We start from the raw sequence: 144,179 nt of genomic DNA, 5'->3' as shown, positions 1-144,179 counted from the left end.
CTAATCCTCTAAAAGGGAAAAGGACCAAGTAACATATAAACTGGCAACCTGATACTCAGCCTAGACCTGGGGGGAGCTAAGGATCCATGACTTAACAGGGAGCGCTATGACTATTACAAGCACCACCACCTCCAATCCTGTTCCCAATCAAAACTCTTCCAGAAACTAGGAGAAAGGCTTTTCCACTTCACTTCAGCCAAGGAGCAAATCACAGGACAAATGGGTGCCCAAATTATAAGGAAAAGCTACTTCTTGCAACTTTGTAGGATTCCTCCTTTTTTAGGAATTCTTTTAGTTCCAAAACACAGAGGTATTGGTTTTCCACCTTCAGACAGAGGCCCTTATACAGCAGCATTCCATTCATCTTGTCCCCCTGAGAGAGTCATGCACAGGATTCTATTATTTTATTTTATTTATTTTACATTTATTTTACATTTGTTGACCGGGCTGGTCTAGCTGGATACATGTCCATTTTCAGTAGAGGCCCAGGGAGAAAAGCTCCAAGCATGAACAGTGACAAAGTTAACAATATAAAAAAGACATAATAAAGCAAATACAGAGGCAATGTTGTTCAAAGAAAAATTAAAAATTATAAACTATAAAAATTTTAGTAAAAAATTATACTAATTAATATACTACACATATGTGAAGGTATGAGCAGGAGTCAGTTAAGAGAAAAATAATTTATATTTTATCTTCATATTATGAAGAAAAGGGTAATAGCTAGATTTGAAGGCATAGATTAGAGGGGTAGAAAGGAAGGGGAAAAAGATATCAGTCTGGGTTAGCACATGGACAGAGCCAATGAGTTTTGAGATGTTCTTTAAGATGTTTTTTAAATAGAGAAGTTGAGGCAAGGGTTGATAATTCAGAAGGAAGCATGTTCCAGTTTTTACATGCAGTGTTTGAGAAAAGTGAATCACCGGCTTTGTTGTTGGATTTAATAGAGGAAACTAGAATCTTATTAGCAGACCGTAGTGTAGCTAGATTTTTATATGGTGTAATTAGATTAGTGAGGATAGGAGTGTTGTTATGGTGGTAAAGGATCTTTTGAGTAATAAGTGGTTGTTGACAGAGTATGTGGTTTTGCAATTCAAGTTGTTTGAGGTTGAGGCAGTGGTGAGTTTTAAAGGGGGAGCACGTAATGAATCTAGCTATGCTATTATAACAGGTGGAGAGTTTAGAGAAGTTGTTTTTGGATAGGTTAGTATATATAACTGAGGCATAGAAGAGGGTGGAAATTAGGTGGGTCTGGGCAATAGTTTTCCTTGCAGAAGGGGTAAGGAAGGGTTTAATTCTATAAAGGGTACCAAGTTTTTTGTTGACGGACTTTATGGTGCAGTTGATATGGTCATCAAAGCTGAGACGATTATCAATTGTTACACATAGTAGGTGGGTTGTACTGTCTGGGTTTATGTTGGTACCATTGTTAGAGGTTACAGAGAAGAATGGAGTAGGTGATTTATGGGTTAGAGTAAAAACCAGTAGTTTTGTTTTTTTGGGATTCAGGAGTAGACAGAGTTCCAAAAACCAGTTTTCAACATTATTAAAAACAGTTTGGGTGAGAGAGTGGAGAGAGGGTATATTCTTGGCTGAACAGATTAAGGTGGAGTCGTCAGCATATTGAATGCAGGTCGCTTGAGGTATGTTCATGTGTAGATTGTTAATAAATAAGGAAAAGAGTAGGGGACCTAAGATAGAGCCTTGAGGAACTCCAATATTTACTGGGAGTAGTGAAGACAGACTGTTTTGCCAAAGTACTGCTTGATGTCTATTTTCCAAATAAGACCTAAACCATTGTATAGATTGAGGATCGAGAGAATGGGCCTTAAGTGTGTCTAGAAGTAAGTTATGGTTAACCATATCAAAGGCTTTTGACAGGTCAATAAATAGTGCAGAGGAAAAAGAGTTATTGTTACGATTTTTGTTTATAGAGTCGGTAAAGGATAAGAGGGCAGTTGATGTGCTATGTAATGGCCTAAAGCCATGTTGGCAGTTTGCTAGTAGGTTATTTTGTAGTAAGTGGTTAAGTAGTTGTTTGTGAATACATTTTTCCATTATCTTAATTATTGGGGAGAGTAAAGCAATAGGACGAAAGTTAGAAAGCTCAGTAGAAGGTCCACCTTTATGTAGGGGGATGATGTGGGATACTTTCCATAAAGTGGGAATTTTGCCTTCTGAGATGGTTCTGTTAATAAGGATAGAGATGGGAATGTCTATGGCTTTTGCGGCAATTTGCAGGTATTCAGATGGGAGACGGTCAGCCGAAGGAGTGCAAGGTTTCAATTTTTGAAGTAATTTACAGATGAGAGATGTAGATACCGGTTGTATATGAAAGGTGGGAGATGAAGTCTTGGGTCTATCTAGTGGGAAAGCAGTGAAGGGTGGTAAGGAATTAGCTAGAGTTTGAATAGCTTCTGTAAAATAGTTATTAAAGGCATCCGGTATCTGTTTGGAGTTGTTATGGTTGAAACCGGCTGGGTCTGGAGTAGTAGGGTGACCTGGTTGAAGAAGTTTCTTTATACCTGACCAAAATTTTTGTGGAGTTTGTTGACTGGTTTGTTGGAGGTGAAGGTAGAAGTCTTTTTTGTCTCTAAGAATATCTTTCTTGGTGGCATTTCTTAGCTGTTTAAAGAGGAGGTGATCTGTTGGACATTTGGTGGCTGTCCATTTATTCCAGGCTCTTCCTGGTTTCGGAAAAGGAAGAATCATGGTGACTGTGATGGCCGTGCCCAGGCCCAGCAATCAAGGAGCCTCAGTCCTTACCACTAACACCAGGGAGGGCGTCTCATATAAGAGGAAAAGATAACAAATACACACAGTAAAGTACAATTTCCCTTAGGTGCACACAGAGATCACAGTCAGTCTAGGGCTGGTTGCTCCCTTGCTCCCCAGGTCCACAATAAGACTCTCCACTGGCACAGCTATAGAGTCCAGATCTCAGCCTAGCTAGCAAGCTAACCTCCAGTACCCTCTTTGTCCCACCAGTGCTTCATGTCCCTGCCCAGGTCACTGACACACCACACACACTTTGAGATAAGTATTTATACAACTTCACAGACACTCCTGGGAAAGGCTTACACAGATTCTCCATTTGTGCCCCTTTACCCAGAATATATGGTAGTAATTACTGCCACCACCAGCTAATATTTATCAGCTACCCAAAGGCCCTTAAAAGGGTGTCCAATTATTACTGTGCAATATTATTATCCAATTGGTAAGTGTGACTAATCAGTCTAAGACTTATTAGAGTGGCTTTGTTCAATAAACACTATAAATATGCAATGTACTCTAGGGCTTAACTTAACTCTACACAAACCAACCACTGGTAAAAGGTTTTTAAAATATTTAATAATAAATAATTAAAAACACAAGACAGTACTACTACACTACAATGCTACTCAAGAGTTCAGAGATCACACAGAAACTTAAAATAATTCCATAGCACAGTTCTGACATAACAGAAAAACATTTAAGTTTAATCTTTATAGTCCTAGCTATTTCTACAAGAAAACATACGTCTAAAGTAACTTACTTTCATAGAGCAAGGCAGTGCTGAGGTTGGATATCAAAACAGAATGCTTACAGTCTCTCTCTCAGCAATAGTTTAAAATCACTAACATTTCTGCTGGGCCCTACCAGATTACATCATTTTGACACTTAGTCTGGAGTTCCCAGGCCAACAGGCTACATTATTTAACAATCTAACACCTGTTCAGGAAACTACAACAATAAAAGACATTTCACATGTGCACTCAACTAATTATTCCTTAAGTTAAAACAATAGAAAGAATGTGTTCAGCTAGCCTCTCCGGCACCACTATTTAGTTCAAAGGGTATAGAAGACATAATTTTAACTTCAAAAGAACAGATGTGAAATGCTTGGCTTAGTTTTCCTTACAGCAGATGGCAGTGTTGCTACAATCTTGAAGTTCACATTTTACAATGTTTTCTTTCATTTAAGAAACAAGCCTGTATTTTACATTTATATTTACAAATGATATAATTATGTATCAAATTCTATTTGGCTAGGCTGGCAGCCTTCACCCTTCTTCCCCAATCTTCACAGAGGCCTATTCTAGACCTTTCTAAACTTAACATATTTCCTAGAGGTCATGTTCTAAATGCTTACTCTTCACACTGCAAGCTCTCATTATGCCACAGACACAGATGATAACCTTGGACCTGGAGGTTGAAAGTTCCCATACTTCAGAGCAGGGAGATCCCACTTCCAATTCTGTGCCTTATCATTTGGCTTATCTACTGTACTGTACTGTACCCCAAGCTTTTACTAAATGGCTTGCACCAGTCATTGCCTTTTACAAGACCCAAGGGGTTTACATCTTCACTTATATAGACATCTGCCTGAAATGGGTTGTATCACTGCAAAAGCTCCACAGAGCCATGCAAACCACTATTGACTGCTTTCAGAAAGTAGCTCTTACCCTGAAATTCCGAAAGCCCTAGCTGTGACCAGCTACCTAGTTTACCTTTCTAGATTTGATCCAAGAGAAAGCTTTTCTGCCTCAAGACAAAATTTTATTTCTCTCTCTCTCTCTCTCTCTCTCTCAAGCTACTTCAAATGTATTCCCAACTAGAATGCCATTTCAACTAGAGATTTCCTCGGAGTCCTAGGACACATGCCATCTTGTATCCTGATGGTACCCCTAGATAAACTCCATATAAGGAAATTGCAATGGTTCCTAAAAAATACTGGACTCCACACCAACACCCTCTGGAGACCAGCATTCCACTACTTCTTTGTTTAAAAGAGGGGGGGGTCTTACAGAGGGAAGAGAGCATCAGGAAAAAGTAGGTTTCTCATTCAAAACTTTGGAATCCTACCACAGACAACTCAGACTAGGCCTGAGGGGGGTCCACTTGGGATATTTGAAAGTACAAATGAGATGGGATAGGAGTATGTCAAACCAACACATAAACATAAAAGATGTGATGATGGTGGTCATTCTAGCTGTGAAGGCATCCAAAGAAAATTTCATCCTGGGATCCATCAAAATCATGACAGACTACACCACAGTCATGTGGTATATCAGCAAGCAGGGACGTACCCATTCTTACTGTCTGTACAGACTGGTAATAGAATTCTGGCAGCTAGAGCAACAACTGCAGCTGTCACCTGTAGCTTCTTGTATCCCAGGACAAGAGAACTTTTTTGCAGATGGCCTAAGCAGGTCTTTCTTGGACCCCAAAAATGGGCATTAGAAAGTGAGATTTTCCTTGACCTAGTCCACATGTGGGGTGTGCCTGAATTAGACCTCTTCATATCTACTCAGAAGAGACTACTGAGAAAGTTCTGCTCCAGAACTCCTCAGACAGGAGCTTGAAGAACAGATGCCTTCTTCTCTTGGACAGACCATTTTCTTTATGCCTTCCCTCCATTAACCCTCATTCCCAGGAAACTGATTGCATTACACTGACTCAGACAGCACTGGTTCTGCCTCCTGCTGTCACATAGTGCAAGTAGAGGAAACAGTACTTTGCCACTGTGTGTGGACCTACTTACCCAGAACAAAGGGTCTGCCATTCATCATAGTCTCAAAACAATGAAACTGACAGGTTGGATGATTTTATCCTAATACCTTCTAAACATATATTTACTTAGTTTCATAGGTTCATAGGATTATACTAGGCTATTAGCCCGAAGGCCCTTATAAGCCTAGCCAAGAATTTTGTCCATGTTCTCTCAAAGTCAGCACCTGTTTCCCCTGTCCAGCAGAGACACAGGTGGGATCCCAGGGATATATTTTCTGTTTCCCATCCAGTCATCCAGGTTCCACTTAGAGGGCTAGGGAGGTACTCTGCTTGACATGGAGAAGGAGTCTATTCCACAGATGAGGGAGTCTTTAGGACACAATTCTATCCCACCAACAAGTTCTAATAATGTCACAGACCAGGTTAAGGCCTTGCGTGCAGGTTCCGTGAGTGGAGTTTGTCTTACAGATATGCAGCAACTCCATCAAGGTTGGGTCTGAAATGGCCTTGTATGCCAGACACAGGTCACCTCTGAGTAGTCTGTATGACACTGAGTAGAGGGACAGGGCTTTTAGCCTATCTGTATAGGATAGGTATTTGAGACCCTGGATTTTCCTGGTCAGGAACCTCTGTGGTCTCTCCAACTGAGGCATGTGCTTGGCAAGGTACATGCCGAAGGGGGCACTGTACTCAGTAATGGGTCTGATAAGGGAGGAGTACAAGGATGTTATGACCTCCTTGTTCCTGGATGAAATACCTTTATTTATGAGGTGGGCCATGTAGAAAGCTTTCCGTACAATGGAGGCAATGTGGTTGTCAAAAGTAGGGTTGCTATCAACCTAGGTGCTGAAGACCCTCACGACTGATTGCATGCTTAGTATGTTGTTATTAGAGAGAGAGAGACCAGTTAGCACAATGGTTAAGGTATTCACCTCCCATGCACAAGGTATAAGGTTCGATTCTGGCCTCCGGCCAATGCATGTTTGGCCTTTTCATATTCTCCCTGTGCTTCTGTGGGGATCTTCCCTCAAAACATGCTGAGTGCAGTTCCATTAATGGAAGACATGGAAATTGACTGTAGAGAAAGTACAACAGCTCTAGTACCCCAAGACAAGAAGAGGAGGAGGAAATAGAACTAGTTGATGAAGAATGGTCGCACCTCAAAAAGCCAGCCATACAAATAAGGTACATGAGGACATCATATCTCTCTAAGTGGAAAAAGTTTTCAGTTTGGTGCTAAACTACAGGGTTATTGCCCACAACAGTTTCATTAGCTCAGGTCCTGGAATACCTGTTTTGCCTGTACAAAAAAAGTTTTGTCCTACACTTCCATTAAGCTCCATGCTTCTGCTGTTTCTGCATGACTGCATATGTCCTGCCCTGCTTACTTTCATCCCCACTTGAAACAATTGCTCAGGGGATCTTGCACATAAATTCTTACCATTCACCCCTTCTAATTTAGATTTGGGAGTCTTACCAAGACTCAGTACTACAAGAGTGACTGCAGTGAACATAGTACAATTGTGTACGGAACTTGAGTACATCATTGTTGCAGTACCCTGTCCTTCCAATCTACCCTTTTCTATCTTTTAACCTCCTGGGGTTGGGGTATGTCATATGCCCCGTCACTTCACAGTCACCCATTCTTCCTTGCTACTCCTAGTCAGGATTCTCAGTTATGTTGGTCATGCTTTTCCCAGGGGACAGATGGACACTTAGTCCCTTTGTTAACTGAGGTAGAACACTGATCCTAATGGACCTTTTTCAGTTTCAGCCTGGGTTTATGGCCTGAGCCCAAACATAAATAATTTAAGGGTAAGTGTATAATGTATCAACAATAAGCAAGTTATAGCCATACATTTCAGTTTAATACTGATAAAGCTGGATAATAAGGGCTGTGGCTGACTAAGTTTGTGGACGACTGCAAACTGGGTGCTATAATAGAGTCTCCGGCCGACATGGAGATCCTCCAGAAGGGCCTAAATGAGACTGATGCATGGTGTCAAAGCCATGGTCTCAAGCTAAATGCAAATAAAATGCATAGTAATCCCCTTTGGAAAAAACACAGTATCCGCAAACTACAACATAGGAGGTAATCCCCTGAAATCTGAAGAAGAAATAAGGGATCTAGGGACCCAAGTAGATAGTCAGCTTTCCTTTGATAACCATGTTGCCAAAGTGGTTAGAAAATCCTTCTATGTGACCCATCTGATCACGAAAGGGTTCGCATCAAGATCTAAGGATGTAATGGTGCCCCTCTACACTTCCCTCATCAGACCCATTATTGAGTACAATGCACCAATTGGAATGTACCTGGCTAGACATCTCCAGCAGCTGGAGAGACCACAGAGGTGCCTAACCAAGAGGATTACTGGCCTCAAACAGTTGCCCTATACAGCATGATTGAAAAAGCTAAGACTGTTCTCTGTTGCATACCGCTTTCTCAGAGGCGATCTCTGTCTAACGTACAGAGCCATGTCCAACCCAGAATTGTTGAACATGGTCCATCTTAGTAAAACCAAATCTACTCGAGCTACACGCTCTAGGGATATAAACCTCAACACAACAATGAATAGAACATGCTGGAGGGATAGATTCCCTTCGCAGAGACTTCCCTTACTATAGAACAGGGTCCTGATCTACATAAGACAGAGCCCCTCACTATCACTCTTCAAGAGGAACCTTGATGAGTGGATGGGTAACAGAAAGTTCACACCAGGGATCACACCAACAGCACTACTAGATAGGGGCCAAAGGTTATAGCTGCTAGTACAAGGGACTAGGGAACTACTAAAGGGGCGGTGAATACCGCACAACATGGCTGGGCTAATATATGCCTTCGGGCAGATAGCCCAGTACCAACCTATGAACCTATAATCAGCATTAGAACGTTGTTACTTCCACGATGTCTACACATTGATCAATGACTTAATTTCCGTTCTCCTAGTAAAATTAATTTACTGGCTAATAAGTACTCTGCCTGGATGCCAGCAAAGAAGAAACTTAGAGAACCTGAGAGAAAATCAACTAGAAAAGGGGAAGAGAAAACACTGACTGGGAAGAAACCTGCAGTTGTTCAGCAAAAAGCAGTTCAGGCTGCAGCTTTGGTACAAGACATTGCTTCCAGTAATTTTTTAGGTTCACGGTCATAGAAGGTTATTAGGCTAGTGGCTCTAGAGCCCTTACAAACCTAGCTATATTTATCCCAGCTTGCCCCAATTGTCAGTGGTTAGGTGAGTGAAGTTCACAGAGGTGAAGATCTATGGTAGTTAATTGTGACTTTATTTGTCCAAGAAAGACATGGGCACCACCACAGGAGTAAATTTGCGGTCACCCATCCATTGATCTAGGTTGCATTTGAAGAGGGTCAGAGAGGGACTCTGTTTCATGTGAATTGGAAGCTTGTTCCAGAGAAGTGTTAGTCTTTGGGAAATGTATGTGTCTTACCAGCATGACCTGTTCATGTCAGAGGCTAGGTTAAGATCCCTCAAGTGAGTGACCCTTTGCAATTTGATTTACAAATGTGTAACATTTCCATCGAGGCTGGGTCAGAGACTGCCCTATAAGCCAGGCACATGTCACCCCATAGAAACCTGTAGGAGACAGAATACAGTGACAGGGCTTTCAGTCTTTCCACATAAGACTTATTTTGTGTACCCTGTAATTTCTTGGTGAGAAACCTCTGTGCTCTCTCCAGTTGTTGCAGGAGTCTGATGAAGAAAATACAAAAGGAAGCACTGTACTCAATTTTTGGTTTGATGATGGCTGAGTATAATGGAGTTATACCATTCTTAGATCTAGATGTGATACCTTTACTTTGAAGAAGTGCCACACAGAAAGATTTCCTTACTACTGTGGATACATGGTGGTCAAAGTTCAGATTGCTACCAACCTGAGTACCTAGATCATGTACCACTGGACCTACACTTGGGGGGAGGGGTGCTGTCTATAATGTAATTAGCAGGGATGTCAGCTCTCCCAAGGGGAATAATAATGCATTGTTTTGCATTTAGCTTTAATCTGTGGCTTTGGCACCGATCATTTATCTGCATTGGGGGACTCCGTGATTGCTTTCAATTTGCAGCAGCCATCATCAGACTTGGTCAGCCAGAGGCCGTCTGTGTTTGCCTGGACTTCTGAGAAATAAATTCCAAACAGTAAGGGGCCTATCACAGAACCCTGTGGTATGCCACTGGTGACTGGTGTTTTGCTAGAGGTGAAGTCACCCACTTTAACAATATGTGCCCTGTCAGTGAGCCAGTTGGCTACCCATCTGGTAATGTACGCGTTCATTCTCAGTTGGGAAACTTTCTCTATAATACCTAAGTGGGGGGAGGTGTCTAATGCCTTGGCTAGGTCAAGATAGGTGGCATGTATGGTCTTTCCCTTGTCCAGGGCCTTGGCGAATTTCTCAAAGAAGTCAACCATGTTTAACAGGCATGATCAACCTTTAACAAATCCGAACTGGGCTGGGTCCAATTTTGGAGATTACTTATGTCCTTGTTAATAAGTGTCGTTCTTCTTTTGTGCATTAAGAAGATGTTGAGGCTTGTGTGTTCATTTAAGTAGTTTATCTTATACAATTACATCAGGATGAATGGCAAGAACATTGAACTTAAATGAACTATCAAAACTAAATGACTGACTACATACGTGCATGCTCACACTCTGGCTGCTCACTCAAAATGGCACTCTAGCTTGCACGTGCTCAGTACTAATATGCATGGGCTGACTCACTGGAAAGCTTCTTAAAGGTATATCAGACACACTGATCTAAATCCTCCTTCTTTACTGAGCTGTCTCATATAAACAACAACATTTCAATAGGCATGCAATTATATACAGACACTAATTAAAAAAAAAAAAAACAACAGTCATGTCCAGGTTGCTGTGTATCTAGAAGTAGGTTTTAAGATGTGACCTGATCTCGTGACATAATAGTTGGGACTGGGTTCAGTAACAGTGAGAGTCACTGGGGAATGTTCTGCTTGAGGAGTTTCAGGGATGCTCTCAGAAACAGGGATTAGTTGAACTTACTCCTGCTGACATTTCTCTGTTGAGTAAAGGCTTGTCCTTTATTCCATCACAAGGTAGTAACCTTAGTGAACTTTTACCAGATTTGAGAATGTTTGGACGTACTGTAGCACTGAAATTGATTTTTAACTAAGATATTACGACTGACGTGAAGCAGGTCATTAGATTTAAATGCAAAAGTACTTTTTCTCCTAACTTACCAGCAAATATAGATTGCTTTATTAAGATGTGTGACAGAGATTTTTACTCATATTTTTCTGGTCAGACATAAATGTCTATATTTTAATTTGAGTAGTGAAGAACAAAAATCTTTACAGTTTCTTTGTAGAAATGTTGAATTAACTATAATACCTGCTGATAAAGGAGGGGCTATAGTGTTATTTAACAATTGTGACTATAATAAAGCCATGACTGAAATGCTACAAGATGCTAATACATATATCAAGATCAACCATGAGTCTTTTAGAAAGATAGTTAGGAAGGTGTACGATGACCTATATGACCTTTTGATGTGCAGGCAGATTAATCAAGAACTATATACTTAGTTTCTTGTTGAATTCCCTTTAATTCCATATATAAAAGGCCTACCTTAGGTTCATAAAAATATTCTTCCCCCTCCAATGCGACCTGTAGTGGCAGGAGAAGGATGGATAACAGAGACCATATCAGTTTATGCAGAGACCATATTGGGACCTCTGACAAGAAGCATACCTTCTATCTTAAAAGATACATATCAGCTGATTGATGAATTGGATAATATATCTAAATAAACATTACCAACTACTTGCATATTAGTGACTCTAGATGTTAAGAGTTTATTTACTTCGATCCCTAATGAATATGGGATCAAAGCTATTAGAGAAATTATAAGTTCAACAGATAAGTTTAATAGTGATGAACAACTTTTGAGCTGTACTTTATTAATCATTATATTATCTAACAATGCCTTTATGTTTAATGATGAACTATTTTTACAGAAATGGGGTGTCACGATGGGCACCTCATGTGCTAATACTTATACGAATCTGGTAGTATACTTCTGGGAGAAGACAAATTTGTTTAACAGTGCATTCTATCCACATGTACTTTTGTACAGACGTTTTGTAGATTATATACTACTACTTTGGGATGGTAGCATAAATATGTTAAATGATTTTATAAGCTATTTAGAGTCAACCACTGATTTTTTAAGGTTCACCCTGGGATTTTCAGAGATTGACTTTCTGGACATAACTATCACTAAAGATCTACAGGGTCATTTATCTACTTCTCTCTATGGAAAGGCATGTTGGAAGAATGCACTGTTACATTTCAGTAGTATGCATCCCCGATTCGTATTTTCAAATATTATTAAAAGCCAGTTCATCAGACATACAAAAATATGCAAGGACATTGTGGATTTACAAGAACAGATAGGTATCATAGAGGGACTGTTTACTGAAAGAGGATATAATAGTTCCGTGATTAATGAAATAAAAGAATCTGTTTTAGGTAGGACTAGTGATACCAGGGTTGGATTGAGTAAAATAGTCACTCAATATAGAAAAACCTATAACAATACTAGAGTGATATTTACAACCAGATACACTAATGATAATAAGAGAGTTGTAAACATTATAAAAAAGAATTGGCATGTACTTACTGTTGATCCATCCATAACAAGTATTATAGGAGAATCACCCAGTTTTACTTATAGAAATAGTAGAAATCTTATAAGGATATTATGCATAGACCATACTTCTGTGGAACAAGAAAAGACATACAAGAAGCAGCAACACTTTGGAACTTTTCCATGTAAATGCTGCAATATGTGTAATATGATAACTGATACACAACAGTTTATTCATGCTATAATTGATTATAAATTTATTCCTAGATTCTATGCAACATGTAATGATATGAATCTTATATACCTGGCAACTTGTATGGTGTGCTCAGCCTTTTATGTAGGAATGACATCGAGAAGACTTAAGGATAGAATTTATAACCATGTAGATGATATTAGACGGTTGAATAAACAGAATTCATTAGCCAAGCATATAGTAACACAGGAAGATCATCATTTTAAATTTAGAGTGTTACAGTTAGTAACAACAAATAAGAGAGAGGGCAACAATGTGAATTATTTAGAGTCAGTGGAGATTTGCTGGATATTTAAGTTACGAGCGCATTTACACCCTGGTCTAAATCAATTTATAAGCATTAAGCCTATACTTGAAGCACGTAGACTTAAATAAATGGATGACAATGATACTTGATAGAGATGAATATACATTATTATCGCTTTATATATATACTTATATACATATTTGTTTATGTATTTATTTACTTACATATATATTTTATACTTTTATATATATATATATATATATATATATATATATATATATATATATATAATGCATTCATATTTTACATGCAATGATACAATTGATATATATAAAATAGTAGATAAATATTCATTCAATAGTTTTAATGTGTCTATATATTGATTTAAAAATAATTTTTATATATGTATTTATCTATTTATACTATGTCATTGTAATTTATACAGCTTTTTCATAGATTACATGGCTATGCCTTTCAGACATGAGAAACACCATATGTATTTATTAGAATAAGAAAGTATATTTGTGATTGTTTTAATAAAGAATTGCTTTTTACGTGGTGGCTGGCTTCCAGTTTATACTACATCTCTCGTTCCTGCTCTGGAAACACCTTCAAGGGTCAGGTTTGCTGCTTTTTGCGATATTTGTGATTGTGATATGTTTCTATGTTTGTATTATATATAATCAGTTATATTCATTTTATTTCTGTTTCTACATAAGATATGTAGTTTTTGAAGTTTTTTGGAATAGATATATTGCTTTTATATTCTTACATTATATATGTTTCAGAAGATTTTACTAGAGACAGTCATTAAATGATGAGATAGTTGAATATATTATCTTAGGTAGCTTTTTTTAAGCTTTGCTCAGCGAATTATAAGCTGAAATTTGATTGAATTAATGAGATGGATTAGTGATTGTTTAATGCTGGCTTCAGGTGTTTTCAGTTAAATGATATATATACATATATATATATATATATATATATATATATGTATATGTTTAATGATGGCTTCAGGTGTTAATTAAATGATTGATATATATATATATATATATATATATATATATATATATATATATAGTGAACAGTTTGAATTGTTTAGTGAAATCTGAAGAAGCATGCCTTGGTAGCACGTGAAAGCACTTATTTTACTTTATTGTCATGAAGTAAACTTTTGCTACATGTTTTATTTCATGATGGTCCTATCCTGATTATTCTACAAACAGGGATTGCTATCGGAATGTCCTCTGGAACAGGAACATTGGACATGTCACTCTTAGAACTAGAGTCTTTGTCACAGGCAAGATGCTGTAACACTGGTTCGGACACTGGTAACAAATGCTTCCAATTTTGTCTGAATTCCACTCCTTGTGATTTCACAAAGTACTATCTCGCTCTTGACACAAACGTTTCAAAAATCCAATGCGATCAAAACCTTTTGATATCTGCATCCTCACTATCTCCCCTTTTTGTAAAGAACGGAGCAGTTTGCTGGTTTTATCATAGTAAGACTTCTGGGACGAATGCTTTTTCAACAGTTGGGCTTTTACTGCTTTGTTGTTCTTGGCACATGGAACCAATAAATTACTGCTGACTGGTAATGTGGTTCTGGTTTGTCTCAACATAAGTCTCTGGGCAGGTGAACCAAGATGCTTATCATGAGGAATGTTTCTGAGATTTAACAAGTTGAGAAAAATATCGGTATTATCATGTCTGGACTGCTCTAACAGCTCTTTTGCACTTTGAATTGCATGTTCAGCCAAGCCATTGGACTGAGGGTATTCAGAACTACTCGTAACATGAACAAAGTCCCACTCTTCTGAAAATTTCTTGAACTGCTGACTTGTAAACTGTGCACCATTGTCAGAAATAACTGTATGGACTACCATGGACAGAAAAATGTCACTTCAACATACTAATGATAGTATTGGAAGTTAGGTTGGGAAGTAGTTCATTCTCAAACCAATTTGAATAAGAGTATACTAACACCAAATAATGTTGACCATATCTGTGGCTACTGTCGACCAATGTAGTTAAGGAATCTGGCTTAACTGAAGCGGTTCTTTCTGTTGATGTGGCTTTGTACTATTACATACTGAACAAAATGAAACTACTTTCTCAATATCTCTTGACACAGAAGGCCAAAATACTAAACCTCTCACCCTTCTTTTGGAAGAATAAGTTTGTGAGTGGCCACGATGCAAGATCTTAATATACTCTTGTTGCAAGTACTTTGGAACAGTCACCGTAGGACCTTTCATGATGATACCATTGTCTGACAAAATCTCATCTCTGTATGGAAAATAAGATTGCACTTCTACTGGTAAACAAGACCGTTTTGAAGGCAATCCTTGACTGATAGAGGTTTAGCTTCTGGAGAATTGGATCTAAAGCTGTGTGAGTTCTGAGCTCTTCAAGACGTGTGGAAGAAAAAATTCTCACTTCCATGACCTCAAAATCACATTTCTCATTGTTATGCTGTTCTCTGTTTTTTCTGGGTGATCTGGATGAGGTATCAGCAAGATAAAGAAGTTTGCCTTTTGTGTAAACAAGAGTGAAATTGTACGTATGGAATTTGAGCATCATGCAGTGCAGTCTAGTTGGAGCTGTATGCATAGGCTTTCTCAAAATAGTAACAAGAGGCTGGTGGTCAGTTTCAGTCTGGATAGGTTAATCATAAATATAATTATGAAACTGCGAGCATGGAAACACAATTGCCAAAAGCTCTTTCTCAATCTGGGCATATTGCATCTCGGTTTGGGTAAGAGTTCTCAATACACAGGCTACTGGTCTACCCGCTTGAAGAATGGCTGCACCTAGACCAAACTTAGAAGCATCACAGGAAAGAGTAACTGTTTTTTGAACTTCATAGTAGCTGAGAGTTGGTGGGTTAGTAATTTTTTGCTTCAGGACATCAAATACTCTTTGGTGCTGTTCTGACCATGACCAAATTACATCTTTGTTTGTCAGCTCCCTGAGCAGTGCTGAAAGTTGGCTTAAATATGGACTGAACTTGCATAGATAGTTGACCATGTCAAGAAAATGTTGTAGGGCTTGGAAATCGTCTGGAGCTGGCATATCGAGAATTGCTGTTTGCTTTGAAGGATCTGGTCGTAAACTTGAACTGGTAAACTAATGACCAACATAAGTAACTTCTTGTAGACTAAACTTTCACTTCTGAGGCTTCAGCTTATGAGTCCCCTCACATGCTCTTTCCAGAGCTTTCTTGAGGTTTCTGTCATGTTCGATTTTACCATTGTCTCCTACTAGAATATCATCTACTATGGTGGTGCTGCGATAGCGTTGTCACCTCATAGCAAGATGTTGTCCCGTTCGATTCTCAGCTAGAGCATCTTCTGTGTGGAGACATACATGAATGGGGCATGCCTTCGTTGAAGGTTGTGCGTCGGTGCTGGTAACCCGGTACGTAAAAATCCACTGCCAATCATTAGCGGACCTGAGTTACGCTGTGGCGACCCCTAACCAGGAAAGGCCGAAAGACACAAATAACAGCACAGGGATAGCCAGAAAAAAACTGTTCCATAGCATACTAAAAACCTTCACTGGCAGAATTTAATCCAAATGACATTCTCAGAAATCTGTATCTTCCAAATGACATACCGAATACGGTTAACAATGAAGATTTTCAGTCAAGCAAAAGTTGCCATAATTAACTCTCTGCAGCTAAGACAGAAAAAACAGTAGTGTTTGGCATGAGGGCAGCAACCTCTTCAAGTGTGTGCATTGGATGATGAGGTCTTTTTAATGCTTTGTATAGATCTCTTGGATCAATATGTATTTTGATATCATCTGAGCTTTTCTTATGAGCTACTACCATGGAGGATACCCATTCAGTAGGTTCTTCTACTGGACAAATTACTCTTATGCTACACCATTCTGTCTAGCTTGGCTTTGACTCTGTTCTGCATAGCTACTGGAACTTTCTGTGCTGGTCTGATAACTGGGCTGACCTCTGCGTCTAACTTCATAGGGTACACAACTGCTAGTTTGCTTAGTTTGTCTGCAAAAGTATCAGCATACTCAGAAAACTTAGTTTTGGTAAAATTTGAGCTGTTGTCATTCAGCCTTACATGGTGAACCTCTTTATTAAGTGAAAGCAGTCCCATTTTCAAACTGTCTTTGAGGCCTAATAATGACTGTACATGTCTCTCGACTATGAAAAATTGCAAGTCATAGCTGTTCCCAGCAGAGTAACATGAAAGCACTACTGAGCCTTCAGTTTGAATCTCTTCACCACCATAAGCAACAAACTTCACACACTTTGTCAAATCAAGTTGTTCTGTAGCTTTTACTCTAGCAAATTTTTCTGCTGACATAACATTGCATTTTGAGCCAGTATTTACTTTGAGCTCTACAGGACTCCCATTAATCTAAACATTACAAAATATTTTGTTCTTTTGCTCACAAATCTACTGCATTGACTGTTTCACCAAGCACAGACACACCATTGACATAAAAAGTAGGGTCGCAGCTTTCTAATTGATCAACTTGTCTCTTGGAATGCCCTCTTTTAATAAAAGAATGTGCCTTATTTGATTTACAAAACCTTTTGAAATGATTCCACCTCTTGCAAGAATGACACTACTGACTAAAAGCTAAGCACTTTTCTCTTTTGGGTTCATGATTACCAGCACAATTACGACACTTGACTATGAAGCTGGGTAGGGGCACATGTTTTGACTTTGCTGACTCACACTTGTGCTTCACTGAGCATACTCTGGAATTTACTGGAAAGACTGGGGGGTTCCCAGGGACTGTTACAGGACCTGCAGTAGTTGTCATTTGCTTGGGCCTCTTTCTTTTAACCATGTACTGCATACTCTCTAAATGAGCTTTATCACTCTGCCTTCCACTGCTGCTATTATTTGTAAGCATACTTGTGTGCTTTTCTGTAAGTTTGTATATCTGACAAATCTCAATGGCTTTATTCAATGTCAAATCACTGTCTTGAAGCAAAATCTTTCTCACTGTGTCATTATTAATACCACACACAAGCCTGTTTCATCTCTCAAATCACCAAATCTGCATGTCTTAGCTGTGAGAAAAAATGCTGTTATATATGCTGCAAAATTTTCACTAGGCTTTTGATCTCTTGTGTAAAATAAGCACCTTTCCATTGTAACATTCATTTGGTGATTACACATTTCTCTAAATGTACGTTTTAAGCACTCTGTGTCTTCTCTTGTTTCAGATGGTACCACTATATGGCGGTCCTCTCCCTCCCCTGCAAACACAGCAGGTGAATACACAAATGAGCGCTCTCTTTCAATAACTTCTGAACCAGCTAAATTAAGCAGAAGAAATACTTCTGTACATGTGTCTTTGTCAGAAAAAGCATCTGTATGAAAATATATTCTTGCTCAAACACTCTCCAAATTTCTGCAATATTGTTTTCAAACACAAGCAGTGTGGCTCTGCAAAACCTTTCCTCCATGCCCACAGATTATAGTAAAACACAATGCAAAATGGCCCTCGTAATTATGTATATACATTCACACACACCAGGTACTTGTAAAAATATTCAAATGCACAATAAGCTCTTCGGAATATTGTACTCTGCAAAATATGCCTTGAAATAACAGTACTTTGCAAAATATTTTTGAAACAACTTTACTTTGCGAAATAACTGCACTATAATACTGCACACACAAACACTTTGCACACTTCAGATACTTTGAATAGTTTTAGTTAATGTGAAAAAATACGGTCGGTTTACCTTTGTTGTACACTTTATGCAATTTGGATATTGTTTCTACCATTTTCATAATTATTTCAAATATTTTTATCAAAATATCGCTGTTTTGGACATTTCATTTAATAAGAAATTTGTTTTGGGTGTTCTGAGTGCTTTGTTTTATATTTGTAGCGACAGAAATCATTTAAGCAAGTTTTAGTACCTGGAATTTGTTTCTGACCTGTTCTGTGGGTTGTTTGAGCAGTAAGGATGATCCACTCCTGTATATTCCTCCAACTTTAACTGGATGCCTCATGGCTGTAACTCTGGATCCCATTCTGACACCATGTCACTCCACTTATGTGCATTAAGAAGATGTTGAGGCTTGTGTGTTTGTTTTAGTAGTTTATTGTGTACAGTTACATCAGGATGAATGGCAGGAACATTGAACTTAAATTAACTATCTGACTAATTACATACTTGCATGCTCACACTCTGGCTGCTCACTCAAAATAGTACTCTAGCTTGCACGTGCTCAGTACTTATATGTATGTGCTGACTCACTGAAAAGATTCTTAAAGGTATGTCACACACACTGAGCTACAATAAAGTTCAAAATGGTTCGTTCCATGGCCTTGCAGATGAGGTTGGTTGAGCTCATGGGCCTATAATTTCCAGGGTTGCTTGATGGTTTCCCTTTGTGCAGAGGGATTACTGTTGCTGTCCTCCATTCCACCGACATAGCCATTTCACAGGCTGTGGTTAAACAGGGATCCAAGTGGCTCTGCTAGGTCATGTTTTAAGTTGTTTAAAAGGCAACCTGGGATAATGTCTGGTTCCATTGATGCTGTGTTTTTGGCCTTGGAGAGCACTGAGATGACCTAAGGCTGAGAAATGGTGGCAAGTATACTTTGGGGGAAGACTGGTGGGGACAGGGGTGGTGTTTACTCCAAATATGTCAGCTAGCAGGTTGGCTATTACCTCTGGTTGAATATGGGTGGTGCCATCCACAACCAGTTCAGCCCATAGCTGCATATTCCCTTTTAAATTTGGACATAGTTAAAGAATGCCTTGTAATTGTCCTTAGTTAGAGAGGCTGTTTTTGTTTCATAATTACCTATGGAGGACTTGACAAGATATCTAACTGTTAATTTAAGATTGAGAGAGATTTCTTTCTCTGCTGAGCCAGTTCCCTGTTGTTCTTGGACATTAGATCTGATGTTGTCATTTTTATTCATTCCTCAACCTGTGGGTCACGGATCTGACCCTGGGATCCAACTCGGCCACTTTCCAAAGCTTAGGCTGTGAAACTTGAGCTCCTCCCTTACCCATAATGCCTCATTTCCCCAGATTACCTCAGATCTTGTGTGCTACTCTGACAGAAAGCATCGTGATCCATTTGCTCAAGCTTCACTGAGAGTTTCTAGTACAACTTTTGCAGATAAGTCAGTTTGTTTTCTTCCCTATTACTGTTACTTTCCTTTCCCCTATCTTCTGCTTATATATTTATGACTGTTCTTGTGGGACTTTCTCCTTACCTCCTTTCCCTTTTCTTTCTTTGACTGTGAGATGTGTGTTAAACCCATAGGGTTTAAAAAGTGCACTTCCTGTGGGAACAAGATTCCTTTATCTGATGTCCATGGGAGATTGTGTGTATTGTATCAAACCGTTTCATATGGAAACCTCCTGTTCCATCTGCGAGGGGGTTCTCCCTTGTGCATTGGCTGACGGCCACAACAAATGTATTTTGAAGGGCCTGATTCCTTCCTCTGCCCCAGCTGCGGGTTCTTCTACTTCAGGGGGATAAACCCCTGCCAAAAAGCATAAGGACATCTGGAAACAGAGGAAATGTTCCCTGGACAAGTCTGCTTTGACATCCAGCGAGCCTCCCGAAAGGGATCCCAGAACATCAAATCTGACATCCTCAACTTTAGGTAAGTCTACCAACTCATCTCGTTGGACCCAAGCCCCTCTTCCTTCCTCAGGACCAACTCCGACTGCCTTGAGATCTCCCTTTTGGGACAGATCTCCTAAAACATTCTGTAGATCACCTTCTATGTCTTCCTTTAGGTCTTCTTTTAGCCTTTCTGGATCTGACGTGGAGAGGCTTATTAGGCAATTCCTTCAGACACGGATCAAGATGGGGGTTTACCAGCTTCATCCCCCACCGGGTCTGTGAGTTGACTTTCTCATTTCAGGCCTGCTGCTCCTTCTTTGATCTGACCTCCTGCTTCAGAGTCCTTGGGTCCAAAGGGCCCGAGAGTCAAGGTGTCGGAGCCAGCCAGTGATTATCTCCCTGAATCCAACTACTACAACTTCTGTGACTTGCTCGGCTCTGACCACATCGGAGCAGAGTGGATCTCAGAGCTGAAGTCTTGACATCGGTTCTGGTGAGTTAACTTTGACTCTGAAATTTTCAGAGCTGTCTCATCCCATCAGAGCCTTACCTTGGAGTTCGACAGCTGAACGCTGACTCCCTGTTCAGAGTAGATGGCCAGTGAGGCTTGAGTGCTTTCTGCCCCAACATTTTCAGCTCTGGGGAGAACATCTTCATTGTCTTGAGCCCGTCTAGCTCCTTGGATACTGTGTCTGAGACCCCACATCTGCCACCTCCGGGACAGCTGGCCCAGCAAAGTCTCCAAGCCATTCCACCTTTGGAAACCCACATCTCTTCTGATACTTACTTGGAGCATCCCCCCTGAGGAGGTACCCCAGAAGAGAAAGTGCAAGAGGAGGCACCTGGATTCTCCACAAGAATCCATCATGGAAAACACTGATTTCTGGGAAGGGGAAGAGTGCCCGAGCTCTCCATTTGAGGATGTCTCCTTTGGAGGCATCTTAAAAATCCTGCACCAAAAAGTTATGTTGTCTTCCCAAAACCCTACCCTGGAGGAAATGGTGTTCTTTAAGGATTTTGAGTCCGGCCAGTCAACATCTTGGGTGTCCCTCCCTGCTGATGTACTCATCGATCTAGTATCAAACAGGGCATGGAAGAAGCCAGACACTATAGAACATATCCCCAAATGTGCAGATAGGATTCTTAGTGCCCCTGCAGACTGACTACATTGGACCAAACGGATCCCAGTAGTCGCCATGGTTGCTGTGGCAGGCACCAAAAATGAGCTAGCTCAGGAAAGTTCCACTGTCCATTCTCCTGACAGGGAGTCTATGGCCATGGACAGATTTGGCAAGATGGTTTATACTTCAACCACTTTCCCCCTATGAACGCTAAACTATCTTTCTCATTTTACTAGGCTATAGAGGGATTTAATGAAAAAGCTCTCTACCTCTGCCCCAGAGTCCATGTCTGATGAGGAATGGAAGGTCATTCCCTCCAGAATGGACATTCTACAGTCAATTTCCAATGCATCCATGAAGTTAATTTCCCACTCTGCTTATGGCACCTCAGTGGCCGCCATTTCAGTCATTGCCATTAGGTGTCATGCCTGGATGTGGCTGTGTGACTTCACAGAGCCTTTCAAGGCATCATTCATCAATGCACCCTTTGATGGATTTCATTGTTTGGGCTCACTGTCAGAAACACACACTCCCATAGAGAGAAAGATAGAAAGACATTGTCTGCCATCGGAATCTGGTTTTCTACCCCACAAAGATCCTTCTCCAGGAGTCAGCATGGTGGTGGAAAAAAATTATGGTTCAAGACGTCTCAAAGTCCTTTTCAAGAATCCCAGGGAGACTTTTTCCCCAGGGGCAGAGGGGGAAACAGTAATAATGGTATACGATGCCCACTAGGTAGAGCAGGTCTACATAATCAAAGGTCTTGAGATTCATTCTTGGACAGACCCTTTCAGTGCTCCTGAGGGATTGCCAGACTGTCCTTTTCTGGAGGTTGTCAGGGAGCGCTTATTCTTGTACCCAGAAGCCTGGATAGCCATCACAAATAATTTGTGGGTGCAAAGGATCATATCCAGAGGCTATTTCATTCCCTATTTAAATCATCCCAAATCAAACAGATCCTTCCCTGATGTTCCACCCAATCAGAGGAAATCAGCAAGTTTGGAGATTTCAAAGCTACTAGACAAAAGAGTCATCAAGAAGGTCCGCCAGATCAGATCAGGGATTTACTCAAGATTCTTTTTAGTATAAAAAAGACAGGGGATCTGAGGCCAATATTGGACCTGACATCCCTGAACAAATCAGTAAAAAACTCAAAAATCTGATGTTGTCCCTTTCATTCCTTCTCACAGTTGGGTTATGGATCCAAAACTCGGATCCGACTTTGCCATATTCTTACAGACTACGATCCAAGTCTCAAGCTCTTCACACTTCCCTTAATGCTCTGTCTAACTCCCTCAGATCTCATTTGCCATGGGAAACTGGAGTTGTATTCCAGCTTCAGATAAGTAATTTTTTGTTAAACTTCTGAGATTTCTTAACTCTACTCTGCTAAGGAAGGGGAGGTTATTAGATAGCTTCTTTTCTCTCCTTCCTTCTTCTGCTGTTTGGCTTTTGCCTGCTGTTTTTTTTCTCTCTGCTGTTTTTATACACAAAAAAAAAACATAAATATAACCTTAAATATTTAGGTCTGTATTATTTCTTTGACAGCTTAGGTTGTCGAATGCTCAATAATCGACACCTAAGCGTCGAAGTTTCAAAATCGTGAACGGCCATATAAGCGAATTCTCACATCGGGAAAGAATTTGCTTGGCCGTTATCGGGGATTAGCCCATTCCCCAATGTAGAGGAATCTTGGAGTTGGTATATTTAGTTGGGGGGGGCACAGCCCCCCCCCCACATCGGGGGTGGGAGGCAAAGCCTCCCACTGTATTTAGGTTGAAAAGTTAGTTTAATTTCTGTATGGCCTAGCGAATTCTTTCCTGAGGGAAAGAATTTGCTTATATGGCCATTCGCGATTCTGAAACTTCATTTAGGTGTCAATCATTAAGCATTCGACAACCTAAACTGTTGAAGAAATAATATAGACCCAAATATTTATAAAATTATTTAGGTGTGTAGCTCTGTACGATTTTCTTGTGTGAATGGTTTTGTGTGAGCCCCATTGTGTTTCTTTCACTATGTCTGACAAACCCACCAAATTTAAATGGTGCTTGGAATGTGGACATAAAATACCACATTCTGATACCAACAACAGATGTGTTTATTGTCTTGGCCTTGAACATTTGTGGTTGGCTTGGTCCATTTGTGAGGGGTTTAATCCCAGGGCTATCCCTGACTGCAAGAACAACTTTATTCTCAAGGGTCTTCTTCCTGCATCTTCTGATGTGTCTCCAGGGGCTCAGCCCCACTCCAAGAGCATTGTAGGGTCTGCCAACCATAAGAAATGCCCTCACAAGCCATCCAGGGCTTCATCAGAGCCACCCTCCAAGCTTCCAAGACATTCGGATCCGATAGGCTCTGATCAGAGAGCGACTTCAGTGCAGGTGGATCCCAAACATTCCTCGGATCTGACTGCCACTATTCATGTAACTGATTCTCCTGGAGCATCCACTTTGGATCCTACAGAGAGGAGTGGAACTCAGGAGTTGGGTGTGGGTTCTGGATCTCCCTCCTGGCTACTGCAAGCTCCTGTTAGGTAATCTAAACCACTGTCAGTAGCCTCCTCCAAGTCTTCTAGGAGCCTTACTGAACTCGACATGAACAGGATGTTAAGGAAGATCCTCAACACTCAGATCCAGATGTTTTTTTTTTCCTGCTCCGTCCCCTCTGGGATCTGCAACCATTTCTATTCCATTGCAGTCTCCTTCTCCGATCCATTTTTTAGTATTGTAGTCCCAGGATCGTAGCCATCCGAGAGAGCTGGGGTTGGAACATAGGAGTTGTCCTTCCACTACTCTGACCACATCCCTGATTTCCTCTGCTCCAATGCCATTGGATCACAGTAGGTCTCGGATCCAGGATGTCCCCATCAGAATATGGAGGAGGGTCTCAGAGCCGTCTCTACCTCTCAGCGCTTCAGCCTGGACAGTTCGGGTCAGGTTCTATCTGGAACTTACAGATCCAGGGTCCCTACCTTTTCTTCTTCAGTTGCCTTGGCTCCAGTGAAGCTGGGGAGGGATTCCCCAGGTCTATCAGCATTCCAAATTGTAGAATGAGCATTCTCTGGTCACAGGGATCCGTTTTTTCTGAGCTATGGAACTCCCCACTCCCCCTTGGATCAGAGACTTGAGCCTGCCATGCCTGGCTAGAGTCAACTCGTCCATAAAAGCCTTCAAACTCTTCCCCAAGAGGAGACATCCTTTTCTTCTGAGACCTCCCCTGATCATCCTGCAGAGGAGATCCCTCAGAAGAAGTCATGCAAAAGGAAGCACATTGACCCCCCCCCCCCCCCGGAGTCTCTTACCCAGGACACGGACATTGATGAAAGGGCTAGATTGTGTGATGAAATGTTTTACCTGAAAGCACTTACCCATTTTTGTTTTATTAAAAAAGTTAGCATTTTATGTATTAGCCTGGTGGTCTGTTTTTTTTGTTTGGATATTTGATGAAGGAGAGGGATCCCCATGATCACCACCTGAGGATGTCTCCTTTGGAGACATTTTAGAGATCCTGAAACAGAGAGATGGCTGGTTGGCCCAATCTCCCTCTTCGGATCAGTCAGTTTTTTGTAAGCTTTTGGAATGAGCCCATTTACATCTTGGGTGATCCCCCCCAGTGGACGACCTCATGGATTTGCCAGGCCTGGAAGGAGCCATACACAACTGAACCAATACCGAAAAGACCAGATACATTTTTGTCCACCCCTGAGGACAGACCATATTTGATCAAGGGTGTTCCAGTAGATGCCATAGTTGTGGCAGCAGCTACCAAGAAGGAGCTAGCTGAACAGAGCTCCACTGTCCAGCTGCCAAACTGTTAGTCCAGAGCAATGGACAGATTTGGTAAGCACCTTTATACTTCGGCCACTTTCTTGCTGAGAGCGTTAAACTACCTGGCACATTTTACTTGATTGCAGAGAAGTCTAGTTAAAGAACTCTCTGACTCTAGCAGAGACCATGTTGGTGGAGGATTTTAAGTAGGTTTCTCTCCAATTGATGACTCTCTCTTCCTTGTCCAATTATTTCATGAGGCTTATCTCCCATTCCATGGAGGGTGCCTCACGGGCAGCAAGCTCAGGTATTGCGATTAGAAGACATGCCTGGATGAGGCTTTGTAATTTCACAGAACCCTTCAAGGCATCCTTTGTTAATGCCCTGTTTGATGACTTCACTTTATTTGGGCCATCAGTCAAAGACAGCTTAACCTGCAGCAAGCAGGAAGGGAAGACATTGTCTGTCATAGGGGTCAGATTTTCAACCCCTCAATGCTTCTTTGCTAGAACCCAGCGTAATGGCAAGAAAACCTTGTTCCAGAAATTCCAAGGGTCGTCCCAGGATCAATGCAGGGTTTCTTCCTCCAAGAGCAAAGGAGGAGGTTTCAGTGGGAGATGCCACCCCAGAGGCAGAGGGGGACTCCATAACTAGGGCCTCATAAAATCCTTCTCTGATAAGCCTTATCAGCACTCCTGAAGTGCTGCCCGACGTCTCAGCTCTGGAAGCATTCAGGGGTCCTTTTTTCACTGCACTGAACCACCTGGACTGATCTAACTCAGAATAAGTGGGTGCTAAAGATTATATCTAGAGGCTACTAAATTCCTCTTTTCCTTCCTCCACCAGAGAGGCTAAAGAGACTTTCCCGATGTCCCACCCAGTCAGAAGGAGTACGCAGTAGCAGAAATTCAAAAGCTTCTGAAAAAAAGAGTCATTCAAGGGTCCTGACCGAAGAAAAAGGATTCAGAACTTACTTGCACTTCTTTTTAGTGCCAAAGAAAACCAGAGACCTGAGACCAATTCTAGATCTAAGCAAACTGAATTTTTTGTAAAGAAGGCAAAGTCCTGAATGGTTATGGTGCAGTGCAAATTACCTCTGCTACGAAAGGATGATTGGATATGCTAGGTGGACTTACAGGATGTGTACTATCACATCAAAATAGACAGATGCTCCAGAAGTCATCTGCAGTTTTGGCTGAGCCGGGCTCTGTCTTTTGGACTCGCCACAGCTTGGCATTCACTAAATGCATGGCAGTAGTCGCAGCTCACCTCAGACTGCAAGGATTTGGGGTGTTTCCATATCTGGATGACTTGCTCTTCACTGCCTCAAAGAGGCATTAACTAATTCAGGCCGGGGATTACTTTTTCCACTTTGCCAATCATCTGGGTATCACCATAAACCTAGCAAAATCAAATCTATCTCCAGAACAGAGTTTAGAGTTTGTTGGGGCCTTCTTTAACACATCAAGTCAGATTGCATCGCTACCCCCTCATCGAGTACAGACATTGAGGGACCATGTTCTAGCCATCTTGATCCACCCATTTCCACTGGCAAAGATGATACTTCAGGCTGTTGGATCTATGGTGGCTGCCATTCCCTTAGTTCTGTTGGCCAGCCTCTTTATGTGAGTGTTTCAATGGACTCTTGCAGCTCAGTGGGCTGTTCTCTATCAGCCCCTATCTGCTCCTATCAAACTGATATCAGTTTGCAGAAAACACCTACAGTGGTGGCTTCTGTCCAACAATATGACAATCGACAGACCATTCCTTCTACCTTCTCATTAGCCACAGTGACCATGGATGGTTCCTAGTTGGGGTGGGCAACATTTCAAGGGAAAGATGGTCCAAGGCACGTGGACACATGCAGAGACCAGATTGCATATCAGTGTTCTAGAGATGAGAGCAATTCTTCTCATGTTGCAAGCCTTTCAAAATGTTCTCCCTCTAGGAACTACTACGATTCACACAGAGAACATGTCAGTCATCTGGTACATCAACAAATAAGGAATAACCTGCTTTTATGCCTTGTGAGAGAGGCTGTGAGGGTCTAGGAATGGGCAATGTCTTCATACCACTTTCTGCTTGCAACTCACATACCGGGGAAGTCCAACGTCCTCGCAGACAAACACAGCAGGTCCATCCTGACCCCTTACGAGTGGTCCCCCAACCAATCAGTAGCAGACCTGACCTTCAGCCATTGGGATCAGCCATGCTGCAACCTATTTGCATCCCCTCAAAACACCAAGTGCAGCAACTACGGGAGTACCTGAGGGATGCTGTACTTCACAATTGGTCTCCCAGTCTCCCTGTCTCCCTACACTTATCCCCTCGACCCTTGATCCCAAAGAAAGCAAAACATTTGAAGACCTCTGTAATTCTCATTGCCCACTACTGGCCTCATCAGGTTTGCCTCCCCTTTCTTTGGTCTCACCTGAAATATCTCCCCTGGATACTGGAGCCCAAACAGGACCTCCTCCTTCACTCGATAGAAGGTTTTCACCCCAATCTAATATCCGTCAAACTGACCACTTGGTTCCTGCACTTACAGTAATTGGACGAAGGTCCAGAATTGCTTCCCCTGTCCGAGATATTGTACTAGCTTCCCAGAAACCATCTGCCAAGAAAGTCTATAGGAGCAAATGGAAGAGATTTCTCTTCTGGGCCTCCAAAGAGAACATTGACCTCTTTTCAGCTCCAATATCAGCTATCCTTTTCCTTATGTCTCTTTTCAGAGAGGGAGACAGTTTCTGTACAATCAGACTTCAGTTGGCAGTATCTCAAACTTCCATTCGGGAAATATTTATGGTTCCTCCACAACCTCCAAACTGTGCAAGCCCTTTTTGAAAGGAATCTTCCTCCTCAGACCTCCAGTTAAAGACCCTTCCCCACCATGGGAATCTTATTGTGGTCTTACAAGGCCTAACTCAAAAACCCTTTGAACCAGCTAGTGATTGTGATTTGAAGTTCCTCTCATGGAAGACAGTCTTTCTTATTGCTATTACTTCAGCAAAAAGAATCTCAAAAATCAACTCACTGTCTTCTGAGCTTCCCTACATCATCTTCCATAAAGACAGAGTGGCCTGTCATACTAATCCTTCTTTCATGCCCAAGGTAGCTACAGAATCTAACCTCAGTCAATCCATACAACTACCAGTTTTCTTTCCAAATTGCTGTAACAAGGGAGAACATATGTTACATTTGCTTGATATTCATAGACAGTTGCATTTTTATTTTCATAGGACAAAACATTTTTGAAAGTCAGACCAACTATTTGTGTCCTTTTTGCATAACCGCCTACGTCAGCCATTTTCAAAAGTTACTCTTGCTAAATGGATAACAGACTTGCATTACTTTGATTTATGCCAAGAACAGTTTACATTTGTCCACCTTATCTACCTTTTCTTCCAGGGCATCTTTTGATATCTCTACTTCAGCCACTTGGTCGAAGACTCATACCTTTGTCATGCATTACAAATTGGACATTGTAATCAGGAGCAGACCTTCCTTCGGATCTGCAGTGCTCTGGCATATCCTTCCTTGGGGCCACCCAGGAGTTGTATAGCTGGGGACTGTGACCATCCATGAGGAGGACTAAAAGGGACAACATCAAATTTATAAGTTATTTACTTACCATAACTTGGTATCTGTGTTGTCCTGTTTCATTCCTCCTCACCTTCCCTCCCAGCCATCCCCCTTCCCAGTGCTCAACAAGACCTTTGAAGATCTGTTTAGGAAGTAATGTTCCTGGTTTGAGCCTCTGGGTTCTTAGTTCTTAATTATTAATCTGGACAGGTGAAATTCTTGGTTACAGTCAGGGTGCCCCACAGGGCTCTATCCTAGGCCCTTACTTGTTTAGATTGCATCTTTTAGACCTAACTTTTTCATCTGAGGTGTTCTGTGGTCTAAATGCAGATGACCTGAAATTGGGTAAGCTGATTACATGTGTTACAGATAAGGCATGTTTGCAAAATAACTTGACCAAATTGACCATTTGGGCACAGGAGAATAATATGCTGATAAATACATCAAAAGCTAAGCATATGAGATTTGGGAGACATAAACTGAATGGTGAATATTTAATACAGTGTACAATGATTGAAACTGTAGACTCATTTAAGGAGCTAGATATATGGGTAGATTCAGCTATGAGTTTTTCTAATCATAGCAACCAATCGGTTAATGATAGTTATAGTACTATAGGTCGCATAAGTCTAGGAAATCAAAAATGACAAAGTTATTGTTTGTTAGTTACACTGGACCTAAACTTGAGTATGGAATAACAGTATGGAAGCCCTACAGGAAAACAAGCATGAGTAAACTGGAAAGAGAACAGTGGAAATATACCAAGAGCATCCATGGATGTGAAAATCTAAGTTATTTTAAAAGACTAAAATACCAGAACTTGTACAGTGCTTCTTATAGATATTTAAGAGGAGATCTTATTCAGGTATACAGGGCATTTAGAGGCATCTACCTCTGGGAATGTTTGGGGTTGTCAAAAAGTACTAGAGAATCATCAGATAACCTATGTAGAAGATTCTGTAGAAATGAGAAGTGTACTAATTGGTTCTTTGTGACAGAATAGCTGATGCGTGGAACATACTACCAAATTACATTAAAGAAAGTACTAGTTTAGATATTTTTAAGGACAGCCTGGACACTTATAACGAAAACAAGTGATCTGAAGTAGTTGACTTAATTTGGTCTTCAACCTGTGGGTATATGGATCCGAATAAGATCCGACATGGCTGCATAGCCGCATCTGTTCCAAGCTCCAAGCTCCCCCCTTACCCATAATGCCCCCTGTCTCCTTCCTCCCTTCAGATCTTGTTTGCCGCTGAATAGCTTGCATCGTGGTCTTGAGCTCCTAGCAATTTTCGTGGTGAGTGGTTAGACTTTTTTTTATCTCTCCTCACTTTCTGTGTTTCTTCTATCTTCCTCACACCTCCCCTAGCCGCGTTGGGCATCGGTATATAAAAAAAAAAAGTCGTTGTTGTTTCCCTCTGGCCTTCCCACCTTTAACTTTTCTGTGTTAGCAAGTGTGTGCTTTTGGTGTTCCCAGTTAGGAGTATACCTGATACCCCAAAGCCTGGGTTCAGGAAATGCACAGAGTGCGGCCATAAGCTCTCCCCATCCGATGGCCACACTCTGTGTGTAGTTTTTCTGGGAGCAGCCCACTTGCTTAACCCCTGCCCTATCTGTGTGGGATTCAACCCACGGGCTGTTAAGAACAGGAGGTATAAGCTGATCTGAAGGGTTTGCTCCCCTCCTTGGGGACAGTTGTCCCTGGACCTCCAACTTACTCCAGGAAGTAAATAGTGTGGGAAGAAATAGCCAGGGAATTGTTATGGCTAGGCTTATATAGGCCCTAGGGCTGATAGCCTAATACCAACCTATGAACTTCGGCCACTTCTTCTTCTGCTTCTGTCTCTTCTCCTTCTCACCAAGAGGTCTGGGGAAGGAGAGAAGCACCATAAAAAGGACAGACCCAGGAAGCGGTCTCCAGATCGCTCGTCTCAGGTGGGGCCTCCTCCTAAGTCTAAGACCCCCCCAGGCCTAGTACTTCCTGGCTCTGTTCTCCAAGTTTCTCCCCTGAGCCGGAGGTGTCCTGGTCTTCTTTGAGGGCTTCCTCTCATCGGCACACCCGGCTGGTGTTGATGGCTTCCTCCTCCCTGTCTAGCCGTAGCCTTAGCGAGGCAGAGTTGGACAGGATGATGCAGAAGTTCATCTGCACCCAAATCCAGATAGGAGTCTTGCCAGCCCCCTCTTCCTCTGGAGCAGGGAGCTCACAGACCTTTTTCACCCCAATAACTTCTTCTCTGATCCGACCATCGGTTTCGGAGTCTTTGGTTCTGAGGACTCTAGGGGTCGGGGGGTTGGTGCTGATAGTACCTTGTACCTCAATGCCGGCCATTGCCTTGAGTGTGTCAGATCCGACTGTGTCATATCCGAGCTCTCTTAGCCGTAGCCTTGGCGTTGGATCCAAGGGGGTGCTGTCGGCTCCGAGTTTGTTGGAGCACAGTCTTTCCCTCAGCATCTTGGCTCCTGCAATCTCTGCTCCAACTCCCCCGTCAGATCCGAGGGGGAGCGGCTCCTATTCTTGTTTCTCAGGAGGTCCACTCCCCATCAACCTTTGAAGTGGTGTAGAGGGATCTCTTGAGTGCATTGAGACCCCTGACCATCTCGTACCCGGACTAAGCCCCGACTCCCTTGATTTTGGATACAGCCCCAACCATCCTGCCATCTCAGAGGACAGCCTGTGCCTGGTTTGCCTCAGGAAGCCCCCATTCGGGAGCAGCAAGAGGTTAGCGAGTTTCCCCCAGAAAGTCCCACTAAGGAGGCTCCTAGCAAACAGAAGTGCAAAAGGAGGCACTTGGACGCCTCCCCAGAGTCCCTCACCGAAGGCACTGACTTGGAGGAAGGAGAAGGTTCCCCCCTGATCACCCCCCCAAGGATGTCTCCTTTGGAGACATCATGGAACTCATTCACCAGTGGGGGGAGGTGCCCAAAACCCAACTCTGGACAAGTCAGTGTTCCTAGAGGCATTCGACTCAGGCCCATCTTACTTCCTGGGTGTCCCCTCCCGCAGACCCGCTTGTGGACCTCATAACATCTCTGGCATAGAAGGAAATGGGCACCCACACCAGACAGGACTAGTTGGAGCAAGGGGTCCCCAGTTGACGCTATGATGGTGGCAGCCAACACAAAGAAAGAACTTGCGCAGTAGAGCTCTACGGTCCATCCTCCTGACCGGGAGTCAAGGACCATGGACCATCTAGGGAAGCGGGTGTATACTTAAGCAACCTTTACTATAAGGGAACTGAACTATATGGCGCACATCATTCGGCGGTAGCAAGACCTAGTTAAGGAGGTCGCCGAGTCGCCCCTGGAGCTCATGTCGGCAGAGGGCTAGAAGATTTTCTCTGCACGGATGGCCACTCTTAAAGCAGTAGCAAACACGCCCATGCATCTTCTCTCCCATGCTACAGAGGGAGCCACCAGGGTGGCAGGTTCTGGCATTGCCATGAGGCGCCACTCATGGCCTCTGCTTTGTCAGTTCTCAGAACCCTTCAAGGCATCATTTGCAAATGCCTCTTATGATGGTTCGTCCCTGTTTGGGAAGTCAGTTCGTGAGACACTGGTCCACATTGAGAAAGACGGGAAGACATTGTTTGCTGTCAGGCTCCGCTTCTCCGCCACTCAAAGAGCCTTCTCAAGGAACCAGCGAGGGACAAAGAAGATGTGTTCTGGAAATCTCAATTCTCTCTGGACACTCAGGATTCACCCTCCCCCAAGGGCAGAGGAGGTTATGACAGACACCTTCCTAGAGGCAGAGAGGATTCAAGAAATTTCAGGTCTCGAGAACCATTCTTGGACAGGCCCGTGCAGCAGCCCTGAGGGGCTGCCTGGCTGCTCATTTCTGGAGGCAGTCAGGAGTTGACTTTCACTACACCCAGTGGCATGGGAGTCCATAACAACAGATAGTTGGGTGTTGCAAATTATATCCAGAGGTTCTTCCATCCCGTTCATCAATCCACCTCTCCCACCAAATCACCTCCCAGACATTCCACCTGTGCAAAGGGAGGTAGCAGCCCTAGAAATAGACAAGCTGCTAAGAAAACAAGTCATCCAACCTGCCCCCTAGACCAATTCAGATTGGGTATTTATTCCAGGTTCTTTTTAGTGCCAAAGAACGTGGGGGACCTAAGACCCATTCTGGATCTATCCACCTTGATCCTGTCAGTAGCCAAAGAGAAATTCCAGATGGTCACTCTTCAATCCATCCTGCCCTACCTGCAGGTGAAATATTGGATGTGCTCGATCAACCTTCAGGGATGTACTATAATATCAAGATGGACAGGTGCTGCCGCAGGTTTCTTCACTTCTGGCTGGGGGCCAGTCAATATCAGTTCAGTGCCCTCCCCTTTGGTTTCACCACAACCCCCAGGGTGTTCACTAAAGTGATGGTCATCGTAGCGGCTCACCTGAGGCTTCAGGAAATTCAGGTCTTCTCTTACCTGGATGATTGGCTCTTTGCTGCCCCCACCAAGCTTCTGCTTTGCCGAGCCAGGAATTATTTCTTTTTATTAGCGAACAGTCTGGGCATCACCATTAATCTCAGCAAGTCATCACTGACCCCAGTCTAGGTTCTAGAATTCATTGGGTCTTAGCTGGATACCATCCAAATGAAAGTTTACCTCACCCCGGAAAGGGTACACACTCTTAAGAGTTCATGTCTCTTGCATTCTTCAGGCTCACCGTCCCACAACAGAGACAGTTCTGCAGGCGCTGGGGTCCATGGCAGCCACAATCAATCTACTACCCCTTCCACGGCTTCATATGCAAATTCTCCAGTGAATGCTAACAGTCCAATGGTCTCTACTAGATCTTCCATTGTCCTATTCAGTCAGTCTATCTCTGGTTTGCAGGGACTCTCTTCGGTGGTGGATTCTTTCCCCGGACCTTGTCAGGGGACTTCCCTTTCTTCCGTCCTTTCCCAAAACCACAGTGACCACAGACTCCTCCCAGCTAATGTGGGGGGGGAGACCACTTTGCATATCAACGTCCTGGAGATGAGAGCAGTTCTTCTTGCATTGCAGGCCCTTCATGCTCATCTTCCTCTAGGGACTATTGCGTTCCAGATAGACATGTCTGTAGTCTGGTATATCAACAGACAAGGAAGAACCAGGTCTTATCCCCTTTGTTGCGAAGTCATGAGAGTGTGGGAATGGGAGATTTCTGTTTTCTGGTGGAACTCACATCTCGGGATGGTCCAAAATTCTAGCAGACAAACTCAGCAGGACTATTCTGATGCCTTACGAGTGGTCTCTGAATCCTTCAGTAGCAGAAAAGATCTTCCTCAAGTGGGGTCGGCCTTGATGCAATCTCTTCGCATCTCCTTCCACTGTGAAATGTAGTGAGCTCTTCACTCTGAATCCCCCTCAGGGGGAAGTCCCCAGAGATGCAGTAGTCCATGCTTGGCCTCCCGGTCTTCTTTATGCCTACCCCCCGTTATCTCTCATTTCGAAGTTTCTTCAGAAAGCTCGCAGGCTTAGGTACACAGTGATCTTCATTGCCCCAATCTGGCCTTGCCAAGTCTGTTTTCCCTCCCTTTGGTCTCGTCTAGTAGTTTCACCATGGACCTTGGATCCTGCTCCGGATCTCATTTCCCATCCCTTGGGGATTTCTCACCCAGACCTGGACAGTCGGAAACTCACCGCTTGGCTGCTCCAGTTCCCTTGATTATTAGGACTCCCAGTTTATCCTCTCCGGTTAAAACCATTTTGATGGCAGCTCACAAATCCTCCATCAGAAAAGTATATCATAGCAAGTGTAAATGGTTCTCCATATGGGCCTGTCAGTGGGATTTGGATTCCTTTAAGGCTGCTGTCCCAGCAGTACTAGAATTTTTGGCAGGGATCTTTCAACAAGGGGCTAGTTCTTCTATTGTGAAAGTTCAACTGGCTGCTATTTCTAATTTTCATGTGGTGGAGAATATGTCTTCACTAGCCTCTTTAGACTTTGCAAGACCTTCCTTAAAGGTACCTTTCTTTTAAGGCCCTGGTGAAGGATCCTACGCCTCCATGGGACCTCATTTTTGTACTTCAGGCTTTAGTCTCCTCTACATTTGAGCCTGCAGCTTTAGTAGATTTGCAGTATCTATCTTGGAAGACTGCTTTTTTGATAGCTATTATGTCTACCAGGAGGGTATCGGAACTTCAAGCATTGTACATCAAAGCTCCTTACATGATTGTTCATAAGGACATAGTTTCCCTGCGCAGTAATCCGTCCTTCCTTCCCAAAGTGGCATCAGAAGCTAATATTTATCAAACTATCAATCTTCTTGTCTTTTTCTCCTAATTTCTAGAACAGGAGTGAATATAAATTGCATTTGCTGGATGTACACAGCAATTGAGATTTTACTTACACAGGACAAAATCCTTTCGTAAATTGGATCAGTTGTTTGTCTCCTATTCAAAGCCATTCTTAGGGAAGCCAATTTCTAAAGTGACTATTGCTCATTGAATTTCTCAATGCATTATTTGAGCATATTCTGTCAAAGGAGTTTCCCTTCTGGGTCAGGTAAAAGCCCATTCTGCCAGGTCTATGGCCACTTCAGCGGCTTTTTGGTCCAGGGTGTCATTGGATGATATTTGTTCTGCAGCCACCTTGTCCTCATCTCATACTTTCATCTTATATTACAAATTGGACACTGCATCCAGGAAGGCATCCTTTGGTTCTGTGGTGCTCTGGAATATCCTTCCATAAGGGCCTCCCAGGTGTTTGTAGCTGGAGGCTCTGTCCCACAGGTTGAAGACCAAATGAAGTCAACTACTTCAGATAAAGAAGTTATGTACTCACCATAACGTTCCATCTGAGTAGTTGTACTTCATTTGTCTTCAACCATCCCCCCTCCTTTCCCCATCTTTGTCACTATTGTCCTGGCCTTGTATTTGGGAGATAAACGTTCCAGAGGCATCCCTTGGTATGCTTGGCTCAGGAATTTTGGGGGTGCCAATAGAGGCAAGTTCTACTTGGGTTGGGCTTATGTTTTGTTGAGCACCAAACTCGATCTGAAGGGAGAAAGGAGACATGGGGCATTATGGGTAAGGGGAGGAGCTTGGATCAGATGTTGGCTATGCGGCCGTGTCAGATCTGATTCGGATCCATATACCCACAGGTTGAAGTACAACTTCTCAGATGGAACGTTATGGTGAGTACATAACTTCTTTTTTTGGTATATTGGTAAGCTAGAAGGGCATTAATGCCTATGCTTGAAATATATGTATGTATGTATGTAGGTACAGACTATCTCTAGCAAAGGATCATGGCCTGTCAACCATGTCTTTCCAAGCTGAGGTATATTGGATCCTCTTGGACCAACTCCAAAAGCTAAGCCAATTGTTAAAGTCAGTCATTTTTTTGTTTGTATTGTGACATCATCCTTGGAGAAGGTAGAATGCTGCTTAAGGCTAAGCTTGTAACTGCCTGTAACACATAATCTGAGAGCTCAGTCATGTCTTTCTTCATATAGTCCAGTAAGGTATGTTTCAAGTCATTCACTCCCACATAGACTATGGCGGAGTCATACTAGTACTTATGGTTGAGTGACCTGAGTGTTTGAGTGACTTGATGAACCATGGCACCTGACAGGCAGCAAACTTTAACCCGCTCATTGTCCAGCCTGGTGAGGGGAACACCTGTGTATCTCACATTGGAGTCACCTATGACCAATACATTAATTAGGTTTTATGGTGTTATGCCTTGTGGGGTTATTTGTTGAGACATGGATGTGTGTGTTATGTATTGTGGTTGTTTTTTGCATTGTCATGTATACAAGTGGTTTCCGTTTGGGAGGCCTCTGATCTTTTGGTAAGTTACTAATGAGTACCTCTACATATGTGGGTTTATGTGCATTGTCCTTATTTAGCGTGGGAAGTGTGTTTGTGTGCCATCAACCTGTTTGGCATTCGATTTGTTCTTATGTGAGAGTCTTGCTTCCAGTTTCATAGTGCAACTACAGCTCTCACATAAAGTATTTGTTTGTTTCAAGAGTAAGTAGTTGTCAGTATACATGAGACAATTGCTGCATTGCCTCAGGATGCTCATGTCTATCAGGTTGGCCGCAGAAATGATGGGAAACTGCCCATGTATGATATCAAGCTTTTACTGTATGTTTTATTAGGGAAGGACATGGGTTAATTTGACAGGACTGTGCTGGTAGTGCAGAGGCTACAACAGGGGCCTATACTTTGTGTAGGCTAAAGTTGATCAATAAGGTAATACTGCTCAGTGTGCAACTGAGTTGCTCCTAGAGCAGCAGAAATCTTGGAGGGGTTTTCCTGACAGGAGTTTAGAGAAAAACTGAGCATCTAGGTTTTTGCATCTATATGGGGTACTGCTAACTGACACAAGGCTTAAATAAAACCAAAAAGAAACAAGATGTAAGCTAACTACCAATCAGAAACTCATACAACAAGCCTTCCACCAGCAATCTCCAACTCAGGCAGGTTAGATAAGCACACTTCTGTCACAAGGGTGCAGAAAAACAATGTATTAATGTAGAATAGCTGGTTTGGAGCCCAAGTGTAACAAGACCACACAAACTACCTACAACAGCCCTACAAGTAACAGATATAATGTAATACAGTGCAGTTAACTACTTAATACAGCAGCAGACTATACAGTCACAGTATATAAGAGAAGCACAGAAAAATACTTACAGCCATTTTGTGTGCTTCCCTGGCAAATAAATGGGGGAAGGGGACTTTCAAGATGGCTGCACATTGAGTAACAGCTTAATTCTAGCTCTCCCAGTGGCAAGCAGAAACTTAGAGAAAACCAGTGGACTTGGATTACTGAGTAAATTTCAGTAACTGGCTAATAAGTGCATTGCCTGGATGCCAGGAAAAAAGAAACACAGAGGAATTGAAGGAAAATCAGTTACAAAAGGCAATGAAAAAACACTTACTGGGAAAAGTACTGTAGCTGTTCAGCAAAAAACAGTGCAAGCTCCAGACATGACTTGAGTTAAATATAAAGCAACTGCACACAGGCCTGACTAAAATAAATGAAACACAGATAGAGTATATCAACTCAAACAATAAAAGACTGGAAAAAATGGAAGAAGCTTTAAACAGATCCTCAGATAAGGTGATAAAACTGCAAAACTCAGTGGTTGAAACAAAGAAAAGTCTGGCTGAATATGAGACTGCACAAGAAAAGATGTTTCAAAAAAGAATAGAATTAGAGGACAGAGCACATACAGAAAATCTAAGATTTTCTGCTGTACCTGAAAAGCTGGCAGGAACAGACTGTATTAATTTAATGAAAGCACAAACAAGCAACTGAACTGGTGGTATTCCATAACAGGAATTGTTAACTGAAAGGACACATCATGTGTATGCTCCAAACCTGGCAATAAGAAAACAGCATAGACCTTTAATAGTAAAGATGCAATCTTGCCACTAGAAGGAGTTGATTCTGAAAATAAATTGTGGCAAAATGAAAAAGTACTGAAAGTGGGAGACAGCAGAGTGGTTGTAGAGAATGAGTACTCATTGTACACCAGGCAGAAGAGGAATAAATTTATTCCAGTATGCAGAGAATGTGGAGAAGCAGACATGAGATTCCAACTGCTTTACCCAACTATCTTCAAAATATTTTTCCCTGAAAGGACCAAATAATTTTTTGATGAAGTACATGCTAAAGAATACATACCAAAGTTTGCCCAACAAAAAGTGAGCTGTGAAACAGAACAAGATTCTGCTTCTTGTTCTTCTGGTAATAAAGACCACAGAGAGACTGTGCTAGTGAAACCTTTCCCAGTGTTTCAATGGAAAATGCTTGAGAGAGGGAAAAAACACATGAGTTGAATAGGAGAATCAAGTGTACTGGAGGTGAAGCAGACACAGGGCTTGGGAGATGGAGATGAACAGTAATAGAACAAGAAAATCTGAAAATATTGGACTTTCTTGGACTTTGTAGGGGACTCTATAATACATATGTCATATTTCATGTTATTAACATTTGGAGGATAAAATCAATAACTTGCACAAGTGACAAATGTGAAATTACAAAGCAATAATTACATTTATGAAACAGGACAGAACAAGAAAATCTGGAAATATTTTACTTTTTTTCATTTTGTTAAACTTTTAGGGGACCTAAAGCATATACCCTACTTCATGTCAGTAATGTTCAGAAAAATTCTCAGGAGAGGGGAAGAGGAAGGAGAAAGTTAACTGGAAGTAAAACTTTTTTTTTTCTTAATAGTACTATTTAAATGGTGGATGATTTTCTTTGCATGTTACAAAGTAAAGATGTTATGTAGTCCTATCTCGCTGTAATTCTTGCTGGATGGGTTCGGAGCCGATATTTGGCTCCAACTCGGCCGATACTAAAGCTCGAGAGCTTTTACTGGCTCGAGGCTAGCCCCTATCTCATGGTGCCTCATGGCAATTCCCCAGATCTCGTTTGCTGCGAAAGCTTCAAGGTTGTGTCTTACTGGCTCGTTGGCTAAGTAAAATGATTTTTTTACTTATTTAGTCCTTTTCTTCCACCTTTTTCTATCTTATATATATATCTTAATAGTTTATTCTGTATTGTCAACTGTTTTAGAAAGTTTTCAACCCTTATTCCCCCCTTAGGACTGTACGGCCCATTTAAATTAAAGGGCCGTAGTGTTCGTTTAAGTTAGAGAGCCTTTCCTCCCTGTGTGTGTGTGACTGTTATATAAAAAAAAAAACTTTTCTTCTTCCTTACACTTTTATTTTAGTGTTTAACAATGTCTAAAGATAAAGACAAGGATCACAAGGATCATCGCCCTTCGGGCTTCAAAAAATACGACAGGTGTGCACAGAAAATGTCTCTTACAGACAGCCACACCAGCTGCGTATATTATCTGGGCGAAACCCATTTACAGGAACCCTGCACCTTCTGTCACGCTTTTAGTACAAGAGTGTTGAACGATAGGAAGAGAAAACTTATTGACAAGGGTCTCATAACCACTTCCTTCCAGGAACAGCTGGAACTTGGTCAGGCAGCTCCAAAATCTTCAAAGAGAAAATCATCGGCCCCGACTTCGGAGCCGACCAAAATGTCTAAAGCATCGGAACCAAGGAGTTCTGGTTCTGACTCTGCTTCATCTTCTGTGCAGTCTATTCCATCGGTTCTGAGACAGTCTTCAGTACCGAAGATTTTGTCCAATATCGAGACTGTATCTCCTAATTTGAGATCTCCTATTTTGGAGAGAAGGAGGTCTGCTTCAGTCTCCACCAGATCTTCCAGGACCCTATCAGATGAGGACATTGAGAGGGTGGTGAAGAGGTTGCTTTCAGATCCAGCTCTGGCTAGAAAATTGACCCCTCCAGACCCAAAGGTCTAAGAGCCATCCCCCGTACCGATCACTGTTCCTCCTCTGACTGCTTTGCTCTTGGAGCCTATTACGTCAGGTTCCTCTGTCTTCGACTCTTTGGCTCTGGGGATTCAGCCTGTTTCCTCTGAGCCAATTACTCTATCCTCGATGGCTCAGTCTGGAGCTGTGGGTTCTGGGAGCCGATGCTCTCGTGTCGACTCCGAGGGGGACAGTCACCCTGGGTTCTCTTCGGAACCAAACCTCCCTCTCGGAGCCTCAGCTCGACTCAGCTTGGCTCCCACGTCTGCTTCGGAGCCATTCCCTCTTGCTATGAGTCGACCATCCGCCCCCTCGGAGCGGAGGTCTTCTTCGGAGCGGGGGGGGACTTTCGAAGCTATGGAGAAGGCTTTATCCTCTGCCAAAGCCATTCATTTGGAACCTGTGTCCCACCAGCAGCAGGCAGCAACCTCTTCCCCCTGCCACGCCCACAGCATAGGGAACCAGAGGCCCATGTAGCCCCCATTGTAGGCGCCCCCTCTTCCAAGACATCCCCAGATTATCCCACTGGAGATCTCCCTCGGAAGAGGTTATGTAAGAAGAAACATGTCAACTCCCCTGAGTCTGTCACATCAGGCACTGATTTAGAGGAATCAGAAGGGTCCCCTAGATCTCCCTCTGAGGATGTTTCCTTCTCTGACATCCTAAAAATCTTAGACAGAGGAGTGATTGGAAGACCTCTAACCCTTCTGAGGATGAATCAATGTATCTTGAGGCCTTTGGCACCCGACCTTCCACTTCTTGGGTGACATCGCTTTATGACCAACTTTTGGGGGTCATTTCGCGGAAAGAATGGACCTCTCCAGATTCAGTGGAAGTCGTCCTGAGGAGGCCGTACAAATTTATGACAGCACCTGAGGACAAGTCTTTCCTTAGCAAGGGGAGTTCCAGTTGATGCTATTGTGGTAGCAGTGGCCACCAAGAAGGAATTATCTGAGACGTCTTCTAATATCCATCCTCCTAACATGGAGTCCAGGACGATGGATAGGTATGGGAAGCGTACTTTTTCTTCAGTGGCATTTACACTAAGATCACTGAATTACCTGACTCATTTCACTCGTCTTCAGAGGGATCCCCTGAAAGAGTTAGGAGATACCCTCCGGACTTCAGTAGCTCAGGGTTCCGTGGACAAGGTTTCTGCGCAGCTCTCCACCCTTACTTCCGTAGCTAACTCCTCCATGAAGCTGACCTCATATGCGGCAGATTCAGTGAGCAGGGCAGCAGCAGCAGGAATATCCCTCAGGAGACATTCGTGGATGCATCTTTGTAATTTTACGGAATCTTTCAAGTCTTCCTTCACTAACGTTCCCTTTGATGGTTCATCTCTTTTTGGACCCCAAGTGAAAGAGACTTTGACTAGGTGCGAGCAGGAAGGAAAAACCTTATCTGCCATTGGAGTCTGTTGCCCTCTCCCATCTAGACCCTATCCCAAGGGTAATACAGGAGGGAAAATGTGGTTCTGCAAATCCCAAAAAGGTTTTCCTCAGGCACAAGGTCAACCCTCCCCCAGGGGCAGAGGGGGAGGATATAATGGAAGAAGCCACCCTTGCGGCAGAGGAGGTCCGCAACATCAGGGAGACAGAGAAGCTTTCTCTGATTGCCCCTTCCATCTACCCTGAAGGTTGCCTGACTGTCAGTCTCTGGAGGCAGTTGGGGGTCATATATCGCTGTACCCAAGTGCCTGGCTAACTATCACGCAAGATAGTTGGGTACACACAGTAATATCCAGAGGTTACCTGATTCCCTTTATTTCCGAACCCCCAACAAACCGGTCTCTTCCAGACGTACCACCCATCCAACTAGACCATGCAATATCAGACGTCATCTCGTTGCTGCAAAAAAGAGTCATCCAAGAAGTCCCCACAGAGCAAGTAGGATCCGAAACTTACTCTCGATTCTTTCTAGTTCCAAAATAGACAGGGGGCTGGAGATCAATTCTAGATCTCAGCAGCCTCAACAAGCATGTAAGAAAATCAAAGTTCCGAATGGACACTCTGCAGTTGATATTTCCCTTTATTGGGAAAGACAATTAGATGTGCTCAATCGATCTCCAGGATGCGTACCACCACATCAAAATGGACAGGCGCTCCAGGAGACACTTATGCTTCCGGCTGGGAGCCAGCCATTTTCAGTTCAGAACACTGCCCTTTCGCCTCACTACAGCCCCCAGAATGTTTACCAAATGCATGGCAGTGGTAACGGCTCACCTGAGACGTCAAGGATTCCAGGTGTTTCCATACCTAGATGACTGGCTCCTCACTGCTACTACCAAGCATCAACTCATAAGGACCAGGGAGGAGACTCTATCCTTGTGCGCCAGCCTAAGCATCACTGTCAACTTGCAAAAGTCAGTCTTATCTCCCTCGTAGCATATTGTATATCTAGGCTCAGAAATAGACACAACCACCATGTCAGTAAAGCTAACACAGGAAAGAGTAGAATCTCTTCTCAGTCAGATCAGATCCTTATTAAACAAACAAAGAGTCCAGGCCAGAGTAGTCCTTCAAGTCCTAGGGACTATGGCTTCCGCCATCTTATTAGTTCCTCTTGCTCGCCTACATATGAGGATTCTCCAATGGATGCTGTTTGCACAATGGTCGATGAAAGACCTTCCATTGTCTCATCAGATATTAATAACAAATGCATGCAAAAGGGATCTGACATGGTGGTTACACACAAAACAACTTGTCATAGGTCGTCCACTTGTCCCTCCCCAAGAGAAAGCAGTTTTGACCACGGACGATTCCCAGATAGGGTGGGGGGGCATTATCTGGGAAAGACAGTCCAAGATACTTGGCAAAACCACGAGAAACACTTGGACATCAATGTTCTGGAGATGAGAGCAGTGCTATATGTGTTGCAAGCACTTCACAGCTCCCTTCCCACTGGAACAATTGCGATTCAGTCAGACAACATGTCTGTCGTGTGGTACATAAACAAGGGGGAACCAGGTCTTGCCTGATTTGCAGAGAGGCTTTAAGTGTTTGGAAATGGGCGATGGATACTCAACGCTTCTTTATAGCAACACATATCCCGGGGAAATCCAACGTAATAGCGGACAAACTCAGCCGAGAAATTCTAATGCCTCACGAGTGGTCCCTGAATTCAGTGGTTGTGAAAGAGATCTTTCACAAATGGGACCAGCCTTGCTGCGATCTATTTGCCACTCACCTGAACACCAAATGCAGCAGCTACTTTGCCCTCATTCCCCATCTGGGGATGTCACCCAGGGATGCTCTAGTTCACGACTGGCCCTCGGGACTTCTCTATGCCTTTCCTCCCTTTCCACTCATACCCAAAGTAATACAGAAAGCAAGACAGTTGAGGAGTTCCTTGATCATTATTGCTCCTTACTGGCCTTGACAAGTTTGGTTTCCTTTCCTGTGGCCCTACCTTTTGGAGGAACCATGGATTCTGGGCCCATCTCCAGATCTCCTGATTCATCAATCAGGACAGTTCCACCCTCCATCCACTCCCTCAAATTGACAGTATGGCTGCTCCAGTTCTACGTATAGCCAGGTGCATTCCTTTATTCCCAGCGGTGAAATACATCCTAATTTCATCCCATAAACCTTCCACTCAGAAACTATATTCTAGCAAATGGAAAAGGGTTTCCCTTTGGGCTACACATCGGGGCTTAGATCCATATACAGCTCCTTTAGAATCCATTTTATCCTTCCTAACAACAGTTTTTCACGAAGGAGCGGCAGCAGCTACAGTTTCAGTTAGCTGCCATTTCCAATTTCCATTTTGGTTTCATGGGAAATCCAATCATGCAACACTTCCTCTGTAAAACCTTCTTAAAAGGAGTTCTTCTTCTAAGGCCCCCAATAAAACAACCATTAGAACCCTTGGACTTAAATTTAGCCCTCTCATCTTTGATGTCTGCACTCTTTGAACCATCCTCGTCATCAGACTTAAAATTATCATGAAAAAACTTGTTCTTGGTAGCTATAACATCGGCTAGGAGAGTATCGGAACTTCAAGCCCTAACAATTTGACCTCTTTACATTATCTTTCACAAGGATAGAGTCTTTCTCAGGACAAACCCTTTCTTTCTTCCTAAGATATGCTCAGAACACAACCTGAATACTACCATTGAGCTACCTGTGTTTTTTCCAAACCACTCTAATAAATCAGAGTATAGACTTCACCAGCTAGATGTTCATAGGATACTCAGATTCTATATACACAGGACCAAAGATTCAGGAAATCTGATCAACTTTTCGTTTCCTTTTCTGACAAAAGGAAAGGCTTACCTGTTTCAAAAATGACTCTTTCAAAATGGCTTTCGGATTGCATATCCTTTGCTTATCAACAAGCTCACAGACAATTACCGTTAAAAGCTAAAGGTCACTTTACTAGGGCTGTAGCTACTTCATGTGCCTTTAGATCTAGGCTCCCAATTGATACTATATGTGCAGCAGCTACTTGGGCAAGACCACATACGTTTGTCACTTATTACAAATTGGATTTGGCCTCCCGGGACAGGTCATCCTTTAGGTACACTGTGCTGAAAAGTTTCTTTGCTTGAGCCACCTGGGATAAAGCTGCTAGGGACACTGTCCCATCCAGCAAGAATTATGGTGAGATAGGACTACATAACATAAAGAAGTTATGTACTTACCATAACGTTCCATGTTTGTAGTCCATCTCGCCTATATTCTTGCATCCCTCCCTCCAACCCCCTTCCTGTTTCTGGGGGAACTACTGGACCTCTTTTTGGGGCTGCCTGACTTTGCTCTTTATTGTCCACCTGAAATGGATTGTGTTTCTAATCCTTTGCTGTATTTATACAGCTTCTTTCTTATTATTATTACCTGATAGGTATTTATTACTTTCTTGCAAACTAGATCTGGGGAATTGCTGTGAGGCACTTTGGGATAGGGGCTAGCCTCGAGCCAGTAAAAGCTTTCGAGCTTTAGTATCGGCCAAGTCAGAGACGAATATCGGCTCCAAACCCATCCAGCAAAAATATAGGCGAGATGGACTACAAACATGGAACTTTATGGTAAGTACATAACTTTTTTTTTTCAGTTATTTTTAAGTGTAATGGGGATAGTAATGTAATTATGTACTTCTGTTTTTTTTTCTTTTTTTTTTCTTTCTCCATTCTTCTGTTTCTTCTCATTCAGATTTAAGAAATACAGGCACTGCAATGTAAAAAAAAAAATAAAAGATCTCATTAAAAGAACATGACAAAAGAAAAATTACTGTGAGTTTTCTCATTCTTGCATAGGGGAATTAATGGGTTAAGGCAATTAGCTGTTTATAGTAACAAATAGTAACAAGTTTTAAGAGAAATAAAGTAAATGAAAAAGAATATTGAATATAGAATATTATAAGGCTTTCTTTTTCTAGTAAATGGTTTTGTATCTGGTTTTCATATCTCTAGCAGACATTCTGACAAAGGGAAATGGATGGCTTGGAGAAAATGTTTTCTGAAAGCTTTCAAATGTTTTTCCAGCTAAGAGAGCTATAAGGATAAGGCAAAACCAGACAGCACTTAATAGAATCACAGGCTCTGCCATTTATCTTGGCATGGATAATCTTTCTTTTAGTTTAGCTCTGGTCTCTGTGTGTGACTGTCAGTTTGGAATATTTGTTCATATTAGGAGGGTAAAACTTCAATATTTGAAGATATACATAGTTGTGTGTTATTATTAAGTTAATAGGTTTAATGGGGTTGTGTGTGTGTGTGTGTTTGAAGATTCTCAATAACGCAAAAAGTTCTGCAAGATGTGACATATGCTCAAATGGAGATGACAAGGTATAATTGTATAAAAGATTAACCTGACAAACAGTGTATGCATGTAAAATAAAAGCTGGAACTAGACATTTAACAAAAAAGTTGTTATATATAAAAAGTGGGAATACTAATCCCTCAAGAATATGACTCTTTCTGTAATTTCTTTTAACGTTAATGGTCTCATGGATAAATACAAAAAAGAGTAGTGAGCTATATTAAAAATGTAGAGTGCAAATAGCTATGCTACAGGATACACACTTGAAAAGAACTAAACTTGTGAATTTGCTAAAGAAAGGTTTCAGGATGGTTACTCAGTGGAATATCTGTGGCAAAGGAAGACAGGAGTACTTAACTGCAAGAGAAGCTTCAATAGTAATAGAAGAGGATAAAAAAACAACAGTAATGTTAGATTTATAGTAGTAAGGGGCCACTGGCAAGGGAGGAGGATTACACTGTCATATATTTATATTCCACTGAAAACTGCTATAATGGAGCTTATGAAAATCCTGGGAGAAATAATCAGCTTTCAGCAAGGAAAATTACTTAGAGGTGGGGACTAGAATTTGATTTGCAACAGTGAATATGCGTCTGGGGACCCAGAAGGGAAAACATAACAAAGGGGTGCAGATTTTTAAAGAAAGTTATGAAAATATTTGGCATAGAAGATGTGAATTCAGTACTAGGAATTTGGAGTGAATTTATATATAATTTCTCAAGATACAAAAATTGGGCTAGGCTAGACAGAATTTGCATTTCATAGAAATGTGTGCATTTAATTGAAGGTCTTGGTATGCATCCAATAGCTATTTCAGATCATGTGCTAATAATAACTAGAATAAAAACACAAGGTAATGAAATAAAAATGAGATGGTGGTGCTTTCCCACTTATCTGTTGAAAAGAGAGAAATTTAATGGAGTGGGTACTGGAAATTATTCAGGAGCTATTGGAGAAGATAGGAATTTCTTCTGAAAATATAGCTAGGGAGTGGAATAAAATTAAAGTGGAATTCCATTTCCCATAGCCTACTTTTGTCCAAACTTTCTCAACTTAATCTTTCCTCCTCTTCCATCAATTGGTTCTCCAGTTACCTCTCAAATAGGCAGCAGGCTGTCAGGTGGAATAATTGTACCTCCTCCTACCTTGACACTCTGACAGGCGTTCCCCAAGGCTCTATCCTGGGACCTTTACTATTCAACATCTTCATTAATGATTTTCATCACTGTAGCCCAAATGCTAAACTAGTCCAATAAGCAGATGACTCTACTATCATCTGCTCTGCTGACTCTCTCCCCAAACTCATGCGGGTCATTCAGGTCGCCTTTAACAGCACTGAGACATGGATGCTTGACAGCCACCTAGCTCTCAATGCATCTAAAACCAAAATTATGATCTTCACCCCATCTAAAAACACCAAAATAGACAAAAACTCCTTCTCTATAGTAAGCCAAAACATGACTCCTATTGAAATAGTTACCTACACTAAGTGTCTGGGTGTCCTTATTGATGAACAACTAAAGTTCGACATTCATCTCCAAACCAACATCAAGAAAACTCACCAGAAGCTTGGAATGCTTTATCGTCATAATCGCTTCCGTACCTCTTCATCTAAGCTCATCTTCTCTACCACCTACCTCCTTCCCTCCCTCATGTATGGAGCTCCTCTCCTTACCAATCTACAAACTACCCTTAATGCTAAACTGGCATTCTGTTACAATAAAATCTCCAATTTTGCCACCAGCTCCAAATCCTCCTCCCACCATTGCATTGTCTTACACTCCCTGAACTGGCTGGAGCTCCCCAACTATCTCCTTTACATTCAGCTCTCTACTGCTCACAAACTTATCTTTAAGCCATCTCAATGCCCCTCCCTCTCCACCATTCTTACTATGTATCTCCAAAAATAAAATGGTGGTACAACACGACAATCAAAGCCGACTGGATAAAAAACCTTTATTGTAGTAACATCCAAATAACACCCAAGTAAGTGCTTTTGCATTATTACTAACGCTTCAGACTTTACATTCCACAATCAAAAGTTCATTTAAATACCCTTGCTCAATTTAAAAGAGCCAAAGCATATTGCATCTTTAAAGAAACATTTCATTTTATCTAGATAACCTCATATTAAAATACTGTCATGATATAAAAAACATCAAATAGTATATATACATACTTATAAAAAATATAGACAAAATATATACATACATGTATAAATATGCATATATATATATATATATATATATATATATATATATATATATATATGTGTGTGTGTGTGTGTAAAACCATGATTAAAAAATATATATATATATATATATATATATATATATATATAACTATACATGAAAAATTATACATATATAAAAAAATCTTCATATAAAAAAAGTCTTGTTCATATATAAAAAGGGGTATTTATATAACTAAATTAGTGTTTCAAGGATCGGTCCTTTAAAAAAGTTTTCAAAGAAACCTTCTCATTCAGACCATGTCCCTTATCAGCTTGCAGTTTAATTATCCATTTACCTTCTTGTTTATCTGTGAAGTTCCTAACATCACCTAGCCTAATAGTAGAATATATCAGTTGCAGTACAAGAAACCTAAAAGTATGTGTGCTGTCATTGCATAATACATGTTTAGCTAGTGCGTTGGTGTCATCTTCCCTATTAATGGCATATGTATGTTCTTTGACTCTCTCTCTGAGGGTCCTATTTGTTTTCCCTATGTAGAAACACTTACACTTCTGACACATAGTGAAGTAAACTAAGTTTCTTGATTTACAATCTGTATAATGGTGAAAAGTATATCTATTCCCTGTATCTGGATGAATAAAACTTACTATGCATTTCCCTGACCGATCCCTTAGGTCCAAAAATTAGAATCTCCTTGAAGTTTACAAACCCTTACGTACTCCTTGGCAATTTCTAGTGTCATTTTCTCTAGCATGTAAATGGAACTCACTTCCTTCCTATATCCGAACTACCCAGAACCTCTCCTCTTTTAAGACTTTGCTCCACTCCTATCTCTCTTCTACTTGGGAATGCTCCTTCTCTCCCACCCATAACTCTGCCAACTCTAGCTATGTTTTCCTCCTTCACTTCTCTCTGACCATTAATTAATCCCTTTTATGCCTTCCATATTGTATGGATTAGCAATCCACCCATGAATACTCATCATCTCAGGTTGTTCAAAACCTATTATTATTGTGTACTATAAACATCCATTGTTACTACTGTCACTATAACAATTTGATTTTTGCTCATATTTATTTTATTTTTTATTTTTTATTTTTTGTACTACTAGTTACTACAATAATTTGATTTTTGCTCATATTACAGTTGTGTAATATATTAGAGTTGTGTTATTTTTGTACTAACTTCTGATTATCCTGTTTTTATAATACTTTGTATAAATTCTGTATTAATTCATGTTGATTTTTGTTTTATATGTATGTACATAAAGCTTTTCTCCCTGGGCCTCCACTGAAAAAGGGCTCATATCGGCCCAATGGACTCTCCTGTTTAACAAACTGCAAATAAAATAAATAAATAAATACATGTAAAAATAGGGTGGAAATAAAAGAAAAGGATATATGGTTAAGAAATAACAAGAATTATTTTGCGGGACTGACAAATGTTAAAGTATTGCAAAATAGGGGGAATTTCCCAGAATAAGAAGAGGAGCAACTGCAGAATGCTAAACAGAAATAAGGAATTACCTCAGCTATAAGGGTGAGTTTAGAAAGATTGCTGTTAATCAACTGTTTACAACTGTTTTTTGATAATGACTCTAGAGCACAAAAACTTTTAGCACATCGACACAGGAGCCTATAACAAGGGATATAGGGGATGCTGCAGAAGTATTAGAAATATTTTGGAAATTCTATGAAAGTGTGTATAAAGCAGAGAAATATGGAAATCAAGAAAAGATACAAATGGAAATGGTTATGGAAGAATTAAATATACCAAGGTTAGAGGTAGAGGAGGCTCAATTAATAGGATAGGAGAAGATGAGATACAAATGGTGACATATAACCAATCTACAGAAAAGTCTCCAGGGATTGATGGCATTCCTGTGGAAGTTTGGAAGCTAGGAGGGGAAAACTGATAAAGATTTGGAATGTTTTGCTTAACAGTATTTTAAGAGGAGGAGAAGTACCAACATTCTTTAAGAAAGCGGTAGCTGTAATACTTAAAGAGGGTAAAGATCCATCAGATCCAGCTTCATACAGGCCCATTTCAATACCTAAATCATGATTATAAAGTGTTTATGTCTATGATGGTTAAAGACTGTCAAGGGTGATGCTAACATTGATAGATATGGATCGATGTGGTTTTGTGGAATGGAGGCAAACATTTGACAACATTAATGTTACAGTGATGATCCAGAGGGAAGCAGAACGTAAGAAAATACTACTGTTGTTGTTGGGTCTTGATGCAGAAAAAACATTTGACAGAGTAAGCTGGGACTTTATGAGCAGAGCAATGGAAGTATTTGCATTCTCTGACAAAATTATAAAGTCGATTAGGAGGATATATGAGGGAATCACAGGAGAAAATTAAAGTGGGTGGGGGCCTCTCTGATGATATCTGCTTGAGCAGAGGAACCAGGCAGGGGTGCCCTCTCTCCCCTTTGTTATTGCATTATATTTAGAACTATTGGAAAAGAAAATAAGGCACTTAGAAATTCAAGTATATAATTGGTATGGTAGTCAGGAAAAGCTGGCTCTATTTGCAGATGACATTATTTTATACCTGACAAAACCAGAAAGGGACATTACAGTGCTGTGGAACATATTGAGACAGTTTCTTACCTTTTTGGAATACAAAATTAATGAAGCTGAAACAAAAGCAATAGCAGTAAATTATGTACCAACATACGAATTGGTTCAGCAATATCCATACTTATGGGGGCATGGTAAAATGAAGTACTTAGGAGTATAGATTAAAATGGTACTGGTGTGGCAGCTATGTGGGAAGAGACTTAACAAAAGGTAATACAAAAACTGAGAAAATGGAAGCTCTGTTATATGGATATCAGTAGTAAGATGCAAGCAGTTAAAATGTTTTTAATCTCATTAGTCTTATAATCAGATCAGGTATATTTTTATCAACCAGAAGAGAAGTTTTGGATAGCAATTAAGAAAGAGCTGAAGGATTTTATCTGTGAGGGGAACACAGCAAGAGGCAAGTGGGATAAGCTTATTCTTCCAATAGAACAAGGTGGATTGGAATTACCCAATTTGAAGGGACATTTCAGAGCAACACAGTTAAGGTGCCTGTACATACCACAAGCAGAAAACTATAATTCAAAGTGGAAGGAGATGATGAAATGGGGTGAAGCTCAAGAAACTAGGATAGACTGTGATTTTAGATGAAGACCTTTAAGGAGAACAACAGTAATCATAGAGAATATTATATTCATAAAGTAGCAGAAAGAATTCTAACAACTAATTCAGCATGGGAATGGAGAAAAGAGATTCTGCTGATAGGGATGACTGCAATTAGGGATACAGACAATAGGCAAGAGGTGGCTGGAATATATTAGAGAAAACTGGTAAAGGAACCAGAACATATTTGGCCTGCAGGTTAGAGATTACCTTCCCTATCAATGACTGATAACAGAGTATAGGAAAAGAGAAAGAAATGGGCGGGGGTCCTAAATGAAAGACCAATTGATTGTTTTTAGTAGAATCTAGAACAGAAAAGTTGTTAAGAACGGTATGATTAGTAGAGTATAAAAAATATTGCATGATAACTATAAGAGTCAATCAGAGGTGGTTAAAAGGATTGGGAAGAGAGATTGGATAAGCAATTTACAAAGAAACAATGGGGGATATTTGTATGTCTCGCAAATATGAACAAAATCTAGAAGATTTTGGATCTTTGCTTGGAAGTGTTTACATAGGTATTTTTATTCCCCAAGTAGACTCCAAAGAAGTTTTTCTCAGATAGACAGCAAATGTTGGAGGTGTGATGAGGAAGAAAGAGGTAACTGACAACAGCTTTTCTGGGAGATTAATGGGTTGGGAGACTTTAAAGATTCCCTACAGACTGCTCAGTCAGAGATGCTAGGTAAGCAAATTAGAGTAACTAGGGAAATTATTTTTTTGAGCTACGATACAAAATCGGAATTGCCTAGATATAGTAAGGCCTTGCTGAGTCTAATTATGGTGGCTGCCAAAAAAGCAATTACTAGAAAATGGAAATCAAAGTCTAAACCAACTGTACTAGAAGTAGCAAAGATAGTAGCAGAGATAAAACAATTGGAATTGGGATCTTTAGAAAAGGGTAGGAGCAAATTACATAGGAAAAATGAGAAATGTGGGATCAATACATGCAGAGGAAGAATGACGGTTAAAAGATGACAGGATTTGAATGAGCTACTTAATGGTTGAATGACAATGACTAGATATATTAAAAGTGACATATAATGTTTGCAGTTACAGTTGTGTCAGCATGATTTGTAATGCATAATGTTTGCAACTGAGATTGTGTTGCTGTGGTTTATTTTAATTTATATAAATGTAAGATTGCCTGTGTCATACATGACAATTTAATAAAGATGTTTCTAGCTTAAAAAAAATACAGAAAAGGCAAGTAAATAATTCAAGATAGCAGTTTAGAAAGGAAGGAGCTAATTAAACTCAATTTACAGTAGGGATGTGCAGCTTAATCACCAGGTTTTTAAAAAGCAGATTGACGAAGGTGAGGTTGGGTGGGAAAAATACTAGGGAATCACCATCATTGCTTTAGTTTTTGCAGGCTTGAAATCTTTTCAGAAAAAGCAAAGCCCCCCCAAAATTCACTGTGTATTTAAGTATCACTCAAGAAACAATTTAAGCAATGAAAATGTGAAAAGTGCAGCCTAGATAATATGTCTGTCTCTTGTATAGTCCAGATCCCAGACTTTGCTGGTTTCAGGACTTCATTTTCTGTGTTCAGAGCTATCCAGACCTTGCTGTGGTTGAGGGAAGTCCTACTGCTTGTGAGTGGAATGGTGAGCATTGTACTGGCTATCTAACACTAGAGGAGTGGTTTCCAGCTCTGAAATTGTAATTTTATTAGCCTTTTTGGGCTGATTTCTATCCCTTTCAACTTTCTGGCTTACAAACACGTGTTTACACATTTCTCGCATCGTGCAGTACCACGGGGCTACGGTTAAACTATTCCAGGTGCCAGAAAGTCTGCTGTTCAAAATTTCCCTTAGAATTAGCTGGTTTCCAGTAGTAGCACTAAAATCTGAACCCCTGTGACTAGCACTTGCTCTGGAACCTGCTGGAAAGCACTAGGAAGCCTTAAACTGATACAAGCACTCAACTCTCCTTGTTAATAAGGAGAAATTAATCATAGGTACTAAACAGCCTATAACTGTAAACTACCTTGCAAAGGTAAGGGAAAACAGCTCTTGTAGTTTACAAAAAAAGCACCTAAACAGGCATGTCCAAGAGTCAGCTTCCGATGACTTCTCCTGTCTACCTGGTGAATCTGGGCATACTGGGGCAATGCAGCAACTGCCTCATGTACACAGACAACCCTCTCCTCCTACCACCCAACACTACAACCTGTTAGAGATGCACTTACATAGCCAAACTGGAAGCAAAGCTCTCTCCAGCCAAGATTATGTTAGACAGTCAAGGGGAGAAGGTTAACACCTGCACTACACCTCAAGCAACACATAGCCCTTCAAAACCCACACCACCAACACCCACACATAGCAACACTAAACCCACATATGCGGAGGCCCTTAACTTTAACCTGCCCAAGCAACAAGGACCTCCAAAACTGAAACACCAGTCACAACCAAAGTGACACATGGCTCACAACACCAGTCTACCACCCAACAACAGCCCCTAAGGCAAGAAAATGTACCCAACACTTAAGTCATAGGTGACTCTATAGTCAGGCATACTGATGTCCCACTCACCAGGCTGAACAAGGAGAAAATTACAGTCAGCTGCCTGTCGGGTGCCAGGATCCGCTACATAATGCATGCACTCAAGTCACTCCATAACAAGTACAAATACTCTGTCATTGTCCATGTTGGAGTGAATGACATGAGATGTACCTCCTTGGACTACATGAAAAGAGACATGGAAGAGTTCTTGGATCATGTGGCCCAGGCAGGTATGACCCTAACCCTGAGTAGCATCCTGCCTTCGCCCACAATGATACCGCAGTATAAGGACAAAAAGATTGACTTCAACAATTGTCTAAACTTCTGGTGTCATTCAAAGGGGATACAGTATCTGTCTGCCTGGGGCGACATGATTGACAAACAATGATGCTTTGCCAGAGATGGGCTGCACCTGTCACCCCTGGGATTCAGGATACTGGCTAAAGCTCTTGCCACTTCTATAGTGCCTTTTTTAGGCAAGGTTCAAAGAACAACACCACCACCGTAACAGATACAAGCATGCAAAATCTGAAGGTAATGCTACTCAATGCTAGAAGTCTAAACCTCAACATGCACTCTCTCGAGGCACTCCTAAAAATGGAGAATATCGATATCTGTGCAGTAACTGAGACCTGGTTCAAGGCTCCAGAGAGCACCCCTGCAATACCAGGCTACAACTCTTACCACACTTTTCAGCCACCAAACCAAGACCGAAACACTAAAGGTGGAGGAGTGTCTATATTCACCAAGGATATTCACACCTCCAGGCTAGTTGCCGAACACAATGCATCTGAATTCTCCAGGTGCAACTAACACTAGGTAAGACTGCAATCCAAATTGTAGCTTGCTACAGATCCCCCACTATGCCCCAGGATTCTCACTACACCTTTCTAAACATACTAAAAAATATTAAGATACAACCAAACACCCTAATACTGGGTGATTTTAACTACACTGCTATTAACTGGGAAAACTACTTGGGTACCAGCACCTTTTCCCAACGGTTCTTGGAATTCATAAATTCCAGCGCCCTGAATCAACTAATCCATTGTCCCACCAGGGGCTCCAATATCCTAGACCTGGTTATTACCAACATGGGAGATAAATGCTCCACACCAGTGGCCACCCCCCTCATTGGTCAGGTCTGACCATAAGCAAATCACCCTTGACATCATCACCCCCCCCCCCCCCCCCCAGTAAGGAAACCTCTTTTAAAAAACTTCTCTTCTCCAAAGCCGACTTCATGGTACTCAAGTCAGAAGTGATAAACTTCATGACAGCCACGCATACAGGAGCTGAAAGATCGGCTGAATCTACACTGAATCCTACACTAAGGCACTGTATGAGCACATCCACTCATGCATGAATCGTGCCATCCCAAATAGAACCAAGATGCTCTCCTCCAAAAAAAGGAAGCCAATCTGGTGGTCCCCTGCCATAAGCAAACTATACAACAGAAGGAAGAAACTGTTGCTAAAAAGAGGAAAATCCCAGGATCCAAAAAACTCCCTTACCAGCCTCAGTCAGAAGCTGAGATCCCTCATAAAATCCTCCAAACCTAGTTACGAAAATAAAATTTCCAAAGATTCCAAAGACAACCACAAGGCATTCTATAGTTAAGTCAAGAATCTAAATGGCAATGTTCAGGTCTGCTCTGAGCTACAACAGAATGGCATTAAATATACTGATCCCAAGGATATTGCCAATATCCTGGAAGATTGATTTAGTGCCAACTTCACCTCCCTCTCACCCCTAAAGGGCCCATCTCAATACCAAAAGATTGCCAAATTCCAGTAATCATGGCCACACAGGTAGAAACCGCACTCTCCAAAGCTATGGGATCAGATGACATCTCGGGCTGTGTACTACATGAACTACAAAATGAACTGGCACCTCACCTAAGTGCCATGTTTAATCATAGCCTCACCTCAGGCTTCTTGCCCACTGAGTGGCGCACAGCTGCAGTTATCCCACTCCACAAGGGGGGATCCACCTTGGATCCCGGGAACTACCATCCCATCAGTCTGATGAGCCTGATCTGCAAGGGCATGGAACGCATTATCATGGAACTTATAAACAAAGATATTGGCAACCTTCAAACACAGGACCCCACCTAGTTTGGGTTTGTGAAGGGCCGATCTTGTCTCCTGAACCTGATTGACTTCTTTGAATCAGTCTCCAGAGTTGTGGACGAGGGTAAGTTGGTCCATACAGCCTATCTGGACCTCGCCAAGACCTTTGACACCATTCCCCACTCTGGAATCATAGATAAACTTACTAAGCTGGGCATAAATCCCTACGTCACTCGATGGGTTGCCAACTGGCTTACTGACAGAACCCAGACTGTAAAAGTAGCCGACTCCAAATCCAGCTCCAGACAAGTGACAAGTGGAGTACATCAAGGTTCAGTCCTGGGGACCGCTCTTGTTTGGCATCTACTTCTCTGAAGTACAGGCCAACACTAAGGGACTCTGGCTAACAAAGTTTGCAGATGACTGCAAACTGGGAGCCATTATTGAATCCCCAAATGATGTGGATATTCTACAAAAGCGCCTTACCAAAACAGATGCTTGTTGCCAGAGCCATGAGCTCAAGCTTAATGCCATGAAATGCCTAGTTATCCCCTTTGGGAAAAAACATGTACCTATGAATTACCACATAGGTGGCAGTACAATAAACACCGAAAGTGTGATGAGAGATTTAGGGACACAGGTGGATAGTGGTCTCACCTTCGATAACCACATCGCCACAACAGTCAGGAAATCCTTCTATGTGGCACACCTCATCACTAAGGGCTTTTCATCCAGAAAAAAGGAGGTCATTGTCCCACTGTACTCATCCCTCATTAGACCCATTATAGAGTACAATGCCCCGTTTGGTATGTACCTCACAAGACATTTGCAACAGCTGGAAAGGCCACAGAAACACTTCACTAAAAGAATCACAGACCTAAAGCAGATGCCCTATGCTGACCGTCTAAAAAAACTCCAGCTATACTCTGTGGCATATCGTCTACTCAGAGACGATCTCTGCTTGACATACAAGGCCATGTCAAACCCGGAGCTGTTGGACATGCTCCACTTAAAGAAATCCCAATCCCTCAGAGCCACATGCTCCAGGGATCTAAACCTTGTCATCACAATGAACAAAACATGCTGGAGGGATAGGTTCCTGACCCAGAGACTCCCCATACTCTAGAATAGACTGCCCATACATGTCAAGCAGAGCTCCTCGGCCCTCTTTAAAAGGAACCTTGACGATTGGATGGGAGATAGGAAATTTACCCCAGGGATCACATCAGTCGCCCTGCTAGACAGAGGTCCAGGGAAGTAAATATTGTGGGAAGAAATATCCAGGGAATTGTTATGGCTAGGCTTGTATAGGCCCTAGGGCCGATAGCCTAGTACCAGCCTGTGAACCTATAGAACAAAAATAACAGGCCAAGCAGATTTCTTAAAACAGAAAACAAAATGGAGCAGGTAAAACAGAAAGCAGCTCTATCACCCATGAACAAAAATATATAGGTTTACTCTCCTCACCCAGCAGAGAATCAGCAGTGCTTTAGTTTATGTAGGCTTGAAATCTTTGCAGAAAAAGACAAAACCCCAGAAATTCACAGTCTATTTAAGTATCACTCAAAAAACAATTTAACCAGTGGAAAAATCACATGTGAAATGTGCAGCCTAGATAATTTGAGTCTATATCTCACATATAACAAAAACATCAGGCCAAACAGATTTTGTAAAACAGAAAACAAAATGGAGCAGGTAAAACGGAAAGCAGCTGTATCACTCACAGAAAAAAAAAGATATAGGTTTGCTTTCCTCAACAAGCAGGGAATCACCAGCAGCACTTACAGAAAAAAAGGAAAACATAAGTCAAAATGTGCTCGGAGCTGATTACAGTTAAACAATGAAGTAGTATATGAACTTAAATAACAAAAGGCTTGAAGAAATGGAAGAAGATTTAAACAGCTATTCAGATGATCTGATAAAGCTGTAAAAATCAGAGGTTGAAATGAAGAAATGGCTGGCTGAGTATGAGACTGCTCAAGAGGAGCTGTCTCAGAAATGGTAGAGTTAGTGGAGTGAACATGCAGAGAAAATCTACAATTTTCTGCTGTACTTGAGAAACTGGTAAGAACAGACAGTATTAATTTTATGAAAGCACAGATAAGTAACTGGACTGGTATCCCACAGAAGGATTTGTTTATTGAAAGTGCGCATCATGTGTATGCTCCAAACCTGACCATGAGAATGCAGCCAAGACCTGTATTAGTAAAGATGCAATCATAACAGCAGAAATAGTTTATTCTGACAAAGCTGTCAGAAGAGCAAAATATTAAGCTGCTACAACAAAACTGCCAAATTTGCTACTAATTCATCCTCCCTTACCCATCACTGTAAAGCTGTCCATACCCTCAGTTGATTAGAACTCCCCCTCCACCTCTCCTACATTCAGCCTATAACAATACATAAAATCATACACAAACCATTAGCCTACCCAGCTCTTATCCCATTCATCAACATATATTTTCCTAAAAGATGTCTTAGATCAGAAGACAAAAAACTTCTCACTATAAATAAACCGAATAAATCCCCTGGACAAAGCCTATACTCATACTCAGTAGTAAACAATGGAATTCCTTACCTCTAACCACCAGAACTATTTCTTACCTAAAGAACACTTACAAAATCTTGGATCTGTTCATTTGCCAATCCTGGCTGAACTTACTCACCCCCTTCAACTTAAGTCAAACTTCACAACCCTCTCTGTCTTCATACTCCAGTCCTTTCTTTTGTTTTTGTACTAATTACCTTATCCACTTCATCTCTGCAGACCTTTCCTCTACCTCTTTCTTCCCTACTCACCTAAGCTACCTGAAGACACCCTACCCTGCACTCTTCTTATAATCTCCTTCTCTCCTTCCATAACCATAATATGAACACCATCTCTCATACTAAGACATCACTCAATTTCCCATCACTGTCTCTAATCATGTAATCCCTAATATTTCTTTAAATATCTTATTAGAATTGTCTCGGGTCTCATTTATTACTTACTAATGTATGTAACAGGACGGTGCAGTGTTGTAGAGGTTAGTGTTATCGCCTCACAGCAAGAGGTTCTCAAGTTCGATTCTTGGATTGGGTGCCTTCTGTGTGGAGTCTGCATGTCCTCCCTGTGTTTGCTGGGTTTCCTCCCACATTTCAAAGGCATGCAGTAGGTGGACTGGGCACTCTAAATTGGCCCAAGGTGTGAGTGTGAGAGTGTGTGTGGTGCATCCTCTGAGGAGTGTTGGGCCTTAACAAGTAATATGACTGCTGGGTTTTTCCTCACATATTTTCTCCAACTCATTTTGCTGTTTTTCATTTCACTCTACTATGAAACACATGTTCTATGTTTTTCTCATTGCAACATTTTTTTCACTGTTATGTTTTGTAGTGTAACATGATACTTTGAGATTTAAAATATCTGTACTTGATTTTTGTAAGATTGTGATTGTGGAGCTTTACTCCCCAGGTGTCTGCTGAAAATAGGCACTCTCTGGCCCAGTTAGACTTTCCCGATAAACACGTCAAATAAATGAATATTAAAAATTGGAGACAGTAGAGTATGGAAAATGATTATTCATTGTACACCCGGCAGAAGAGAAGTAAATTTATCCAAGCAAACATGCAATGTTGAGAGGCAGGTATGAGATTCAAGTGGCTGTTTCCAGCTGTCTCCAGAATATTTTTTCCCTAAGGATCAAAGGTGTATTGTTCTTCATATTGATCACTGCTGCAGTAGCCTTAGCTATATAGGTTAAATCCTGCTAAGGATGTAACAGCCATCCAGCTTCGAAAGCTTTAGGGCACCTTCCATGCTTCCAGAATGTCAAGCAGCTGAAGCTGAGGTGACTAAAAGACAGTTTTGGTGCATACCCTTCCAGAGCTTTACTGCCGACAAAGAGTACGCTCCTCTGAGGCATTTGAGGATCGACAGTCAGCTTGTGCTTTTCTTTGCTTGGCAGATAAATTCCCTTTGGAGGAAAAACTTCCATTTTCTTGAATTTTGTTGATGCTTTATTATTTTCCTCTTCAGGAAAGTTATTTTAAAGTTAGGAGTGATGTTATTTAATGGACTGTAATGTACTTATAAATGGAGCACTTGTTTTTTTCTGTCAGTTTAAAAGTAGTGAAAACTAACTGAAAACATATTATTTGTGGATACATTGTTTATTTTTCCATTGTGGGGATGCCATAGTGTTTTAAAGTGTTTTTACTGCATTTTTTCTTCCAAAAAAGTAACTTTTATCAACTTGTAGCTTTACTGGCATTTGCTGTTTGTCTTCACTGGGAAAGAGGCACCATTTTCGGCTTGACCGTGGAACAGATTACTCGTCCCACAGTTGGTTCTTATTCCAGCCACAAAAAGAAAAAGTTAAGCAAACAGCCTCTACCACCACAGCAGGCTAGCTTTTTGCTTCAGTCACAGGTGAGTGACTCTGCTGTGGCCATTTGTTGTACCTCAGACCACTCATCTTTTACCCCATATCCCTCTCATATAGCACCTACAATCACTCTGAACCATGGATTAGCCACTTCCTCTGCAACTGTTGTAGTCCCCTCAGTGGGCAAGGGAGAGGAAGTGGCTAATCGGTGGTTCAGAGTGGCTGTAGGTGCTACACCACAGGAATCCTTGGTAAAGATGAACCATGAGCTAGCCACTTCCTCTGTGCCTGTTGTAGTCCCCTCAGCAGGAAGGAAGAGCCACTCTTGTCAGTCCTGGCAGAAGAAACAGGGAAGGTTTTCCTGCTGTGTCAGCAGCTGCTGCTATTACTAACCAAGTTGTCCCCATTTTTTCCTGTCAAAATGAAACAGAAAACCAAGCATGTATCTACTCTTCCTCAAATTACTTTTTATAGTAGTAGTTTACTGGGACTGGATCAGTGTTTAATTCAGGCTAAACCAAACCAAAACAGAAGACAAACTCATAAAAGAACTCACGCAAGGCCACAGAGCATCCAACAAATCCAGCTCAACAACCTAAAAACATAATGTTAGCACTTTTGTTTTATTTTATAACAAAACTTCTTCAAATGAAGAGAACCAAACACACACACTGTTTTAATACAATTCTAAAAGGTCATGTGACAACTTTTTTAATCACATGCCCTTTTAGAATTGTATTTAAACAGTCTGTGTGTTTGGTTCTCTTCATCTGAAGAAGTTTTGTTATAAAATAAAATGAAAGCGCTAACATTACTTTTTTTAAGTTGTTTCGCTGGAATTGTCGGAATCTCTGGCCTTGCATGCATTCTTTAATTCAGGCTAGTGATCATTCTTATAAAGTAGTTTCTCATAAAACAAAGAGGGATTTCACTTTTCCTGAAGAGATTCAAGATTCTGAATCAAAACAGGAAAATGCAGGGATGGATTAATTTTTTTTCCTTCTGATTCAGACTCAGAGGAGAGCTGAGTTTCTGATTTTCCCAGGGAAGGGGGGGGGTCTCTTTCTCTGACAGTTTTGCTGGACTGTTCCAGTGTTTTCAGTTGGTGAGGTTACTCATTTCCTCAAAAAATTGTATAAGATGTTTTAGAAGAATTTTCCAGAGTCTACAACCATTCTTCCTGTCCTGTCTTAACAGCCACCAGTTTTCCTGATAGTCAGCCAGCTGTCTATATAAAGGCAGATTTAAATTTTTATGCACTATTCCCAAATCCTGACCCAACAGCTATAGCCTTTATTTGACTCTGCTGTTGCTATGCACTTAGTTAATTCCAATTCTACTCTTTCTAATAAGAATGGAAAAATTATAGATAGGTATCGGAAAAATGTATACTTCTACAACTTTGATTTTCAAAATTTTGAATTGTCAGGCTATGTTAGTTTGTTCTAACAAACTGTGAAAGTATGAGGAATGTTTTGTCTACAGTTTCTTCTTCTGAAGAAAAATCTGCTCTAAATAACTTCTTTTGTTGCACAGGTTACTACTCATTGTTCACAGTGTATGTATGACTGGTGATACATCTTTCAGGAAGTTTGCTTGACTGCATTCTCAGAACCTCCTCGATTATGTAAAAATGAAGATTTTAATTCTCCCTTGGATAGAGATTTATTGTTTGGCACCTCTGCTGCAGAGGGGATCAAAACGTGTGATGAAAGGGGCAAGCTGGTCCAAGGAATTTCAAAGATTTTTCAGCCTTCCTTTTCAAAATTATCCAAGGGATTTTTCTTTCTTCTCTTCCAGCTTTGCCAAAAAAACAGAATAAACAATCTCAACAGAATTCAGGTAAACAGACGTTTAACTGGAAATGGCAATGGGTTCCAAAAAAGAAGTCTCAAATCTTCCAAAACCAAGGACAGTCCAATGAATCTGGATGACTCTTCAAAAGACCTTGTGGCGTCCTCCCACCTTAGTCCCTTTTCTGTTCCAGAAAGTCTGAGTCTTCATTTTTCTCTTTGGGAAATGATTGTTTCAGAGAAATGGATTCTGAAAATTATTCAAGAGGGTTACAGATTGCAGTGGGAGGAAACTTCTCCTTTCCAAGGGTCATTCCTTATCCTGCAGATCAGACTCTTTTGTTTCCTCCCATTCTTTATCACTTGGTGACCCAAGAAGTGATAAAACCAGTTTCTCCTTCCCAGACGGGGAAAACGTTGTATTCAATGGTGTTCTAGTGTCAAAGATAGAAATTGCTTGGAGACCACTTCTGGATCTTTCATTTCTAAACCTGTTTGTGATAGTTCCCAAATTCATAATGTTGTCACTTCACCACTTGATACCTTTTCTTCATCTTTCAAGTTTCTTGGTAACACTAGACTTAAAATATGCTTTTCAAATCCATATTAATCCCAACTTCAGATGTTTCTTAAGCTTTTGTGTATCTGGATCACATTATCAGCTTTCTGCTTTACCCTTTGGACTATCCACTGCACCAAGAGTTTTCACAAAGTGTCTTGCTCTGATCATAGTCATTGCAGACTACATGTTAGCCACATTTTTCCATATCTGAATGACTTGCTTATCTTTGCAGAGTCTTTTTCAGTGTCAGGAATCTGTTTGTTAGGTGAGAGATCTCTTGCGCAAACTGGGATTCTAAGAGAATGTTCAAAAGCCCTCTTCACTCACTCACATAGGATTATGTTCCTGCGATGTCAACCGGACAAATTGGTGCAAAGTGCTTTTCTTCCACAGAAAAAAATAGATCCTTATTTACATCTGTGTTTAAGGTTTTACATTCAGACTTTGGTGACTGCGAGGGAATACCTCAGGAGTTTGGGTCTCATGGTATCTATGATTCTCATGATACCCCTGGCAAAACCCCTTATCTTTTCAGATCCTATTGCTGGGGGTTGTCATAAGAGAAATCTTTGATGGAGACAACAGATATCCTTAAATCCAGGTCTCCCTTTTCCCTCCATGCTGCAAAGCAGCCAGTCACCACATATGCTTCAGGCTTACATTGGGGAACAGTTTCAGGAAGGATAAAAGTGTATGGGGTGTGTGATAAGAATAGATGCAAGCACATAAATATCAGAGAGATGCTTGCCCTGATTGAGGCATTCAACTCTCTGAACCACCTTTGGTCCCAGGACCTCTTCAAGTGGTTACAGGCAATACCATATTCATGTGGTACATCAGCAAACTAGGAAGAAACGGGTTATATCTCCTTTCAAACTAGTCATATTAGCTTGGAATGTAGCTTCAGAGCACACACTCCCTCTACAGGCATCCTACATTCTGTCAGAGTAAAACTGTGTGGCAGACAAGCTGAGCAGGACCAGGGCAGACCCTAACAAATGGAAACTAGACTGGGGGGGGGGGGTCTTCTGTGGGAAATTTCTCAAGTAGACCTCATTGTTGTTGTCTTCTTCTTCTTCTTTCGGCTGCTCCCATTAGGGGTCATCACAGCATCTGTTTCCATTTCTTCCATCTTGCTCTGTCACACCAACCACCTGCATGTCCTCTTTCACCACATCCATAAACCCTAATCTTAGGCCATCCTCCTTTCCTGTTACCTGGCATCTTCATCCTTAGCATCTTTTTCCCAATATACTCTGCATCTCTCCGCACATGTCCAAACCAACATAATCTTGCCTCTCTGGCTTTGTCTCCAAACCTTCTAACCTGGGCTGACCCTCTACTATACTTATTCCTAATCCTGTCCACCCTCGTCACACCCAGTGCAGCTCTTAACATCTGTGTTGCCTCCCTGAGAAATCTACTGGCAAATTTCTGGTCCAGGACTCCATGCAAAAAAGCCTGGAAGACAGATGACTTTTCTTTTCTTTGGACAGGAATGTTCCTGTATATCTTTCAACTAATATCCAGATGGTTCTAAAGATTGAGAAGGAATCCCCCAAGATCATTATGATGATCTCCTTCTGGCCCAGGCAACCACGGTTCTCTTTTCTTTTGAATCTATGAAATGGCCAGGGGCAATTACCACAAGCCTTCTCACAAACTGCATCTACTCATGCAAGGCCAAGGGTGTTTGATACACCCTGATATCAATCATCTTCAATTGACTGCCTGTATAATAGGGTCTTGATTCCTTTTTGTCTTCTTTTTTCTGAAGATGTGCAACAGGTACTAATGGGGGCAAGAAAGCCTGCTACTAGAAAATCATATATTAGCAAATAGAAAATGTTTTCTAGTTGGTGCCAGCAACATCGCCAGCACCATTCAGGGCTAGTTGGTTTCTGGTTTTACAATATTTGTCTTGGTTACTATCCTATGGCCATTCATATTAGTCTGTCAGGGTGCATTTATCAGCCATTTCACCATGTGTGCCCATAGATCCTCATCTTTCAATGCAGTTTCATGTCAAAAAGTCCTTGAAAAGGGTTCAGCAAAAGAGGACTCCTAGAAAACTGGTGGACCCTCCTTGAGATCTTAATTTTGTGTTAGAGAAGTTAAAACTTGCTCAGTTTGAACCAACTAATTTGCCCAACTAGAGGATCTTAAAATGGAAAAGTTTCACTGATTGCTCTGACCTCTGCAATAAGGTTGCCTGAGTTACAAGCTCTTATAGTTAGTCAACCCTATCTCATTTCCACAGGAACAGGGATTCTTTGAGAACTAATTCTCCTTTTATGCCTAAAGTGGTATCCGAGTTTACTTTAAGCCAAATTATCCATCCCCCAGTTTTCTTTCTTGAACCTAAAAATGAGGGAGAAAGGATACTTCATACCTTGAATGTCCGCAAATAATTTGGTTACTATCTTGACAGAACTAAATCTTTTAGATCTTCGTATCAATTGTTAATTTCTTGTGAAGGTAAAATGAAAGGGCAACCTGTGTCAAATAGACTATTACCAAATTGTTGTCTAAGGATATTACCTTTTGTTGTACTCATTATAACAAATCTATTTCAGGCAGGGTCGAGACCTACTCTACCAGGGCCTTGGTTCCATCTATGGCTTTTTTGAAAGGTTTGGATTCTAGAAGTATTCTAGAAGCTGCTACTTGGTCTTTGTACATAGTTACACAAAGCAATATAAGCTTGATTCCTTCTCTAGGTCTAGATCAAGCTTTGCTAGGAGCATTCTCCAGGGGAATCTGGACGCTTCTCATTCCAGTTCCCAACTATATTTAACTATGGTAATCTACCCAACTAGCTAAGGCTACTGCAGCAGTGATCAATATGAAGATCATAGTACAGTTGCATAAGTTGAACTTAGAACAACAGTAGATCTTTGAATGATTACTACTGCAGTAGCCACTCCTCCCTTCATCCCTCTTGTTTTGTTTTTTTTTATACTAGGGTGTGGCCATTTATTTATTTATTTATTGTTCCCAGCATTGTCCTTTTCTCCCTCTGTCTGCTGGCAGGAAAGCTCTGAAGGCCTTCACACCCAGGCTTATGTTTTAGTTAGCTCAGCTCTTGATGTTTGACAGTTTGGGTACTTGTAAGGTGCCCTGAAGCTTTGGAAGCTGGTTGGGTGTTATATCATTGGCAGGATATAACCCATATTGCTAAGGCTACTGCAGCAGTGATCATTCAAACATCTACTGTTGTGGTAAATTCAACTTACAAAACTGTACTTTTTTATGTAGAACAGTCTGAGGAGGAAATGCAAAAGTTTGTCCAACAGAAAGTGAGCCATCATACAGAAAGAGACTTTGCTTCTCATTCTTCAGATAAAGATAATAAAGCCAGTAGAGAGACTATTCCAGTGAAACCTTATCCAATGTTCCAAATGAAAATGCTTGAGAGAGAGGAAAAAAAGCACAGGAGTTGACTAGAAGAATCAGGCATATCTTGGACTTCAACTAGAATCGGTGGTTAGAGATAGAGATAAAAGAAGACACTGAAATTATTGAATGTGAGACTATAAAACAGTCACATTTGTGAAACATGGCTTTACAAGAAAAAGAGGCTGAGAAAGATTGGATTAGGACTGACATACATATACCCCACTTCATGTTATTAACGTTTGAAGGATTACCATAGGTACAAGGGAAAAAGAGAAAGTAATTGTAAATAAAACAATTCTTGTTCTTAAAGGTATTTGTATAAAACATTTTATCATATAAATTTCATGTTATATAGCAAAACATTTTCAGTGATTGTTGGATGTGATAAAGATAAAAATAAAGAAGTATATTTTTCCTTTTTAGTTTAAAGAAATGTAGGCATTGCAATGTAAAAGGAGAACAAAGACTGGCTAAAGCACATTTAATAGGTTGTAGACTTGTGCTGTTGGGGTTGGGAATGGTATGTAAAAGTGCACTGATTATAATATATGTAGAGCTGAAATTATTTTTTACTTTTACATAGGTGAATGTTTCGATTAATCTAATGACAAGTTTTTGTTTAAGCAATGAGGAACCATAGTGTAATGAATAGTTTTTTTTAGCAAATATGTGTTCACTCTTAGCTGAGAAGTACGTTTTGTTCTTATGTTTCCATGTAAACAAGCTGACTAAAGCTGAAGTCAGTACATTGAGAGGTCTGAACATTGTTTACTGTGAGAAGTGTAAGATTAAAAGGTGCAAGGACAAGCAGCTCAGTAAAAAATTAAGTTTGAAATAAGAGATAGCAGCTTTTCTGGTAACTAAATACTTCAATGCATTTACTAGAATGTATAATTTAGTGTTGATAGCCAGTGCACTTTTTCTTAAGGCTAAAAGTTAACGTTTTCTGAAATAAGATAATCTGTTTTTCACATCTGGGAGGGGAATAAGGATAAGACAAGAGCAGCAATTAATGTAGGTAGGAGCACAGGCTGTAACATGCACTTTATCATGGATAACCTTATTGGGACAATCATTCCTATTATTAGGGTTAAACTTCATTTTTTGAAGGTGTACATAGTTTTGAGTTTTGTGTGTTTGTTTTAATAGGTTACAGGGATGCTCTGTTTTTTTTAGGGTTTTCATTAAAACAAAATTTCTTGTAAAATGTGACATAGTTTCAAATAGCAAAGCTCACCCAAACTGTGCCACAACTTGCTGTGAGGGAAAGGTTAGTTTGCTTTTGCTTTCTTGTAGTTTGCATTGCTTCATTGCCTTCTTCAGTTTTGTGTATTGTGATTTATTTTCTTTACAGTGATTACTTGTATTCTGCTTTTAACTGCATATTTAAAATAGGAAAGAGACAACAGCTTGTGAGTAACACAGAAATTAAGCCCCCCCCCAATCCAGGAGGTGTTGTGTTTTTAAACTCAACTGCCTTTCTAGTTGCCTGCCCCTTAAGTCACTTTGACCACATATCCCCTTCCCTCTCCTCTTTCATTGGCTATTGTAAGCACAAAATTATCATTTTGTGAAATCACCCCCTTCAAGCTATTAAAATGTATTGGCCATCCCACTGTATTCTGTAACAGAACCAGAATGCAAAGTGCCCACCCCCTTCCAATCTATCTTGCTGTTTTTAAAATTAGTGGCTCTCCACTTAAATAGCTAAAGCTTAGTTTACCCCCTCTTTGATATTGAACTGCTTAGTGTACACTGCCGCTCCTAAGATATTAACCCATTTTTCCATCTTGCCTTTATAATCTACAACATCTACTCCAAGACCACCACTTACTGTAGAGCCCATATTCTGTCTCTTAGTAGTCATCTTGGGATTATTGCTTCTGTTTTACCTCTGGTGAGAGAAGGAACATAGGGATATTTCCTGGAGACTGCTGATCACTGGAAAACTTAATAAATGCTTCATAGGTGCCAGCTTTGAATTTGTGCATCAATTCCTGACTGTTTCTGGCTGAGCAGTGAGTGTTTGCATATGACTTTCCTGAGTGGTCTGATTGCTGTTCAAGGCATCTGCCAGAAAAAGACTAGAATAAGCCTATAGACCCTCACATCATCTGGGACAAAACTGGATCACCCAACAGCCTGTGGCCTGCTTCCCATCTTGGCACTGATGGTACTGTTTTGCTTCTGGTGAGAGAAAAAGCAAAGGAGCCCTGTAACCCAGCAGCACGAAGCCTTGGTGAGACCAGCACTAACAGTAACCAGGCAGTAGCCATTCAGGCGACTCCCCTCTTTTCATCATTCTTGACAAGCTAATTCTTTCTTTTCAGTTAGTTCTGCTTGATATGCTTCTAACTTCAGAATATCTGCCTAAATACTTCATCTATAAATCATCAGGATCTACTTATTAGTTTCCCCTCAGCTGTTTGGCATGCCTTGTATAGGCACAATCACCTTTAGATGAAGATTTTCATGTAAAATCACCATTAAAATTTCACCAATACTTAGTTGCACACAGGACAACTAGTTTGCAGTGACAAGCACTGACCCCAGAGTTGCAAGCCAGATATTCCTGACATTACTTTATATTCTCACTCCAACTGTCTAATCAATAAAAAAAGGTCTGTTGCCATGGCTATGAACTTTCCCACTATCCTCATTACCAGCTTGATGGATATGGGCATAATAAGGCAGTGTAGAAATCGTCTCATGTTTACAGACAACTGGTTAATTATCATACAAACTGATATGGTATATTAGAGATGTATTTACGTAATGCCACTGAAGGCAAAGCTCTCATATAAAAGCACTCCTAATGTCAATAACTTTGTCAGTAGTACATATGCTGCACCCATCACTCACAATTCAAAGCAGACACATTAGACCCACATATGCTGAGACACTTAAATGTAACCTTCCTAAACCTCAAAGACCTTCTAGACAAAGTACACAAAACAAATACCCTCAGAAGCCCCGAATGCACACTTTCAAAACAACACACACATCAACACATGCAGACACATCTCATGATGCCTCTACTTCTAAGCCCATAAGGCAAGCTACCACACAATCCAATATTCTGGTCATTGGAGACTCCATTGTGAGACACCTTGATGTCCCTCTCACCATGCAAGAAAGGAGAAAGTCATTGTCAGTTATCAGAGGTCAGAATCCGCCACATTACTCACGCGCTCAGATCATAGAACCATAAGTACCAGTATGGCTCAGTCATAGTCCATGTGGGTGTAAATGACTTGAAATGTACCTCCCTAGACCATATGAAGACACACATCCTGGAGATCTCAGAATATGTGTCCCAGGCTGGTATGAGCCTATCATTGAGCAGCATTTTACCTTCTCCAAGGATGATACTACAATTATGAACAAAAGATGACTGACTTTGGTAATTGGCTTAGTTTCTGGTGTCATTCTAAGGGGGGTGCAATATTTGTCAGCATGGAAAGAGATGGTCAGCAGACCACACTACTTTGCCAGGGATGGTCTGCACCTCTTCCCTAGGCTTTGGAATATTAGCTGTGTGAAGATATGTAAAGGCTACCAGCTTAGCTAGATAGGATTTTGTAGATAATTCTGTCATTTGTAAATATTAATGTAAGCCACATGCTTGTTCTCTTTGTTAAATGTTGAACTTCAAAAATGTAACCACATTGTACTCTGCTGGAGGAAAGCTGATAAGTCAAGCATTGTGTAATTGTTTGATTTCAAAACTCGGAGGCATGATGTCTGGATGAAGGAATTCTTGCTATTGTTTTGAGACCAGAGTTAATTGCTAGAGTTTGCATGCATAATATCTTTTACTGCTGTGGCTTCCTGACCAGGTGCAAGATCAAAAGGGCTGCTAAACTCTGAGTTTCTGTTAGGCTGGGAACCAGAGAAAAAACATGATGTAATCTGAAATGAGTCAGTAGTACTGTGCTATCAATTTAAGGACAGAGAGACTCAGAGCATTTTGGCATTTTGTCTTCAGAACATCCAACTCACCAGTACTCTGCTTTGCTCTCTATGCAAGTTTATTTTAGAACTGTGTTTGCTCTTAGATATAGCTAGGAAATATTCTACTGCATTTTAAGCATTTTCCTGTGATCTCTGAACTCTTGATTAGTACTGTGTAGTAAGAAGTATTGTCTTGTGTTTTTATTATTTATTCTTAAATATTTTTAAACCTTTCAACTGTGGCTGTTTTGTGCAGAGATAATTTAAGCTCTAGAGTACATTGCATGTATATAGTGATACTGTACTAAGCCACTCCAATAAGTCTTGTTGTTCAGTTACACTTAGCATTTGGATAATAATATTGCACAGTAATAATTGGACACCCTTTGATAAGGGCCTTATTAGTAGTTGATATTAGTGGTTGGTGGCAAGTGGTACTACTGTATAATCTGAGCAGAAGGGGCATAGCTGGAGAACCTGTGCCTGCCTTCCCCAGGAGTGTCTGTGTGTTTGTATATAACTCATATCCCAAAGTGTGTCTGTCAGCTACTTGGACAGGGCCATGAAGCACTGGTTGGACAAAGAGGGTGCTGGAGGTTTTACCTTGACAACTAGGTTGAGATCTGGACCCTATAGCTCTGCCAGTGAGGAGTCTTATTGGGGATGTGGATGGAAGGGGAGAAACTAGCCCCAGACTGACTGTGATCTCTGTCTGCTCTTAAGGGAAATTGTACTTTACTGTGTGTGTATTTGTTATCCTCCCCTATGTAGACACCCCTCACTGGTGTTAGTGGTGGAGATTGAGGCTCCTTGATTGCTGGGCCAGTGCACGGGTGTCACATATTAATTGTTTGGCAGTGGTGGGATATCCAGACCACATATTAATTGGTTGGCACATACTAATTGGCTTGTAGAAGTGTGGATAGTGAATTCCTGTAGCCTGTGTAAAGTGATCACTGAAAGTGTTTTTGTACTCTAAATCAGCCATGCAGTGAATATTCAGAGTTCAGATCACAATGGTTTTATTTCTTTTGTGAGTTTAGTTAGTCAGGGAGAGCAGGCAAGCATGTCAGCAGAGGAGTATGGAAAGCTGACAAGGAGCCACTCGGCTGAGATGTGCCAGGCTAAAGGACTGGTGCAGGGAAACCTGACTAAGGCAGACATGATTGCAGCTTTGGTCACAGCTGCATCAGAAAACAGCAACCAGGATGACGATCAGACTGACTGTGGAGATGTACAGCACTCAGGGAATGGACAGCTCAACCTTTGTGCAGAGGACTTAAAAATCCATCTGGAGCTAAAGAGATTTGATTTGAAGGCCAGGCATTTGGAAATGGAAGTGTGGAAAAGGAGCACCAGAGGCAGCATGAAAAGGAGATGCTGACTCTTTACCAGTCATGGAGGTAATGGGGAAGTGAGTAACTGGACCCCAGAAACACAAAAGGTCAGTACATTTCTCCTGCAGTTTACAGAGAGGGATAATATTGATAGTTTCATTAATATGTTTGAGAGGGTATGTAAACAGTATGATGTTGACCAAAGGCTCTGGGTACGGTCCATGAAAAAGCTGTAACTATTTTATCCAAAATGTCTGACATTGACTGTTTTGATTATACTGCTCTTAAGAATTGCTTGTTAGAATTCTTTAAGCTAACATCTGAAACTTATAGGGAAACGTTTTGTGAGCATAGACGCAAGGCAAATGAAAGTGTGTGTGAATACGTAGCTGAACTGAGCACTTATTTTCATAGATGGGTGAATGGATGTCAGTTCACCACTTTTGAAGGGCTGGCAGACCTTTTGATGAGGGAACAAGCTTTTAGCACTTTGCCTGAGGACATGAGGATCTGGTTAGCTGATAGGCAATGTGCTATTTCAGAGGAGTTGGGGAAGAAGGGATACCTATACCTAGCAAGCAGGGCATCCCTGCACAGGAAAGGGACCCCAAGTACTGCTCATGGATCTAAAGAAACAAATGGTGGGCAGCCCAGACTGCCCCAACAGAATCTGCCAGTAGCAGGGGAAGCCACTAGTCCAGGTACACATCCAGTACCTGGGGTTAAATGTTTTGAATGCAACCAGTGGGGTCATGTGGCATAAACATGTCAATGGAAACAAGGTGGGGAACAAAAGGTGAGGGAGCCAGTAAGTGGGAAAGACAAAATGCAAATAGTAGGTTGTCTTGAGACAACAGGGGTACCAAACTACCATCCTGCAGATGTCCTGATAGGGAAGGATTTTGATGAGGCAGTACCATGTATTTATGCAGTTACACGCAGTGAAGCTTCAAGGCAATCATGTGGGTCTGGTAGCTTAGCGGAGACCCAGACAGACCGCATACTTGTAGCCAGGACTGGTGAGGTGGTTACTTCAGGGAGGGAGGTACTCTGTAGCAGTGAGACTAAAGGTGAGCCACAGCTGCTTGTGGGTACTGATGTTCCCTTGGACAGAGTGACTGCAAAGGTATAGGTGAGTAGTAGTACCCAGGCTGACAGTGAGGCACCACTGTCAGAGGATGCCAGGCTTCCTGTGGAAGGGAGCTGGGAAGGGTTACAAAGAGAGGGTTGAGACAGGCTCAGCTCTTAGACCCTACATTGCAAGGCCTGAGGAAGGTAGCTAGGGAGGCACCTGATTCACAATGGAAGGGGAAATCTGTATACTGGAACCAAGGGTTACTGTATAGAGAGTGGACCCCTGAGGGAGGGCTAGAAGGTGAGAGAGTACAGCAGTTGGTAGTGCCTAGAGCCTACCATCCGGTGTTTCTAGCCATAGCCCATGATATTCCCTTTTCAGGTCATTTGGGGATAAAACGTACAAAGAGACGTATTATGCAGAATCTCTATTGGCCTGGAATTTCCAGAGATGTAACAGGGTACTGCAGGACCTGTGAGCAGTGCCAAAAGGTAGGCATGGCAGAAGAGAAGGTGAAAGTTCCTTTGATGCCTTTGCCTGTGATTGAGAAGCCATTTCAGAAGGTAGCTCTGGATATTGTGGGGCCTCTGAGTACCCCACGTTCCACAGGGAAAACGTATATCCTAGTGGTAGTAGATTATGCTACAACATACCCTGAGGCAGTGGCTTTGTCCTCTATTGAGGCAGAAAAGGTAGCAAATGCTTTGTTAGAGATGTTCAGCAGGGTAGTTTTCCCAAAAGGAATACTGACTGACAGAGGTGCCACTTTCATGTCAGACCTGCTGACTTGTCTGTGGAAGTACTGTGGGGTGAAGTACCTGAAGACTACCCCCTACCATCCCCAGACTAATAGTCTTGTTGAGAGGTTAAACTCTACAATCAAGTCCATGCTACAGGCATTTGCAGACCAGTTTAAGAGGGAGTGGGACAAATATTTGCCCCATCTGTTTGCTTACAGAGAGGTTCCCCAGGAATCCACAGGTTTTTCACCCTTTGAGTTGCTGTATGGGCATAGGGTAAAGGGACCTCTAGATTTAATTTGTGATGAGTGGGAAGGTGAGTGTGAATCTCACAAGGAGTCTGTTGTGTCATATGTCCTAGACCACAGGACAAGGCTCAGGGAACTCATGGGTTTGGCCCGCAAGAACCTGGCAGAAGCCCAACAGCAGAAAAAGGTCTGGTATGACCTGAATGCTCGAGCTAGAGAGTATGCTGTAGGGCAGTAGGTAATGGTTCTCATCCCTTGTCAGATACAACAAACTCCAAGCAGCTTGGCAGGGACACTACAAGGTGGTAAGAAAGGTAAGTGATGTTAACTACATGGTGGAACTGCTAGGCAGGAGGAAGGAACACAAATTTGTACCATGTTAACATGATGAAACCTTACCATGATAGGGAGGCCCTTGTGCTGAGTATTTGCAGTGGATTGCAGGAGGAGTCTGAGGGAGATCTGGTGACTGATCTCCTCAGTGAGGCTCGGACTGACACCTCAGTGGAAGGGGTAGCAATTTCCCAGCAGCTATCTCCTACTCAGGTTCAAGAAATCTGAGTAGTGTTACAGGAGTTTGGGGACATATTCACTGGGAAAGCAGGGTGCATCCACCTAGTGCAGCACCAGGTGGATACCGGACCTGAAAGGCCTATTAGGCAGGCCCTTTATAGGGTGCCTGAGAGAGTAAAACAGACTCAGAGGGAAGGAGATACAAGAGATGTTGGAACTAGAGGTAATTCAAGAGTCCAACAGTCCCTGGGCCCCCCCAAAGGTGCTTGTGGCAAAGAAGGATGGCAGCACCAGGTCCTGTGTGGACTACAAAAAATTAAGCAGTCACACAGAGTCAGATGCTTAGCCCATGGCTAGGACAGATGAGGCCCTAGAGCAGCTGGGTGGGGCTAGGTATCTTACAACCATTGATCTTAACAAGGGTTACTGGCAGGTGCCCTTGACTCCCATTGCCAAAGAGAGGTCAGCTTTTGTGACTCCTTTTGGCTTGTATGAGTTCACAAAGATGCCCTTTGGGATGAAAAATGCCCCAGCAACTTTCCAGAGGCTGGTAGATCATATCCTAGCAGGAGCAGGAGGGGTTGTCCTTGCTTACCTAGATGATATTGCCATCTACAGCCATTCCTGGCAAGAGCACCTTCAGCATGTCAAAGAAGTGCTGGGCAGACTACAGAGGGCAGGGTTGACCATTAAGCCCAGCAAATGTCAGGTGGGTATGGCACATAGAGTGGGGAATGGTAAGAGCAAGCCAGAACCTGCCATAATGGAAGCCATTCAGGCATGGCCTGCACCTGTTACCAAAAGCAGGTGAGGGCATTCTTAGGGACAGTAGGGTACTACAGAAATTTCATTCATAGGTTCATAGGTTGGTACTAGGCTATCGGCCCACGGGCTATACAAGCCTAGCCATAACAATTCCCTGGCTATTTCTTCCCACACTATTTACTTCCCTGGACCCCTGTCTAGCAGGGCGACTGCCATGATCCCCGGGGTGAATTTCCTTTCTCCCATCCAATCGTCAAGGTTCCTTTTGAAAAGAGCCAAAGATGGGCTCTGCCTGACATGTATGGGAAGTCTATTCCAGAGTCTGGGGAGTCTCTGGGTCAGGAACCTATCCCTCCAACATGCTTTGATTATTGTGATGACAAGGTTTAGATCCCTGGAGCGTGTGGCTCTGAGGGACTGGAATTTCTTTAAGTGTAGCATGTCCAACAGCTCTGGGTTTGACATGGCCTTGTATGTTAAGCAGAGATCGCCTCTGAGTAGACGATATGCGACAGAGTATAGCTGGAGTTCTTTAAGGTGGTCAGCGTAGGACATCTGTTTTAGGCCTGTGATTCTGTTAGTGATGTATTTCTGTGGCATTTCCATTTGTTGCAGATGTCTTGAGAGATGGGTCTACTACTAAACACCGACACGACGATTCCCCGACACAAAACTCACCGACGCCAAATAACCGACAACACACAAACCCGACAACGCAAAACACCGAACACCATTACACCGACACACGGAACGTAAACAACACGCGACACTACATAGCATACACACTAGCCCTGACCCAAACCCTAACCCTAAGGTCCGACACTATCTCACACTTCACCTACCTGCACCCTAACCCTAACTCACTTAACCCACCCCTAGCCCAAGCTCCGACACTAACGCACACATCACCTACCTGCACCCTAACCCTAACTCACTTAACCCACCCCTAGCCCAAGCTCCAACACTAACGCACACATCACCTACCTGCACCCTAACCCTAACTCACATAACCCACCCCTAGCCCAAGCTCCGACACTAACGCACACATCACCTACCTGCACCCTAACCCTAACTCACTTAACCCGTCCCTAAACTACAGTCCCTCACTAGCACACACTTACCTTACCCGAACCATACCTCCAACACGAACACACACTCACCTTTCCCACAGCCTAACCCGACATCCCACAATCTCGAGCACTTACCTGACCCCTCCTAACTCCGTCACTATCGCACACTTACCGGGTCGCGATCGCACATTCCCTTGTCGGTCTTTCCGCTGTCGGCAAATCACCCTGTCGGTACACTTACCTGTCGGTCATCTGGCGTCGGTGAGTTTTCTGTCGGGGAATCGTCATTTCGGTCGTTAGTAGTAGACCCCTTGAGAGATACATACCAAACGGGGTGCTGTATTGTATAATGGGTCTAATGAGGGATGAGTACAGTGGGACAATGACCTCCTTTTTCTGGATGAAAAGCCCTTAGTGATGAGGTGTGCCACATAGAAGGATTTCCTGACTGTTGTGGCGATGTGGTTATCGAAGGTGAGACCACTGTCCACCTGTGTCCCTAAGTTTCTTATCACACTTTTGGTGTTTAGTGTACTGCCACCTATGTGGTAATTCATGGGTACATGTTTTTTTTCCCATTGGGGAACACCCTCTGATAAGGGCCTTATTAGTAGCTGATATTAGTGGTTTGTGGCAAGTGGTACTACCATATAGTCTGGGCAGAAGGGGCATAGCTGGAGAACCTCTGGCAGCCTTCTCCACGAGTGTCTGTGTGTTTGTATATAACTCATATCCCAAAGTGTGTGTGTGTGTCAACTACTTGGGCAGGGACACGAAGCACTGGTTTGACAGAGAGGGTGCTGGAGGTTTTAGCTTGACCACTGGGTTGAGATCTGTACCCTATAGTTGTGCCAGTGGGGAGTCTTATTGGGGATCTGGAGAGAAAGGGAGAAACCAACCCCAGACTGACTGTGACCTCTGTGTGCTCATAAGGGGAATTGTACTTTACTGTGTGTGTATTTGTTATCCTCCCCTGTGTGGACGCCCCTCACTGGTGTTAGTGGTGAGGATTGAGGCTCCTTCATTGCTGGGCCAGTGTACGGGCATCACAGTCTAAAACGTTGTCCTCCCCCATAGTGCCTTTTTTAGACAATGCCAAACTAAAAGTACCTCCAACATAGCAAATCAAAACCAGGGAAATCTAAGGGTGTTATTGTTCAGTGCTATTAGTCTAAACAAAAAACTTCTCTCCCTAGAAGTTCTCTTCACCCTAGAGAATGCTGATATCTGTGCGGTCACCAAGACATGGTTTAAAGTTGCGGAGAGTACACCAACAATGCCTGGTTATAATGTGTTCCACATATTCAGACTAGCTACTATACAGACGGGTACTAAAGGTAGAGGTGTCTCAATGTACATCAAAAATAAGTATACCTCAAGGCTGGTCAAACAGTACAATTCACTTGAGCTTTTCCAAGTTCAAATCACCATAGAAAAAATGAATACCACTTCTTTGCAAGCTATAGTTCCCCCTCTATGACCCAGAAAACCCATACCATGTATTTAACCTTACTGGAAACACTCACCATCTAACCCAATACCATATTCATGGGCGACTTTAATTACCCCACTATTATCTGGGAATCATATATGGCACCAAACATACAGGCGCAGAGTTTCCTGAATTTTGTAAACACAGACTCCCTGGAACAGATCTGGTCCTCACTAATATGGGAGAGTGCTACACCCCCCCCATTGTGTAATGTCTTCTATGGTAAAGTCAGACCACATAATTGTCTCCCTTGAAGTGAAAATAGAATCAGGAACCCCAGCTAACCCTGGAATATTCATGAACTACTCTAAGGCTAACTTTCTGCTATTAAGTGATCTTCTTCTTCTTATTCTTTCGGCTTTTCCCAGTTAGGGGTCGCCACAGCTGATCACCTGTCCGCTCATGATTGGCAGTGGAGTTTTATGGTGTCGAGTTGCCAGCCCGGTGCCCAGCCTTCCACAGAAGGCACGCACATGCATACACTCATGCCTTGGGCCAATTTAGAGTGTCCAATCCACCTACAGCATGTCTTTGGGATGTGGGAGGAAACCAGAGCACCCAGAGGAAATCCACACGACCACAGGGAGGGCATGCAGACTCCGCACAGAAGGCACCCCAGCCAAGGATCGAACCAGAGAACCTCTTGCTGTGAGGTGGCAACACTAACCGCTGCACCACCGTGGCCACCCAACTCTCTGCTATTAAGTGATAACCAAGTAAAATTTCAAGCTCCCATAAAACCTGGAAATACTGCTGCCTACTCAGAAAAATTAACAGATACAATATACAATCATGTTAATAGCTGCATGGAGGCAGCTGTACCCACCAGAAAGAAGTACAAAACTTACTAAAAAAATAAGCCACCCCCATGGATTCACAACATCAATAAGCTGTATAACAAAAAGAAGAAAATCATGGCAAAAATTAGGAGGGGTGCAGCACCCAGCAGGATAAAACCACTCATCAAATGAAACAACTCAGAGGACAAAGTCTACCAAAGCCAAATTTGAGGTAAAGTTGGCCTCCCAGGCCAAGGACAACCACAAGGCATTCTTTAGTTATGTCTGCAATGTCAAAGACGATACACAATTGTGTGCAGAGCTCATTGTTAATGGAGTCATTTATACTGAGCCAGAATATATAGCAAATCTACTGGCTAAAAAATTCATCTCCAACTCTACCCCTCTCTCTCCCTCAACCTTCCCTCTGGAAATACCATCAAATATAGTTCCCCATCCTGTTACTAGGGAACAGGTCCTTAATGCTCTAAGGCCAAGAACACTGCATCAGTGGGCCCAGACAGTATCCCAGGATTCCTTCTAAATAGCATAAAATATGATCCATCAGGCCTTCTGGAATTGCTATTTGACTGTAGTCTCCAAACAGGCTTCATACCTTATGAATGGAGAACAGCAAGCATCACCCTCTGCACAAAGGCTGGCTATCTACAGATCCTGGAAATTACAGTCCCATAAGTCTCGCTAGTCTCATATGCAAACCCATTGAAGTGATCAGTAATGACATAGGAAATCTCCAGACACTGTACCCAACCCAGTTTGGTGTTGTCAAGGGCAAGTCATGCCTACTGTCTGGTGGACTTTTTTGAGAAGGTCATCAAAGGAAAGGATGAAGGCAAAATGGTTCACACTGCCTACCTTGACCTGGCCAAGACATTTGACACAGTACCCTACTTGGGCATTGTTGACAAACTGAAGAGGTTAGGTACAAACCCTTATGTTACCCAGTGAACAGTCAGCTGGCTCACAGATAGGATCCAGGAAGTTAGAATTGGGGAGTCCACCTCTACAAAGAGGCCAATCACAAGCGTAGTCCCTCAGGGATCAGTCCTGGGACCACTTCTGTTTAGCACTTACTTGTCTGAAGTCAAGACGAATATCAGTGGCCTCTGACTGACTAAATATACAGATGATGGCAAATTAGGAGCTGTCATTGAATCCCCCACTGACACATATGTTCTCCAGGAATGTCTGACACAGACAAATAACTGGTGTCAGAGCCATGGACTAAAACTAAATGCTAAAAAATGCATAATATTATCTATCAGGAAGTCATTCACCACGGTAACCATCATATTGACAAAACACCCCTAAGAGATGACCCAGTAGTCAGGGACTTGGGGACACACACAGACAGTAATCTACCCTTTAACCATCACGTGTCTACAGTAGTGCGGAAATCATTCTATGTTGTGCAACTTATAAACAAATATATGACATCTAGGTCAAAGGAAGTCATTATTCCACTGTATTTGGCATTCATCAGACTGAACAATGAGTGCAGTGCCCACTTTGGTATGTACCTAACCAGGCATATCCAACAACTGGGACATCCACAGAGATTCCTCACTAAAAGAATGCAGGCCATAAGTAACATGTTCAGTGCAGACTGTGTTAAGGTCCTATCCATGTATTCTGTCTCCTACAGGCTGTTGAGGGGAGATCTATGGTTGGCAGACGAGGAATTATCAGACCCCACTCTGATGGACTTGCTGCATATCCGCAAAACAAACAACACCAAAATTATCAATTTAAAGACTTAAACCTTACATGTGATGTAAATACGACCTGCTGAAGAGACAGCTATATATCCCAGAGAGACTATTCTGTCTCTGGAACAGGTTTCCCTAGTCATGTGAAGCAGAGTTCCTCCCTAACCCAATTCAAGTGTAACTTGAACAATTGGATGTGTAACAGGAAATTCATCCCTGGATTGGCACCTGTGTCTATAATGGACATGGGCAGCCTGTAAATGGTTCATCTCCCAAGTGCCTGCTTGTAAATGTCTCACCTCCAAACCCCTGCTTACACTTATTAAGAGTACCAGAATTTGTCAAAGATTTTGGATGCATGGCTAGGCTTTAAAAGGCCCTTGTGGTCATTAGCCTAGTAAACACTTATGAACCTATAAAACCATGACAAGAAACAATATAAAAGATCAACATGCTAAACATTAGTGGGTGCATGGAACACAAAAGCTGGAAACAGACATTTAAAAAAGTGTCATATATAATAGGTGAGGATAATAACTTCTTACCATAAGGGCTACATTAAACATATTATTTTTGAACATGAGCGGTCTAACAGATATAGAAAAAAAGTTAAGAGTATTGAATTATATTAAGGAATGCAGAGTGCAAATAGCAATGCTGCAGGAGACACATTTGGAAAGAAGGGGGCATGCGAACGTGATAAAAAAGAATTCAGCAGAATATCAGTTACAATGGAAAAGGAGAGTACCAATAGTGATAGAAGGGGGAAACAAAGGAAAAGATAGTAATGACAGAATAGTGGTAGTAAAGGGCTACTGGCGAGGGAGGAGGAATACGTTGACATATTTATTTTCCACTAAAACTGGTGTTAAGGAGTTTAGGAAAATTTTGGGAGAAGTAATCAGCTTTTAGCAGGGAATATTACTTATAGGGTGGAGACAGGAGCTTGATTTTCAACACTGTGGATGTATCTGGGGGACCTGGAAGGGAAAAATGTAACAAAAGAGGGTAGATTTCTGATAAACTGATTCTACTAATAGAACAAGGTGGACTAGGATTACCTAATTTGAGGGGGTATTATAGAGCAACTTAGTTAAGGCTCTTATACATAACACAAGCAGAAAACTATAATTCAAAGTGGAAAGGAATGATACTGACACAGGGAAGAATCTCAAGAAATAAGGAGAGATTGGGATTTTGGATGCATACTCTTAAGGAGAACAACCAACATCATACAGAGTATGATATTCATAAAATAGCAGGGACTATTCTAAGAACCAAATCAGCATGAGAATGGAGAAAAGAGATTTTGCCAATAGGGTTGACTGTGGTCAAGGATGTAGATAATAGGTAAGAGGGGGCTGGAATTTATTAGAGAAAACTGGGATAGGAACCAATATATTGGGAGCAAATAACTAGAAAGGGAAAGGTAATAGAATGGGAAGAGGCCAAGAATTTATTTGGACTGCAGGTTAGAGATTGCCTTCTCTATCAAGGATTGATATCAGAGTATAGGCAAAGAGAAATAATGAGAGGGCTCCTAAATGAAAGACCAGCACTGGTAGAGTGTTTAATAGAATCTAGAACAGAAGCTGCCATTAAAAGAGGAATAATTAGTAATGCATTTAAAATATTGCATGATAATTATAAGACTCAATCAGAGGAACTTAGAAAGGATTGGGAAGATAGATTGGATAAGCAATTCACAAAGAGACAATGGGAGATGTATGTATATCTCCCAAATATGCAACAAAGTCAAGACGATTTAGGATAGTTGCCTGGAAGTGTTTACTTAGGTATTTTTATACCCCAAGTAGACTCCAAAGAATTTTTACTTAGGTGGATAGCAAATGTTGGAGGTATGACGGGCAAGAAAGAGGTAGCTGGGAACATACTTTTTGAAAGTATGATGAGCTGGCACACTTTTGGGAATCCCTTCAGACCACACTGTCAGACATGCTGGGTGAACAGATTGGACTGACTGGAGAGATAATTTTTTTGAGTTATGCTACAGAACCAGAATTGTCTAGAGAAAGTAAAGCCTTGCTGTGTCTAATTATGGTGGCTGCCATAAAAGCAGTTACTAGAAAGTGGAAATCAAAGTCCAGACCAACTTTACTAGAAGTAGTGAATACAGTAACGGAGATAAAACAACTGGAATTGGGATTTCTAGAAAAAGGAAAGGAGCAAACTACATAGGAAAAAAATGGGAATTGTGGGAACAATATATGTAAAGCAGGAAAGAGGTTTAAGAGGCAGGATTTGAATGAGCTATATAATGGCTAACTGACAATGACTTGGTTTATAAGTGATGTATAATGTTTACAACTACAGTTTTTTCAATGGTGTCTGTGATGTAAGCTGTTTGTAACTGAAGTTATATCATTTTGTATGTTTTTCATTTATATAAATGTAAGATTGCCTTGTCATATGTGTAAATTTAATAAAGATATTTGGGAAAAAAGGGTAGATTTCTGAAGATATTTATTACAATATTTGGTACAGAAGACATGAATTCATTTGGAGGAACCCTGAGAGCATTTATGTATTATTTCCCAATGTACAACAATTGGGCTAGACTAGACAGAACATTTCTCAGGAAAATGTGCATTTAATTGTAAGCTTTGACACACATGCAATAACTGTTTTAGATCATGTGCCAGTGAGAACTAAGATAAACATGCAGGGTAATAAAGTGGAAATGAGACATTGGCACTTCCCAACCTACTTGTTGAAAGTAAGGAATTTAAGGAATGGATTGTGGAAATTATTTGAGTTATTAGGGAAGATAGGCTAGTGAGTGGGATAAAATGAAAGTGGAGCTTAAAAAGCGTGTAGAAATAAAAGAAAAAAAATATGGTTAAGAGGTAACAAGAATTATTTAGAGGGGCTGACAAAAGTTAAAGTATCACAGAACAAGAAGAGGCACAAATGTAGATTACTAATGAGAAAATAATAGAGTTCCTGGATAATATGCATGAATTCAAAAAAATTGCTGTTAAGCAACTGCTTTTTTTATATTAACTCCAGAGCACAAAAAATTTAAGCACAATGACTTAGGCAAAAGAAAGTAGAAAGGGTTTTTGCCAAACTTAGGGAGTCGATAGCAAGAAAAATAACCAGCGATCTTTCAGAAATTTTATGAAAATTTGTATAAAGCAGAGATTGAGGAAATCAAGAAAAAGCACAAATGAAATATTTATGGAAGACTTAAATATGCCAAGGTAGACGATAAATGAGGCTCAACAACTAACAGTTAAGATAGGAGGAGATGAGGTAAAAATGATGCCTAACCAATCTACAGGAAAGTTTCCAGGAAAGGATGGTATTTAGGTGGAAGTTTGGAAGCTAGGAGGGAAGAAAGTGCTAAAAATCTGTTTTTTTAACAGTGTTTTAAAAGGAGGAGAAGCACCACCATCCTGGAAAAAAGCTATTGTGACTGTAATACCTAAAGATAATAAAGACCCATCAGTCCCAGTATCTTATAGGCCCATCTAACCCATTATTATACAGTGTTTATCTATAATGGCTAAAAGAATGGCAATGGTGTTGAATAAAATACCAGAAATAAATGCCAGCTCAAAATCCACAATTTATTGTTAGCGCTTTCATTCGCTCACAATGAAGGAACTTAAGCAACCCCGAGAGTTTGCCTCTATTCTCTCAAATATTTGCTTGCATGCCTCGTCCGTTATCTTAGTGAGGGCTTGTGCTGCACATTGATTGCCCATTTGCGACTGTTCTATCTACCTACCAACCTTGGTTGGTCCTATTGAACTTATTTTATTTCTTCTACGTGCTCTTGATTATACGCGAGGACTAGAGCGAATCTTTGTCTATTTATTTATTTAGCGCCCACACAGTTTGGTCACTAACTTTCAATATAAAACTACATTTATCTAAGTGGAGCTGCTACCGGCTAGCCCATGTTCCACCGAGTGCATAAGCATTGAGACGCTAATATCATTAGCTCCTCTAGGCAAGTAAACGCCAATAAAACAAGTAGTTCCAAAACGTATGCGGTCACTCTATGAGCGGAACCTTTAGAAATAGTAAGCACTTGTGGTATGTTCTGATTATTTCACTCCTTTACTAAAAATGCTGCTTTTGGTTTAACTTGATGCTTTAATATGTATCTATACTCAGGAAAGCACTACTACATAGCGACTGCTTGCAGCCAACAGCAGCATCAATGCTGAATAAATATGACTGTGACAACACATTTATTTGCTTCTCAACTAATATTACCTAATTCAATTACTTATATGCTAGCACAAATCCCTACCGTGCTAGAAAGCTTGTGTATGTTCGTATTTATACTGTATGTAGAGCACAGCCATTATTTAAAATTGTTGAATATATCATTTGTACGAAGCATTAGGGCATCTGCAATGTTTGTGTTTACACTACGATTGCTGTTTTTATTTTCTGTTTATATACCCTAAAGCACAGTGTACCTGAGTCTGTTTTTACCTTGTGAGATCCTAAGCAGTGTATTGAATTGTAAATATACCAAAGCAATATACAGGTCTACCTTGCATGGAAGTGTTCCCTTGGCTTCTTGCTTTGTTTGGATGACTGTATCAATGTTGCTTTGATCCTACCTCTTCCTGAAATATATCTAGCTATGTGGGATGAATGTATTAATGCTGTACTTTGAAAAATATGTTTAGTAATACTGATTGTACTAACTTAATAAGGACATTAGTTTTCTTTTTCTCTCCACTATTTTTAGTACTGCTCCCTAATTATTCCCAGCTCTCCAGCTTGCCTTCCTTCCACTTGAGGTTAAAAAATTGACTATCTGGAATCTAAAGACACTTCCATATCACCTGCTGTCTTATCCCTGTGCTCTTCCAAGAAAGGAAGAAAGAAAGTATGTGTTCTGCTAATACTGGCAGAAAAGCTGACATTTAATAGTGTATATGTCTTGTAGCTTGTAATTGTTAGCTTCTAGCCAGGATCGCCAGCAGCCATACCCTCCTCTGTTTCCAGTAGTTAGATTACAGACCCTTAGTCCCTCTGTTGTTGCCTCCTTTAGCTGACTCATAGTTAGTATCTAGTCCTTGACCAGCCTTTCCCAGACATTTACTTCTGCTGTAATAATATTCCCTGTCCACTAGGTGGCACCCTTATCCAGTCCTGTCCATTAGTCCATACTGCTATCCTATAATTTACATCTTTACTTTCTGCTGCCTATACCTTGCTCCTATCTTTCCTTCACATATCTTTTGCACTTCTGTAAACACCACTTTCCTCCTCAGAACATTACCACTTTACATTTATTATTCTCTATTCATCTGCACTTTCACTTACCCTGAGCAATCAGCAATCCATTGATTGTTCATCCTGAGCTGTTCCACTCACTTGTCTCTACTCGCTCCGTTCGCGCTGCGGGCTCACTCCACTCCCCTACCCTACCCCCAATTCCCACCCACTCCACTACTCACACTTTTATCTCTCCAGTAAACTCCTCCCATTCTCTACCACACCAATTACTGGCCTTCTCACCCTTCTCTTCGCCTCCTATCAATTAAAGGCCACTCCCTACACATACCTCCTCCTATCCTCCCATCAGTTAAAGCCACTCCATACACACTATACTACACCCTACACTCATTAATTTTTCTCTCTCTTTTACCCATACTTCTCTAGCTTACATTCTTAATCCATTACATTATGCATTCTCCATTCCTTCAAACACTACAAATCCCTTTCATCACCCTCTTAATTCTAATCCCATTGCACCATACTACCTCCTATAATTCCTCTCCTCTTCCCCCCTCTTTTCTCTCCCACCTCTCAACTCCCATTCCACTTTTCACCACCACCACAACTCACTTCCATACCATCCTCACTACTACAGCCCAATCTTCTCCACTACTTTAAACCAAAGATCTTGCCTACCTCAACAAAACATAAATTCCCCAAAGCTCTGATCTATTGTCCACAACAGTCAAAGGGCAAACTAAATTTCCTACTATCTCCCTTCTTCACCCACCTATTTCTATCTGGTGATATGCACCTAAACTCTGGACCTAGCACTACTAACAACCTCATCCCCCCAAGAAGTACCAATACCACTAACCTTAAAAGCCTAAAAATAGTCACTCTCAACGCCCAGAGTCTAAGAAATAAAGCTACTCTTTTCCATGCCTGGCTTCACCACAACCTTCCTGATATTGTAGCTGTCTCTGAGACTTGGCTAAAACCTACCATCTCTGACTCAGAAATCCTACCCCCTGGCTTTCAAGCCCTTAGATCTGACCGCTTAAACAGAAAAGGTGGAGGAGTAGCCTTGATCTTCTATTATCTACTCCCCATTATTTTATACCCAAACCCCATTCCCCAGTTCTACAATGCAGAACTAGTTATAGGTTTACTACAAATGAATACTCACAAAAGTATCTGCTTCATATCCCTTTATATTCCCACAGGTAACAATACTACCACCCTTGAAGAAATCCTCCAATGGGCCTCAACTAACATTAACCTAGATACCTACATTTTAGGAGATGTTAATATAGATTGGAACAAAATTAATAACCTAAACCCAGCCATATCTGTCAGTCTATTCAACTTTACTCAATTAACTAACTCTATCACTAGACCCAACAAAATCAACCCTCCAGGATCTACACTGGACTGGATCCTAGCTACCCACCCTAACAACATCTTGGACTCAGGCATCCTTCCCGACTCTTTTAGTGACCACCTGCCTGCCTTCATCCACCGAGCAACCCAGTCTCCCCATCTCCAGCACCAATATCTACATACACATAACCTAACAAACTTCAACCCTCTAACTTTCTCTAATACCCTCAAACAAACTAACTGGAACAATCTAAAAACTCTACCACTTGACAGAGCCGTCAAGTCCTTTAAATCTACTTTCCTAAATGTACTTAATTCCCAAGCTCTACCCTGAACTATAAGTGTTAAATCCAAATCCACCCCATGGTTAACTAGGGAAACCAAAAAAACGTATGCAACAGAGAGACAAATGCTGGAAACCTTCTCAGCGCAATAAACAACCAGAGACCCTTATTCAATATAAGCAACTCCGCAACCTTACTAAAAGACATATATCCAAAGACAAACAATCCTACTATATGACACTCCAAGCCAACCACTCCAAAACCCCCAAACAATTCTGGAAGTCCATTAATTTAATTAATACACTTCTCAGCCCAGGCACCAAAAATAATCCTTGCCCTGACACTACCAATTCCGATCCATAAATTGCCACTCTTTTCAACTCCTTCATTACTAACTCTATAGCTGAACTAAATAAGACCTTTCAAATTAACCCATCCACACAGTTCTGTCACTCTACCCCAGCCTCTAAACCCAACTATCCCCCCACCTTTGAACTTAAACCAGTCTCTACCTCATATATAAAAAAACTTCTCAGCAAACTAAAACCTTGTTCTAATGCTCCAGATAACATTTCATCCAAATTCTTACAAATTGCTGCAGATGGAATCTTCCTCCCTATTAGTATCCTAGTCAACAGATCCATAAAGAAATCATATGTCCCCAAGCTGTGGCGTGCTGCCTTTATACATCCTCTCCACAAAGGTGGCATAAATACCTCTAACTTTCGCCCCATAGCCATCCTCTCCCCAATATCAAAAGTACTGTAAAAATGCATTCACATTCAGTTAATGCCCTTCCTTATCAAAAACCACCTCATCTCTCAAACCCAACATGGTTTCCGTCCTGGCCATAGCACATATAACTGCTCTCCTCTCATTCCTAGATATAGTCAACCATGCCCGCGATACTGGTAAAATAGTTTTAACAGTTCTACTAGATCTCTCCAAGGCTTTCGACACTGTCTCCCATACTCATGTCCTTAGCCACCTTGCTAACCTCAACCTCTCACACAATACACTATCCTGGTTCTCAAGTTACCTATCCAATCGATCTCAAGCTGTAAAATGGAGGAAAGGCACTTCTAACTTCCTTCCTACCCCCACTGGAGTTCCCCAAGGCTCCATTCTTGGCACTATGATATTCACCATCTTTATCAATGACTTCCACTCTGCCATCCCAAATACCAAAATAGTAATCTGCTGTGCCACCAACCTCCCAGAACTTCTTTCATACACACAAACTGCTTTCTCCACCACTGAGAACTGGATGCTCCAAAACCACCTTTCTCTAAATTCTAACAAATCCAAAATACTACTCCCCACCCCTCAAAATCCTTCCCTCTTGACAAAAACTCCTTTCAAATTAGAAGCCATAACACTTCAACCATAGAAAATGTTCCCTATGCCAAACTACTTGGGGTCACTATAGATGAAAACCTAAAATTTGACACCCATATTCAACTCAATATCAAGAAAACACATCAAAAACTTGGCCCGCTATACAGAAACATCCAGTATCTCTCTCCTTCTTCTAGACAAACCCTCGCCACTACCTATCTTCTTCCCTCACTAATGTATGGTGCCCCTCTATTAACTAACTTATCTGCCTCCATTTCCTCAAAAATGGAAAGTTGTTATAATAAAATTTCAAAATTCGCCATCAAAGCCAAACTCTCTTCCCACCATTGCTCTGCCCTCTACTCACTAAACTGGCTAGAACTTCCCAACCTTCTAGACTATCTCCAACTTACCACTGCCCATAGGCTATTATTTAACCCCTCTAAATGTCCTGCACTATCCAACATCCTACAACTTTACACCCCTAACAGGCCACTTAGATCTGCTCACCTAAACCTACTCACTGTCCATACACCAAAGCAACCTGCCGGGCAGCACCTCCTATATTTTTCCTTAGCCAAAAAATGGAATTCCCTCCCTCCTTCTTTACGAATGACAGAAAACCCTGACAACTTCAAAACCCTACTCCATTCCTACTTGTTCTCTAATTGGAAGTGCAACTGCACTTTCCCCACCTAGCCTTCTACTCTCTACACTAATTGTATTTCCATACTACTACTATTTCCAACAACTTTGCTCGATGGACTTTACTCATTCTTTATTGTTGTCTTGTGTATATAATGTAAATATTGTAAATAGTTTGCACTCCCTTTTATCCCCCTCCCTAACATTTATGTTTATTCTACCACTCTGCCCTAACAAGACTCAAATTCTATGTAACCTTTTTAACCAGCCATGTCAATGTATGACTCATATGCTATGTAACCACTGTACCTCATACTGTCTCTGTATCACAATTTATCAGTATTCATAAAACGTAATATTATCTGTTCTATCTTAATGTATCTATATCTTTGAATCTTAATTTTAAGTTTACCTGTTGTTTTTTAATTTTACTATGTAATGTGGAGCTTTTCTCCCCGGCTCGCCACTGAAAATGGGCTCCTGAGCCCAGTGGACCTCCCCGGTCATCAAACTGAAATAAATAAATAAATAAATTCTTCAAAAATCAAAGCACAGTACTGAACAATTTAAATAACACAGTTAATTATGACATCATGACCTATCCTGAGGACAAATACAACCCCTAAAAACCGTTTAAAGAAATATATACAATACATGAGAATGCATATATTAAAATATATATGTGTGTGTGTGTGTGTGTGTGTATGTGTGTGTGTGTGTGTGTGTGTGTGTGTGTGTGTATATATATATATATATATATATATATATATATATATATATATATATATATAAATATATCTATATATATATGGTTCTACCTCACTTCAACGACACGCCGGAACATCGACACGGAAATCGCGAGCCCCAGAAGATCGACAGCGCAGAAGACCGACGCGACGGGACCTAGAAGATCGACAAGCAGAAGACCGACCCGACGGATGAAAGCACCGACGCCGAGGATGCCGAAATGGGAAAAGGCTGTGTAAGTATGCGGTAGTGACGGACGTTAGGGTGCGAGTAAGGTAAGTGTGGATAGGGGTGGGTTAAGTGAGTTAGGGTTAGGGAGCGGGTCAGGTAAGTGCGGTAGTGATTGTGTTTCGGTTAGGGGTGGGATAAGTGAGTTAGGGGTAGGGAGCGGGTCAGGTAAGTGTGTGGTAGTGATTGTGTTTGGGTTAGGGGCGGGATAAGTGAGTTAGGGTTAGGGAGCGGGTCAAGTAAGTGTGCGGTAGTGACGGACCTTAGGGTTAGGGTTTGGGTTAGGGTTGTAAGTAGTTGTGTATGTGAGGTTTAGTGTGGGTTTGTAGGGATTTTGGTGTGCTTGTGTTGTGTATGTGGTTTTTGGACGGGGAATGTGTTTTGTTTGTTGATTGTGGTGTGTGAAGTGTATGAGGTTTCGTGTTTGTGTACCGTCGGTTATTTCGTTGTCGGGCATGTGGAATTTCGTGTTTTTGTACTGTCGGTTATGTGGTTTCAGTGATTGCGTTGTCGGTGTTTTGGTGTTTCGTTTATGTGAGGTAGAACCATATATATATATATATATATATATATATATATATATATATATATATACATATAATGGGTTTCATTCATAAGTTCGAAATACTGAAATCTCGAATTTCAGTATTTCGAGCCCAAGGAGCCGAATCCACATAATAGCGAAAGTGTAGAAGCGCAAAATTCAAAACCTCAAATCCCAGAGGTTTTGAATTTCGTGCTTCTAAAGTTCCGCTATGGTTATGTATTCAGGTAAGTGTGTATTAAGGGGTTTGGGTGGGGGCTGTGGTGTGTGTCAGTGTGTTTTGTTGCTATGATGTATGTGTGCGAAGAGAAAGTAGCTTGTGTGGTGGTGTTTTGTGTGTGTTTGTATGTAGTGTGACCTCGGAGTGAGAATATTTAAGTAGGGGGGTGCAGGGGGGTTTGCCCCCCTGCTTTCATGTAGTAGAGTGATTGTGTGTGTTTGTGTGGTGGATGGTGCGTGTGTGTGTGTGTGTGTGTGTGTGTGTGTGTGTGTGTGTGTGTGTGTGTGTGTGTGTGTGTGTGTGCGTGCGTGCATGTGTGTGTGCGTGTGTGTGTGTGTGTGTGTGTGTGTGTGTGTGTGTGTGTGTGTGTGTGTCTGGTGTGTCTGTCTGTGTGTGTCTGTGTGTGTGTAGTAAAACCGCAAAATTCAAAACTTCCGGTATTCGAGGATTTGAATTTCGCAGTTTTTAGTTGTCATTGTTTTGTGGATTCCACTTCTTGGGCTCGAGATATTGAAATTCAAGATTTCAGTAGGTCGAGCTTCTGAAGTGAATCGATAAATATAATATATATATATATATATATATATATATATATATATATGTATATACACACATTAAAATTCACATACTGAAAAAATAAATGAAAAAATAAATAAAAAACATTTATATCACTGTCAATATTTTTATCTGGTTAAAGATTTTAATTTTAAAACACATTTTAAAGAACAAGCATCATTTAAGCCAGGGAAGGAAAAAGCATTAGTCTTCAATTGCCAAAATAACTCCCTCTCCTAAAGTCTTAATGACCACGGCCCCCCCCTATGGCTAACTTCTACTTTTTCAACAATAGTGTAGTGAAAGCAGTGATCAGCTTGTTCCAATATGTGTCTTGCTAAAGCATTATTTTTATCCTATTTGCAGATGGCATACTGATGCTCATAGATTCTTTGTTTAAAATGCCTTTCCGTCTTTCCAGTGTAGAATATGGGGCACTGTTGGCATCTTGTTAGATAAATAACTCCCTTTGTGTTACAATCATATTTCCCTGCCATGGTAAATTTCATGTTTCCTAAATTCACTGAGCAGGTTATTTCTACATATTTACATATAAAGCATCTGCCACAGTTTTTCATGCCCTTATTGGGAACATAGGGCCTTATTTCTTTATTTAATAATGATTTCAAGTTAAAACCCTTTCTAAAAATTATCCGTGGTTCTAGTCCCAAGTTTGTTCCTTAAATTACTGTCATCATTTATCAGGGCCCAATTTTTACTTAAAGTGTTCCTGAGGTCGATGGCATCAGTTGAAAAAGTTGTTAGAAAGCTGATTTTATAATCAATTTTCTCAGTAGTTTCACCCCTCCCACTAGGAATAATCCAAGAAATTATTCTTTCCTGCAGTGAAACTAACCCTTTATTCAATATGGGTAAGAAATGTCCTGATTCTGTTTTCCTCCCAACCTCATTAATGATCTCATCCATCTTCTAAAAGCATCCCTTTTAAATTATCACACTCAATGTTGAACTCTGAATCCAGAGTTGTTATTCTGGCTGTTCTGACCATCTGGCCTTTTGCCACAGCCTTTTTCTGGTGAAAGGGGTGGTTGCTGCTGAAGTGTTGGAAATCATTTGAATATGTAGGCTTTCAGTAAATTTTAGCTATATACCTACTATTGTTTGTGTCTTTTGATAACCAGACATCTAAATATGGGATTGCTTGAGTCTCAAAGTGAAACGTGAAATCCAAAAAATGTGTCATGTTTCATAAGACTTGCATGAATTCTGTGACATCTCCTAAGTCCCCCTCAAATAATAGAAACATATCATCCAGGTACCTAGTGTACCAATGGACTCTCCTGCTGTAAATTTCATGTTGGAAAAATATCTGTTTTTCCCAATGGACCATGACACAATTGGCGAAGGCCCCACAAGGTGAGCCCATTGCCACACCTGTTTTTTGAAGGAACAGATCTCCATCAAAGTAGAAATAATTATTAGTAAGAATTAACTCCAATAGGTGTAAAATCAAATCTATCTCATCCCCCGGTGCTCCCTTACCCAACAGGAATTCCCTTTTCCATTCCATCCCTAGCTCTTGTGGGATGACCATATAGAGGTCCCTGACATATATTGTCAAAAATTATACTCTTGTTTGAATTCTAAATTGTTCATAGATTCTAAAAACTCCAAGAGTCCTTACATATTTGGGCCTCTGTCTCAAGATATTTCTTTAGTTTCTGGTCCACAAACCTTGTACAAGCATATGAGATGGAATTCCTACCATCTATAATAGATCTAAATTGTGGCTTATGGATAACTTTGCATATCTCTGGAATTCCAAATAAAATGGGTGTAACAGGTGCTGTCATGTCTAAATAGTTGTGTATTTACATCTATGTAACCTTCAAGGAACAAATCATTAATAAAATTTCTAACATTTTGATATGCCTTGTTCATTTCATTCAGTGAGACACGCTCATATGCTTCATTTTCAAGTGTGGCTCTAATTTAAATTTTGTAATCCTCTTCATACACAAAAACAAGTCCCCCCACCTTTGTCAGGTTGCATGACTAACCCCTGCCATTCTCAGATCAAATAAATCATTAAGCTCTGCTGTTGTTATATTCCTGTTCATAAAACTCTTTCCCATATATGTATTCAGTAAAAATCTAATGTCAGCCTCGCATATTTTCTCAAATAAATTAATGGTCGGCTGAAGTGGGGGGTTAAAAACACTAGATACTCTGAGTTCAGGAAGTGTAGACAAAGTATTTCCAAAAAGCAGTTGCAAATTCAATTTTTGGCAAAAAAGTTTTAAATCGAGCAAAAAGCTTGCCAAGTTAGCCCTCATAGAAGGCACAAATGTCAATCCCTTTGATAAAGTCTCAACCAAGGCAGGTTTAACAACAAAGTCAGTATAGTTATAAATTACAAAGTAACCTTTTGCGTTTTTGCAGGCACTGACACGGTGAACCGGCTCATCCGTTCCAGCAATAATGCCCTGGTCTGCTACCTCCTACGTCAATTCTGCCTCCTGGACCTCTGGTTGTGTCAGTTGTTGCCTTGGGTCAAGTTTGAAAGCTGCTGCTGACCCTTCCGAAAATCCTGTGGCTCAGATCTTCCATTATTTTGATGTGATCTGTTTCTTAGTCAGCTGTTCCAATTCCCGGGGGTGTCTACTACTTCCTCTTGTATTTCCTTATCTGTAGAGCTTTCAGTTATGGTGTTAGACACTAAATTAACACCATTGTTGTTGTTTAAATTGTTTGTTTGCTAAGAAAGGGGTGGAGGTGGGTATGCTACACCCTGTTCATATTCTTTCCTATCCCTTTCAAGTTTTTTGATTTTACCCCCTCTCAGTTTATCAGTGGTAGCGTCTATGCTCCTGTAAATATGGTAGAAATTGTACTTGTACCTTAAAAAGTTAACATCCAACTTAATGTTCTGTTCCAAGGCGCACCGAGTTTAGTTTTCAAAACATCCGTTTGTGTCGAGTAGTGTTTAATCAGGATTTCTAAGAACTCAATTCCCCGGTGATCAAACAGTCTAAATAAATCTAAATGAAAGGGTGAGTGCAGGATTAGACCAGTAGGATATCGTCACTAAGGCCTCGTGGAATGTGCTGTCTTTGAATACATTCCTTGAGGTAAGCGACTTTGAGTTGAAACTTTTTATGCTTTATCAGCTTTGAATCAAAGTCTTTTAAATTAGAAATGATGACATTTTCCCTTATCTCAGAAGCTGTAGTTTGGTTAAGCACTGTCCCATCAGCTTGCAGAGTAAAAATGTAAAATTAGCATTAAGCCAGTCATTGAGGAGGGGGATACTACAAGGAACATTATGTCCAAGATTATTATTACTGTTAGCCATGCCATTAACTGTTCCAGATGAAATCCCTTCTTGTACATTTTGTGAGTTTATAAGGGGTCTAGAAGAAACAGTAGTAAGAGATAAGTTACCTTGGCTAATACTACTTTACTGGCTTAGAGTGCTTGTACTTGAGAGATGGCCACTGCCAGAAGAAAAAGAATGGACAAGTCATCAACCCGGTTGGTTAACTGCTGAATTAGTTGTGTTAACATCTCAATGGAATTCCTGTCCCCCATAGAGGCATTGTTCTGGGAGAACAGTGAAGGAGAGTTAGCATTTTCTTCAGGTTCCAATGCACACAAACAACTTACAACATCTCAGTGTTGTGGAACATTTTGAGATAGTTTCAAGTCTTTTGAGATATAAAATTAATGAAGATGAAGCAAAGGCTATAGCTGTAAATTATGTACCCACACATGAACTGGTTCAGCAATACCCATATTTATGGGGATACGATAAGATTTAATATTTAGGAGTATGGATTAGAAGGGCTTCTGTTATGGCAGCTAGGGATATGTGGAAAGCGACTAAACAAAAAGTAATTCAAAAACTGAGAAACTGGATGCTCTTGTTTATGGATAATAAGATAACAAGCAGAAAAAATGTTTTTAATCTGTTTAGTTTTATATATGGATCAGGCATATTTTTATCAACCAGAGGAGAAGTTGCGAACAATAATTATTAAAGAGTGAAATAATTTATCTGGGAGGAGGGCAAGGATTAAGTAGGATACATTGATCCTTCAGATAGAAAAACGTGGTTTAGGATGACCCTGGTTTGAAGGGATATTTTAGAGCTACACAATTAAGGCTTTTATACATAACACAAACAGAAAGTTATAATGCAAATGGAAAGGGATCATGATTGAGTGGGGGGGGGGTCAAGAAATAAGGAGAGAGTGGGATTTTAGATGCAGATCCTTAAGGAGAATATCAACAAACATACAGAATATTATATTCATAAAGCAGCATAAGAGCTAAGCCAGCACAAGAATGGAGAAAGGAGATTTTGCTGATAGGGATGACTGTAAGTAGGAGTTCAGGGAATAGGCAAGAGGAGGCTGGAATTTCAGGAGAAAACTGGCAAATGAACTAAGGTATTAGGAGCAAATAATAAGAGAGGGAAAGGATTTAGAATGGTACAAGGCTAAGAAGACATTTGGGCTGCAAGCTGAAGACTGCTTTCCCTACCAGGAATTGATATCAGATTATAGGCAAGGAGAAAGGGTAGTGGAATCCTAAGTGGAAGAACTGCTCTGATAGAGTTTTTAGATGAATCTAGAACAGAAGCTGGTTTTAAAAAGGTATAAATAAAGGGAGATATAAAATATTGCACATTAACTATAAGAATCAATCAGAGGGATTTAGAAAAGATTGGGAAGGGAGATTGGATAAGGAATTTACAAGGTAACAATGGGAGGACATATGTATGGCTCCAAGTATGCAACAATATAAATATAAGTAAGTGTAAAAGGTTTAGGATTTTTGCGTGGAAGTATTTGCATAGGTATTTTTATACCCCAAGCAGACTTCAATTAAACTTTCCTAAGGTAGATGGCAAATGTTGGTGTGATGGGGACAAAAGAGGTAACTGGGAAAAATATGTTTTGGGAGTGTAATGAGTTGGCAGATTTTAAAAATTCCCTACAGAGTACTCTGTCAAAAATATTGGGTGAGCAAAAGGGGAAACCAAGAAAATAATGCTTTTGAGTTTGGACACAGGATCTGAATAACCTAGACATAGTAAGGCCTTGTTGAATTTAATTAATGGAACTCTAAGTCTAAATAAACTGTATTTGAAGTATTGAATATTTAATATATGTGTAAGCTCTTTCATTCAAAAATATCCTGAACAACAGTGCTATCTAGAGACAAAATTCAAAATGTACACACCAAATTAAATATATAAGTGAGTTAAAAGAATAAAAACACACTTAATCATATCAACATTACTCTTTATCATGTTTTAACATCAGTAGCTAGAAACTGATGTTATAGCATTAAGACCAGGAGTATTAATGGTGTCCAAAAATAGCTACCAATAAAGTTCATGTGCCTGTAATAAGGTGGCCCAATTTTTCCCCTCTCTCAGATGCTATAGCCTGCTCGAGAATGAAGAATGAACATTTTTTTAAATGAATATGAAATCGCATAAGCATGTTGATAAATTCTCCTTTTAAGGGAGCCTTTGGTTTTACCTGTACAAAATGCCGTGCAAGCTGAGCATTATGCTAGGTATACCACCCCTTATGTGCTGCAATTAAATCTTCCATTCTGGGCAAGAGCTTCAGGAACATCTAACATCAAATTAGGCCCTTCCATATAAACCTACATTTTTGACAACAACCACACTTAAATATACCTAAGTTGTGATCTGTTCTAAAGTTCCTCTGTGAATTTTCAAACAACTTTTTAAAGTTGTTCTTATTCCTATAAATTATCAACGGTTTATCACCTAAGCTATTATGTAAATTCATGAGGATGATTTTCGTCTACCAAGTTTTCTCTAAAATACCCTAAATCTCAGAACAACTGTCAGTCACAGACCATATGTATTGGTTGAATGTGTTACCCATTTACTTTCCAACAGTTTTGTGTTTTTTGAACATGAATACTACCGGTAGACCACTGGTGTAGCAATGGGGGCAGCTTCAGCTCCTATTTTTTGCTAACATCATTCTTTGGTGGTGGGAGAAAATTATGTTTTCTCTTCTGACGTCTACAGGTATGTGAAATATTATTTGAGATGTGCTGATGATACTGCTGAACAGTTGAATGAATTTGTTGATTTTATCAACAGTACCACTTCTTTTTTTATTTTTTTTCTAAGCAATTTGATTTTACCTAAATAAATTATTTGGGCGTGTTGCTATACAAAAATGTTCTTTAGGGCTGTTTTTCTTCTAGAGTGTATATAGAAAACCCACTTACTCAAACAGTGTGGCCATCCTCCATGACAAGAAAGGAATGTTTTAAAAGGCCACATAATCAGAGTGTGCAGGTTGATATCTGATGATGTGAGTTTTTATAATGAATTAGATAAAGTGGCACACGTTTATGGATAGGGCTTATCCACCAGGTATAGTGGATACCTGTAGAGAAGAAGTAATGGTGGCGAGATCAACAAGATTTTGACTGATTTTAAACCAATGAGTGATTGTCGACAATTTGGAGGTTAATATGAATACAAAACCTGACAAATATTGTAGAGCTATGGGAGTATTTATCAACATGTTTATGTGATTTAAAAAAAAGATTCTAAAATGCAGTGTATAAACACTCCATAGGCTGTATTGATTTAAAAAAAAAATTCATTTTTCATTCTTGAGAAAGTTATAGCACCAGAGAGTGGGGGGAAATTGGGCCACCTAAATGGAGGCATGTGAACTTTATTGGCAACTATTTTTGGATGATACTACTACTCCTGGTCTTAACAGTATAACATCAGTTTCTAGCTTGCTGATGTTAAAAAATTATAAAGTGTACTGTTGATATGATTGTGTTTTATTCTTTTATATTGCTTATATGATATTTAATTTGGTGTGTAAATTTTGAATTTTGTCACTAGATGGCACTATTGTTAATGTATTTAAGGGCTTCGAAGATGGAAGGTGATTGATGAACGAAAGCTCTTATGTTGCGTCTTTCGGCTTTTCCCGGTTAGGGGTCGCCACAGCGGAACTCTGGTCCACTAATGATTGGCAGTAGATTTTTACGTACCGAGTTGCCAGCTCTGACGCACAACCTTCAACGAAGGTATACCCATTCACGCATGTCTCCACACAGAAGACGCTCTAGCTGAGAATCAAACAGGACAACGTCTTACTGTGAGGCTACAATGCTACCGCAGCACCACCACCGCAGTAAACGAAACCTCTTATATTTTTATTAATTAGTGACTTGGCTCGGGAGCTTCGTTTTTTCTGTTTATTCTTGTTTTACCAAGTTCTTTTGTTTTTTTGTTTTTTTTTTGGTTTAAGTATTGAATATTGTAACAGAGATAAAGAACTGGAAGTGGGAGGTTTAGAAAAGGAAAGGAGAAAATTACATAGAAATAAATGGAAATTGTGGGAACAATATATGCAGAATAATGTTCAGGGGGAGGAGTGGGGTTTAAAGGAAGGCAGAAATTGAGCAATTAATTTAATGTTGGATTGATGATAGATCCAATGTTACCGTTTCCATCTGGTTCAACCTGTGAGTTATCGGATCCGATGCTAGACAATTACCAAGGCTTCAGCTCAGTAAGCTCCGCCTACTCGATTCATATCACCCACATCACTAGAATTGCCCCAGATTTAGTTTGTTGCCATTCTGGACAGTAACTTGGTCATTTGTTCATTCCTCTGTCCTTTTTGGATAGTGTTTTTTACTCCGCTGCCTGTTTTTCTGTTTAACGTTAGTCTAGTGTGTGTTTTTATTGTTAGTGATATAGATATATATATATATATATATATATATATATATATATATATATTTTTTTTTTTTTTTTTTTTTTTATTGTAGAGTTGTTAGTTGGTAAGTTAGTTTGTTAGTTAGGTGAGTGTAGGTGTGTTTCCCACTTTTCGCTACTTGTTCAGTGTAGTTTGTTGGGTGCTTAGGATGCAGAAAGGTTTTTAAAAAGTGTGTTTCTGGGGTCATAAGCTTCACTCCCAGGATGCTCATGACTGCTTGAGTTTCCTTTTGCTGTTTGTGAGATCTTCAGCTGTCATGCAGTCAAGGAGAAGAGAGGCTAGCTCATCCTTAAGTGTCCTCTTCCTTAGGGGAATTCCCCCTCGGCCTCCTCCAGTAAAGGTGGGTCACAAACATTTTAAGGACACTAAATCTTCTAAGGAAGACTGTAAGTGGTTGGCTGCATCTTTTGTTTCTGGCTAGCTGGATCTTAAAGTCCCAAGACCTTCTGATCACCTGGTGACCTTGGCTTCAACACCTCAAAGCTAATGTCCTTTGGGGCCGGTGTGTCGGAGTCGAACCCCCCCCTCAGCTTCCTCACAGCCAATCTCCTTTGACTCCTTTGCCTCTGAGTCATTCCCCTTCAGCTTCAGTCTCTAGTTAGGTACCTTCCCTGACCATCAATGTTACGTGCTCTTTCTTGACGAAAGAGGTTTCTTCAGGATCGGTTTTCTCCCTTGATGTCATGGGAGATTTCTCCTGTCTCCCTTCCCTTCACCTCCTTGGATCTGGGCTTCCCCGCCTCAGACCAGTCCAGATCCATGCCCCATCAGCTATTCTCCAATGCCCCATTGGTGGCCTCCTCAGTTCAGTCATCTCAGTTTGTTGGAAGTCTCAAGACATCGGATCTTGAGCAGTTGATGTGGTTCTTCATACAGGCACAGATGGAGTTAGGCCTTATCCCTTTGGCTCTGGTCCCTTGCCCAATGCCTCGGCTCTTGTCTCTTGGATTCCTCCCTGGGCCCTATAGATCTGAGATCTTCAGTTTTAGTTGTCTTCCATTCTTTAGGTCTTGCCAATCTTGACTCCGATTCTAATCTTGGCTTCCTCAACCTCAGTGGTACTGGAGCTGGGCTAACCCCTAGGCCAACAGGTTGAGGCAGGGTTCTGCAGGTCAGGTTCGACTATAACAGTGCCAGGATCATACTTCCCACTCAGGGATTCTGCCTTTGATAGGCCTCCAGCATAACTTTGGGGTCTTCAGACCTTAGGTATGACAATCAGGGCGATCTACCTCCACCTCTACTTTTAACATAGTGGAGAGGATGTTCTCCTGTCGGGACAGGGAATGCTCCAGTGTGACCAGTGTACCCCCTTCTGTGTCTGTGCCTGTGACTGCCCCTCAGCTGTCTCTGTGACATCTTACCCCATCTGGTGTCCAAACTGACCTCTCATTAGGACCCCCAGTCTCTCCTGTTTTCCATTCTTGGGTGTCTGAGGTGGGATATCACTGGGAAGAGGCAGTGTAAGAAGAAGGAGCTGGACACACCTGAACATCAACCTTGAGGAAGGAGAAGGGTCCCCCAAAACCCCCGGTGAAGACACCTCCTTTGGTGATCTTTTGACCCTTTGGGATCTGGAAAGGTCTTTGATTGTGTGCAGAAATCTTCCAGTGCAGCTTATCCTCAGATTTTTGGGCCACATGGCAGCTGACATTTGTTTAGTTCCCTTGGCCAGGTATCACATGAGAGCACTACAGAGGACCCTGGTGGTCCAGTGGTCGTATTTGGCTCATCCAATGGATTTTCTGGTTTCCCTGACTCAAGTTTGTCGATATCATATCAGTTGGTGGTTGATGTCTCCCTTGATGTTCACAGGGAGGCTGTTTGTTCTTCCCTCTCGTCTCGTTGTGGTCATGATGGATGCCTCTCTGCTGGGGGGAGGATTTTGAAGAGAGGACAGTCTAGGGGATTTGGTCAACGGTCGAGGCCAACCTTCACAACAGTGTCAAGATGATGAGGGTGGTCCTCCTCATTTTGTAGACATTTCAAGATGTTCTCTCCAAGGGTGTGATTTCTTTTCAGACAGATAGTATGTCCATAGTCTGGTATCAGAACAAACAAGGAGGAACATGATCTTATCCTCTTTGTCAGGCAGCCATGAAGGTTTGGCAGTGGGCGATTTTGACTTAGTGGTTTCTGACTGAAGCACACATCTGGAGAAATACAACATCTTAGCAGACAAATTGAGTAGGAACATTCTCCTTCCACACGAGTGGTCTCTGAATCTAAGGGTTGCTGCTCGGAATTTTGGGTGCTGGGTCACTTCGTGTTACTACCTGTTTGCTTCTCCATCCTGTACCAGAATGCAGTAGCATTCCTTGAGTATGCCTTTAAAGAAATTATACCTTGATAAATAAATAAAAATGCTTCTTAGACTATAAACCTATGTTGACTTAGCCCAAATCATTCTCAGTTAATCAACTTCATAGGAATCCGTAACTAAGAGAAACCATTGCCCTACAATAAATAAAACCCAGGCACTGGACATAATACTAATTAATAAACCAGTATATGAGCCATAAAAGACCCAGTCATATTTGACCTTCCCTTTCTTTGCAAAACTAGTGGGTCTATAAATACCTTCACTAGGGACTTGAATCTACACCAGCTTATAAGCAAGACTCACTAGAGAGAAAGGCTCCTAATCCAAATGTATTCCAAAAGAAAATATGAGACAACGGTAACGTTGCAAAGAACTGGACATCCCTCCAAAACTAATGAAAATACAAGATGAAAACTGGTCAGGGAGGCTGCCAAGAGACCTACAGCAACACTGAAGGAGCTGCAGGAATTTCTGCCAAGTACTGATTGTGTACTACAAGTGACAATAATCTCCCATATTCTCTGTATGTCTGGACTATGGGGTAGGGTTGCAAGATGGAAGCCTTTTCTTACCCGGAAAAACATCCAGGCCTGGCTAAATTTTGCAAAACAATACGTCAAGTCTCCCAAAAGCATGTGGGAAAATGTGTTATGGTCTGATGAGACTAAGGTTCAAACTTTTGGAGGCAATTCCAAAAGGTATGTTTGGCACAAAAACAACACTTTCATCACCTAAAGAACACCATCCCCACAGTAAAGCATGGTGGTGACAGTATCATGCTTTGGGGTTGCTTTTCTTCATCTAGAACTGTGGCTTTAGTCAAGGTGGAGAGAATTATGAACCATTCCAAATACCAGTCACTTTTGACCCAAAACGTTCAGGCATCTGCTAGAAAGCTGAAGGTGAAGAGGAATTTCACCTTTCAGCACATCAATGACCCCAAGCATACATCCAAATCAACAAAAGAATGGCTTCACCAGAAGAAAATTAAAGTTTTGGAATGGCCCAGCCAGAGCCCAGACCTAAATCCAATAGAAAATCTGTGGGGTGACCTGAAGAGGGCTGCGCACAAGAGATGCCCTCGCAATCTGACAGATTTGGAGCTCTTTTGCAAGGAAGAGGTGGCAAATTTTGTCAAGTCAAGATATGCCATGCTGATAGACTCCTACCCAAGAAGACTGAATGCTGTAATTAAATCAAAAGGTGCTTCAACAAAATATTAGTTTGAGAGTGTGCACCTTTATGCAACCAGCTTTTTTACATTTTTTATTTTTTTATATTTTTCCCCTAACAGATTTGTTTGTTTTTCAATTGAATTGTTCAGGTTATAGGTCACATTAAAGGTGGGAAAAGTTTTGAAATTATTTATTGTGGTCTCAGTTTTTTATATCACAAAAACTTGGGATTTTAACAGGGGTATGTATACTTTTTATATCCACTGTATGTATATATGACTATATATATATATATATATATATATATATATATATATATATATATATGTGTGTGTGTGTGTGTGTGTATGTATATATATATATATATGTGTGTGTGTGTATATATATATATATATATATATATATATATATATATATATATATATATATGGATATGTATGTATATATATATATATATATATATATATATATATATATATATATAAAATTAACGCCATTCTATATGTCCTGTCAGCAAATAAAGATGCATGAAACCTTATTGTATTTGTTGGGCATAGGATTTCAGGGGTGAAAAACTCAGCAAGTTCTGATGTTAAGTTGTCAATCTCGCCTTCATTCTTGCTGGATGGGTTCGGAGCCGATCCTCGGCTCCGACTCGGCACTAGCTTTAGCTCGAGAACTCCTTTTACCAGCTCGAGGCAACCCTATATCCCATGATGCAAGGCGGAACTACCTCAGATCTCGTTTGCCGCTTAGCGAAAGAGGTCTCCTTTGCCAGCTGAGGTAAGTTTTTTCTTGTTAAAGAAGAAAAAGTTTAGTTAGGGGTTTAATTTCCCTTCAGTGTTAGGTTAGCCTGTATTTAGTACAGCCCACCATATTCCCTTCCTTTTAAAACTTTTGAAATAGTTTTTTCAGTTAAAGTTTTAGTCAGGCCTAGTTCCCCAAGTTATTCCCTTCCTGTGTGTCTGTGTAGGGATTAAGTTGTGTGTTTGTGGGGACTGTTTGTGTATATCCTTTTAGGATGTCTAGGGAAGGCAAGGTCTCAGGCTTCAAGAAGTGTGACCAGTGCTGTCAGAAAATGTCCCTGACAGACGGTCACACTTCTTGTGTGTATTGCCTGGGGCCTTTGCACCTGCAGGACTCCTGTGCGTTGTGTCATGCCTTTAGCCAGAGAGTCCTGCAGGAAAGGAGGAACAAACTGATCCTCCGAGGTTTGTTAAAACCTGAAGGTTCTCCTCCTAAGCAAGGGGCAGGAAAACCTCTTAAGCCACCGAAGGCTCAGGCTACAGTGTCCAAGCCTCCTCCGGTGGCTCCGGCTCCGTCGAGCCGATATCGGCTCCGGCTGGAGCCGATACTTCTTCTGCTAGAGTAGTGGGTTCGGTGCCGGCCGGCTCCGATACCCTGACTACTGTTGCCTTGTCGGCTCCGGCTGGAACCGACACTTTATCCAGCATTGGAGCCGAGAGATCCTCGGCTCCATCTGGGGTTCAAGGGACTTCGGCTCCGATGGCTCCGGCCCGTAAGAGATCCCGGTCCCCTTCGATACTAAGTATTCACTCGGCTCCGGGGTCTCCTCTTTTGTCGGAGCGGAGCCATCGGAGCCGATCTTCGAGATCTTCCAGGCTGTCTGACCACGATTTGGAGAGGATGGTAAGCAGGCTGTTGAAATCTCAGGCACTGGCCCAAATGCTCCATAGCCCGTCTCAACAGACTTCGGCTACAGCCCCAATTCTTGAGATTCCTCCTCCGACTCCACACCAGAGTTCGGAGCCGGAGCTTCTTGGGACAGCGACTGTTTCGATGCCGGAGCCGATACATCCTTCGGCTCCGTCATCCTCGGCTCCAATCTCCTCCTTGAGACTTTCCTTGGAGGGATCCAGTCGTCGGGTTTCCACTGTCGGCTCCGAGGGGGCTAGTGGCATCGGACCCTTGTCCGACCCCGCTCTCCCTCTCGGAGCTTGGGCTTTGGTAAGCTCGGCGCCGACATCGGCCTCGGAGCCTTCTCTCTCCTTGGAGCCGACCATTCCTGTTTCTTCGGAGCGGGTGTGTTCAGGTCTCCCGGGGAGAGGAGCCTTTGAGGTGATGAGGAGTGTCCTGGCCTCTGAGCCTGGTCAACGGTCTATCCCTCTAGCTCCTCCCTCATCAGTGCCTGCAGATGCCTCTTGCCAGCCTCTTGCTCTCAGGCCCAGGGATCCATCGCCCCAGGTTTCCCCACTGGGAATTTCCTCCTCTTCCGAGGTTTCTCCTGACCCTGCAGGGGAACCCCCTCGGAAGAGGACGTGTAAGAGGAAACACACAGACTCCCCTGAGTCTACTACATCTGATACCGACTTAGATGAGTCGGAGGGTTCCCCACGGTCCCCCTCTGAGGATGTCTCATTTTCAGACATCCTTGAGCTCCTCAAACAGAGGGGGAATTGGCCCTCCATTGACCCCTCCGAGGATGAGTCGGTATACCTGGAGGATTTTGGATCCCGACCCTCCACCTCCTGGGTGTCTCCGCCTTTCGACCCACTCATGCAGGTAGTGGCTCGGAAGGCGTGGGCGGCTCCAGATTCTGTGGAACCTGTCCCCAGGAGACCATCCAAGTTCATCACGGCCCCTTCGGACAAACAGTTCCTGTCCAAAGGTGTCTCTGTGGATGCTATGGTGGTGGCGGCCACTAAGAAGGAACTGGCGGATCCTTCAGTACCTGTCCATCCTCCTAATAAGGATTCTAGGACCATGGACAGGTATGGAAAGCGGATGTTTTCTTCAGCGACCTTTGCAATGCGTTCGCTGAATTACCTTTGTCACTTCACCAGGCTTCAACGAGATATTCTCAAGGAACTGGGAGAAGTAGTCCAGGATCCTTCAGCTGCTGGGGCTCAGGAAAAGATTGCCTCTCAGCTAGCTATCCTGAATTCGATATCTAACTCCTCCATGCGGCTCATATCTTATGCAGCTGATGGAACGAGCAGGGCCGCAGGCACAGGTGTTGCTCTTAGACGCCAAGCCTGGATGCGGCTGTGTAATTTTGCAGACCCCTTTAAGGCGTCCTTCACCAACACCCCCTTTGACAGTTCGGCTTTGTTCGGACCTCAGGTGAAGGATACTTTGACCAGATGTGAACAAGACGGTAAAACTCTTTCTGCCGTTGGAGTCCAGTTTTCCACTCCTTCTAGACCATATCCCAAGGGTCAGAAGGGGAAGATGTGGTTCCGTAAAGCCCAAGGAGCTACACCGGACACACGTGGTCAGTTTACCCCAGAGGCAGAGGGGTAACGATAATAGACGCCGCCCTAGAGGCAGGGGGGACCAGAGAAACAGGGCAACAGGGAGCCTCTTCCTGAGAAGCCCTTTTAACATCCCTGAGGTGTTGCCCGACTGTCCACCCTTGGAGGCAGTCGGGAAGAATTTCGCTGTACCCAGTAGCCTGGCAATCCCTATCACAAGAGAAGTGGGTACAGTCGATTATATCCGAGGGTTACAAAATCCCCTTCAAAGGTTTCCGTACCTCTACAATCCCTTCCAGACATCTCACCCGGTCAAAGGGATTTGGCAAAACAGGAAGTTTCAAAACTCCTGGGAAAAGAGCCATCCAAACAGTGCCGGCAGACCAAGTAGGATCCGGCTTCTACTCAAGATTCTTTTGGTCCCCAAAAGGACGGGAGATTGGAGACCAATACTAGACCTAAGCAGACTAAACAAGTCTGTCAGAAAGGCAAGATTCCGGATGGTCACGCTGCAATCCATTCTGCCCTTTCTGGGCAAGGACAACTGGATGTGCTCGATAGACCTTCAGGATGCGTACTATCATATAAAGATTCACAGACGCTCCAGAAGGTTTCTCCGCTTTCGGCTGGGAGCCAGTCATTACCAATTCAGAGCACTGCCCTTTGGCCTCACTTCAGCCCCCAGAGTGTTCACCAAATGCATGGCAGTGGTCACGGCTCACCTGAGACGTCGAGGATTCCAAGTGTTTCCTTATTTGGACGACTGGCTCCTCTCCACCACCTCCAAGGATCACCTTCTTCGGTCCAGAGACTACACCTTACAGCTTTGCAAGAGTCTAGGAATTTCGGTGAATTTCGGAAAATCCTCTCTGCTGCCTTGCCAATCTATCACCTTTATAGGCGCAGAGTTAGATACCGTCAAAATGTTAGCCAGGCTAACAAATCAAAGGATTCTGGACATCCAGAAATTTGTTCAGCTTCTGTTACAAAGCAACAAGGTCAAAGCCAGGTTTGTCTTGAAAGTTCTAGGCCTAATGGCTGCAGCCATTGTTCTTCTTCCACTGGCTCGCTTCCACATGCGTCTCCTGCAGTGCATGTTGTTCACGCAGTGGTCGTACCACGATCTGCCCATGAGACACGAGATCTTAGTGACACAGTCTTGCAGGGCTCATCTACGATGGTGGATATCTTCCCCTCTTCTTCATCAGGGCCGACCCTTTGTTCCCCTCCTCCAGTTGCCACAGTCACCACGGATGCCTCTCTGATCGGGTGGGGGCATTATCAGGGCAGGATGGTCCACGGACGTGGCAACCCATAGAATACCACCTGCACATAAATGTCCTGGAGATGAGAGCAGTGCTTTTAACGTTGCAAGCCCTCGACGACTTTCTTCCCACAGGGACTATTGCAGTACAGACGGACAACATGTCCGTGGTCTGGTACATCAACAAACAGGGCGGAACCAGGTCCTATCCCTTATGTCGAAGCTCCCAGACTTTGGCAATGGGCGATCTCTTCTCAGCGGTTTCTGATAGCAACGCACATCCCCGGCAGGTCCAACCTATTGGCGGACAGGCTAAGCAGATCTATTCTGATGCCTCACGAGTGGTCTCTCAATCAGTCTGTAGTGGATCAGATTTTTCTGAAGTGGGGCACCCCTTGTTGCGATCTTTTCGCTACCCCTCAAAACAGCAAGTGCCCAGATTACTTCACACTATTTCCTCTTCCAGGCCAACCCTTGAGAGACTCTCTAACCCAGGATTGGCCTCGGGGACTTCTTTATGCTTTTCCTCCCTTTCCATTGATTCCACAAGTCATTCAGAAAGCCACCGTTTTGAGAGCCAAATTGATCCTCATTGCTCCATATTGGCCTAGACAAATTTGGTTTCCGTCTCTACATCATCACCTTCTGGTGCAGCCCTGGCATCTGGACCCAGTTTCGGATCTTTTGATCCACCAGTCGGGTCAGCAGCACCGGGCCATTCATTCTCTCAACCTCACTGCTTGGTTGCTCCACTTCCTTCCCTAGCCAGGCTACCAATGATTTCGGACTCAGTCAGAGACATTTTAGTGTCTTCTTTAAAGTCGTCCACTAGAACTGTTTATGCTAGCAAGTGGCGACGTTTTCTATTTGGGCAAACGCCAGAAATATTGATCCTTTCACCGCTCCTATACATTCTGTTTTGGATTTCCTGGCGGAGGTTTTTCATTCGGGATCGTCATCATCTACAGTCAAAGTACAAATGGCTGCTATTTCCAAATTTCATGTTGGCTTGCAGGACAATAACATCATGTCTCATAGGTTATGCAAAGCCTTTTGGAGAGGAGTTTTCTCCTAAAACCGCCTGTGAAACATCCTCCTCCGCAATGGGATCTGAACTTAATGTTGGCATCCCTAATTCTACCTCCTTCGAACCGTCTGCTACGTGTTCTTTAAAGTTGTTGACATGGAAAACTATATTTTTGCTGGCTGTTACTTCTGCAAGAAGAGTTTCTGAGATTCAGGCCCTCTGTATTCGTTCACCTTATCTGGTGTTTCATAAGGATAGGGTTTCGCTCAGAACTAACCCTTCCTTTCTTCCCAAGGTTGTATCTCAAGCCAATATTAACCAATCTATTGATCTACCAGTTTTCTTTCCTAACTATTCTGACAGAGCTGAACAGAAGCTGCATTTTTGGATGTTCATCGTCAGCTCAGGTACTACTTACATAGGACTAAACAAGTTAGAAAATCAGACCAATTGTTTGTCTCCTATGCAGGAAACAGGTTGGGTCTTCCAGTATCTAAAGTGACCTTATCTAGATGGTTGACTTCCACCATTTCCTATGTGTACTCTCTAAGGGGCAAACAACTATCTTCTAAGCCAAAAGCACATTCGACCAGGAGTCTATCCACTTCTGTAGCCTTTCAGGATAGACTTCCCATTGACACTATTTGTGCAGCAGCTACTTGGGCCACGCCTCATACCTTTGTGTCTCATTACAAGTTGGATTTGGCCTCCAGAGATAGGGCCAGTTTTGGTTCCACTGTTCTCAAGAGTCTGTTCCATTGAGCCACCCGGGATACAGGTGCTAGGGACGCGGTCCCATCCAGCAAGAATGAAGGCGAGATTGACAACTTAACATTTAGAAGTTATGTACCTACCATAACGTTCCATGTTAGTTGTCTTCTCGCCTTCTTTCTTGCGTCCCTCCCTCCTTCCCCCTGGCCTGGACAGATCTTGGAGAGTTCCTATTAGATGCTTCCTCTGGAGCATTGTTATGAGGACTTCTTTTAGGAACCATGGTTCCTAATTATATCAGGATAAGTCTTTAGCAGGGTTAGTTAGCTGCCAAACGAGATCTGAGGTAGTTCCGCCTTGCATCATGGGATATAGGGTTGCCTCGAGCTGGTAAAAGGAGTTCTCGAGCTAAAGCTAGTGCCGAGTCGGAGCCGAGGATCGGCTCCGAACCCATCCAGCAAGAAAGAAGGCGAGAGAAGACAACTAACATGGAACGTTATGGTAGGTACATAACTTCTAATTTCTGTGCTGATCATGTGCTATTAGTTGTCTGTGCTGTTCCTTCTTCAGGTAGAATTTGTGCAAGAGTAAGTGTTCTCCAGTGTTTTCTATGTTAAAAGTGGAGATTGCCTTTTCTGATAGAATTAGGATCACCTTCAGATGTAATGGGTATGTCAGTAATTTAAAATTCATGTGTGTTACGCAAAATATCCTAGTTTTAACTCTTTCATTGCTCCATTTGTATTTGCGGTTAGGACAGCCACCAGTTGGTACCTAGGTATAAAACCATCACAGTGGTGTATGGTATCCAAGGGATAGTAACAGTGAGAGTAGGAAATAGTGACTCTGAAACATTTATCTTCTCAGACTCAAGTACTCTTATTTTTATATTTTCACCAGGGCAGCCACGGTGGTGCAGCAGTTAGCGTTGTCACTTCACAGCAAGAGGTTCTCTGGTTCAATTCTCGGCTGGGGTGCCTTCTGTGCGGAGTTTGCATGCCCTCCCTGTGGTCGCGTGGGTTTCCTCCGGGTGCTCCAGTTTCCTCCCACATCCCAAAGACATGCAGTAAGTGGATTGGACACTCTAAATTGGCCCTAGGTGTGAGTGTGTGCATGTGTGTGCCTTCTGTGGAAGGTTGGGTGCCAGGCTGGCAACTCGACACCGTAAAACTCCACTGCCAATCATGAGCGGACAGATGATCCACTGTGGTGACCCCTAACCGGGAAAAGCCGAAAGAAGAAGAAGTATAGTCATTCACTCATTTTCATTTATAAACATAATTAGGGTTGGGGAAGGGGTTGCTGCAACAGTACTAGTAAACAACTGACACAAGGCAGAAAACTGCATAGGACACACATCCTTTACAGCCCATGTAAATATATTCATATGCTACACAGAGACTTAGAGGTAGCTTGTATTATCAAATCACCTTTAAAGCTTATCATTGGGATGAGGGAGGAAACCAGAACCCCTGGTAGATACCCAGGCAGACACCGGGAGATATGCATACTCCACAATGAAGGCATCCCACCTGAGAACCAAACCGGAGAACTAATCACTGTGAAGCAACAATGCTGACCATCGCACCAGTGAACCACTCTAGGGATATATTTTATATGTGTTTCACAAACTTATCAAATACTTTGCATGTGTTTATCACATATTTGTCTGAACCACCAGTTTCAGTATCCGACTTCTACTGGGTATCTGTAACTGGTTTTGAAAGTGCTCTCTTGTACACTAATATGTTAAAATGTCTGTACTTAAAATATGTCTGCAGGTTTAATCTCGATTAATCTCAAAGTGGTCCACTGTAAATCAGTCCCCTTTCGTAGTCTTAGTAAACAAATTCAAATAAATAAATAGAAGTATTCTTTCTTTGTGAATACTCTGAATGAAGTACAAACACTGGCTTGACAAAATTAGAATTGTGTTTTGAATATAAATGTAGTCTGTTCCAGCCCTTTGAATACCATTTTAAATGAAATGTGTTGCTTCTGTTTTATACTTGAAAAATCATGTCTACCAAACAGGACGTAATCCTTGCAATATCACCAAGCATTTCTTTATTCACTTTTTTTTTCCAAAATGGCAGACCCTGAATTCACTCCAAATATATTTAATGCTGGTGTCATTTTTGTGTGCATTAACAGCTAAATATACTGTCTGGCCCAGATCTGTAAAACCTAGAACTTAATTTTAAAAAGGTCTGTGGTTAACTATAAACTTATAACAGTTGAAAATATATCAGATTGCTTGTTATTATTAGCATGTATCTGCATCCATTGCTCACACAGTGACAGCAGATTATTGGATCAGCTGATTCATAATCTTCAGCATACCATGCTGAGTTGTTTGCAAGTCAGCATTACACACAGAAAAATAGTGCATAATTGTGCTCTGCAAGGAAATTAAAGGCATCTCATATCTATAGCTGTTATGTCAGAAAGTTTAACAGTTTATTTATGTAGACTTTATAGGACACCTGTTTGTATGCCAAACCATACCCCCACTGTACCTCACTATCTAAGATCACCTCAACATCACATTGCTTGGAGCATCAAGGAGCTTGATAAAGCAGTACCACACTAGGTCACTGTGATACTTAGGATCCCTAGTATGAGTGTTTGTAGAGCCCTGATATTGAGAAGAAATAGGAAGCCAGACAGGATTTCATGACTCAAAAAGTGAGACACTGGTCACCTTAGAGCAGCTGGTAATCTGTTAGGTAAAAGGAGAGTTGTGCTTTTCTATCAGGATAGCTGAAGGATTTATGGCCTTTAATTTTATTAGTTAGTGTTGGGGTCTTTCTAGTCGAGTGACATGCTTGGATTTATACATACCAAAGGGGTATTGTATCTGATGATGTGTCTGGTAGTAAGATTATTTTTTGGGGTCTTGAAGATATTTCTGTGAAAATTTACTGGGTCAAATAGAAGGATTTCTTGACTATGGTAGAAGTGTGATCAAATGTGAGAGAAATACCCACATAAGTATCCAGGACTGTATCTGTCTAAAGTAGTGTGCCACTTCTAACATAGTAGTATTTTTTTTTTTTTTGCTGAATGCTACTGTGCTGCACCTTTTTGCATTTATCTCGAAGCGGTCTTCAGTATACTAGGTCTGTGCTTGTTTCAACCCTCATTGGAGCAGTGTAGTATCAGTAGATGAGCAGATAAGTGTCTTATTTACAGTCATCAACAAACTTGGTCAGTCATACTCCGCAATATTAGTTTGAATGTCTGCAAAATAAATCGCAAACAGGAGAGGACCTAGCACTGATTCCTGTTGTACCCCACTAGTTACGGTTTTATGTTTAGGGATGGTACCAGTAACTTTCGTAACTTAGGATCTGTTAGGTAACCAATTGGCAATCCAGTGGCAATTTAGGGTTATGTGCAGTTTATTTTTCAAAATTACCAATGTAGAGGGATAATGTCAAAACCCCTGGCCAGGTAGATAAGCTCTGTAACCTTTAAAAGAAGTGCTCTAGGTTCACAAGACAGGACCTGCCCTGCACAAAGCCAAAGTGGTTTGGGTCTAGATCAGTTGTATTTTGTATGTCAGCATAAACATGTTCTGCTGTCTTATGTTCCATGGCTTTGCATTTAAGGCTGATTGACCTATTATTACCTGAGTGTATAGAAGGGCCACCATTGCTCTTGTGTAAGGGAGTTGTAATGACTCTTCTCCAGGCTTCACGCTCAAACCCTCCGGATAGGCTGAGTTTAAACTGTTTAAGTAGAGGCCAAGAAAAAATGCACACTTGGCAGTGATGAGAAGGCAACCTAGTCCTGTAGAAGTATTATTTTTAGCCTTTGACAGGGATTCTAAGATTTGTTCCAACGTGATTACAGGAGAAACTAAATTTAGGGATAGTAGAGGCAGGAATGGGGGTAGATGGAATGAAGTTCATAGGATCAGAGGAGGTTACTAGGCTAATGGCTCCAGGGCCCTTACAAGTCTAGCCAAGTTCACCCCGCATTCCCAAGGGTATTTGGTTCAAGCAGACACTAAAATCAGCACCTATTGCCCGTGTTCAAAAGGGACAAAGGTGGAAACCCTGGGGTGAAGTTCCAGTTATTCATCCAGTTGTCCAAATTACACTTAAATAAGGCCAATAAGGGGCTTTGTTTAACATGAGTAGGAAGCTTGTTCCAAAAGTGGGTGCAACCTCTATGAGACAAATCTGTCTCTTCAGCAACTTCTGTTGATATCACATACCAGGTTAAGGTCCTTTGAACGAGTGACATGTGAACCATTTGACTTGCAAATGTACAGCGTTTCCATTAAATCTGCATCATAGATTGCTCTGTATGCAAGGCACAGGTTGCCTCTGAGCAGTCTGTACAACACAGAGTAAAGTGACAATGATTTCAATCTGTCTGCATAAGACAGTTCTTGAAGACCTTGAATTTTCTTTGTAAGGAACCTTTGTGGTCTCTCCAATTGCTGCAGGTGTTTGGAAAAGAACATAGCAAAGGAAGTGTTGTACTCTGTTATTGGCCTGATGAGGGAAAAATACAGGGGGGTTATAACCTCTTTTTTTAGAGGCAATGCCCTTACTTAGGAGATGAGCAATATAAAATGCCCTTCTTACTACTGTGGAGACATGGTGAGCAAAGTTAAGGTTGCTGTCAACCTGTGTGTCTAGATCTCTCACCACTGATTGTGTGCTTAGGGCATTGCTGTTGATGTGGTAGTTTGCAGGAACATCACCCTTACTGAAGGGGATGATGATGCATTTTTTTGCATTAAGTTTAAGACCACGACTTTAGCACCAATCTTTAGTCTGCATAAGACCTTCTTGCAGGATGTTGACATCGCTAGGGTTTCATTGATCACTCCCAGTTTGCAGTCATCATCAAACTTTGTCAGCCACAGTCCTTTAGTTTTGGCCTGTATTTTGGAGAAGTAGATTCCGAACAGTAGGGGTCCCAGAACTGATGCCTGTGAAACATCACTGGTTACGGGTCTGCTGGAGGAGGTGAAGTCCCCTGCTTTGACCATATGAGTTCTACCGGTGAGCCAGTTTGCAACCCACCTGAAAATATACGAGTTTATATCCAGCTGGGTGAGTTTATCATTGATGCCTTAGTGGGTGGGGGGGATTGTGTCAAAGGCCTTGGTTAAGTCTAGGTAGGCCGTATGCACAGATTTGCCCTCGTCCAGGGTTTTGGTGACTGTCTCGAAGAAGTCCATCAAGTTTAACAGGCATGATCTCCCCTTGACAAAGCCAAACTGCATGGTGTCGAGCATTTGGAGATTTCCTATATCTTTGTTAATAGGGTCCATGATGATTCGTTCCATGGCCTTGCAGATAAGGCTAGTAAGGCTAATGGGTCTATAGTTCCCGAGGTCCATGGATGCCCCCCTTTGTGCAAGAGGATGACAGTTGCTGTTTTTCATTCCACTGGGATAAAGCCAGTGCTTAGGCTATGATTGAAAAGCGTGTCCAATGGTGATGCTAATTCCTGTTTTAACCCAGGCAGAACACAGCCCGGGATGTTGTCTGGTCCGATAGAGGCTGTGTTTTTGGCTTTGGAGAGGGCATTTAAGACCTGCTTCTCGGAGATACTAGGTGGGGGACAGGTGTTAGGAATGCTTTGGGGTGTATGTGATGGGAAGAGGGGAGTGAAGTTTCCACTGAATGTGTCAGCCAGCAGGTTTGCTATATCCGCAGGTTCTGTATACGTAGTACCATTATGTACAAGTTCACCACAACTCTGGGCCTTACCTTTGAGGCTATGGATGTAACTAAAGAATGCCTTGTGGTTATTCATAGTTAGGGAAACTAATTTTGATTTGTAGTTAGTTTTGGAGGACTTCACTAGGAGTCTTATTTGCTTGTTTAAGTTGGGAAGAGGGCGTTTCCAGTTTAGAGACCCTTCCTTCCTACTCTTAGACAGCAATTTCTTTCTCCTGTTGTATTGCCTATCAATGGCAGTTGTCCACCTGGCAGGTTTGTTTTTCCTTGAAGATCTTGCTTCGGTTCTATCAGGTACGGTAGAGTCAGTACAATTGTACAGGTGCTTGTATAAAGCATTGGTGTATAACTCAGCATAGATGTCTGTTCCATCAGTGGGAAGAGGGGCTGTGAAGCTATTTATGCCATCATGTAAGAGGTTGTAATTGGACTTGGAGAAATTTTTTAGTGTATTTGTTGGTAAGGGGGAGGGTCTTGTGTTATAGTTAATTCTAGCGAGACTGATTTGTGGTTAGATCTCCCCAGGGATGGCCACACATTGGTGGTGGTGCAGTGGTTCCCCATTTTGTTGAGCACCAGGTCCAGGATGTTTGAGCCCCTTGTGGGTGTGTCAGCCAGCTGGTCCAGGGAACTGGAGTTATTTTAAATTAGTCTGCTAATATATTCATATAATTGTAATTACAGATGAGCTCAGTGTACTGTTGGACATTATTTCTTAATTTTCTAATGTAACTGAAGAATGATTTATAGTTTCCTTTGGTATCTCTAGTTTGTACTCTACATTTTCTAGTAATGCTCCTAAGTTCCTTGCTGGCATGTTTCAGTTTGGTCTTGAGGTATGGGATGGGAATTTCTTACAACCTTTCATTATATTCCCTTCTTTTTTATACAGTTTAATATGGAACTTTCATCAGAGAGGATTATTCATGAATTTACCATTATATTTGGAATGGACAGGTACAGAGCTTTCTATGCATCTGGGGGGAGGGTGTTGAGAATTTTGTATAGGTCTACTACAAGATTAAGTAGGCTTTCCTTGGGGATGTCCCTAAATATAGTCTAATTTGGTAGTAGATTGTTACCATTAGACCTTACAAAGAAGATGACTGATTTGTATTCAGATTTAACCAGGTTGAGGAGATGCAGTGTGTGGGATGCATGTGAGGGCTAAGTTGCTAAGGTCCAGGAGAAAGATATTAGAGCCCTCTAGTAGGTGGTTTTACAATTTACTCTAGTGCATTGTTATTAAGAGTCTAGGAAACACTGAGCATATCCATTTTTGGAGTTGTAGGTGTGGCATTTATTGCTTGGGTAATTGAAGTCCCCCTAGCAAGGAGGTATTTAGTTTAATATTTAAATAATTCCCATGATTTTTCAGAGACAACCCTAAGGCAGAGGAGACAGTGCTTTTAGAGGCTTTCTGCAATGGCTCAGCTACATCCTGGGTAGCCCCACCTGTGGATGCACTTATTGATTTAGTATCTATTAGGGGATGGAAGGAACCGGACACTGTAGAGCCCATACCCAAATGGGCGGATAAGATACTCAGTGCCCCCATAGAGAGATTGCACTGGACCAAAGGGATCTGTGTAGTTCCCATGGTTGTTGCAGCAGCCACCAAAAAGTAGTTGGCTCAGGGAAGCTGTACTGTCTATTCCCTAACAGGGATTCTAGGGCTTTGGACAGATTTGGAAAGAAGGTTTACTCTTTGGGCCACATTTGCTTTGCAAGTGCTAAACTAGGTATCTCACTTTACCAAGCTACAGAGGGATTTAATCAAGGAACTCTCTAGCTTGGTCCCTAAGTCCATGTCTGATGAGGAACAGAAAACCTTTTCATCCAGAGTGGCCAATCTTCAATCAGCATCCAACTTGTCCATGAGGTTGATTTCCCATGCTGCAGAAGGCACCCCAAGGGCTGCCGGTTCTAGCATTGCCATTAGGCATCATGCCTGGATGTGGTTATGTGACGTTTTTGAACCTTTCAAGGCTACATTTGTCAATATACCCTTTGATGGTTTATCATTGTTTGGCCCCACAGTCAGAGACACACCCTCCCTTAGTGAGAAAGATGGAAAGATCATGTCTGCCATCGGAATCCATTTTTCTGCCCTACAAAGATCCTTCTCCAGGAATCAGCATGGTGGTAAAAAACTGTGGTTCAAGAAGTCTCAAGGTCCTTTTTCAGGAATCTTAGTGAGATTTTTCCCCTAGGGCAGAGGGGGAAATAGTTATAGTGGTAGACGCTGCCCGTATGGCAAACAAGGGTGTGCAAAATCAAGGGTCTCAAGATTCTTTTTTGGACAGACCCTTTCAGCACCCCTGAAAGGTTGCCTGGCTGCCCTTCTCTGGAGGCAGTTGGGGCTGCTTATTCTTGCACCCAGAAGCCTGTATAGCCATCACAAATGACCGATGGATGCAAAGGATCATATCCAGGAGATACTCCATTCCCTTTTTAAATCTCCCCAAACCAAAGAATTACCTCTCCAATATGTTACCCAATCAGATAGAGGCAGCAGGTGTAAAAAGTAGAAAGCTGCTCTAAAAAAGAGTCATCCAGGAGGCCTCTCCTGACCAAGTTGGATTGGGTATCTATTCAAGGTTCTTTTTACTACCAAAGAAGACAGGGGACCTAAGGCCAATTTTGGATCTGACATCTCTGAACAAATCTGTGAAGAATTTGAAATTCAGGATGGTCACTATCCAATCCATCCTACCTCTTCTGAAGATGAACAACTGGATGTTCTTGATAGACCTGAAGGATGCGCACTACCATATCAAAATGGACAGGTGCTCCAGATGGTATCTTCGCTTCAGGCTGGAAGCCAGCCATTACTAATTCAGAGTGCTCCCATTTGGTCTCACTAGAGCTCCCAGGGTGTCACCAAATGCATAGCGGTAGTTGCAGCTTATCTCAGACTGCAGAGATTCCAAGTGTTTCCTTATCTGGATAACTGGCTTCTAACCACTTTGACCAGGTATCTACTCATTCAAGCCAGGGAATACCTGTTGCATCTATCTCCAACTGTCAGTATAACCGTCAATATGCAAAAATCACAGTTACTACATGTTCATCTAATAGACTTTATTGGAGCATGTTTGGACATAACCAAAACTATGGCCTACTTACCTCCAGACAGAGTTTTGGCCCTGAGGCTACCTATCTTGTAGATCCTAGCAATTCTGCCCCCTCCAGAAAAATTAGTGCTCAGGGAGTTAAGCTCGATAGCTGCCATGACAACTCCATTACCTACAGCATGCTTGCACATGAGAATCCTGCAGTGAATGTTATCAGTCCCTGAACCAGTCGATCAAGCTATCATTTGTATGCAAATATTCCCTGCTTTGGTGGCTTCATTCCTCAGAAGTTGACCAAGGACGCCTATTTGTTCTTCCCCCACCAAATGCCACACTGACCACAGACACCTCCCAGATGGGTTGGGGGGGGGGCATTTTCTGGGACAGACTTTCAAAGGCACATGGACTTCTCAGGAGACCAACTTGCATATCAATGTCCTAGAGATGAGAGCAGTCCTTCTGGCATTGCAAGCTCTACACAGCTTTCTCTCTCTAGGGACTATTGCAATTCAGGCAGACAATATGTCCATAGTATGGTAGATCAATAAGCAAGGAAGAACTAGATCTTACCCTCTGTGTCGAGAAGCAGTGAGACTGTGGCAATGGGCGGTATCTACTAACTGCAATGCACATTCTGGGGGAGGACAACATTCTAGCATACAGGCTTTGCAGACTTTTACTGATGCCTCACAAGTGATCTCTGAATCAGTCGGTGGCAAACATGATCTTCCTCAAATGGGGTCAACCTTGCTGCAATCTCTTTGTGTCTCTCCTCAACAACAGATGTAACATGTTCTTTGCCTTGATCCTGTCTCAGGAATAGTCAATAAAGAGATGCTGTAGTCCATGCTGAGCCCCCAGTCTACTTATGCATTCCCTTCTTTACCTCTGATTCCCAAATTTCCTCAGAAAGCACACCAGTTGAAGAGCAAACTAATCCTCATTGCTGCCTTTTGGCCTCACCAAGTCTGGTTCACCTACCTTTGGTCTTACCTGATTTGCCCTCCCTGGACACTGGAACCACTTCCAGATCTACTGCCCCGTCCCTCAGGGCAGACACACCCCGATCTTCAAGGCCAAAAATTGACTGCATGGTTTCTCCAGTTCCAGTGATGGCTAGACATTCAAGGCTTTCATCCCCAAAGATTCTGATTTCCTCTCACAAAATATCTACCAGAAGAATCTACAAAACAAATGGAAAAGATTCAATATCTGGGCACATCAAAATCTATATGAAGCTCCTATCCCAGTTGTATTGGATTTCCTGGCTTTCCTTTTCCAAAATGGTGCTAGCTATTCCACTGTAAACATTAATTTGACAGCTATTTCAAATTTTCACATTGGAGAGAACTCTTTCTCTCTAGTTTCATCAAAATTACGCATTGTCTTTCTCAGAGGTACCTTTTTACTTTGGCCCCAATCAAAGATCCAATCCTCCCTTTTAAACCTGCAGCTAAGGTATATTTGAAGTTTCTTTCATGGAAAACAGCTCTGTTGGTAGCTGTTACTTCAGGTAAGAGTTTCTGAACTGTAAGCCCTTTCATCTACACCTCCTTATTTGATTTTTCATAAAGACAGAATATCTTTACGGACCAATCCATCCTTTTAACCTACATTTGCTACAGAAAACAATATCAGTCAGGCTATTAACCTACCGGTTTTCTGTCCCAATTTTCAAAACAAGGGAGAATATGTGCTGTATCTCCTTGATGTTCATAGGCAGTTGCGTTTTTATCAGGACAGGACAAAATCTTTCTGGAAATCTAATCAACTGCTCATATCTTTCTCAGATGTTAGAAAAGTTGCAGCTGTTGCCAAATCCACACTGGCTAAATGGTTACAAGATTGCATTTCCTTTATTTATTCTTCAGAAGGTATTCCTTTACCTAGATGTGTCAAAGCTCATTCTACGAGATCCATGGCGACATCTCAAGCTTTTTGTTCAAGAGTGTCCATTGATGATATTTGTGCAGCTGCCTGTTGGTCAAATTTTCATACCTTTATTACACAGTACAGACTAGACATTATTTCCAGGAATAGGGCTGCTTTTGGCTCTGCAGTGCTCCGGAATATCCTTCCATGAGGGCCATCCTAGGCTGTTGTAGCTGGGGACTCTGTCCCACAGGTTGAGAAACGAATGAGAATGATTACATAAGATAAAGACGTTATGTACGTGCCATCACGTTCCATCTGTGTTGTCCATTTTCATTCTTCCTAAACCTCCCACCCTTTTTACCCCTGTCCATAGTTACGAAAGACGTGATGGAGATACTAGTAGGAACCACAGTTCCTGTTCTGAGCCCCTGAATTGTGCACTCTATGTCCTCTTTTCTGTATGGTGAACATATGATTATTACTAAAATGTATATGCTGAGGGCAAAGAACTTTTGGAATCCAGTATGAATGGACGACAGCAAGGGATGATGAAGAAATCTGGGGCTTGTACCTATTGCCCATACATGCTGGAGGGAAACAGTGTCATGATTAATAATATTTAGGTGAAGTTGAATAGAAAATTTTTTTGCTTCACCGAAAGAGTAGTTTATTGTGTACTCTGCTCTTTTTGTCCATGTTTCTATATAGGGAAAACAGAGAGTAAATTTAAAAGTAGGGTATATGAACATCTGAGGGATATAAGGCTGAATAGATCCACAAATGCTTTGGCTAAGCATTGTATGGATAAACTGGGACACACTTTTAAATTTTCCATTTTGGATGTCCTTGATTTGGATGAAAGGGGTGGACTGTGGGCACTTTTATTAGAAAAAAAGGAATTATTGTGGCAAATGCAGTTAAATGCTTCACAGTGGTCTGGTCTGAATAAATTTCTTTCTATTTCTTGCCTTCTAAAATTGAAGGCTTTGGGGAGATAATTTTAGATATATCTTTTGTAATTGTGCAAGGTTGTATTGGTTGTGTAAGGTTGTATTGAGGGTGTATATGTATATATGCACTTATGTTGCATCGGGGCTGTACGTCACATTTTTATGGTAAAGTGATTTTAAAATATTAGAATGAGGCTTATATATATCCATATATTAATATCTATCTATATATATATATATATATATATATATATATATATATATATATATATAATTTTGTATTAGTATGGTTTTTAGAATTATATAATTTAGGATTGATTTTGATTACTTATATGTAAATTGTTTAATATTGTTGAAGTGCTTTCTGGTTGGTTAGGTTGTGGGTGTGTACTGAGTAACTTGTATTTAAGTAGATGTAGTTCTGGCTTTTAATTTGTGTGATGACGTCTCTGATTTGCTGGAGATGAAAGCGCTTATTTTATTGGCATATTAAAGGTTTTGTGGCTCTACTTGTTTGGCTGCATTACTGACCCACGTTTTGCTTGCTGGAGTCTTTGTGTATTTCCTCACTTCATAGTTGTGGTTTGTGTACTAGATGGTGGATCATTAAACACAAACAGTACATACAACACTAGTTGCAATATTAATACTGCCAGCCCGGTGGCACAAAACCCTATGACTGCTCAGAAGCCTGGTGATGCTGGCAGGGAGTATTGGTGTGCCTATCTTGAATGGAGTGGGGATGTGCCTGCATCTCTCTAGTGGACGCTTGGTGGAGTCCAAAGCCCATATTAGTTGACCAGGAGGACAGCAGGATAGAGTGAGATGTGTATGTCCTATAGGACCCTGGGAAGGGCACACACTCAAAATTCACCTCTCTGTCTGCCCAGCCTGACTGGAAGTCAACATGTAAGAGAAAGGACATAGGGCAATGGAAAACACTGTTGATTGCATTATTCCTGCCCACCTTTTCTCCCTTCGCTTGGCGTGGTATGATTTACACCCTTTGAGCCTTTGTATCAGAATGTTGGACCCATGCTCAGTTACTCTCCTGGCAGAAAGACCATCAAAAGTGCAGGTCACACTAGGGAGCAGTCAGGAATAGGACCTGTAGAGATTGAGACTATAGGGCTTGAAGTCAGTGACCCCCCCCCCCAAAAAAAAAAAAATGACTGCCCGACCTGCGAAGGATGCACCCCATAAAGACAACTTGCTAGCATTTTCCTCCAGGTCATTTCAGTTCTCCTGCACTGTGGGGTATACTTCAGCTCCTAGATACTTTACTCCACCTTCCTAATGGAACAATAAGTACTGTCCCTTTTCTACATTCACCAAGAATTTCTGAGGATGAAACAATAACAGTGACTCCCTTTCCAAGCTTCTGGCAGTTGCCATAACACCAGGGAGTATTTTCTCTTCATCAGAAAAAAAGAACCATGCCATTATCTACAAAGAAATTTAAGCTGTTCTTAAGTCCTCCCATCCCTTCAAATACTCTCTAAAATAGTGTGCCAGTTTTCCATGCCATCTAAAAATAAACGAAGGATAATGAACATCTTTGTTGGGTTTCCTACCTCTTTTGCCCCTTGATTTTTAATAATTGTAAACCATAGAGCCTTTACACCTTCATTAAGGAATCCCCTTCCAACTACCTGTCCTAAAGTGATAAATAATTCTCATTAACCATATAAAAAGTTTTTGAATGTTAAATAATATGATACCTTATAGGTGATTTGCTCCCATTGACTAATGTTAACCTTACACCCCCACCCCATATAAAATGGGAAAAGGGGGGCTGATGATAATGATGTCATCTTTTGACCTTCTCCCTCCATTTTCCACACTCAACAAAATTTAAGGGGCATCACCAATCGACATTTGAGGATCTACCCTTGCCAAAGTCTTGTCTGTGTCACAGCAGCAACCAAAGGCAGTTACCTCTCTAGTGTTGGTGTTAATACCCTTGAAAAAAAGGGTACTTACGTATTATCGCAACCAGATTTGTAACGCTGTCTAACTCCTAATGTTTTCTTGAAAGGAGTGAATGTTTGAGTAAGGTGGTGTCTGTTGACTCCTACTGATAGGTTTTGCCAGTTAAACATGAGCAGGAAGAAGAAACAGAAGCCGGACTTTGGCAGCCAACTGCGAGAGGGACAAATATTTCTTCATGCATGCATTTCTTTTTAAAGACAGCAGGTAGAACCATGTGCTCTATTACACTGACCACAGATTCAGGGCGACTGTGATCCTCTATGTGTTTTAAACAGGATCTGGAAAGTCAAGCTCCTTCTTAAGGCTTTTTGTGAAAGTATAGACAATGTACGGTACTTTCCTAATAGTATCTTTGACATCAGTTTAACACTAATGTGGCTTTTCCGTTTTTCTGTGTGGCGGACCAAACAGCTCAGTCTTCAGATTATTAGCCTCCAGTCTGCAGTCCTGCTTTCTGCACTCTGAATGGTAGGTTAACATCAGTCTTATACACCGCTATCCCGTCGAGGAGGATTTCAGTGTTGTTTTCTGTTTCAGAGTGAAAGTGATGAGATGCTGTGGAAAACTGAAGTTAACTTACCATTCCGATTTGTCGTTTACAACAGCAGAAAGCAGGAGTGTAGACTTGAGACTAATATCTGAAGACTGAGCTGTTCGCTGAATTCACCGCTTTAAGTCTTTAAAGCACGCTACCCGCAAAATCTATAATTTTAACCCTTAATCATCTTACAAACCCACCACCAATATCCTAGAAGACTTTTTAACAGTTCACCCTTCCTGATTACACTTATTTGTTGTAGTTTTAGTAAAAGAGAAGAAAGTATACCATGTCGCAAAATCTGGTTGCGAGTAAGTACCAAAATAACTTAATATCAACAATTACAGATAACATAGGTCTAAAATAGGCTGCTTCTTCAGGATCACCTTTATGATTTGGGAACAGAGTCACCATTCCCTCCTTCATAGAATTTTGCATTAATTCAGTGTTCATCATTTCATTAAAAATTGCTTGTATCTGTTCTCCTGTTTTAAAACCATCCACCTTATAAATGTCAAATGGAAAGACACTTTGAATTCCAGCCTTTTCTCCCTTCATATCCAATCATTACCACCACCTTCTCTGCCCATATTTCCATATGTAAATCATCTTGCCGTCCAGCCTTCATTATCACTCCTGAAAATTCTACCCATCTCTTGTTGTCGCCTACATAAACGCTTTTGCAAGAGAGTGTCTTGAAGAATTTGTGTGGAATATTTTGTGTCTGAATAACAGGCCAAGCTTTTTATGAGTCTTTTTAATAGATTGCTGAGTATGGAGATCAAACTTTAGCTGGTCATTGATGATAACTCCAAGAAGTTTTGTGTGAGGTTCAACAGAGATGATGGTGTTGTTAAGGGAGGAAACAGTAAAGGTAGCTTTATGGAGCTGGAGAGATTTAGGGAGAAATAAGAGGTTTGGTTTTCTTAGGGTTAAGTAGCAGCTGATTGGAAGTAAGCCATTTTTCAGCTGAGTGTAGAGACATTTGGGTGAGGGTGTGAAGGTGGGTGATATTGTCAGAGCAGGAGATGATAGTGGAATCATCACCATATTGAATCACTGAAGAATATGGAGAGGAGGAGTGGAGGTCATTGATAAACATATTAAATAACAATGAACCAAGGATGGATCCCTGGGGTACCCCTGTTTGTAGAGGTAAGAAGGGAGAAAAGTAAGATTGCCATTTAACAGCTTGGAATCTATTGGAGAGATAGCTGGTCATCCAGAAAACAAACTTAGTTCCAAAAATAATAGAATACATGGTATATCCAGGATCACTTGGTGACTGTTAAGGAACTTGGAGATAAACATACTATTAAAGATAGGGGCTGTTTTTCTCTGTACGACATTACAAAACAATTTCAGGAGAAAGCTAGACAAGGATAAGTGAGAGGTGGAACAGGACGTTAAATGCATTGATAAGGCCAAATGGGTACATGTCAGAAAGAGGAGAATTGCAATATTTGCTAGAATGTGGGGAAAGGGGATAGACTTCTGGTACAGAAAGAAGTGGTTAAGATGAACTTTTTTGGCCTATGTAAAATTTAAGTAAAAAACACGGTATTAGAAAGGAGAAAGATGAATCTCAGTGGTACCCACTGGAAAATAAAACACAAGACGTCAGTGGATGTCATGAAAAAATAGTGGGGGAGTGCATGGGAACAGCAGCAAAAAGAGCCATATTTGCTTCTGAAAACAACTTAAGGAACCTAGTGACAGTCATCGATAGAATGGAAATGGCTATCCATCAGGCAAAACAAGAGCTATGTCCACAGAATGAAGCATTGCACCTGGTGTTAGATGAAATCCAGAAAATAAATACAAAAATAGAGGAATTCATGGACAAAATGCTTCACTACAATAAGCAGATAGCCTGGACCATATCAGATCATTCTGATCAACTTGTTACATCAGAATAGTTCAGTAAAAGAGAATCATGGACAGAGAAAGAAAAGTTGAAGAGTTATAGGAGAAATAAGTTGATCTGGAAGGCACAGTGAGGATAAAGAATGCATGACTAATTTATGTGCCAAAATGAATGGAAGGATACAGCTGTATCTCCATTGCCCAACTGCACCTAGTGAGGACAGTATAGATTGAGCACATAGTGTGCAGTCATATTGACGAACAGCTAAGCAGAAGAGACCTTGGTATATTATAGTGCATCTGGAAACATACAGCATGAAAGAGAAGCTGTTGTCGAGAATATGAAAGGTGGGCAGTTTATGTACAGTAAGAGACCAATGTATCTTCGTAGACCAGGACTAATCAGATCTAGCAATGCTGAAGAGAGTGAAATTCTTTCCAGCAATAAAATTATGCAAACAACAACTAAACTTTAAGCACTTAGATCCTTCAGCATTGCTAGATCTGATTAGTCCTGGTCTACGAAGATACATTGGTCTCTTACTGTACATAAACTGCCCACCTTTCATATTCTCGACAACAGCTTCTCTTTCATGCTGTATGTTTCCAGATGCACTATAATATACCTAGGTCTCTTCTGCTCAGCTGTTCGTCAATATGACTGCACCCTACGTGCTCAGTCTATACTGTCAGAGTCTCACTAGGTGCAGTTGGGCAATGGAGATACAGCTGTATCCTTCCATTCACTTTGGCAAATAAATTAGTCATGTATTCTTTATCCTCACTGTGCCTTCCAGATCAACTTATTTCTCCTATAATTCTTCAAATTTGTGGTAGGCAGCATGACATTCCTAGACCATGAGGAAAGTCATGAGAAAATTTAAGTTATTATGAAAGAGTAAAATATCTGAACTTGTTCAGTGTCTCATATATTTAAGAGGAGACCTTATTCGGGTATATTGGGCATTTACAGACTACCTCTAGAAATGTTCGGGGTTATCAAAACAGAGCACCAAATCATCACACAACCTATGTAGAATCTTATATAGAAATGAGAGATTTATTAATTAGTCCTCTGAGGGAGTAGCTGATGTATGGAATATACTTCCAGATTACATTAAAGCAAGCACAACTTTAGATGTTTTTAACAGCAACCTGGACACTAATTATGGGAATAACTGTTTTGATATATTGGCAGGCTGGAAGGTCATTATTGCCCCTGCCTGAAATAGTTGTATGCATGTATGTATGAGAAAGCCATGATAGTTTTTGAAAACAGGAAAGGAGATCACAACAGACTAGGGTAATCTTAGTGGGCTGCAGGTGAATGACAGTGAGTCAAAGTCACAGAGGGCTAAGAAAAAGCATATGTGACTGGGACACCTTTTCCAGATTTCCAAAAGGTAAGCTAGGTTCCACTAGGATAAACAAAAAGGAGCATGACACTAAAAAATGACACTTGGAGTAAACAAAGCTGAGATGGGTAAACTTTTTGTGTACTGTTACTCTTAAGACAACAGAGTAAACAGAACCCTTCCATGAAGAGATGCTGATCTCTGTTGCTGTTTCTGATACATGGACTGTTCTGATAAATACTATGGACTGCACAGAAAGTGCTTTGTTCAGGTGTTAAGTGCTGCTCATGGGAAGTGCATCTGGCTACAAGGTTATACTCACTGAAAGTACTGGACTAACTGGATTAACTTTATGGTAAACGCCTGGTGACCGAGTGAGATAATTAGTTGCATTCCACTGTGAACTGAAAATTAGTTGCCATCAAAGATCTGTCATAGGATGGATATCCAAACATCTGTAATTGTGCAGCCTTTGGTTATCAACTCCAGAAACTGTCAGACAAGTAGGAGGTTCTATGAAAGCACATAGCTCCTGAAATGGTGAATTGAGTGATAGGATTACATAGCTGTGTGGAACTAGGTGATCAAGGGATTTTGCAGGTGAAGCTGGTGCGAGACATAAGTGAAATAGGAAACAAAAAATAAATAATAGAAGAAAGAGGGAAACTTCAGACGTAGTATTTATTTGAATAGGGGTGTCTGTGATAACTAAATTTAATAGGGGAGTTTGCGAGTTTCAAAATGACAGTAATAAGTGAGTAAGTCATAGCAACTGAAAATAATGTGTAACAGTGCAAAGCATATCACACATTGAATAGTCACAACAATGAAGGTAAATTGTCTCCCTTAAGGAGGAGTGAAGTGAGTAAGAAAATGTAGCAGAGAAAGACAGTTCTTTATAGAGTGAACAGAATTTCTGTGAGGGAGCTAGAAACAAGTAAAGGGACTGGTGTAGGTAAGTTATAGAAAAAAAGAGTAAAACTGGTATTCAGATGAGGATACTAAGAGAGTGAGAAGGCTTGGAGGCAGTGGAGGTGAGATGGCTAGATCACAATGGATTTCTCATATTGGTGCAGACAGTGATTGCCTGAGAGGAGGGGCTTATTGAAGTTATGTATACTCTTTAGCAGGGTAATTGTAAATATCTGTTGCAAGTTTATGTGAGTTTGAAAAAGGAACAGGCTTGGACAGAACACAGCAGATATCTATGGAGACTAGAAAAGAAAGATGCTGGTAACAAGAAATAAAACTGAAATAAAATACTGAGAGCATGAGAAGATTAGAAGCCAGAGATAATAAGAAAGTTAAGCTAATCTAGATTTGGAAAAAAGATTACGTTTGGAATGTGAATGGACTAATGGTTGGGGAGAGACTGGGCAGAATATTACAGTGTGTAGAACAGATTGCACTGAATATCATTGTCTTACAGGAAATGCATTTAATAGATGGAGAGCAACAAATCTTAATAGGGGAAGATGGCAAATTGGAGTAGTGACAGCTATTAAGGAGGAAAAGGGGAGCAGTTATAGTGATCTCTAGAGGTGTGCCTTTAAAATAGAAGAGGAGCCTAGAGATAAAGAATGAAGAATGGTAGTAATAAAAGGGAGGTATGAAAAGGTGATGGTAACTCTGGCCTCAATATACTTCACACTTGGGTATGCATAGCAAGATTTTAGGAATATTATTAGGGAAATGATAAGCTTCAGAGAGAGACTTACTCTGATAGTAGGGGATTGGAATCTAGTCACAGCAATGTTAGATGTAAACAATGGACCTGGACATGCAAGAGTTTCAAGGGCAGGAAAACAACAGGCAATATAATTAAGAAATTTTGGACTGGTGGACATTATCACAAAATTTGAGGAGCCCTCATAGAACTCACACAGCTTAGGAGACAGAAGGACATCTGTCAGACTGGATAGGGGGATACATTAAAATGAACATATGTAGAGTGTTAAACTGGGTTTGATATACCCTAGGTTATTTCCAGATCATGTGCCAATAGGGATAGTCATAGAAATAGGGGAGGATAAGATGCTTGAGAAGCATTAGAGATGCCCAGTGTATTATCACAAAAAAGAGATGCTTAGGCAATGGCTTACACAGTATTATTAAAAACAGAACTATCTAGAGTGAGACAAACTAGTGAGGATTACCTTGCAGAGTTAGACACATTGAAGATAAAGATAGTACAGGACATTACTAGGCAAATGAGAGAAGACCTGGGTGCTCCGCAAAGGTAGAATTAACAAAATCTGAGAGAAGATTTAGAAGGAATCTAGATGGTTTAAGAAAGGGGCTAGTGGTGGAGAGGATAGCTTATCAAAAGCCAAACAGCAAAACATCTCTGGAAACCAAGTGCAGCCAAGGAAGAAAGCAGCTGAAAACGTAATGTCATAAACACTCTACTTTATTCAAACAGAAAACAAATGAGGAATTTAGCGTATTGTGCAAAGACATAAACAATTTTGTCCTACCTTGTTCTGTGTAGGACTTCATCAGAACTAAAATTCCTTCAGGGACACTCCTTTTTACACAATTAATTAGGTAATTGAATAGGTAACATGATCCTACTTTGTCCAAGAAATACTTTCTTCATTAGAATTTTAAAAAGTTCTACCTCCCCCAGAAAATTAATTGTTCCAACCCATGCAAGGAGACTTGTACTATTAATTAATTGTATAAAAAAATACTCATAACTCCTTTAAATATTCAATAAAATGGTAAAATAATAAATATTACCCTAATTTCCAAAAATCCTAAAGTCACATGTAGACTAAGTAGCTGAATGCGTACACAAAAAAAAAATGCCTCAGTAAATGAAAAGAACAATACTAGTCTTAATAAAATAATACATTGCGTGTATAAAATATCATTATAAAAGGTGCCAAAAGATTATATGTTGAATATTTAAAATAAACTGAAATAACCTAGCCTATAATGAAAAATGCTGTTCAAGTAAAATGGTGTAAATATGAATGCAAAACAACATATTACAGTTTTGCAGCTTTAATTTCAATATTGATATAGTCATCACTGAATCATTGATCACAAGCGGGACTGTAGCATTTAACCGTAACTGCCAATATACTTCCGTGTACTCTGTGGAAGTTTCCCAAGCTGTTCTTACATCTTTTTTGGCTATTTCCTAGATACAAAATCTTTTTTTTTTTTTTTTTTTTTTTTTTGTGTGAGGGAAAAAATTAAGCATATTTCAAGTCTTATAACTGTAAATTGGAAACTGAGAACAATGAACTTTTGGGGTCAACCTAAAGCATTTTTTTTCTGGGGAAGAGAAGTACTTTCTATAAGAGTGTAATAAAAGTAGATATGGTCAATGTAGGAAAAGGTAACATACCATAAAAAAAGTAGGTCTAAGTGTAGAAAATGCATTGAATTTAGACATTTCTGGTTTGACGTTCCTTTACTAGAAAAAGGAAAGGTTAGATGAAGAAGAGAATATTTCAGAAGAAAATCAGTCTGGGGATAATATAACTAGAGATATTGGTGGAGAAAGTGTTATGAGAAGATTATTGAAGGAGAAAATGTACCTGGTATCGAGGAGGATGACGCAAATGAGGTAGGAAATGTTTTATAAAGAGAAAGGAGAACAAGAAGAAACCGACCAGTGATAAATCATTTGGGGGAGAGTGCAGAGAAGGAAAATAAAAATATAAAAATAATTGGAAATAAGAAATATGCAAAAACTGGAAAGAGCTGACTTGGGAATATTGGCAGCAAACATAAACAGCATTCAGAATGAAATTAAAGGTATGGCTATATGTTTTGGATACAAGATGTATGAAGGAGGAGGAAGAAAGGGAAAAAACCTGAGACAGTATGGGATAAAAAGATTATATGGTCAGCCGGGAATGATTTGTGTTCAGGAATAGATTTTTTTAAGTGAAGAGATAAATATACTGGATGTGATGGTAGTAGTACTTGAAGACTTAGCAGTATGTAATACAAGGAAAAGAGGAACCTGTGTAAGGATAATTTAGTTTATGCAAAAAAATGTCCGAGGAACTTAAAAACTTTGTCTTATTAAATATATTAATTATTGTGGGAAATTTTAACTGCAATTTGAAAAAAAACGAGAAAATAACACAAGATATGAACGTAATAAGACACACAGGGTGGAAAAAGGGAAGAAACACTGAAGTAGTTTATGTGGTGTATTCAAAAGATGCAACATAAATAACAAGTGGTTTAGAAATGTCAGAGTTTTTAGTTCATAGAGCAATACAAGCTATGAGCTAGAATAGGAGATGACATAAAATTTAAAAAAAATGACTGTAGAGATTGCTAAACAAATGTTATGAAAAGAGAACATAATGTTTTATAGAAACAGCATATGGCAGTGAGAGTCCATTATGCTAACTGGACAGATTGGCGAAGTGCTGATAAAGAAAAATACAAGAAAATATTTTAGATTGTAGAAAGAGTGAAGTGAAGGAATAGGAGAATGCATAGTAAAAACATACAAAGATGGGAAGAAGAGGTAGAGGAATGTGGTGACAGAATAAGAAAAATAGACAGTTGTATGAAACAAAATAATGATGCTAAATATCTTGTTTAGACAAAGCTTTTTTTAAATATATAGAAGAAATTTCACCATTTCTTGGAAAAGATGTAAAAATAAGAAAAGGAAGAATGGGTGCAATTTTTGATGAAGAAGGGAATATTAGATATGGGCTGAGAGAAATGGTGGAATACGGTTGTGGGTGGAAAGTATGAAAAGGAAATAGTACAAGAAAAGATATGGATTGTAAACAAATATCTGATCTGAAACTGAAAGAGTTCGCTAGAAAAATATATTACTATGAGAGAAATGGAAGAAATGAAAAAAATAGAAGAATCAGCATCAGAAATGGATGGGTTAGGTTATAAAAATATTATAAAGAGAAAAAAATGAAAATGAGAATATTCTGTAAAATAGTAAACAAATGGCTAGAGAACAGTATAACAGATGGAATGATTTGTTTTTGAGATTAAATTTATGTGGAAAAAAGATGAAAATGTATAAAAAATGGATACTGATAATAGTGAGGATTACATAATACAAAAAGGATGCAAAAGGTTTTGGCTGCAGTTGTATGAGAAGGTGTTATTTGACTTAAAGGAAGAGAGGTAAAGGAAATATTAATAGTTACTAAAATGAGTAACAAATTATGATTTTGAAAGAAAAGAAAGTAAGACTAGTGATTTTGTGTCATAAAGGCATTTGACAAGGTTAGTCATGAACCAATATGGAAGATTCTAGAGACATATAGGATAAGAGAAAAAAATGAATGTTATAAAAATATGCTGTGAAATGTCATGGTTGGAAGTTATGGTAAACAGATGGATGGAAGAAAATATAAAAATTAAGAGAGGAGTTAAACAAGGATGTCCATTAAGTATGTGTCTGTTTTTACTGGTAATGAATGCAGTAATTCAAATATATATGTGTGAAGTGAAAGAAGCAAAATGGGAGATGGGAAAGCGCTTGCAATATGGATCTGTCAGCCTCATGCATATAATTTAATTATTGTGGATAAAATTATATATAGATAAGTAAAGTGGTGGTACAAGTTGAGTTATAATTAAAGAAAGCTGGGTTACAGTTAAACAGGGCAAAAAGTAAAGGGTTTGGTGAAACTAAGCAAATAAGTAGAATATATTATACTAGGAAGGAAATAAGTAAAATATTAAGTAAAATTTGGAAAGTATGAAAATGCAATAGAATAGTGGAAAATAATGTTGGAAGAAATTAAAAAATGTTATCATGGTAGAAAATTTTTAATCTGTCATTTAACAAAAAGTGTATATGTTAAACAAGTGCATATTAGAACACTAGCATTTTTTTTCTGGGGGGTGCGCATGTTTCCAACTAAAATAGAAAAAGATGTTAGAAATATTTTTTAACTTTATTTGGGTATCAATACTGAATCCAATGAAAGATGGTTGCTACACAAAAAAGAGGAGGTTTGAATCGAAAAATCCTGTAGTGTACTTGGCATCTATTCAATTTTTATGTGTAATACAGAAGGTGAAAGAGAGGGAGAGTTGCAAATGGTGGAGAAAATGTTATATGTATGGTATGAAGATATATGGAGATGCAAAGAAGTGGTAAACAATACAAGATGGAAGGAAAAGAATATGAGAATTAAATAAAAGTATGGAAAGTAAAAGTAATGATACGAAAACAGAAATTATAATATACCAGTATTTTGGAGAAGTATTACATGGTATAAAGGAATTAAAATATGTAAGTAATGCTATAAAAATAGAAGGAAGACATTTTTGAATTTTTATGAAGCAAGAGATTTCCTGTGGAGAATTTTGTTCAAGTTACTAGAAAAAAGTAATATGAAATATAATTGGATGAAAGAAATAAAATATGATGAGTGCAAAGAGTAAGAAACAAAACACTGGGCCAGATTCCAAAAGAGTTGCTCTTATTGTAAGTCTGCCCTGATTCCAAAAGACCTGCTTTCAGACCTATCGTTAAACAAGCTTACTACAGGGACCAGATTACAGAACACCTGCTCTCAGTGTAAGTGGTCATTTACACTGAGAACATGTCTTTTGGAATTGGATCATTGTTTTCAGAATGTCAAACAAAATGAACAGTTTTGGGGAACTTTTAAAATGAAATACAAATAGGAAGGATTTAAAAATATAAAAGTGAATATGATATTATATGGAAATATGAGAAAGAAAAAAAATGTGAAATTTTAAAATGAGAAACTTATTGATCTGATATTGTTAATCTTCGTTCATTCCTTACTGATGGGTTATCGGTTCTGTCCTTGGAACTGAGCCAGCCAAATATCAAGCTCGTGTCAGCCAAAAACTCTCGAGCCAAGGTCCTACCCAGAATGTTCTGCTCCCTGTTACCTTACATCTCGTTTGCCGTGTTGCTGTACAGCCGTGTCAAGCCACTCTCTCAGCTAAGTGTCTAATTTTTTGAAAGTTTTATATATTGCTCTTACTTTAAAAATTTTCAGATAGTTTTTACTAATATTGTTCTACCCTATCGTATACTTCAGACTCTCTCCCTTTAGTCTTTTTCCCTTTATTACCCTTTTTCTTACCTTTGAGGTAATTCTTCATTACTATCATTGGTAATTCTTCCTTTTCTCTTCTTACCATTTTGGGTAGCCTTTCCTCTTCTTTTTGGTACTGTTTTTCTTCTCCACATCATTATGTCGGATAAGAAAAGTTGCATTGGTTTTAAGCAGTGTAAGGATTGCGGCCTTAAGTTACCACTTTCCGATGCCCATGACTTATGTCTCTACTGTCTGAATGTCTCCCACCTTACTATGGATCCCCCGTGTGGGACTTGTAAAAATCTTTCGACCAGGATTCTTAACGAGAGGAAGAATAAATTAATATTGAAAGGTCTTCTCAAATCTCCTTTCTCTGAGGCTATTTCTGGGTCGGAGGGCTAACCCCCTCCTGCTAAACCCCATAAGAGGCATTCTTCCTCTTCCTCTTCAAAGTTGCTCCCTTCTTTTCCCTCCGAAGATCGTAAGGAGTCAACTCATAAGAAGGTGAAATTGATTACTACTTCAGCACTGCCACCTGTGACCCTGTCAGCTCCAGGCTCTGCACCGCCCCAAATGATTCTGGCTCCAGCCATGTCTTCCTTATCGACACTGGAACCGGAGTTCCCGGTGCAGACAACCATGACTCTGACAGTTCCGTCGCAGCCCTTACCGGCACCTTCTATGCAGGTACAGTCCCCTTTGGCACTGTGGGTACAATCCCCTTCGGCTCCGACTATGGCATTTCTGTCCTCCACGGCAGAGACATTTTCAGCATCATGTTCTTCGGTGCAGTCCTTCTCGGCACCATTCTTATTACTGGTGCAGACACTTTCCTCGACAGCACTGTACCCATCGGGCACACTTTTGCCTTTACAGTGAAGACACCTTCAACAGCACCAATGTTGTCGTCGCAGACTACTTCCACACCATTTTCTTCGGTGCAGACATCCTCAGTTCTGGGCTCTGCACCTCTCGAATTAGCAAGGACCAAGTATTCTCCTTCCTTGGATCCATTTGCTAGTAGTCAATATAGTCCTTTTCTAGAAAGGCCAGAATCGCCATCAGCTCTCTCTATGATGTCTACCAAGAGCCTCTCTGAGCAAGATGTGTTGTGGCTTGTTGACCAGTTGCTTGTGGGCAGAGGTCTCTCTTACACATCGAAGTCCATGTTCCCTCCTTCAGGTGAACGTATATCTCCTCAAACTCCAACGTACACTCCTCCTTCGACTTCTACCCAAGTTTTGAAGCTTATTACTCCAACAGCATCTTCCCTTCCTCCGACTCCAACAGTGGATCTCACTTTGGAACCGGAGTTATCCTTGTGGTCCTCGGTGCACTGGGCATCAGGGTCTTCTCAGGCCAGTGGCTGTGCTGTGAGGGAGGGCATTCCTGGTTCCACGCTGATTTTTTCTATGGCACCCTCAAAGATTCCTCTCTCTTTCATGGTTCACAGTCCTCTTGAGACTCCTGGTCTAGGGGTCGGGTTGTCAGGGTGGGATGTGGTCCTGGTTCTGAGGTTGTCGTGCTTGGTTCCGGGCTCCCATCCCTCCCTGGGTAGGCCGGCCTTCCAGGCAATAGAGAGACAGACACTGGGCACAAGGGCCTCAGGTTTCTCCTTCTAAGGAGACCCCCCTCTTTGCAGTCTTCCCCAGAACCTCCCACTGAGGAAGTATCCTGCAAAGTGTCATGCAAGAGCAAGCACATGGACTCCACTGAGTCATTGACTGAAGATACGGATTTTGATGACGGGGCAGGGTCGCCATGGTCACCCTCTGATGAGGTGTCCTTTGGTGACATCCTCGAGATCCTTAGACAGAGCAGTGACTGGAAGTTCTCTAATCCTTCCTCTGAGGAATCCGTATTCCTGCAGGCTTTTTGTGCCCGGCCCCCTAGCTCCTGGGTCACCCCGCCAGCCGATGAGCTCATCCAGCTCATCATCCAGCATGTATGGAAGGCTCCTGACACCCTGGAAGCAATATCAAGGAGACCGAATAAAATATTATCACCCCCAGCTGAGCACCCACATTGGTCAGGAGGTCTTCCAGTAGATGCTATGGTGGTGGTGGCTGCAACTAAGAAGGATTTAGCAGAAGAGAGCCAAACTGTCCATCAGCCCAACAAGGAGTCCTGGGTGATAGACAGACTAGGGAAATGTGTGTTTGCTTCATCGACCTTTGCTGTGAGGTCTTTGAACTATTTGGCACACTTTACCAGTCTTCAGAGGGATCTTATCAACCAGCTGTCTGAAACCTTGGCAGGAGCTGTTTTTGATGAGGTCCGTGACACTGTGGCTTCTCAGCCACCCTAGAGTCCATTTCCAACTCTTCCATGGGTCTTATTTCTCAAGCAACGGAAGGAGCGGCTAGAGCGGCAGGCGTGGGTATAGTCACCAGACATGCCTGGATGCGCCTTTGTGACTTTGTGGACTCCTTTAAGGCTTCCTTCATGAACGCCCCATTGAGGCTGCTTCTTTGTTTGGCCCTAAAGTGAAAGATATACTGGCAAGGTGCGAACAAGATGGCAAGACCCTGTCTGCCGTTGGTGTCAGAAATTCCACTCCTCAACGGTTCTACTCCAGAAATCAGAGGAGCGGGAAGATGTGGCACAGGAAATCACAGGGCTCTTTCCGGGATGTATGTGCCGAGTTCTCCTCTAGAGGCAGAGGGGGAAACTTCAAAGGAAGATGCCCCTTTTGGGGCAGAGGAGGTCCGCAAAACCAGGGTTCCAGAGATTCCTTCTCTGGCCAACCCTATCAGCACTCCTGAAGCATTGCCCGACTGCTCACCTCTGGAAGCAGTCGGGGGGTTGTTTTTCCTTGTACCCTGCTGCCTGGCAAAATATAACCACCGACTCTTGGGTACAATGGATAATATCCAGAGGCTATCGCATCCCCTTCCATCTGTGTCCAATCTCATCCAGAGTATCACCTGATGTTCCATCAAGTCAAAGGGAAGCAGCAGCACACGAAATCCAAAAGCTGCTACAAAAAAGTAATCCAGATGGTCCCCCCAGACCAGATAGGATCCGTTTTTTACTCAAGGTTCTTTGTAGTGCCAAAAAAGACAGGGGACTAGAGACCAATTCTAGATCTCAGCACACTGAACAAATTTGTAAAAGCAGAGAAATTCTGGATGGTCATGGTTCAGATTATCCTTCCTGTTCTGGAAGAAGACGATTGGATGTGCTTCTGTAGATCTTCAAGATGTGAATTACCACATAAAAATGGACAAACGCTCAAGAAGATACCTCTGCTTCTGCATAGGAGCCAGTCACTACCCATTTCAAACTCTGCCCTTTGGTCTCTCTACAGCCCCCAGAGTGTTCACCAAATGCATGGCAGTGGTTATCGCTCACTTGCGACTTCAAGGATTCCAGGTATTTACATATCTAGATGACTGGCTCCTCACCGCCCCTACCAAGCGTCTACTGGAAGAAGCCCTGCACTACACTCTCCTCACAGTACAAAGCCTGGGAAGTACTATAAACTGGGAGAAATCCAACATGACCCCAGCTCAGTCTTTGGAATTTATAGGGGTACTGTTGAACACGAGAAATTGCACAGCATCCCTTCTGGACCACAGGCTTCAAAGAATAAGGCAACAAGTTCAACCACTGCTCTGTCACCACAAATCTCCTGCTCGATCTATACTCCAACTCTTGGGGTTAATAGCATCCTCGATCACCATTGTTCCTCTAGCCAGATTCCACGAGGCTCCTTCAGTTTCTTCTTCTCACTCAGTGGTACCCTCTACAACATCCCTTATCCATTATGCCAAGAGGGCCATGAGAATATGGCAATGGGCGATAGCTTCCAACCACTTTCTAATTGCAACACACATTCCCGGGAGCTCCAATGTGATAACGGACAAATTCTGCAGCCTCATGAGTGGTACCTCAATCCTATGACAGCGGCAAGAATCGTCGACCACTGGGGCCAGCCTTGCTGCAACCTATTTGCCTCCCCAACCAACTATAAGTGCAGCAACTATTTTGCCCTGCTCCCCCCTCGGTGACAGCCACCGAGAGATGCTCTAGCCCATGCTTGGCCATCTATTTTATGCTTATCCTCCTCATCTCCCAATTTCTGAAGAAAGCACGACAGTTGAAGAGCAAAGTGATCCTCATTGTTCCATATTGGCCTCGACAAGTTTGGTTTCCCTTCCTCTGGCCTCACCTGCTAGATCAACCGTGGATCCTCAATCCATCCCCAACGTTGATTTCCCATCCGCAGGGTTTGACACACCCCAATCTAATAACCCTGAAATGGACAGCTTGGTTTCTCCACTTCCAGTGATTGCCAGGCATGAAAACCTCTCGTCCCCTGTGTGCAGTATTATTATTGCATCTCATAAATCATCCACCAGACTAATCTATCTTAATAAATTGAAAAGGTTCTCTCTATGGGCAGCGAATAAACAATTAGACCCCTTGTCAGCCCCAGTTTCGGTGGTTTTGGATAATTTAGCACATCTTTTCCACTCTGGGGTGTCTGCCTCTACTATTCTTGTGCATTTAGCTGCCATCTCAAATTTCCAACTTGGTTTTCAGGATTCTTCACTTATGTCACATAGACTCTGTAAAACATTCTTGAAAGGGGTTATCCACCTAAAACCTCCCTTTAGAGAACTGGTATAACCTTGGGATTTGGCTTTGGTTCTGCAAGCTCTAACAGCTCCCCCCTTTGAACCAGCATCTTCATGTGATGTAAAATATCTCTCTTGGAAAACTGTGTTTCTGATTGCAATCACATCGGCCAGATGCTTGTCAGAACTTTCAGGCCTTATGCATGAAACCTCCCTATCTTATCTTCCATGAGGATAGGGTATCACTGAGAACTAATTCTTCCTTTTTACCTAAAGTGGTGTCAGCGCGGTCTATCAACCAATCTATTGTCCTTCCAGTGTTCTTCCCTAACCACTCTAACAAGGGAGAGTATTGCCTGCACTCCTTGGATGTTTATAGGCAAATACGATTTTATTTGGACAGAACAAAATCTACCCGTAAATCAGACCAACTGTTTCTGGCTTTTTCTGGACCTAGACGAGGTCATCTTGTATCAAAAGTTACATTGGCTTCATAGCTGAGAAATTGTATTACCTTTATCTACAACAAAAACAATGTCACCTTACCTCACAGAGTGAAAGCACATTCTACAAGATCTATGGCAACTTCAGCAGCTTTCCATGCGAAGGCTTCCCTGAATGATATTTGCTCAGCTGCAACTTGGGCCAAACCTCATACCTTTATTCTTCATTACAAATTGGACTTGGCCTCCAGAGGTAGAGCTTCTTTTGGCTCCGTGGTGCTCAGGAATGTCTTTCCATGAGGGCCACCCAGGGATACAGGTAGCTGGGGACTCTGTCCTATCAGTAAGGAATGCACGAAGATTAACAACATCAGATAAAGAAGTTATGTCTTACCATAACGTTCCATCTGTGTTGTTGATCTTCATTCATTCATTACTTCCCACCCTCCGTCCCCCATCCGGAGGTTCCTGGTTGATCTCATATACTCCTTCATTGTAGGTCTGTTATGACCAGTGGTAGCCTCTACTTTTATCTATCAACTTGCAAACTTAATCTGAGGTAACAGGGAGCAGAGCATTCTGGGTAGGACCTTGGCTCAAGAGTTTTTGACTGATGCGAGCTTGATATTTGGCAGGCTCAGTTATGAGGACGGAACCGATAACCCATCAGTAATGAACGAATGAAGATCAACAACACAGATGGAACGTTATGGTAAGAAATAACTTCTTTTTTGTAGCAATCTGGAGAATATGGAAAAAAAAGATATGCCAGATAAAATAAAACGATTGTTGTAGAAAAAAGGATATGGCTAGGTAAAGAATAAAAAAATAATTGATGTTGGCTTATAAAAATCAGTTTTTCTGTTTTCTTTCTCTTAAAATTATGAAAATAGGAAAAATGTTTTTTTCTATGTATATTTTGTGTCAAGGTTTTTAAAAAAATGGAAAGAAATGACATGACGTGTTATGAATATGAACGTTTAAGTAATTTAAAGAAATGTAAGTAATGAAAGATGTAAATAAAACACAGTTTTGTCACACAAGCATCTACTGTGAAAAACTCACCTACTGGCATTTTACATCCACTTGAGTTATCACCAGATCAGGCAGATGAGGTCTCATTTTAATGTCTCAACTGATGGATGGCATACTCAGGAGTGCAGTACCTCTTTATAATGCACTGGAGTGTCAGTACTAGAAAATTAATCCAACTGTCCTGTGTGGGATGAGACCCTGCAGCCTTCTGCATGAAAGGTGAATGCGCTGTCTGTTGAGCTACTGAGACTTTGATCAAAAATGATACATTTGTACTTCATGATAACAACCAAAGAGTAAAGGGGAGGGAGTTTTATCCTCAAATTAACATAACGAGTATACACCAAGAGAGACTGGCTTTAAAAACACAAGAAGAAGCAGGGTAGGAAGATGGAGCTTTTCAGCCAATTATACCCTTGTTTGATAGCCTGAAAATGGAACAAACTGTAGTTGATGGCCTGACTAAAATGATGTTCAACATTAGACCACTGTTGCAGTAGCCTAAGCTATTTAGGTTATACTGGCCCAGGATATAATCTCCAGCAAGCTTTTAAAGATTCAGGGCAATTTCCACATGCCATAACTGCCAGTGGTTCAAGCAGAGCCACATAAAAAGGCAGTTTGACTGCCAAATGTTTCAGAGATTTCTTACTTCCAAAGTGCACTCCCTCTGCAGGCTTCGTGGAACTGCTTATCAGCTAACGATCATTCAATACTGGGCAGATAAGTACTCTTCTTTGGAAGACTTTATACTGACTTTCTGATGAAAACTGGACTTTTCTTTGAAACAAATGTATTTTGTAGGTGAGGTGTTTTATGGACTGCCATTTTTTTGTGGGTGAGTTTTTTCACAGTAGATGTTTGTGTGACAAAACTGTGTTAAAATACTTTTTTTCTACTTAATTTTTACATTTTCTTGATGAATTAGATGGTTATAGAGATGATAATGTGGTTTGGGGGGGGCTGTCATTTAATTGTATTTCCTCAAAATCCTTATTTTTCTTTCTGCTGGAGGTTTACCAGCTCTCACAGGTTCCACTACCTATCTTTCAGGCTTCTTTTTTGGCTTAACCATGGAGCATTTTTGGTATCTTAGGTTATTCCTTCCCCTGCTGCAAGAAGAAAAGAACTGCTAAGGAGTCCTTTGCTATCGGGTTGGCTTCTTTACTGTCATAGCTGCTGATAGGTAAATCTGTTGTGGCCAGACTTGGTTCATTGGACCTATCATCAGTGACTCTTGGTCCCTCTGATGTAGCTCCTTGGGAAGCTGTTAAAGATCAGGCATTAGAAAAGTCCTCTGTGGCTCTTGGTTTGTCCTTCCCAGGCAAGGAAGAACTACTCTTATTGGCCCCAAGAGAATAAGCAGGTGAAGGTCTAGCACACAGCCGGGCTTGTATGCCTGATTCTTTTTGAAGGTGCCCCTTCCATCAGTTGGTGTTTTTCCAGGGAGGCTCTAAGGAAAAGAAAGCAAAAAAGAACGTTCAATTTCCCATCTCTGTTATTATGGGCAGAAAAGACTTGATAGGATTTGTTAAAGAATTATTTTTTCCCTTTCATGTGTCAGATTCTGTTTCTTCACTTGCCTGTAACAGAAAAAGAAAAAATGTTCCCTCTCATTCTGACACTGATTCTCAGTCAGTAGAACAGAGAATGGGGTGGGGATGTTTTGTCAATGATTTCTCCTCAAGCTGATGACTGATTCCACAGAGTGTTACTTCAGATTTCCCTCTAGAAGAGTTATCCTTTTTTTCCTAAGGACTTGGTAGTTTAATGGGAAGATAATGTGATAAATATTTCCCAGCAAAAAGTGTTATGATTTGTTGCAACAGAATATTCCACAGCCTGAAATTGTCTTTCTTGTTTTAACAGCTTTCATGAAAGTGTACAAACTGGATTATTTTTCCAGGTTCTGAACAAGCTTTGCTAGGATCATTTGTCAGGGGTTCTGGGATTCTTGACTTTCTTCCTCCTCCCTATATGTTCATAAGCTATGGTAATCTACCAAATAGATTTGGCTACTGCAACAGTGGTGTAATGTTGTAAAAACTATCCACATCCTCTCTTCCCTTTGTTTTGTTTTTGATGTATTGTCACTGTGTGATAAATATACCTTTGTTTATATAGTTACATTTTATTATTGCATTTTCCTTTCCTTGAATGTTTCTTTTAAGGGTTATAGCCTCCCTTCTTCATGCAAGGAAGCTGTGAATATTTTGGCACCTAAACTGCCATTTTATGTGTCTTTGCTTGAGTCACTGGCAGTTAGGATGTGTGGAAAGCACACGCTTTGGAAGCTGGCTTGTGGTCATATTCTGGGCAAGATATGATCCAGATAGTTTATGCTACTATAACACTTGTATGTTTAATGTCCTGGTAAAGTTTACTTACACAACTGTACTTTCTTGAGCCACAGACAATAATAGCAATCAACTGATGTCCTACCACCATGCACCCTGGTTCTCTATTTCTTTCAAAATTTAATTTGAGAATTTATCAATAAAAGGAGCAACAGTAATCAGTGGATAGAAAAGTTACTGTATTATTAGTTCATCTGTTTAAATGTCTGATGAAGTCTATACTTTATGGTTGGCAGCTTTTAAACACAATATTGAGTTGGCACAGAATAAAAAGAGCACTTATGTATTATTTGCTTTAAATCAAAGATATTTAAAAACATCTCTTAACGTTAATCTTTAGTCTGCTGTGTGAGGATTAGTCATGCAGGAGATTCAGCATCACAAATCCTAATGGCAGTATGCATAATGCCACACCACACTATGCTGTGTTAGGGGATAATGCTTCATCGAGCCCTAGCAGTCTCATTTAGTGGCTGGTGCCACTGTCTGATCTGGTAAGCCTCAACACTAGGTTGTGGAAGTAAAAAAATAGAGGGAGGGGCCCTATTTCCCATGGTCTATGTGAATGTCCATTCTCTAATCTGGTTCTTCTTTCTTCCTCAAGATGAGTACCAGGTCTTAATTCTCTCCCATTGTACTATCTGCCCTTGCATGTTGCATCTGGCATGGCTTCCCACCCTAGCTGTGCTTCTGATGCTTCAACTGAGATAAAGTTGTGAGCTCTTTATATGAGAGTGCAGGGACAAAAGGTGTATTGCTGCCTGCCTCTGCTGTGTGAACGTCTTGTACCAAGCCATCTTCAGTTTGCAAGTAATATGCCTGACCATCTATTGTGTAAGGATTATTTACTGTCTTCCCTACAGTTTGTTATTATTTGCCATGTTATTGGCTGTGGGGTACAGGGGAAAGGGGGTTGTATATTCTGCTTTCCATGAGATCACCCACCCTACCATTTGCTATGTGGGGAAGAGGGTCATATATTCTAGGTGATAGATTGTACCCTGTGCTGTATTAGGGTGATGCACCGTACTCTTAGCTTTGTATGGTCATCCCTACTCCTAGCTTTGTATGATCATCTACCTTACATTGTCTTGAGAGGGTCACACAGTCTACCCTCTGCTGTGTCCATTTCCTACTGTCACACTTATCAGTGCTGCCTTCTTAGCAATGACTAGTAATCTGTTTTGATTAACGTGGTAGAGTTCTGATCACATTTCTGGCTCAGTCCTGACAAAATACAGATAGGAGGTATAAGACATAAAAATTATGAATAATCACAGTACAGCCAAATGAATGCTGTATATAATATTTACAGTAGTGGTCAGTAAATATTTATATAATATAGGTAATATTTTTTTGTTAAAAATAACTGCAGTTATTTACTTTACAAGATTTACTAGACAGAGTAATGGAAAGAAGGAGGAGGAAGAGTATGATTCATCAGGTGTTGCCTTGAAGGGGTATGTGAGGAAAATGCTATGAACTAGAGTTGTAACTAGAATGAGGAAGATGCAAGGTTTGGGAAAAGTTTGGTAATGTTGCCTGAGATGAAGTCTGTTTTTCTGTTTGTTATGTTAGATTCACTCACCCTGCCTAATGTTCACATGTTTCTACTCTGTGCTCTGACCTGTGCTATTGGTGTGTGATTTGGTCATTCTGTCTTGAAGAAGCCTGTTTTTTTCATAATGCTTTTTACACTTTATCTACCTTCTGCATTGCCACTACCCTTCACACTTGTATTATGTATGATATAGCTTTCTGTTTGGTGCCTGCCAGAATGACACAGAACACCTTATAATTTGATCACACTGTTAATGCACTTGATAAGCATTTACTCAAGTTCATCTTTCACAGATCAAGCCACAGTACAGTTTGCATGCTCTTGTTTATTGGCTTGCACGTGTGCTGGCAAGTTCTCCCATACTTTTGACTCAGTGTGGAGTCATGTTACTGTTGCCATAACAAAGTTAGGGATATGAAAGGTATTTCGTGACAGACAAATGCTGCATGGATACCAGAGGGATAGTTTTACTTGAAGTATAGAAAACAGAAGAAGCAACCTTTTTTGGCTCAGTTGAAATCAAAGGGGATCACTGTTTTTGTGTAAAAATGTATACCACACACACGCACACACACACACACACACACACACACACACACACACACACACACACACACACACACACACACTCTTTCTTTCCCTCTCCCTTTTTCTCTCTGTAGACATATGTATATATACATGTATGTATGTATGTGTATACATACATATATATATATATATATATATATATGTGTGTGTGTGCGTGTGTGTGTGTGTCTATATATATATATATATAGAGAGAGAGAGAGAGAAGATGGCAAAAAGCAAAACCTTATGCTGTTAATTTATTTATTTATTTTTATTTTATTTTACATTTCTTGACCGGGATAGTCCGACTGGATACATGTCGATTTTCAGTGGAGGCCCAAGGAGAAAAGCTGCAAACATACATACAGAAAATTATTTCGTGTATACATGATAAGCACAGTTTACAAATTCATATCAGTATTACCATTCAATAAAAGGATATAAAAGACATATAATCTCACATATTAGAGCAGAAGCGGCCATGGTGGTGCAGTGGTTAGCATTGTCGCCTCACAGTAAGAGGTTCTCTGATTCGATCTTCGCTGGGGTGCCTTCTGTGCGGAGTCTGCATGTCCTCCCTGTGGTCGCGTGGGTTTCCTCCAGGTGCTCCGGTTTCCTCCCACATCCCAAAGACATGCTGCAGGTGGATTGGACACTCTAAATTGGCCCTAGGTGTGAGTGCGTGTGTGTGTGTGCTTTCTGTGGAAGGCTGGGCACCGGGCTGGCAACTCGACACTGTAAAACTTCACTGCCAATCATGAGCGGACAGGTGATCCGCTGTGGTGACCCCTAACCGGGAAAAGCCGAAAGAAGAAAAAAAAAGATTAGAGCATAAGCAGTTCATAGACTAGCAATAACACGGTGTCTAAGTGTAGTAAAAAGTCTTCTTTTAACATATGGTTATAGGGTAGGAGTTAGTCAGGGTTAGAACAAGGACATAGCCAATGCGTTTTAAAGTACTGTTTAAGGCTATTTTTGAATTGAGTTATAGAGAGAACTGAAGTAAGATCAGCAGGAACAGAGTTCCAAG

The sequence above is a fragment of the Protopterus annectens genome, chromosome 8.part0 (genome assembly GCF_019279795.1).
Source record: "Protopterus annectens isolate FY-2018-M chromosome 8.part0, PAN1.0, whole genome shotgun sequence".
Classification (NCBI taxonomy): Eukaryota; Metazoa; Chordata; order Ceratodontiformes; family Protopteridae; genus Protopterus; species Protopterus annectens.
Note: the sequence above shows the minus strand (reverse complement) of the source record.